The 143710-nt window shown below is 42.3% G+C and overlaps 4 protein-coding genes across 5 annotated transcripts; 1 reads left to right on the top strand and 3 right to left on the bottom strand.

Annotated features, from left to right (window-relative positions):
• Positions 1 to 1554: 1554 nt before the first annotated feature.
• prkg2 (protein kinase cGMP-dependent 2) lies at positions 1555 to 28059 on the top strand (the record flags this gene model as incomplete). 2 transcript variants are annotated; one of them, XM_079160767.1, is made up of 18 exons in its annotated part: positions 1555 to 2066; positions 7036 to 7202; positions 9840 to 9953; positions 12228 to 12333; positions 13229 to 13292; positions 18018 to 18095; positions 20612 to 20706; positions 21367 to 21435; positions 22644 to 22742; positions 22933 to 23083; positions 23766 to 23902; positions 24906 to 24995; positions 25313 to 25454; positions 26079 to 26242; positions 26439 to 26561; positions 26728 to 26790; positions 27236 to 27302; positions 27964 to 28059. In XM_079160767.1, 18 exons carry the CDS (start codon positions 1555 to 1557, stop codon positions 28057 to 28059), a joined length of 2337 nt encoding a protein of 778 aa, XP_079016893.1. The 2 variants fall into 2 exon arrangements, with proteins under 2 accessions (XP_079016893.1, XP_079016892.1); XM_079160766.1 differs by having other exon boundaries at positions 22644 to 22748.
• A 4560-nt stretch (positions 28060 to 32619) lies between these two features.
• bmp3 (bone morphogenetic protein 3) lies at positions 32620 to 40510 on the bottom strand (the record flags this gene model as incomplete). Its single annotated transcript, XM_079161620.1, has 3 exons — positions 32620 to 35317; positions 38049 to 38977; positions 40234 to 40510. 3 exons carry the CDS (start codon positions 40508 to 40510, stop codon positions 35126 to 35128), a joined length of 1398 nt encoding a protein of 465 aa, XP_079017746.1. The 3' UTR covers positions 32620 to 35125.
• A 6773-nt stretch (positions 40511 to 47283) lies between these two features.
• cfap299 (cilia and flagella associated protein 299) lies at positions 47284 to 120271 on the bottom strand (the record flags this gene model as incomplete). The annotated part of the gene is made up of 6 exons (XM_079160824.1): positions 47284 to 47376; positions 51006 to 51135; positions 62622 to 62764; positions 102456 to 102546; positions 117316 to 117458; positions 120164 to 120271. 6 exons carry the CDS (start codon positions 120269 to 120271, stop codon positions 47284 to 47286), a joined length of 708 nt encoding a protein of 235 aa, XP_079016950.1.
• Positions 120272 to 125909: 5638 nt separating this feature from the next.
• Positions 125910 to 137796, bottom strand: fgf5 (fibroblast growth factor 5; the record flags this gene model as incomplete). The annotated part of the gene is made up of 3 exons (XM_079161998.1): positions 125910 to 126278; positions 133683 to 133786; positions 137589 to 137796. 3 exons carry the CDS (start codon positions 137794 to 137796, stop codon positions 125910 to 125912), a joined length of 681 nt encoding a protein of 226 aa, XP_079018124.1.
• Positions 137797 to 143710: the final 5914 nt, after the last annotated feature.

Raw genomic sequence — 143710 nt, 5'->3', positions numbered from 1 at the left:
AGCAACACCTATCAACAGTTTAACGTTAGCTAACGTTAGCCACCATTAGCTAACATTAGCCACCATAAGCTATGTGTAAAGACGTAGCAGCAAAGCTATTGAGTGCATTGACTTGAGGACAAGCTTGTGTTTATTTGATTATGAATTTAATGTTTCATTTAAAAGAAATGTGGTTTCTTCTTTTTTTTTTAAAATCAGTCTCATGATTAGGCTACAATGAATACAACGTTGTCGAGTTACATAAATACATCATTCTTTAATGAAACGGGGGTCTACGTCGCTCACACCTGACCTGCCCAAACACCGCTTGGAGCGCGCACGCGAGAACGCGCACAGCCTACAGGAGGAAAGAGAGCGCGCGCGAGAGATAGAGAGAGGGAGGGAGATAGAGGGAGGAGGAGAGGATGCGACCAGTGTTCCAGTAGATGGACCGTCTCTCTGCTGATGCTCGGATGTGCGGACACATCGTTTCTTCCTTTGGCTCGTCGTCCTTTCCCGTTTGAAGCTGAAGACTAAGAGCAGGTGAGATCTCTGACCTGAACACGGACCCGCTTATCTGTGCGGGAGAGGGACGAGGCGGCGGAAGTTGCAGGTGCACGATTCCGTCAGCAGATGTTTTAATTCGTAAACTTAACCGAATTAGTTTTTAAATGACATGCGATGTACAATGCAAAAGGTTAGAATGACAGTAAATAGGATACTGGACATGTTGTTAACGTACCACAATGTACTTTAAAACAGAAAGGAACAGAGAATAAAACAAGGTGAATTTCAGAAGCATTTTTCTTTTCTAAACTGACGTCAGAATATTGTTTGAGAACATCTGAAATCCACTCAGTGTATGCAGCAGGAATGTCATGAATGAAGTGTACTGTATGTGTGTGAGTGGGCGGCAGTCACACAACAAAAACAGGATTGTTCTCGGACATTCACCCCCCCAGACACGCTCTTAATATGTGGACAGCAAAGCGCTCTAAAAATCCATTTAAATGCAATTAAACCGTTCAAATTGTTATCATTTAGATTCATTTTCATTTTAACAGCCTCTATTCGACTGCCGGTGTGTGAGCCGATAGGGAGTGACTGTTGATGTAATGCAATACTTCCTGCCTCCTGAATAATAAATGGGGAAGACACACTTATTGACCATTATATACGGATTTGCTCTTTTCTCCGGGTTTCTCTCCTCACAGCGTCAGCTCTTTTGTTTGAAACCTGCACTCCTCCTCAGACAGACCTTTCCACTAAATGTCACCGTTCACCTCTCTTTTATATGGAAGCACATTTCCTCCACTGTGGGGAAAAAATAAAGATCCTGTCAGTCATTATAATGACTCTATAACTTACTATCTCTTAATTATGACGTACTATTAAATAATTAAGAGATACTATCTCATAATTATGAGATGCTAAGTCATCTTGAGATCGTATCTCATGATGACTTACAGGATCTTTATTTTATTTCCTGACAGCGGCTTCCATGCTTTGATGCACTCTTCAATCATTTCAGCAACTATTGACTTTGAATCTCTTTTTTTCTCCTCAGGTGACAAGATGGGGAACGGTTCGATGAAATCAAAGCGTTACAAACACACGGACGGCTCCGCTGCCGCCTCCAACAGCCGAGCCCACAAAGATCCCGGGTTCAAAAACTTGTCCCTGGACTCCCTGAGGGCCCGGGTGGACGAGTTGGAGCGGGAGGGCAAGCGGAGGGACGAGGAGCTTAGTGCCAAAGAGCAGCAGATCAAAGGTCTCCAGGAGCAGCTGGCCAAACAGACGCGATCTCTGGTGGAGCTGAGCGAGGAGCTGCAGGACAAGTGCGTCCAGCTCAACAAGCTGCAGGACGTGATGAAGAGCCAGAGCGGGGCCTCGGCGTCCTCCAGGACCCCTTCCATCAAAGCCAGCAGCAAGAACAGCCCAAACCTGAGCGTTCGCATTAAGGGAAGCATCAATAGGAGGAAAGGGGCCAAATCCGGGGTGTCGGCCGAACCCACGTCCAGGACCTACGACTCCAGCGGCCTGCCGAAGTTCTCCTTCGAGAAGGCCCGGGTGTCCAAGGATGCGAGGTGAGATGTTTGAGTTCAGGAGGGTTCAACAAAAAAAAAAAAAACTGTAAAGAGGAGGATGATAACGAGGCCAGACAGACTGAGGTTGATGACACCCTCAGGTTCAGTCCAGCCTGGTGGAGGAGTGTTGGAAATGGAAGCAGCAGGAGTGGGTGGTAGACGGAAGGTGGGCAACAAGCAGAGATTTCAGTGCGATGACGAGGAAGAAACTTGTTGTAAAAACAACATTCAGTGTCTAGTCCAAGATTTCTCAGCTGCTTTTTTCTGCTGAAGAAAAAATAGAATATGATCAACTTTATGTCCAGAATGAATCCGTTTATGCGCGTAGTTTCAATTTGAATCATTTACTGGTTTAAAAGAAGAGTGGAGGTTACAGCGGCGTGGTAATGACCACAGTGTTGGAAGAAGATATTCAACAATCTCATAAAAAAGGTGAAATATTTTTATGAAACCATAAATTGTATATAAAAGGAGTCGACGTAGTCATCGTTACGCTCCCCGGTTTGTTTGTGGACTGAGATTTGGAAGCCTCGAGTTCGGCGATTTCGCAGTCGCCATGTTTTTTTTTGCAACCAATGAACGGAAGTTCCCATATTAGGACTGAGGAGAGACACTGAATACGTCTCTGGTAGAGACCTGTCAATCAGCGCGTAGCCCCGCCCTGAAGCATCCCCTGCTTTATGGTCTGTTTGACTCTAAATGGACCATCGTTTACTAAATGAACATCATGCTGTATTGAAGAAGACTTGAAACTAGAGATTGAGACCATAAACTCATGTTTACAATGTTTACTGAGGTAATAAATCAAGAGAGAAGTAGAGTCATTTTCTCATAGACTTCTATACAACCAGAGGAGTCGCCCCCTGGTGGTCATTAGAGAGAATGCAGCTTTAAGGCAGTTCAGCATCGGCTCCACTCTTCAGAACCGGAGGTTGCCGCCTGTATGAAACAAAAAGAAAAATCTTTAGTTTTGAAGAAACGTTATTAAACTTATTAAAGCTCTGTTTATAGTTCATTGCAAAAATGCACACACCGCTATTTATTCTCTCATTTATTACCTAAAACAGTATAAAGAGGCATAAATCAACATTCCTTTACAATAAAACAGGAGCTCCACCTGTCCAATTAAAAAAAGGACAATTACCTTTCTCCAAGCTGTTACTTCATTGATTTATACGCCTGTGTTACAGTATGTCCCACCCCGACAGGAAGTATATCAAATCATGGAAGTAAGTTGATCTCAAAATGCTGCCTTGTGGGGACGGAAAGGCTTCAAGCCTCAAAACGAGCACATTAAGGATGTTAACTGATCTTCTGCCTGTAATACTGTTCATCTACTGCAGTGGTCCCCAAACTACGGCCCGCGGGCCGGATGCGGCCCGCCTCCACATTTGGTCCGGCCCCCTGAACAATACCAGAGACGCATTATGATTTTTTTTCAGTCTGCACAATTAATCGAATTTTAATCAGCCAACCACCAGGGGGCGAACGAGATGAGAGCTGTCATGCGCGCACCCTGTAGAAGAGTAGAAGAAGTAGAAGAAGAGAGAGACGGGAGCTTGAAGGACGAGTACTTGTGCTTAATTTATTTACACGCCGGCATGTCATGTCTGTCACTACATGGTCGCGCGTTTTCAATTCCCCTGCTCTCTGTATCGCGCACGGCGGTGTTCCGCCCCGATCCGCGCGCACGATGCAACGGTCGCTCACCTGCGAGTAGCACCCCCCCCCCCCCCCCCCCCCATGATCGAACCCTAGGTCAAACGATATGTTCAGTGATGTGGCCCTCACAGGAAAAAGTTTGGGGACCCCTGATCTACTGCGTGTTGGATGCTCACACATCCAAGGTAAGGTTGTTTTGTATATTTACTATGTATGATATTTTTAGGTCAAATGACTAATTGATGTACTTAATACAAAGAAATCAGACAGAACTGCAGACGTGACTCTGATTGTGGTAAAACAGCCGGAAACATTTGGGGGATAAAATCATGGTACGCTGGAGAAGAGAAGAGTGACGAGAGCTGAAAGTCTCAAAGTTAGACTCCTCTCTAGAAACCTGACAAAACCGGTAAATTGGACAGTACATTTTGAGATACTCTGTACTTGATACTTCTCACATCCGTCTACTTATTGGCTCAGCAGTTGCCAGGCAACCAGTGGTGATTCCAAGGTTTTACTGGTCGAGGCCCAAAAAAAAAAAAAATCATAGAATCTGAATCACAACATGTTGTAAAAAACGGTTAAATGAAGCCTCGAGTTCGGAGATTTGGCCGTCGCCATCTTGGCTTTTTGCAACCAATGAACAGGAAGTGAACATATATGGACTGAGGAGGAGTGACGTAGAGACCTGTCAATCACTGTGTAGCACCGCCCCTAAAGCATACCCTGCTTTATGGTCTGTTTGACTCTAAATGGACCATCATTTACTAAATGAACATCACGCTGTATTGAAGAAGACTAGAAACTAGAGATTGAGACCATAAACTCATGTTTACAATGTTTACTGAGGTAATAAATCAAGAGAGAAGTAGAGTCATTTTCTCATAGACTTCTATACAACCAGAGGAGTCGCCCCCTGGTGGACACTAGAGAGAATGCAGGTTTAAGACACTTCCACATCGGCTTTAAAATGCTCTTTCTATTGCTCTTCGAAATCCCCAGTTCTCCTCCCCTGCTGAACACATTCACCTGTCCCTTTCAGTTTTACCAGAATTTCCTTGAGGCCAACTGAAAGTCCTTCTCCATCGTCTCCCCAAACTCCTCCCACACCTGGGTTTTTTGCTTTAGCAACCGCACACAAACACAAAAGGTTCTTTCATGAGAGCAGCAAGTCGTGTTAGATTGTCCAACATGAAATTCAAATTGCCTTTTGTCACAGCGTCCTTCATATCGAGCAACATGAATACGGCGCCCTGCAGTGAATAAACGAGAGCACACAGAGCCTCCCTGTCTCGACCTGATCCTCATGTTTAAAGCATGCGTCGCTAATAAGCCCAGCATGCATTATACAACCAAGACTAATGTAAATGAGGCAGTCTGGTACCCTCGTGCAAACTGGCCCTTTGGAAACAGAAAACCCGTCTTCTGTGAATGACAATGTAACACGCTGCAGAGTAATGACACAGCTAGGTGGGAGGAGAGGATGTGGGTTGAAAAATAAAAGGACTGGTTGTCATCTGCTCTGGCTTTATGGAGCCCAAAGTGATCATTTATTACACACGATAAGACGGATAAACAGACCACCCACCTCCTGCAACCGCTCACCTCTCTGAGCGGCGACCGGCTCTCATGATCTATAGTTTGCGTTCAACCGTGACTCTTAACCTTTTTACGGTTTACAACTCCCCCGAAGGAAGCGATGTCTTCTTCTCGCGGCCTCTCGCCGCAGCTGTTAAAATGCACAACGGTGAACTTTTGACAGCTCATGATGAGTTTATGTTTTCGCTGTTTTACTTGATTCATTGTCCGAAGGAGCCCAGAGGCGGCAAAATAGTCATCCTTTCACAGGAGACAAAATATTTATCACGCAGACTAAAAAAACGTGGTGAGTAATGTGGATGTGGGCGTCCTGGTGGCTCAGCGGGCTTCAGGAACGCACCGCATAGCGGTGGGTGAAGTACTCAAAAGTATCCTTCACTTAAGAGCAACACGTATTAAAACTACAGTGGAAACATAATGCATTACATGGCATGTGTTAACCTCCATAAACAAACAAGTACTGCAAGAAAAACAGACGAGTATCAGTCGTTGCTGTGTGAAAAAAACAACAGATTTGGGGAATGTTATGTGTTTAGATCAGTTAAAGAAGGACACAAAGGATAGAAAGATGGAAAAAAGAAAATGAAGACTGAAAGAATGCTCGAGGAAAGAAAATAAGCAAAGAGGGAAGGTCAGATGAAACGAGGAAGCAAAGGTGTCAAAAATAAAAAAGGAAGGAAAATGGAAAGAAAGACTGAAAAAAAAGACAGAAAAGAAACAACAGAATGGAAGAAGGAAGGAAGAAGTCAGAGCCAAAGAATAAAGAATGAAACCAGGCTTCACAATACACACAATACTGTTTATTATTAACACATACCATGTCAAATGCAGTGTGCTTAAAATACCAGCATGTGCGTCTCTGGCTCTTCTGACCCACAATCCTCCAAACAAACAGCAGATATATGAGCAAGAGTTCGTAGTACGTCCCCATCTAATGCATACAGGACGTACTTTGTAAGGGAAGCAGCAGTATGTACTAAAAGGAGAAACTGTGATTTGAACGCAGCTAAAGTGAAGGAGCAGCAGTCACAACATCACCGTGTGAGTCTGTGCGTCATCATGACAAAGTATGGTCCCAGAGACACTTCCACCACAGACAGTTTGGAGGACTTTACATTCTGTCCGTCTTAATCATGTAAGACGCAGTCATGAGACCTCACAGGTGTGTGGCTGAGATCAGAAGGAAAGTTGGAGGATGGGTGTCGGAAGCACGGGGACAGGAAGTGAGGAAGGGGCCGCTGGCTCCCTGTCCACGCTCGATGTGGTGTCATATTGTTTTCCTGATGAACTGATTGATCATTACGTACAAGTTGATGTGTCTGTATGCTTGTTGTGGTCGACCGGCGATCCAAAACCCAAAGATTCAATACTGGAATTCACTAGAACAGGACAAATATAAAAACAAATACCTTTTTGGCATTTTCACACTATTGTTAAGGAAAATTGTTGCGGATTCATTTTGTCATTTAACTAATCGATGAACTGCTTTGCCTCTAGAAGGAAGGAGGAAGTAAAGAAAGAGAGCATGTTGATTCTCTTATATTGAATGCAAAATCTAAATCTGCAAAACAAGTAACTTCATTTGAAATGAGCTCCAGTACGTCTAAACTGCACTTACATACAGCACTTCATTTATTTCTTCTGTCGCTCCTCACTGACTAAATCTCTGTCTAACTCTTCCTCCTGCTGCGGATTCGTCCCCTGACAGCGTGAAGAAGCTGCTGACGGACGCGCTGAACAAGAACCAGTACCTGAAGAGGCTGGAGCTGCAGCAGATCAAAGACATGGTGGAGTGCATGTACGAGCGCACCTACCAGCAGGGAGAGTACGTCATCAAGCAGGGAGAGCCTGGGAACCATCTGTTTGTGCTGGCAGGTACGTCCACTCCCTGTTTCATCTTCTTCTTCTTCTTCTTCTTCTTCTTCTTCCTCCTCTCTGGAAAATCCACTCATTCTGTCCACTGCAGCGGCCGAGACACACCTTCGGTTACAAACATCACATGACATATAGCGACCAATAAGAAGCAGCAGCAACAGTCTTCTCTTCCAAAGATACACATTTTACAGTTTTACATTTAGCTTTTAACGGCACACAGTTCTCTTTAACCTTTCACACAACAATCACACAGAAAAACCATCGTTTGGCAAACACACTTAACACCAGTGCAGCAGACGCTTGAGCGCCGATTATCCTCCTGAGAGCCGCCTCGCAAATCTTCTCAATCTTGTTTCCAAAGAAGAGAAACCTGTTTCTGTCGCGTTGGTTTCATTCACTGTGTGGAAAAAGCGGAGAGATACAAACACTTTTGCTTCCACAGTCAGTCTGTGAAGTGAAGAGAAACACTTAGTGTTGGTAACCTGACGTTTGCTAAACAAGGCAACGAGAGAAGGAAAAGAAGCCGTGATGTGTGTAAATGTGCTCACACAGTCCTCTGATCCAGACTAATGAGGGAGAACATGTCTGAGGGTCTGATGGATGAAACTCTGTCTCCTGATGTCCATTTAAAAAACGACATAACGGCTTAAATTACTTTGCTCATTTTGAATCCTGTCACTTCTAAATGATTGCAGGTGATGATTTGAAAAAGAAGTTTGTCCTTTCGCTGTGTTGAGTTTTTTTCTTGCAGCGTGTGTTTAGCTTTGGAGCCTAAATCTGAAGTTAACGTCACGTATTCTTTAAAAACAGGCATTTTTGTTCCAAACTATCCATCAAAGAAAAGAGAGAACATTCTGAATCAACCTGAGAATTTCATTTTCGTCTCTTTTTCCATGCGTACCCTTCCCAATCTGTGTATCATCTTACATTTGACTACATTTTAAGTGACCAATTATTGAGTAGAAATACTGCTGACTGCACAGTTAGAGGGTCTGAAATTAAATGAAAAAGAAATGTGAATCTGGCAGCGAAACACGAGTCACCTGCCACACCGGGCATGTGGCTTTCTCACGTGGATTCATGACTATTTTGGTCTTTGCATGTTCTCGAACCTTTGCCTTCACTGGCGACCGTACAGCCTCTCTGACCACGAGCCAATCAGACCAAAGCACAACAAGCGGCTCTACACCAGCCACGCTCTTTGATTGGTCTTCACTGCTCGACGCAGACTTATAGCACCTAAACTTTTGCACCAGATTAAAAAAATAGCCTAATGTTATTCTTTGAAAATTACACACTATAATTATTTGGGCCTGTGAATAGTATTCTTGGCAGATGTATGAACTCCTGTGGCTCATCAACTCTTCGCAGGAGAGCAAAAAAGTTCATTTTGGACACTAATGTATTCATTTAGGCACGCATGAAGTACATGTAACTGGTTTTTATATATTTACATGTTGTTTTTCACCTATTTATTAACCTCCTTATTCATTTACCTACTTGATTAAATACTTCAACACATGAATTGAATATTTGGTTGTGTTGTAGTTGACATGTACGGCTGACCTTTTCATCTGCACTGACTGGTACGTACCAAACGGGCAACTCTCTCAGCGTAGCTGCACGATGAAGTGTTCCAGACGACCACACGGCCTCTGAACAACGACTGGTCGTCTGCCAGTGTGGTTGGTGGTGAAATTAGCCATTCACAGACAAGATGTCCTCGTATTTGTTCTGCTGTCTGGTGTTAAAGAGATTTCTCACCCTGCACAGGAAGAAACGCAGCAGGTCGGTCGCTGCAGCAGACAGACGATCAGATTATGTTTGAACACGATCCGAACATATTCCTTAAAAAGTCATAAATCACATGTTGCCTGTTTTAAAATAACTGCAAAAGGAAGACTTTCCAAGACAAATAATAAAAGAGAATCTGAAACAATGCGACATCTTTCACCTCCAGAACCCAGCACGGCTTTTATGTTGGGAATAATTAATCAAGTATTAATAAGAGGAATAATGATTATTCACTAATGACGCTGTTGAAATAATAACACATACGTCAGGAGCCGGTGATTGTAATCTCATTAATGAGGTCTTTAATTTGAGTCATAATTCATGCAGCAAATGATTTCATTTCAGGGTCACTGACGGACCAACAGCCTAAAAATATCTAAATATCTGTTCTGTCTCATGTTGAGCTGACGGGAGGGATGGCAGGAAGCAGGGCGGGAGGAAGGGACAAGGGTGTATTTTGTTAACACATTTAGTGGATGTATTCATTCATTTATTTAAGCCAATGGCATGCATTTTGGGAAAGAAGGCCCCAAGAGGAATTATTATTATTATTATTATTATTATTTGTAATACATTCCAGAATAAATTTGAGAAAGAGTCGTAAAGTTGTAAAATCACATGAAATGAAGGAAAAATGCAGCCTGCAGGTCTGTATGTACAGTATACTGTATATACAGTATTAGTACAGGCTCTATTCACACACACCAGCTGGTAAAATGAAAGAAGAATTTTGAATTTAATGAAATGATAATGTCATCAGATTCTGCCCGTAGCGCGTGTCTGTCTATGTCCTAAATGTGGCTTTAAAATCACTATTGATTGTCCTTGTTTTCATATTTGCAGATGGGAAGCTGGACGTGTTTCAACAGAACAAGCTGCTGGCGTCGATAACCGTGTGGACCACGTTTGGAGAATTAGCCATCCTGTACAACTGCACGCGGACTGCGTCAGTGCGAGGTAAAGACTGTGACGCCACCTCAGGACTCCAGGTTACACTTCTGCATTTCATGCATCTACGCTGAAGCTGTTCTTCAGACGAGCGGTCAGTCAGTGTGTCCGTGACGGATGACGATGGGCAGACTGACTTTGTGACAGATGTGATCACAAAGTCACGTGTAACAAATGTTTGATTCCCGATTACTTCGTCTGCGGTTGGCCCCTCCCCCTCTCGGACGGTATGTTCACATGAAGCCGTAGATCTCCCTTTTAAAACCTTTGCTCCATGAAGTTGGGCCCTCGGTGAGAGCAACGTGGTGCACGGAGGCAAAGTGTAGTAAAGGACTTCTAGCAGGACAGCAGACGTGTGCACTCGAGAGTCACATGACTTGGACTCAAGTCACGAATTCGATGACTTTAGACTTGAGAAAATCAACTTTAACAGCAGTGACTTGTGACTTCACTTCGTCTTTTGGATTGAAAGTACTTGATACCTTCATTCAAGCCCAAAGATTACAAAAGTATTTAAAAAGTGTAACACGAATCAATTCACGTTCTTTCATTTCCTGGCTGAACTACAGCTAACGCTATTACACTGTTTTTCAATACGTTGGCTAAACTGGCATCTAGTGCGCAGGACTGAAGACTCAAAGTTTAGGATATGGGACTCGAGTATTTGCACATACTGGAGACTTACCAGTGATATATTGACATGGTCCCAAAGTGCTGGGAAAATATAAAATACTAAACAAAGATCTTCATCAATGATGTATTGTCATAAAAAAGAAGGCGCGGGAACGTATCCTCCTTCAGAGAAGAAGACTGCCAACAACCCCAACACGAGACAAAAACCAGGAGCAGTGACTTCCTGGACGGAATAATCATAACTACCTCTAAAAACTAATTGATTTTACATATCTGTGTGTAAATAAATATGATATGTGAATTGTTTTAACTCTGGACAAAAGCAGACTAGCTGCTTTCCCCTTGCTTTTCAATATTTATGCTAAGCTAGGCTAAACACTGTTGAACTATTATAACTTTAAGTTGTGGATAACTGTTAAAAAATGTTAGGGCTTCCCATAACAACTGAAAATAAAAGATGGACAACACAGTAGTTAATTATTAAACAGACTGACGTGAAAACAATCAGCTTTAATTGTCGGTGGGAAGCCAGTGAGGGTTCTCGTCACAGTCGCTGCACTAGTGGCTCCTTTTTGAGAGAAAACGGCGAGCAAAACATTGCTAAAGTAAATGAAAATATGTAATAAATATAATAACTTACTGACAAAATGGAAATGGGGTGGAACAAAATGCACATTTGTGGTTATGTAGATTATTTAGATTTCTCACATGAGGCTAAAGAACAATAGCATCCATGTGCGGAACTGTAACTGTGCTGAGGGTAAAAGTACCGTTTTTACGTTACCAGCCGCGGTGATCAATGAAAATGTAGTTTCCCATCCTGCCCAGCACCATTTAACATGATATTCTCTTATACGCCCCCCCCCCCCCCCCCCCCCCCCCACAATGCACTCCCGACTCCTGAATGCAATCTGACACTTCATCTGACCTTCATCCAAGGAATCACCTGATAGCGAGAGCCGGAGGATCAGATCGGTCACTACACCCAAATAAACAAGCTTTCGCGTTGGGTGTGTTGACAAAGGCTTTGCGTGATATCCACAGCTTTGCATTCTGATTGGTTTTCACCTCCTTGGCGTTTGGAAAGTGCATACCATGTAGTATGTGAGTGCTCTTTGTCCGGGTTTGTATATTTAACCGGGTAATTGACTGGTGGCCCTTTGGGAGGGAGGGACCACCGAGTTGACCTCGATATTCAGGGTGAACTGGAAAAAAAACGTGACAGTTTGACGAGTCTCTCTCAGTTTCTTTGCTACCAGTTCATGTCAAACGTTCACAGCTACTTCCTCCTTTGTACCAACACAAGCCTGTCTCAGAGTTCCTGTAGCTTTGACGTGACTCAACGCCGAGATCGAGGACAGTTTACAGTGTTTTTTATCGCCTCCTTTGTCCATCTGACAAAATAAAACAATACGTTATTTCTTCGTGGTGATAGAGGGCCTTAATTAAACTAATGGGACGAAAGAGAAGGGAGAGGAAAAGTTGTGAATCATCAGTCTACAAAGTTTACAAAGCACTGTGTTATTGAGAAGAGCTGCGGTTCATTTAGTATTTACTAATCAGGGGTCCCAGGTTAACCCGTTTTTCTTTGAGGGGTCAGAACCTGGACCACGTCCCCCTTTTCTGATGGACGTGATGTTGTTCTTCCAGCGGTGAACAAAGTGAGGACGTGGGCTTTGGACCGGGAGGTGTTTCAGAACATCATGAGGAGGACGGCCGAGACGCGACACGAACAGTACCGCAACTTCCTCCGAAGGTCAGTCCCGGCCTGTAGCCAATGAGATCAGTGTCGCCTGACTGTTGATGCTTCTTGTAAGTGATAACGTACAACAAGACCGAGGCGAAGACATGTCATGTATGATACATGATATCTAATATCTAGAAATCTAATATCTGTTTGAAGACATGAAGGAAATATGGTTTCTGACATCTAACATCAAACTACCTGATGGTAAGGGTACATAATGACCATCATCTAGTCACTTTGTCAGTTAATTTTTTTTTCAGTTGATTTTTGTAGAAATCCATCTGATAGAACTGATTGTTAAATAGTAAAAGTCAAATTCCTGATTCCTGACAAATTAGCCCCAAAACAAACAAAAACAAATACCTCAAGTAATCGGGTTCTGTGGCTGCTTTTTGGTCACAATAACAAAATGAAATAGTGTCTTTAAGTTTCTAGTTCATTTTGGACAAATATATATATATTTACATTTTTTTGTCCATCGATTCTCACCACAGCAAATAGATATACATTCAAAGCAGCGTGAAGCACTTTTAGACCACTAGGGGGCAGAAATATTCAAAAGAAATAAAATAAACTGCCGATCCTCGACACACCAATGCTTATCAAGTAGTTATGGTTAGTTTGTTAGCGATCAATTACATCTAGCAGAAACAGGGCAACATGGGATTGTAGTCTTGTCCAATATTTACTCTGCTGGTTTAGTCGGGTTTGGATGGTCTCCACCACCTCAGACCATCAAGTCTAGATCGTGTTATGTTATTGTCCAGATGCATCACTTGATTACCGTGACACATGAAGTATGGTTCTACTTTTCAGCTCCCTGGCATCACGTGTACAGCGATTTATATTATAACGTACACACAGAAATGAATGTTCATCGCCTGTGTTTTGTTTTTTCTGTCAGTGTTTCGCTCTTGGCTTATCTACCGGAGGACAAGCTAAGCAAAATAGTGGACTGCCTCGAGGTGGTAAGTTATTCTGTCAATCTATCTATAATTCTGCTTGTGGGGCCAATTTAACTTTTCATTGTGTTGCCTCAGTATTGCACAACCCCCCCCCCCCCCCCCCTCTGGCAGCTCATGGGACCCCCGGCGTTGCAGATAGCTGCTGTCAAAATATCATTACCATTTGGCCATATATCATTACTGCGTGTCAGCGTATTCCTTCTACCTCCAGTCGGCGAGACTTCACAAATTACCTTGTTGATGAACAGAGCCGATATTATTCCTGTCATCGCCGGGGCGGTGTATATTGTTACCATAATTATTTGACCAAGGCCCCAGAAAGTGTTTATTCAAAATGGGGGACGAGTGATTTCTTAAAGATGTGCGAGTGACAGGCTTTTGGTGTGAGAACATACAAAGTGTGGCAAAAGTGTGTGTGTGTGTGTGTGTGTGTGTGTGTGTGTGTGTGTGTGTGTGTGTGTGTGTGTGTGTGTGTGTGTGTGTGTGTGTGTGTGTGTGTTTGAAACACGTTCTCCTCCGTAAGCGTCGTATTTCAACGGTGGAAGAGAAAACGGAGCGGAGCTTGTCAGCATCGGGTCAATAACTGCCTCTCTCAGCATCTTTTTGCAACGAAAACTTCAAGGACGTTCCTTTGCAAATCGTTGGTCGTCTCACTACTTTCCACTATGAGAGAATTTCCTTATTCAGTCATTTCTGATGGAGCTGATTCTGTTGCCTTTTGGATGGGGGGGGGGGGGCTGCTGTAACCCAATAGTGGTGCAGATGTTCGTTGAGAATCCGCCAGATAATATTGAAGCTTCTTGTCAAACAGTGGGGGAATGGAATTTGGTGTGTTTTTATTGAAATGTCGTCGTGCAAAACCAACAACAGCCGAGCAACGGTGGTCTGAACGTGGAAGCTCAGCTAAGCTAATAAGCTAATTTAGGATGCTTTAAAAGCTTCTTTTTTTTTTTTTTTTTTTTCATGTGAAGCAATCTTAGCTTGCTCTTTAGTTCCCCCTTGGACATTTTGAAAAAAATGTGAAGCCTACACAAATGTACACAAATGCGAAACATGTTTTGACAATACATTGAGACAGAGCTACTGTAAAAAACTGGCCAATCAAGAGGCGAAAACACGCAGACAAGGGGTGAAAACCAAGGGGTGAAAAACGTCAGGATTAATTACAGCACCCAATGTCTACCAGGGGTGCATTTGATAACTGAAATTATGATGGATGATGATGAAGTTAGCTGTTAGCGAGCTGTGTTAGCTATGTGTTAGCATGCTACTCTAGTTAGCTAAGGCCCTTGCAAATATTTCCCTGCACTGATTTATCCACATTTCACTAACACAAGTTGGGCCATAAATGGAATAGAGGGGAAGTCTTGCCCCTTTCTGTTGACCGTCACGGGACCAGGCGGCAACCTCCGGTTCTGCTGAGTGAAGCCAATGCGGTAATTTCCTAAAAACTTGCATTCTCTCTACTGTCCACCAGGGGGCGACTCCTCTGGTTGTATAGAAGTCTATGAGAAAATGACTCTACTTCTCTCTTGATTTATTACCTCAGTAAACATTGTAAACATGAGTTTATGGTCTCAATCTCTAGTTTCAAGTCTTCTTCAATACAGCATGATGTTCATTTAGTAAATGATGGTCCATTTAGAGTCAAACAGACCATAAAGCAGGGTATACCTCTAGGGGCGGGGCTACTGTGATTGACAGGTCGCTGCCGCTACCAGATCCGTAGAGGGCATCTCGACGTCACTCCTCCGCATTACAAATATGGTAACTTCCGTTCATTGGTTGCAAAAAAACAACATGGCGTCGGTCACAATCCAAGTGAAAGAGGTCAAAAACGTCCAAAATCCAATGGGTGACGTCATGGTGGACTAAATAGAGCTGTGACTCTATAAAGAGGAGAAGTCTCGCTCCTTCCAGTGTTTTATATTTTAAGAGTTTGTGCAAAATGATCTATTAAATTGACAAACAGCATAAGTGTGATTCAAACTGGATCAAATAATCATTTGTCTCTCGTCATCGTCTATTACATGTTATGAATTAATGGCGGTCAACCAGAAGCCTCTCTATGGGCCATGAATGGAATATGGACCATGTGACCTATATGTTGTTCAAAAACTAGTACATTGTAACTTTAAAAACTAACTCTTTGTCCATACGTACATATCCCTTCTCTGTGAATTGGAGATGACAGAAAGCAACAACTGTCACCATTTTTTAAATCATTCATGTGTGCTCATGTCATGACTGATATTTTCAACAGCTCCTTGAAGGCAGCAAGATGCTTTTAAGGGGCGGCACAGGACAACCAGCCCACCTGGGGGGCTGCTGGAGACTGCGGTGGTCCTTAAAATAGGTCTAGTCCTTCCTCGGGTTTTGGTGTTTCCGTCCCCCGGGGAGCAGAGAGAGAGAGACGGTTGAATATGTGCTGCGACTGGTCGATTGACAGTCGCCAAAAATAGGACGACTGCAGCCAAAACCCAAAGCACACACAGCTGAGCATGAGTGTGTTTCTCCAACACTCACATGAGCAAACCAAGTCCAGAGCAAGTTGATGTGCGTGATTGTTTGGGGGGGGGGGGGGGGGGGGGTTCAGGGTACACACTTTTTAAGCTTTTTAGTGAAAATGTCCTCTTCCTTTCCCTGAAAAGGTAAATGTTTGGTTCAGGACTCAAGCTGGTTAAACAAACCCAGAGACACGATTCAAGCGGTGTCGCTCCCTCTGCAGAGTCTTATAAACAAAACCTTGGCATGTTGTCTCCGCTGTCACGGACGGGTGTTGAACCAGGCTCTCCTGAAGCGTAAAACGTGACGTAAACAAGCCGCTCAAGGAAAAATGACACTTGTGTCAAGAGTTTTGACAGTAAACACAGGGGGGGGTGTTAACACGCGGTTGCCCTGATTTGTTTGTTCACTTTTTTTTTCGCCAAAGTCCTCTGTAGTTAAATGGATTACAGCTGTGGACAGTTGTCTCAGCTGGCAGGGAATTTGGCGCCGGTCCCAGAGAACATTTCATCCTGGTCACCTTCATTCTTTGCGCTTTCCCCGTCTTCACCGAAAAAAAAAAAAAAACCTTTAAAATGGAAGGCGAATCCGGCAGCTCGCTGATTCAGCAGAATGGCTCCAGCGCTGTGGTTGGTGTGTCAGGTTTGGGTTTGACGGACAGCATGAAGTGGAGACAGAGAGAACACGCTGTACCCCAGGGGTTGATTCAAGAACATTTCAAAGTGTCACTCAGTTTCACGACGCTCGTGAGGCTGAAACATTGAAACGGACTTTGAGTGTTCGAGTGTGATCTGCACCAACTGGAGTGTTTCTGTAAATGAGTCTGTGAGCTTATAACAGGGACACAGGAGCTGCTTGTGATTGGCTGACAGATCAACCAAATATTTTTTAGGTGACCAAAATGTTACAATTAACCTTCATGAACTAAAAACACACTGCGAAAGGATTAAAGTTGTAAGACAAAAACACGGACAACACCGTGGTAGCAACCTGTCAATCACAGTAGCCCCGCCCTAAAGCATCCCCTGCTTTATGGTCTGTTTGACTCTAAATGGACCATCATTTACTAAATGAACATCATGCTGTATTGAAGAAGACTTGAAACTAGAGATTGAGACCATAAACTCATGTTTACAATGTTTACTGAGGTAATAAATCAAGAGAGAAGTAGAGTCATTTTCTCATAGACTTCTATACAACCAGAGGAGTCGCCCCCTGGTGGACACTAGAGAGAATGCAGGTATAAGGAACTTTAGCAACCGCCTGGTTGTGACACTATCTATCACTTGGTGATAAATCTGTCCACACACCTGATAAAACGCTCAAAACCTTCTCTGTGGTAGTTCCTGCTGCAGTAGGTGTTTAAAGACCACATTTTACCTCGACTCACACACACAGACTCACAAGGGGAAAATAATCCCGACCACGCGCCTGGTAAATGTCAAGTGCTGTTCTCTATTCTGGCGATTTGAGAGCAGATAACCAGTGACATTTCTTTTTACATGCACAAGGCAACCTGATATCAAAATGGTCTGAATTTTAAAACCCCTGTAATCTGAACCCTGAAGAAGAAGAAGACTACTGTACAGAAAGAATATGTCTGATAACAAAAACTGTGAGACTTTAAACCTGTTATTCTTATTAAAGTAAACAACTGACTGATATTTTAATTTTGTAATTTGCGTGTTGGCTTGTCCTTTGCCTCTTCTGTGCCGCTCCTCAGGTTTCTGTATTATAACTTATATTACTAGCACTCAATCAGTAACTCAAGTAGTTAAACGATGCTGAATACACAACGAAAAATGCATCACGTGATAAAGCAGGAAATAGTCTTGGCCAGGATTTAATGCATTCAATTTGATTAATTTAATACTACCATAGACCACAATGTCAAACACAACATCGTCCTTTAGCGATGATCATGAAAGGCCCTCATGACGGACATTAAAACCATCATAATCAACATATTGTATTGACCCGTGCTTCATGTTTCATTAATCCCATGAGCCTCCCAAAATCCTCTCCTGATCAGCAGGCTGAGAAGCTCCGAATGACGAAGCCTCATTGATGGCTGAACTCCGGCTCTCATCCCGCAGGGGACCGGCTACCAGGAATCAGACCAGCCGGTTCAATGGTAAAATCAATGTAATGCTTCAACTCTGACTGTTGTCCTCCCCTCCCCCTCCCCCCCTTTCCTCCTCACTCGTCTCTCTCTGCCATTAGGAATACTATGACAAGGGAGAGCACGTCATCCGGGAGGGAGAGGAGGGCAGCACCTTCTACATCATCGCACAGGGGAAGGTAACTCAGACACACACACACACACACACACACACAAGCACATCATGCAGCTTATCGTTTACGTCAGGACGCTCAAACTGCAACTCTTACTGTTGACTCATTTTAACTTTAATCCTAAACGCAAGGCTATAACAATGTCCTCGCTCTTAAGTGTGTAAACGTCATCTGTCTCTGAAAAATACACACACACACAAAATTACCAGGTTTGCACAAAGAGAAGATTTCATTTTGTTTGTTATCCCAGTGGCCACTCACGGTACTGTAGAGAAAAATCCCCATTGCAGCCCAGAACACATTTTCCCATAGACCCCAATTATAAAAGATGGGAAAAATGTTGACAGGACACGTTGAACTGCAAACAAGGTCAGCTGTGACTTCATATGAACTTTTGATCCATGGAGGTTTCATTTTTGTAAAACTTTCCTCGATCCGAAAAAAAGCAATTACGAAAACATGTGAAGTCTTCACAATGTAAAGTCGAGGTGGAACTCGTGAGGGAGGATCGCTGCTGGGAATATTCACTGAGTAAACCTGTACGTTTTTCTCAATGGACTGAGTGGGCGCCATCTTGGAATGGAATGGAAAAGAGGATTGTGTGTAAAAGTTAGAGTTTAACCAACAGCATTGCAGAAATGTAAGGGAAAATATATATATATATATATATATATACATATATATATTGGATATTAGAGAATGGAATGAGATAAATAAATACAAATAAAAAAGTTTCCATCATTAGGTCTTGTATCCAGTTCTTTAAATACATCCTTTGAGCTAAATGCTAACAGGCTGAGGTTGAGCAGACGGTTTCCATGTCACCATCTTTGTTTAACATGTTAGCATGCTAACATTAGCTTATAAGCACCAAACACAAAGCACAGCTGATGCGGATGGAAGTTTTAAATAATTTATCAGATATTTGGTTGCAAACCGAAATGTTTGAGAAGTTACATCTTTGACCTGATGGTGGCGCTAGAGGGAAAAGTTAAGGGATCATCGAAGTGATTATAATTTATCCTGAAGGGAATGTGAATGTTAATTTCATGCAAACATCCAATAGCTGTTGAGGTATTTCAGTCGGACCTACATTTCCATCCCGAGAGCTTTGCAGGAAGGAAGGAAACTCTACGACGTGGATCGTCAAAAACATAACATGCAAACCATCCAATACTTGTTTTTGCCGTTATTCCCACTGGTTATAATGTTACAGCCGGGCTGTGCTGCAGAGATTTCTGGGACGTTTTCAGACTCAACAATGAGACTCGTTAGGGCCGGAGACACAAGCCTTAATCCGGTCCTTAAAACAATAAAATAAATCCTGCAGTGTCTCGCTTAGACAATGCTGTATGACGTCTTTATTGCACTGATAAGGATGCAGCAGCAAAGGCTTTCTTCATCAGTCAGCATGAGTGTTGGACGGCTAAAGAATTGCCATTAGCCTCCAAACATCTTGCAGGACACTTAAGCCCTTTCTGCTCCTGCTGGCTTCCTCTGTCCTTTCACTTTGGTGTCAATAAGTGGAAACAAAACTGCATATGATAATGAATATAGCTGCAAACACAATCTGCAATTCACTGGTTTAAAATCCTGGTTGAATGACTCGAGTGCTTTGGATCATTTCAGAGGTTTTTTAAGAAGATGTGTGTCAGACTTTAATGGACATTGTTGTATAACTGACTCCATGTCCGAAATAAAGGCCAAAATAATAAATCTAGTGAACAAAACAATGTCTTGGTCAAAGTGGGTGTGAGTCAGGGGGTATGACTCACCCGCCCGCCCGTCTGTCTGATAAGTCGGCAACCTGACACCGGGGCAGCGAGGGGGAGATGGAGAGGGGCCAGAGACGTCCACAGGGGACTTTCAAAATGCCATTAGGAGCCGACGCGAGACAGCAGCTCCTCAGCGCTAAGCTAACCAAACCAGAGAGGAACACATGTTGTTTGGGAGAAAAGGGGGCTAATACAGGAAATGGCTTTAGTACCCCCCCCCTCCTCCTCCTCCTCCTTGTACCCCCTGACCAGGGAGGGAATAAACTCTGAGAGCGCCTGCCACCAGGAAAAACAGGGTCACTGAGGTCAAACGGGATACTTAGCTAAAACACATCCCGGCCGTTACGGCAGGATGGTGCCACGAGTGGGATGTTTGACCTCGACCGGGGTGGGCCACTGGTTTTTAAAGCCTCACAAATTAAGGAGAAGTTTTTTAACGTCCAGGTTTTGTTGAAAACCGCTGCAGAAAAAACACAGCAGAACAAACAGAAGGCAGCTGATTTAAAACCCCTCTTACAATAAATATAGTACATCAACGCCACTTTATCACTCACAGCCATCATGTTCCAATTACTATAATTGAATATGTCAATTATTCTAATTTCTTAGGATTTTATTTTACAATGCATGCAAAGATATTTGGAGAATAATTGAAAGCACCTGTAAAAGCTGCCGCGGTGAACCGGAGACGTCAGTGTGAAGCAGTGAAATGTGCTCTTTAAAGATCCAGCTGACTGTGTTGTGCAGGTGAAGGTGACCCAGACCACCGAGGGCCACAAGCTGCCGCAGACCATCAACACGCTGCAGAAGGGAGACTACTTTGGAGAGAAAGCCCTTATAAGGTAAAAACAGACACCACAGGTTGTCGTTTTAATCTGGTGGAAACACTGTTTTAATAGCCATGTTAAACCATGTTTATTTATACTGGACATACAAATAACAAATGTACAACCTGAAGAACTGAAGACACCTTCTATCCTTAGGCACTTTATTCAGATCCCCAATTATACCTGCTTTCCACATTGAACATCATGAAATGTAGAAGCGGGGCCTGTGGTGAATACGCAGCCTTTCAAAAATATGCAAAATAAGGCATTTGTGCTCCAACTGTATAAAAGGGGACATATCATAAAAAACCTCCCTTTTTCAGTGCTTGTGCTCAGACATTTGGGCAACCAACCAGGCAGCAACCTCCGATTATGAAAAGGAAAGCCGATGCGGAAGCGTCTTAAAACCTGCATTCTCTCTAATGGCCACCAGGGGGCGACTCCCCTGGTTACAAAAAGAAGTCTATGAGAAAATGACCCTAGTATAAACCCAAGAAAGTATGAACCTTATAAAGAGCATGGTATGTCCCCTTTAACATAATGTCATCTCATTATGGATCTTATTGAAAACAAAATGTTTCCAATATTCGCAGCTCAAAACGTTAAGAACGATGTGCTCTCTGGATCCTAACTTCCTCATCCAAACAGTGAGAAATGTCGGTGTGTCTCTTTCAGTGACGATGTCAGGTCAGCGAATATCTTGGCCGATGAGAACGGGGTGGAGTGCCTCGTCATCGACAGAGAGTGAGTATTCTGACATTTGAAGTGTAGTTTTCTGGACACGCACAACATATTGTCGCTTGGTATCAAAATGTTACGGAAGCCCTTCACAGGAAAGTTAAGAAATAACAACATTCTGGTGATTCATTTTCTAAATCTGATCTCATTTCTTTCTCTTCTGGGTCTATGACTGAAAAAGGTTTTGCTATGATAATCTTTCTAAATTCATTATTTGTTCCTTCATCTGTGAAACGGGTAAAAAAACATGATTCAAATTATTTTGCTACATTGTTCCATCTGTTGATCATCTGGGAAAACAGGTGATAAAAAAAGTTTTAGCAGATTACTTTATTTGTTTGGATCATTTTACATGTTACTGTTTGTTGTTGTAATACACATGTTGACCACAAGAGGCTAACGTGCACCACTACCCCGTGTTGTAAATAGGACCTAAAGCATGTACCTTGTGTTTAGAGTTCATGGAGAAACGAATAGATTACATGAATATGTTTATTTCTATTTAGAACATGGGATAGAGGTTCACTTCAGCCCCTGGTGGCAAACATGAGTATTACAACAACAAACACCTTTTTCCACGCATTCTCAAGTCACAAGAGAAAACTATTTAGATCAGATTTAGTAAATAATGGATCACCAGATGCTCGGGGAAAATGCTCGGGGAGTGTGATGAAACAAACACACGACTGTCAACCAGGAGACCCGTGTTCATGTCCCAAAGTGCTGTTGAGTTCTTCTGAAGTTGCATGTTTTCCGTACTTATGATTTGTTGTTTACTTAGTTTAAGTAGTCACCATGATGTTTTTCCTAAACCTAACTAAGTGTTTTTTGTTGCCTGAACCTAAACAAGTGTTTAGACTCTGAGGGCAACGTTATGTTGTGCATTTTTAAATTGTTTTAATCTTAAGGATTATCACAGAAAGTTTTGTTGCCTAAATGATCATTATGAAGCAAACGCTCAGTGAGCTTTCTTCCATAACCAGTTGGGACAAATGTGTGAATGCCATCTGAAAATGCCAGTTCTGATATGTTGTCCCATTAGCCTGCAGTCTAATGTGACAACATGATCACATCTCCCTTAGGGAATGGGGTGTTTTGGTATCTATCAGCTGCTGATTTCCTTTTCCATTCCTGTAAAATGTAGTTCTTTATCCCAGTGGGACCAACCGACATTCCAGCGGTTGCACTGTTGACGTGTGTCGTTGTTTTCTTAGGACATTTAATCAGACAGTGGGCACCTTCAATGAGCTGCAGAAGTACCTCCAAGGCTACGTGGCGACACTCGATCGTGACGACAAGAAGAGACACGCCAGGTGGGTGTGCGGCGCCATGTTGCTCAGGCCGGACTAGTGAATGAAAAGAAGTGTAAAAAAAACATGAAATGGTTCCCAACAAAATAAACTTTTAAATGAGAAAAATAAAACATACCCGGGTTCTCATCTTTGGAGATCCATACTTATATTTGGTTGGTTAAAAAGAGGTCCGTCCACTGTCTTCTTCCAGGAGGTCGGTGTCGCGTCACCAGAGCCAGCCGCTGTCGGCAGACGTCGTCCAGCTGAAGGACATGGTGTCGGCGTTTCCTCCGTCCACGCCCTTCGACCACCTGGAGGTCGTCGCTACTCTCGGGGTCGGCGGCTTCGGACGGGTAGAACTGGTGAGTCCTGAATTGTTATTGATAATTAATTTAATCTATGAATCAAATTTGAAAAACAAGGAATAAAAAAAATATCCTGGTAATCAATTAAAATAATGAAAAAAAAATAATGAAAAAATTGAAATACTTACTTACTTTTTGTTAATTTTGCTTTTACGATAACTTCTGTAAAAAAAAAAAAAAAAAATGGAAGAAATTTTGCAGTAAATAATATGAAAAGTGAAAGAACACAAAGATGGATGAATCATGTCACATCTTTAAAAATGTTGGACACAGCATCAATGAAACAAAAATAATGTGGCAAAATGTAGATTAGGTGGTTATTTTAAGCTGAACCATAATGTTTTACCTGAACCCAACTTAGTGGTTTCGTCGCTTAAACCGGAGCGTTTAGACAAAGTGTTTGAATTCACAACGTTAACCGCATGTTTACTGCGACCGTAGTGGAGCGTCTCCCTTACCTCTCTGGGCTTCTGGAGAACACATTAGATTCACAGTTGTTAGCACAACCAGAGCTCTTAGGTCCCTCTTTAGTTATTTTTCTATCTTCACCTTGCCTGCACACCTCATGTTGTAACTGAATAAAGTTAAGACAGCAATGTTATTAATTACAACTGTGAAAAGATAAAAAAAAGAAAGGTCTATCTTGTGACATCCCGCCCCCTGTTGTGTCCATCTGCAGGTGAAGGTGCAGGGCAAGGACGTCACCTTCGCTCTAAAGGTCATCAAGAAGAAGCACGTCGTGGACAACAGGCAGGAGGAGCACATCCACTCGGAGAGGAAGATCCTCGCCGAGGCTCGCTCGCCGTTCGTTGTCAAGTCAGTCCCTCCTGCTCGGCCTCCAAAAACCCCATTTCTAAAATTTTTTATCCTGCGTGATGAAGCTCTGCTCCATTAGTCTGGGGAAACAGTGCGCCGCTTATTAGTTTTTGATGAGATCACAGTTGAGCCCTCGAGCAAGATTTCATCTTCTCAAGGCAAGATGTATTAAGATGTCCGCTACGAAAATGTAGTTATTTGCTGTGAGGTATTGCAGCAGTAGCTTTTCTTTGCCCTTTGTGAGATCACGATGATCCGATCTCACCGTACACAGAGGAACAGACCCAGATATTAAAGCCATTCTTCACCTTCTGAAACGCTCCTCCTTTTGGGCCCATCTCTTCATTCACTCCACGTATTTATTCCACCTATTATCTCTTCATATTTCACATTATTGTTATGTGATGTAAGATTTAAGACTATGTAGGAAAACAACCCGCTCTGCTGATGTTGAATCTGCAGATGCTCCCGGGTTGCTATTGGCGCTTTTCTCTGAAAACATCCCCCCCGAGGGTCAATTAAAATCACGTTAGTACACAAATGAAGCAATAACTTGAGCAGTAATGTCTCTCAATGCATTGCAATAATGATCACTGGGGCTGTGTTGATTAATGTAAGCAACCTGCTTACTGTTTATGGTCTGTTTTGCATAATTAGTTATCCTCCTGCTGCTTTTTTATATGTAGTTATCAGTTTAATAGTAAGAAATCAAGCCAGAGTTATGCTTTTTAATTTTTTTTAACCAAATGAAAGCTTATTTGAACTATTTAGGCAAGTGATTATTTAATGTAAATGCTCTCCACTAATTAAATGAAAAAGAGATTAGAGAAAAATCCTGCACCCTAAATGTTTTACAACCAGCAAAACAGCATTATGTTGGACCAAACAGTATCAGTTATTACGATGATATTAACAGGACAAACAGAACAGCATGGCCATTGGTCTGTTTGCATGAAACCTTTACCTTTGAAGCTTAACTCTGTCTCTGCTTCTTTCACTCCAGACTGTATCGCACGTTCAAGGATAACAAGTATGTGTACATGCTGCTGGAGGCCTGTCTGGGTGGAGAGATCTGGAGTCTGCTCAGAGACAGGTAGGAGAGACCGACCGCTGACTTTTGCAAAAAAACCAACAAAACGTTGCCGTCTCTAAAGCGCCATCCTTTTTCCCACAGCATTGTCATTTTATTTCTGGCTCGCTGCGAGAAGTAATTGCATTACTGTTAGGTTACCATCTAATGAGAGACTTCTCCCGGCACCGCAGTCATAAATCACAGAGAAAGGGCGGCCTGTAACTGTGTTCAGGTGCATTTGTGTAATGAGAAACACTTCTCCTGGCTTCTCACCAGCGTAGGATCTGACCCCGTTTTGTCAGAACGTATAGTTTAAATTTGTCTTCCTCGTCTTTAAGGGGGAGTTTTGATGAGCCCACCGCCAAATTCTGCGTTGGTTGCGTCACAGAGGCTTTTGATTACCTCCATCGCAAAGGTGTCCTCTACAGAGACCTGAAGCCTGAGAACCTCATGCTGGATACTGAGGGATACATCAAACTGGTGAGCGACGGGACGTATTCTACCTTAAAAAGATGAAATAACTGTCACCACAGCAGGCAGGATGACTCCCCTGTGATGACTAGTGTGTTTCTGCGGCTTCGTTTTCATAAAGCTCAAAAGTTCTCTTTCTAGTTTTTATGCCTCCGCCCCGAGGACGGAAGTTTCTGGAGGCAATTATTTTTTGGGGGGCTTGTCCGTCCCATTCTTGTGAATGTAATATCTCAGGGAAATCTGGACACCGTGAACTCACGTCCATCCCATTCTTGTAATATCTCGGGAAGGCCTTGAGCAGATTTCTTTAAATTTGGCACAAACGTCAAATATGAAATGATTAGATTTTGGTGTTCAAAGATCAAGGTCACTGTGACCACACGTCCATCCCATTCTCATGATGTCTCAGGAACACAAATATGTATTTCACTGCCTGTCTTTGTAACTGTACTTATTGTACTAAAATGATGGAGCTAAAACAATGTACTCATCAGGGGGTTTTGTGAGATCTAAAGAAAGTCAATAAGAAAAAATACATGCCTCAAAAGTTCCTTTAAGTGTGTATTACGGTATTTTTCTGAACCTAAAAGTTCCCTTAAAAGTGGACTTAACTGATCAATCCCGCCTTCCCAGGTTGATTTTGGTTTTGCAAAGAAGATCCGATGCGGCCAAAAGACCTGGACCTTCTGTGGGACACCGGAGTACGTGGCCCCTGAGATCATCCTCAACAAAGGCCACAACTTCAGTGTGGACTTCTGGTCTCTGGGCATCCTGGTGTTTGAGCTCCTTACCGGCAGGTCAGTCATCTGTCGGAGTAATGCACCGCATGATCATCCTTCCTCTGATTATCGCTTCAATCTCCTTCCTGATTTGCAGTAATTGTTGTTTGTTGACTTGAACAGAGTGCAGCTGAAAAGCTTCCCTCCAACAGACCAACAGCTAAATCAAAAGAATTCAGTCTTTTTTTTTTTTTTTTTTTACTCCACTCCACAGTCCTCCGTTCTCAGGGAGTGACCAGATGATGACGTACACTTTCATCTTGAAAGGAATCGAGAAAATGGACTTTCCCAAGAAGGTCACCAAGAGACCCGAGGACCTCATACGCAAGCTGTGCAGGTACGAAATCACACACGCAGACCAGCGTTCAAAAATAAAGCTAGTAAATCCTACAATCCGATATAATTACCTGTTAAAGTAGTCAGCAACCTAATACAAGTATCACAATATTAAAGTATACGGTATTATTTTGGTCAAAACAGTAATTTCCCGTTCCACTTCACAGGCGAAATCCCGCAGAGCGACTTGGGAACCTCAAAAACGGAATAACTGATATCAAGAAGCACAGGTAAGAAGGGACAAGACTCATCCTGCTGCTGATGTCGGCGGGAAGATTAGCCGAGCTATTAGCACTGATTGAACATTATGAATGTGGGCCAGCGGTTTACGACCTCAGCAATTAGATAATCACTGAACACACTGTACAAGAGCAGTGGGATGCAAAACATATTCAAAAGGCTTATTACATTATTGGGCTTAATGCAGTCTTTCTTTACACCACTTGTTTTTTGAGAGAATATGAAGGCTGAGAATGAGATGTAGGAGGACGTACAGTAGGGGTCAGGTTCCAGACAAATGTTCATAAAGGTTCCTCAGTATCACTGTAACATCAGAGGGGCAAATTGATCAGGGAAAGTAGTTTGATTTCAAACATTTGTCTCTCAATTGATTTTGCTGGCAGACTCAGATTTATTTACGTAGATGTTTTTATTTGCTCCATAATGTGTCTGAAGGTGGTTTAACGGCTTCAACTGGGAGGGACTGAAGGCGATGACTTTACCATCTCCTCTGAAAAGAGAAGTAAGTATAGATGTTTATCCCTGCTACTTAAACTAGGAGTCTAATACAAAGCAAATATAATGACAGAAAAGCACAGATTGAGATGTAACTTTCATTATTAGCTATGATGTCAATGTGAATTTTAACCATTCAAATCTATAAAGTGCTACAGGGATGACACGTCTTTGTAGGCCAACCCTGAAGTTATCATCGCACTGGTTCTCTCAACAAAGAGCCAATGGGATTTTTCCATTGGACATTAGATTATTGCATAAAATAAGCTCTGTTGCAAACAAAAGTTAATGCTGCATACTGTTGATACTTGCATGTTTTGTTTGCACACTGTTTTTGAAGTTTGAATGCAATCGGCAGATGTAAACAGCTAACGTCAGGCTATAGAGGAACTACACCACGGTTACATGAGCGTGAGTTCACACAAGGCAGTAAAGGCGGACTAGTATTTGGCGTAATGTCGTTTAGTCGTCTCCTTTAGCCACTTGATAGCGACAAGCGAGAATGAGCAAGAATTGAGCTTAAAATTGAGCTTCAAAATTGACATCTTGAATATACAGTATGTTCTCCAACAATGGTCTTCCACTACTGTTGGATTCCATAACTGTTAATAATTCATCTTAAGAAATCAGTATCTCACCCGTTCCTCCTTTGTTGTCTTCTCTTCCAGCTTACAGGACCATCAGATCACAGCTATTTTGACAGCTACCCTCCAGATGAGGACAGTCCTCCCGATGAGCTGTCTGGTTGGGACATGGACTTCTGAGACCTTCCGCTCCATCTTTCCATTATTGTCCTTCTTTGGCACGCCCTAACAACCAAAACTCAATGGGCAAAATGGGTGTTCGGGGGACCTTGCATCGGGCAGCCATGGGGGAGGTCCTCAGGTTCTTGGAAACAGTAGCTGTAATTAGTGGGTTACTTTATGAGCTTATGATTGGCCTTCTCAACACAAATGAACAGATAAAGGAGAATTCGCCCTTTGACTGTCAAGTTGAACAACTTGTTACGTTACCGTTACTATTCTTTTGGCTAATATATCTGACAGGCACAGGTACAATGTAGTGCTAATAGTGGTACAGTAGTAGTAGCGTGTTAGCATTAAAGCTAGAATCCGTAATACTGAAACGCTGCGGAGGTTCTCCACAATCTGCTGCTGAGAAATGTTGCACCTGTGTGTCACAATCAGGCGGCAACCTCGGGTTCTGCCGAGTGAAGCCGACGCGGAAGTGTCTTAAAACTTGCATTCTCTCTAATGACCAGCAGGGGGCGACTCCTCCGGTTGTAAAAAGAAGTCGGATTGTATAAAAGTCTATGAGAAAATTACCCTTCTTCTCACTTGATTTATTACCTCAGTAAACATCGTAAACATGAGTTTATGGTCTCAATCTCTAGTTTCAAGTCTTCTTCAATACAGCATGATGTTCATTTAGTAAATGATGGTCCATTTAGAGTCAAACAGACCATAAAGCAGGGGATACTTTAGGGGCGGGGCTACTGTGATTGACAGGTCTCTATGAGCATCTCTACGTCACTCCTCCACATTCCAAATTTGGTAACTTACGTTCATTGGCTGCAACAAAAACAACATGGCGACGGCAAAATCGCCAAACAAACCAATGGGTGACGTCACGATGACTACGTCCGCTTCTTATAAACAGTCTATGATTTAGACACTGCGTGACAAATAAACAAACACGGAAATACTAAATACTTGACTTTGAATCGTATATGTCTCTGGCTTTTATTGCGAAAAGGTAAGAATGGAAGTCCTGGAGACGGACCTTCAGTAATTGGCTTTGTAGGAACCTCAGCACCGGGTCTCTGATCAGCAAACCTTCTGTTGCTGGATGCTTTAGTGCGGGACTACTGTGATTGACAGGTCGCTGCCGTATCCGGCGTCACTACGTCACTCCTTATTATTCCGAATATGTTAATTTCCGTCCAAATAAAACATCATGGCAACGGTCGTAATCCAAGATGGCGACGACAAAATCGCCGAACTCGAGGCATCAAAACGGCAGTCCACAAACCAGTGGGTGAGTTCACGATGACTATGTCCATTTCTTATATACAGTCTATGGTTGCAATGGATCAACACTCAAATGGAACACAGCTGGCAGTGTTTGGTTTGTGGGAAGCCAGTGAGGGATCAAGTCCTTGGATGGTTGGGGCACTTGTGCAAAGTAGTCCTGAATAAAAAACACATGTATGCGTTACCCTTCAGCATCTGAATGAGACGCTCCAGGATTTAAAACTAACACCAATGTCAACCCATGAGTGTCATTATTAGACGGAGATCTTATTTAAGAGCGAGAAGGCTCAGATTGGGTAGAACGAGTTGGTGGATGCGTCAAACAAACAGGACTTTTACTCAGAGGTCCGGCGTTTGTTTCTCGTGTGAAACCAAAAGTTGAGTGATAATTACTGACGACTTTATGTCATGTGACGTTATGTAACGTTAACCACACGCAAACCTTCAGCCTCAAGATACTACGTCTACATTATAGTGATGCTGGAGGCTTCTCCTCAAGCGGCAAAATATGACGAGTAGGGACGGGATCAAGTTGGGTAACAAGAATCAGCTCTGCAACGTAATTCCAAAGTTTTAACAACCTAGAACTTCTGCAATTCTGATTCCCTAAAGATCATTTTTAAATTGCAAACTTTTGACTTAATGTGCTTGAGTCTACAGTTCCAGTTATTTACGAGTTAAAGCTCTGTGTTTACAAAATGGCGGACTGGAGCTAGCGCTCAGAAGTGTTGCACAAAAGACAACAGTGAGAACAAGTCAAAAGGCCAATGTTGTCCTATTCAATCACGGATATCTTCACCACATACTGTGCCAATTACAAGAGGGAAGCGACTTAAAAAAACTCAGCATTTAAATGCTTTATCTTTGCTGTAGTTCCAAAGTTCGTAGAGTTATTGATTACAGCTTTAGCTTTGCTAAGCTAGCCTGCAGGCTTCATCTCATAACAGTTTGGAGGGAGTAAGTCTCGAAAACAGATCCGCGTTCTGTGTCACAGTATTATGTTTTCACATTCCTCAATCGATCTACGCCCTTTTAATAATCTTTTACAGATACTTCTAAAATATTATTTTCAGGGCCCTCATGATGGCTCCAGATGTGGTTGGTGGGGAAACTGGTGATGCAGCTGCAAAGTCTCTATTTTCTAACAGCCGAGGGAATTTGGGATTACATGTGCAGCATGTTTACGTCTGTTGAGGAATGGAGGTGTGTGTGTGTGTGTGTGTGTGTGTGTGTGTGTGTGTGTGTGTGTGTGTGTGTGTGTGTGTGTGTGTGTGTGTGTGTGGAGGAGATATGTGTGGGGAGATGACATTGCAAATAAGGAAAGCAACTTGAGAACAAACAGATTCCAGAGAGGAGATTCAACTTTCCCACACATGAAACATCTGAGCTGAGAAGCACCAAGAGCTCCTTTCGCCGACAGCGTTATCCTCACAGCACAAACTAGACACCCGAAAATAAACATGAACACCTTCCCCTCTTAGTGCAAGTTATAGATTGTGAGCATCCGGCGGCAGGGTGAAGAAATATTTACCTTTTTGGAAGCTGAGTCAATTATTATTCCCATGCTTCACAAGCAGAAGGGAAGCGATGTGAGGAGAAGCAGCGAAGAGGCCAAACTGAGCAGAAAGCCTTCAGGGTTTACCACGAGGGGAGCTTATATGTATTTTCCATTTTTAAACATTTGCGGTTCACAGTGAATTGACTGTGTCTATGTATATACTGTATACTGTAAAGCACAAGCATCAAAAATACACAATTTATACAAGCCAAGCTACTTGTTCCTTTATGTAAACCTTAAACACACTGAGTGGTGAATGTGTGTACAGTATAGTGCAGTGTGTGTGTGTGATAATGTCCGTGTGGAAGCACCTGGAATTCTTGGAGAAGCTGTGGCCTTAAGATAATGATTCAGGATACAGCTGTTTGTTCATATTTTCAGATGGAGTTTCTGCTTTTTTTTATTTTGTAATTGAATCAAATAGTTTTCTTGGATAGGTCTGTTTCATTTTTTTATTTTATGCGACAATAGATTATTATTATTTATTTTATTTTCTTACCAGTATTTGCAGATCTTTTCTCCTTGTGGACATGTTGACTCGGCAAACACAGTTATGTAATGTAATGACATTAAAATAGCTACAATTCAACTTGTTTCGTTTTTTCGTAACCAAACTGTAGCGAGTGATGCAACAGTTTTCACAAAAAGGTATAAAGAAATATGCCAATTAGACCTTAAGACATTGCTTAAAACAACCCGTATAGCTGCATCTTATTTATGCTTTACTTTGTTTGTGTTTCCATTTTTGCTGCCATTTTTTCATGAATGTAGCTAGCTAGCTTGCTAGCTTGCTCGACGTCATGAACATGTTTAACCTCGCCTACGAAGCTTTGATTGGCCGATTGTTTCAAACACCAGGGAAACAGCAGCCAATGAGCAAATGGTTACTTGAACTACTGAAGAAGTCAGAGATGTGGGCAGAACTTCTGAGGTCCACAGAGTCCCTGTTATAGAACACGCTGCTTTACAGGGCCCCTAAATAAAAACACCCATCATTAGTGTGATCTTCACTGCAATGACGAGTCAACGCTAAAAAATAGGCTGTTTACAAGTTTTCAAAAGAAAGAAAATCACTATAATTTTATGCACAAATGTACCACACACACTACAGTCATATCCACAACTAACTAGGTCACGTTCAATCCCACAAAACATATATTTGACCTTTATATAAAATGTAAATGTTGACAGTAAGTTTGCATTCTTCTTGCTCTTCCGGTTCCCTAGTCTCGAAATCATTATGTTTTTTGAATTTTCTTTTGGTTAGATGCCTGAAATGAGGTCTGCGGTAAACACAAACGTTTTGTTCTACGACATAAAATACATCAGTAAATACCCCCCCTCTGGAAGTTTGAAGCTTTTACGCGTCTTAGAAAAGGCGAGTTTCCTTTACAGCCAAATGTTTTCTGACCGGTTGCATTCACGCTTCAAATGTCAGAGATGTGTTAATTTGTGAAGGTTATCTTGCGGACCAAAAACTGTAAGTATCATAAATGTTTGTTTTCCACAAAGCTTATTTTCTGCAAGAATCCAAAATCCCAATTTTTTTTCTGTCCAGAGAACCAGCGCGATGCAAACTTACGTCATCCCTGCAGCACTATTTCATTTTATAGACGAGCGAGAGGGAGGGATGAGGGAAATCCAATTTGAGTAATTTTGCTTTGTTTGGGTGTTTTGTGCCAGTACCCTTCAAACCCCCCCCCAAAGAAAAACCTAGATAGATCTGAGTCTTGCATACTTTTATTCATTTCTTTGAATGCTTTGTAAGGATGGTCAGAGCACAGAGGAGGGAGGGACCTTTAAACTAAATGTCCATCACAGATATAAAGACCTTCCACATGTCAGAGCTCTGGTCCCCGTTTCCCCGACCACACCTGAACAAGATATGCAACATACAGAAAAATAAATAGATGCATGTTAAAGGGTCATTTCCATATACAAATATATTTTATGAAGCTTATTGTACAAGCATTTTCTGTTGTGTGTGTTTTTTTTAGCTACAGCCTAACATTTACAAGATAGGTTTGAACAGTGAAGTAGAGTAAACTGCTGGTATACTGTTCTGTGTATGAATGTCTCTGATCTCTCCCAAAGACACCGGTGAAGTTTGGAAACGGGTTTGAGTCTCAATCGCACCAAAAGAAGAAGAAAAGGCCACAAACGCGACATCGTCAGCCGTCGTCGTCGTCTGCACGACCGGAGGAAGCCGCTTCGTTCTACAGCGTGCGCTGATAAAATCTGTTATCGGCACAAGATGAGGAAGCACAAACTGGGAAAGAAAAGTGTCGGTACAAAATATATAAAGTTAAAAAAATCTGCCCTTCGCTATTGACACAAAATAAATGTCTCTGAGATATCAAAATACTTTGAGAGTAAATTCCACCGGCGATCATACGTATCAAAAGAACCTGCACTATGTTCTCTCGTTGTGGACTATTTTGTGCCACAAAGAACCTTTTTTCCCGGCTGCTTGCTTTGACTTCAACTTCATCGCAAACTGAGTTCAGTTCTCTGAACGGGCGAAGAATCAAATCAAACAGTTTGGAAAATCAGAAATCCAGCCATTCAAAAGGCACTTCCATCTCAAAGAGACATCACACCGTCATCAACATGTAGTGAGCTATGTACAAAAACAATATACAAGTCTATGGAAAAAACAGGGTTGCTGCTATATTTTCAGACTATTTGCTCTGAATAAATATTTGGTTTTTGAAAACTGACATTAACGCACAACTCAAGGCAACATTACGACATGTTAACTGCTCATCCTGGTTGTTCAATGTTGACCTGACGTGATCGAATAACCATCATGATTTATGTAAAAACAGATCAGCTCTCCCGGATCATTCATCATATTACATGTATTGCTCAACTTTTTTTTTTTATCGGATTCCGATGAGTGAAAACTGGGCGTTGAGGTCCCAGAGGCAATGTTCTTAATCATTTTGACGAACTCTGGCGCATAACGCACGGCTCGTTTTAGTTTTCTCTCCATTTTCATATTATAAGAAACACTTTGAGCCGACGAGGACAAAGTTTACTTTAAACTACAGATCACAGGTTTGTTTTCTTCGAGCTAACACTACATTAGCTTTTTTCAACCTATCTCAAGTTGACTTCTTGTTTAGTTATTTTAGTTGATGAAAACAGATTTCTAGAAGCATTTCTGGCAGTTTAAAAGTTTTTCTTCATAAAAGTCATTCTATGCTGTAAATACATACATTTAAACAGGATGTAATGGCAACAAAAACAAACAGGTTCAGCCTGATAGCATTAGTATTGATCCTTTATGCCCGCCAAGTCCCACCACTGATTTGATTTCTTTCTGAGCTCATCGGGATTTAAAAAAATATACACACGCATGAAATGAATTTTAGATCTCTGAGGTGTAACACAGTGACAGCCCTTGTTCAATGTCGTACTTTCTCCTCTTGATACGCCGTTATCCCTTTATCTTTCAAAATCACATCTGAAGTTTGCTTGTAAAACATTTTCTTGGCGGAAAAGAAATGGTATCATGGGTCCTCCTCCAAAAACTCTGCATATAATAAACTCTGACAATGTGGGTTCTGTACAACAACGGAGCAGTGATCTAAAACACAAATACGTACGGCTGTCTACTGTACCGTCACAATGTCTGGCTTTGGAATCTAATATATCTCTCTATAGCAGCCAAGCCAATAATTATACAATAACTTCTCATATAGTGAATAACACAGTGATAGTACAGACATAAATACATACAAATAGTAACAAAAAAAAACCATGCACGTGCGAGCATAGGTGACTTGGCGGCGACGACCAAAAGACAACTTCAAAGCTGTGAAGGAGAGAAAGACGAGGCGTTAGTTCAAACATTCCTTCAGTTCTTGTCTCTCTGACGACCTCGATCTGGTGTTTTGTATATCGTGATAGCGAGTTTATGATTCAGTCGCCCAAACGGATAACCGAGCGGCGGAGACGTGACGATAAAACCGCGGCGTCGTCGGTGAAATCGGAGCGTGGAGTGTTTTCCTCACGCGACTCCATTCCTTCCCACGAACAGACGAGCCTCCTCTTCACCTGGAGCAACAGGCGGCAACTCTCCTTGTGTCCAAACGGGTGTTTGTAAGTGAACGAGTGTCCGACTAAAAGGAACGTTTTGGGCTGCATGTGTCGATATATATATTTTTTTTCTTTTCTGTGAGTTTTATGTGAACAGGCATTGAATGACATAAAAAAATAAAAAAAATAACAAAACTATCTACAGGCGCATGAATCTACAGTCATGTTGGGGTAGACTTTCAGCACCACGTTCTTGTCCTCGTCGAAGAAGAGGATGCTGAGGGAGGACATCTTCTCCGGAACGCAGCACGGCTCGGGGATGCCGGGGACGACGCCCACCGCCCGCACGATGCTCTGGATGGTGGCGTGGTTAGAGGGCTTCAGAGCCTGGAGGGACAACAAGGGTTCAAAAGGATTTAATGCGTCCAGAATAGAGACAGACGTTTTGTATTGCAGAGGTCCAGAATCGAAACCGATCACTTTTACAAGCAAAAGTTTCATTTGATGCACTTTGATTCCTGATCGCGTCGCAGCAGAATGTGATTGTTTTGCACCTGGCGACGTAGTATTTCTAACAACTGGAGTCTTATAGCCCCTGTTTTGTTGCTTTTGCGAGTTAATTGCCAAGACCACAGAATGTGACGTCACTAAAAAGGAGTCTGACAGGGCGACAAACAGAGAGCAAGCAGACGTTCAGGTTTTTTTTAAACCGCATTTAACAAATTTGTTTTGAGGAGAAACAGGAAGTGAACGGTATAAATATCAGCCAAAATGTCCATTGTTAACATCTGGTACAGTTCACAGAGTGAGTTATGGACTACCGTGCTAACGGTAGTGGAATGAGGGAATATTACCAACATTCCGGGTTTGCTTACGTTCGGTTTCACTTCCAATTAAGGTGGCTTAGATCATCTCCATAGTTGATCATCTCGCTGCTCGTTTAGGGCCCCATCTGACTTTGCTGTAGTTATCTGAGCAACTGCTTTTATGAGCCAACAGTGTCAACTATCATCTATTCACCGGCATCATGAAACTGAACTGGGTTGAGTCTTAACTTTCCACGAGGAACTTGATTATTTTGTTCAATCCATCTAAAAAAAATGTATAAATTCAGCCTCATAACACTGGATCCCAGTCTGAAATTGGAGTTTCACGTTTTGGTGAAACAGAATAAAATCGAAGTAAAAGCTAAACTGACGTTTAATGAGAGATTTAATCTTTCTTCATTTGAAGCTATGTTTTAAAGTTTGGTGCAACATTATTTAAAGTTGAGCCGTGTCGTTCTTTGTCGGTTCTGTGTTTTACAGCATCTCTCCTCGAGATCACACTGCAGCCATCGTTCATAGCTATCAATTGCATTTTGACGAGGAACTTATTTTCTCCCCACTTCTGTTTGTTTTAGGAACCGTAGTCCGGGTCGGGGTGGATGTTTGGGTCAAACAAACACAGAACTTTCACCCAGGAGACCGCTGCGTGTGTCCCGTGTGAAACCAAAGCTCAAACTTATTTTAAACGGCGTAACGAAGAACTAGTTTAAGTCGAGCCGTGATGTTTTTAACTAAACATAACCAAGTAGTTTTGTTTTGTTTGTTTCACGTCACTCACATGTTTAAAACGGCGTAATCCGGGAGAAACATTTGTTTCTCTGAAAACATAATTGAGGATAAAATGTAGTTCTATGGGAAGAGACGGGTTTGATGTAACACACAATTAACAGAATATTGTTCAGCGCGTCCAACAAGCAGCTACAGCGAGATCAAAACCTGACTGCTGTCTCTGTCCCGAGCAGTTCACACACCTGATCAGCTGCTTCATGTCTTAGCAGTGACAGGGAACCTTTTAATAGCAGCTATTTAGCAGCTTCTAAAACTTTAGGCTGTCAGCGGAGTAACAACATCACAGGATCACAGGCAGAAAGCCTACAGCAGAGGGAGGGGGTCGCCTCAGGCCCCACTTCTGGGACTAATTACCGTCCGACTACAAAGGCCGGCGACTCCGAGGTAATGAATTAAGTGGATGGATCTCGTGCATTCCGGCCGTGTTTAAAATACCTGCGATGTTATCTTGTCACGGGTGGGCCGCAAGCTGCGAGGGGAGCTGATGTTTAACAGGTTTCTTTATTTCTCTCACTTCTTTGTAAGTTCTTTCAAATGTGTGAATGTTTCCTGAAGAGAAAACTTTAAGGAATGGACTAAAGCCGAGTTGCTTCCTTATTGAAGGTGCTTGTCCGTTTTCCACGAGCGCGGTTATAAAGTTGAATTGATTTTTAAACGTTCAGGTCGGCCACCTGCCCCTTCAGGGAGTTGTTCACCCGAGCCGGACTAATTTGTCACTTTTTGCTGTAGTTTGACCACTTTTACTGCATGTTTGGTAAAGTTAGACTTCACTTTGGACTAACCTATATCTTTGTGTTATATAAATTGAGTTCTGATGCGTATCTTTAACGATTTAATGACCGTAAGATAAACGGTAGAAGATAAAAGCATGAGCTACCATTCTATCCTGGAAGTTGAAGATAAAAGCAGATGGCTCACATTTATGTCGGTTTCTTTGTCATTATCATCTATAATAGAAGACAGAGCGGCTTCAGGGACTTCTGCTGTCCAAGAGAACCTGCTCTGTTTACGTAATGTGTACCATACTGGCTGAAAAGAAGCCCGGTCGTATGTACTGCATGTTGAGTTCTGGCGTCGTATCATGTGTGTTGTTAATATGTATCTGAACCAGAGCATCTAAAGCACACTTATATAAATATTCTTGTTGACGAAACAGATTAAGAAGCTGGCAAAAGAAGTTTTAAATCTGAGGTTCAAATTGAAAGAAAAACAAATGAATCTATTGGCAGAGAACAAACAAAACCCAGTCGAACAATAGTTCCAACCCTTTTGACTTGTGACCCCGAAAAAACCAAAGCAATGTCTCATTATAACCCATTGACACAAGTTGCATTTGTCTCTGGTTTTGAATCAATTCTAAAGGCCTTAAAACAGTCAAATAAACCTGTTATTCCCAAGAAAAACCCCAATTTTGGTGGAACATCTGGAGAACTTTGCCTGCTTTCCCCTTACTGACCCCTCAGGTTGGCATCCATTGCAGAAGTGCTTCACAAGAGTCTCACCTTTGGCATGGGGAACTGGCAGGACCCTGAGCAGTAGTAGGCATCGAACGACTTGGGTGATATAATCCATTCACTCCATCCGATGTCGGCGAAGTCCACTTTCAGGTATCTCCGAGCGCAGTTCCTGGGCTCGTTCCACTGCTTCTTTCGCGCCTTTTTAATCGTCTGCTCGTCGAACTGCAGCAGGGGCATCTTGTGCCGCTGATTCTTGCGCGTTTTTTTGCGCGGCCGACGGGCCTGCTTGTTTTCGAAAGGCTCGTACGGGCTCGCCTCGTCCCACCCGGGCGTCTCGTACGGATACTCGGGCCCGGGGAGCTCGTTGTTTTGCAGCGGGAGCAGGACGTTCACCGAGCGCTTGCCTCTGGGCGACGGCTGCTGCTCTTGTTCCGTGTCGTTTCGCTCACGCAGTCCCAGTTTTTGGAAGCCGTGCGAGACGGAGGCCTCCCCTCCCACCGGGTGGTGCCTCTGGAGGGTGGCCACCACGCTCTCCGGTTCTGAAATGGCCGAGTCGTTGGCGTAGACCAGGATGTAGGGTGAGCGGTCGGACAGGAGCTTCTTCCACGGCTGGGGCCCTTGCGAAGCCACGTCGATCCCAATGAGCAGCTCGCCGTGCTGTTTGGCCTGGTCGACCACGCGGGTTACGTCCTTCCACTGCCAAGATATGAAGTCCCTGTAGAGGGTGGACACGTTGATCCGAAAGTGTCCGAGAGTCCTTATCTTGTTATCCACAGAGGCGAAGCTCCAGATGACCATGTGGATGTGGTTGTGCCTCCGGGGGCCGTGGCGAGCACAGCTCTTGGACCGGGAGCAGCCAGTGGTGCTGTTGTGAAGGTCTCCGATGTAATAATGAAGAGTGGCGGACAGAACGTCCTCCGACTTGGTGAGGGAGGTGAGGTTGAAAATCTGCAGCTGCTTCTTGTTTATGGTACCTGTGTATATGATGAATAATTAATAATATAAGTTACACAGCTGTACAAGAGATAAAAAAATTCAGTATATATGGTTTTGCTTTTTCCTGATCCAACATTTTCACAGTCACACAGATATTGTTGGTTTTATTTGCCCAGGTTATGAAATATCCGTCTCCATCTCAACACTCTTTAAACACTACACTTTTAAAAGGCACCTTTTCTTATAAAGATAGTAGTTTCACTGAAAACCTTCCACAGTGACATCTGTGGACCATCCAGAGGAACCAGGACAGAGCCTCAGGAAAGATCTGTTTCTGTTTACTTGAAAGAAATATATAATATTTAAATTCTTTAAACTACACAAGTGAAATTCCACTCATCTCCATTGTTGTGGGATGGAAGCAGAAATCTCAAATATCTCAAAACGTTGGCCATTAAAAAACCAGAAGTGTCTGCGTGGCTAGATACCACTGAGGGTGAGAAAATGTGTTTGTGATCTGGGTGAACTGACCCTTTATGTGCTTATGACATACAGCCACCAGACGACAGGAGGCAGTATAATCTCACAAACTCTGACCCTATGTGGAAACCGGTCGTCTTTAATGCTGCACACGTCCAAGTGATAATAACTTAACTCTTATAAGCAATTTAGAGCTTATAAGAGTTAAGTTATTAGTAAAAGTTCCTGGTGGAATCACTAATAAAAGCATCTTAAATGCAGAAGCTCACTGCGGTGAAAGACTCTCCAGTTCTGCCGCAGTGTACGGGCAGGCTGGGCAGCTGCCAGATGTTGGCTCGGGGGGAAAAAGAAAAAGCGGGTCCAGATTATCTGACACTGAAATCTTAAGGTGAGAAAACAAAAATATGTCGGGTAAAAATGATTTTGCATGCCGAGATCTGATGCGGAATCTCTCTGCTACTGGCGCAGGGAGGGAACGGGTAACAGGTTGATCACACTCCCGTGACTGGATCAACAGGTGTATCTCGGTTTCAGCACGTGAATGTGAACGGCACCAGTTTTCAGGTTTAAAAAAAAATCGATTTTAAAACTAAAATCAGGATAATAAACATGTTTCTCCTTAAATGCTAAAAATCTTATTTTTTTATGTGCTTAAATTGCGCAGAGTTTATGTGGCCACGCAGCTGGGTGCACTTTTAAAGTGCGGATTATTTCACTTGAAGGCAGAAGACGTCAAATCCAGTTTACATAAACCAAAATGGTAAACTCTCTCCAACGCAGTGTTGTTGACATGGGTAAAACTTTGGACACCTACCCCAGTGCGCTTTGAAGCTGCGGACGGTGTTGCCATCCTTGAAGGGAAACCCAGCCCGGTTGTACTTCGCGTAAAGCATCTGCATGTGTTCCGTCATTGTATCCTGTAATAGCAGATCCCGGTCGTCTTTCGCGGCCTGCTTATCATCCTCCGAACGCGTAAAATCCACCTTCCGACTGACGGGGAAACTGTCCGTTTTCAGCATCGCGCAGTATCCAACGCACAGATAACTCCATCCGTACAGCAGCACGACCACAAACCGAGAGTGGAGAGCCATGCTCGAGCCAAAAGTGAAGGTAACAGCAGAAAAAAAGTCACAGTTGTAGGAAAAACTAGCACGTTTCCAAAAGTGGCATCTATCTCCAAAAAGACATATCATCACCTAAGGGGTCCCCTCTTAGAAAGTGATACATCACCTTTTGACACCAGCCACAGCAAGAGAGGAAGGTGGGCAAGAAAAAAATAACAGTTATCCAAGTTGTCTTTTTTTGTATTTTGGAAAGTTGCAGGTCTCAAGTTGTTACAGTCAGTAAATGATAAAAGTTCCGGCGCACAGCAGAAGGTGTAACGGAACAGATGCGGCAGAACTAAGCCGCTAAAACAGCGACGCTCTTGGTTTTGTGTCCGAGCTCTGAGTTGATTTCAGGACCAGCAGCCAACCGTCCCCCCCGTCTCAGCTTTCATTGAAGGTAAAGCATGTTGTGCTTGGTATTATAGGACTTGTGGGACCAGCTGGGTATTCCTCTCACACACACACACACACACACACACACACACACACACACGCGCGCGCACACACGCACAGAGAGAGAGAGAGAGAGAGAGAGAGAGAGAGAGAGAGAGAGAGAGAGAGAGAGAGAGAGAGAGAGAGAGAGAGAGAGAGAGAGTTTCCTGTTCAAGATACTTTTACGCACATTCAGCCTGGGGACAAATTATCGAATGTTATCTTGAGCTGAAGGAGTCTGTTTTGTCAGTTGATTCGAGACGGATCTTTAAAAAAAAAGTTTTATTGAAAGGACATTCCGCCGATTTATTGAAGTGATTATTTTTTTGTTGAATATCTAAACTGCTGCCACAGAGCAGCCCCTCCGTGCGTAATTTCTACTCCGCAGAGCTGTGCGTCTGGGCCGCGCTGCTGCTGAATGCAGCGGGCTTATTGTCGGCATTAAAGGCTCTCTCCCCTATTTAGTTTAGTTCAATGGAGTTAAGCACACACATCCTGTACCATCACGGTCCGATCCGGATGCTGTACTGTGCCCCCCCCCCCCCCCAAAACAGCCCATCCAGGCGGGGTCTAAACGCCCAGCCGCCCTCCAACCCTCCACCCCCACCCCGCCACTGGGCTTCTCTTTCAGGGGCACTCGGGAGGAAATGATTAGGGCATTTCCCCGCCCTTGGACATCTGATGGCAATAATATTAGCATGCCATGTCCCTCATAGCAGTCAACACACTGAGCGGGTTTAACCCCTTCAACTGGGAGGAGATGGGCAGCGGAGTGAAGTCTGGAGCTGGAGACAAGAACCTGACTGGAATAATCAATCAATGAATCAGAGCCCGTAGTGCATAGACATAAAGGAGATAACAAAGTTTGGAAGACACCAGCTTGGTTTGTCTAACTCGTGCAGACGCCTCGTATTAACTTCAAATCAACTTTATAATGAATTTATTTTACACAGAACAAGGACTGTGGATTTGGTGCCCCATCTCTTAAATAGGAATAATCAGAGCAAGAAAGAACTGTTCCAATGTACACATGTGCATCGGACTGTTGTTTTGTAGTCAACAGCTCTTCTCAAAGAGGGCCCTGAAGTTTTCTGATTGGAGCAAATCACAAAAAGACGTCGTAATTAGATCCTTTATTGAGTTTACTGTACTGTGTTAATGATATAGGTGAGTGTGAACATGACCATGCACAGTAGCATGATTCAAATTGGACTTTGTTGTTGTGTTACTGCCGTTTTCAGTAACTCTAATGAAAAAGGGAAGTTGTTTAAACAATCTGAATAAAGGTGAATTCATTTAGTTTAACATATTGATGAATGAAGTTGTACACGGCCACACGTTAACATTTGATTTAGAGTTCAGCGTTGCATTGTCTGAACATCACAACTGTTACCAGCCAGACACATGTATAGAATATGTGAATCCAAGTCATCCATCCTGAGTGCTTTGATCAACATTGGCATGTTTTAGGCATCTGAATGTCCACCGTGCCACAGCGTCATTATGTGCTTCAAATTTGAGTTGATGCAGAACTTTTCAAATGCTGCTGGTTATTAATGTCAAACAAGACGCTGTTAAAACAGAAGTCAAACTTCATGAAGTGACATGAAATAATATAAATACTTTAACCATAAAATAACCGTCTTAAGTTTAATAAGTCTTATTATAATTAAAAGAATACACAGTTCCTCCAAGGTGAATGGAGGACAAGAAAAAGGAGAAAAGTCTGGATGAATTGAAGTTAATGGACCCTAAGCCTTTTTTTAGGCCTTTTCTCGAAAATTGTAACCCATACAAAAGAGACTACAATTCTGTAACTACAAGGTCTATTTTAAAAATGTTGATGCTTGAATAACACTAGGGATTGTGAGATTTGATGAGATGAGTAAATATTGTGTATATGTTACTGGTTAATAGTAGCTGAACACAGCAAACACAGCAAACAGGGAAAATTCCCAAGTTCGTCTGAAGAAAAAGCACTGTAATTTATTAAATGAGGCCCTGGCTAGCCTAAAAACATTCCCATTTCATAGCACAAAGGGTGCAGGTACCTCACAAAAAGATTTGGTGTAAATAAAGTGAAGCAAACCCCAGTTATAGGTGTTTATCTAAAAAAAAACATGCCAAATTCTCATTTTCGAACCAGAATTTGTAGCTGTTCCATTTTACTTTTATATACTTTATAATTATATATTTCACTATATTTCACTTTATTTGTCACTCATATTGTACAATCTATCATAACAGAGCTGTTTGGCATCATTCTGACCCATTTTGACCTGTCATATCTCTCCTGGATGTCTCTGTCTGTTTGTCTGGAGCCCTTGCTCAGGCTCTGCTGGGCGGATCTTGTCATGTGACATCTCATTAGATCCAGGTGCTCAAAACGAACACACTCGTGTGTTTCATGAAGTGATTGACAGAATTTTGAGCCAATAAAACTCCAAAACCGTGCAGCGGTCAGCCCCCAAGCCCCAAGCCCCTGTATGATTCGCCGCCGGCATTCTGACCACCATTTTGGCTCAGATGAACGGAGAAACTCCATTTTAAGTTCCAGACGTACCTACAGAGCAGACGAACACATTACTAATAAGGAATAATTGCGGATTTCACCGTTTTGACCCTCAAAACCGTCTCAAGGTATGATACAGTTATAATATTTTCGCAGTGTGGGAGTTGTGCTTTCTGTGGCTTGTTGGCTGTAACTCCTGAACGCTTTGACGGAGAGTAATTTGGAAGCTACCGTTGAACTCTGTGTGGAATGCTAATGTTGTTAGCGGTGTGATTTGCCGGGTAAGATGCTATGCCCGAGATTCACGAAGCAATCTCTGAGTTGTTGTCTTGCCGGCTGTGGCGTAAAATGCATGGTATTGTGGCGAATCTTCTTAGTTACTTAGTAGAATAGTTTATAATGGTGTTTGCAGTGTGTAAAATGGTTAACGTGATTACATTAAGGAGACTTTTTTCGATAAAAAAAAAAAAAAAAAAAAATGTAATTTCTTTTTTTAATTTCTTTATGAACTTTAATTTCTACGACGCTCTCTTCGATTAAAAATCTCGTAAACCCCAAATGGGGTTCGCTCTTAACAGCAAAACTGTAATAACGCTCCGTTTACAAACTCTCACACAACTCCTGCTGTTTCATTCAAGTTTGTAAACGGATGTTTTTATATAGTTTTACTGTTAAACGCGAGAGAAAAACAAGGTGTTCTTGAAGAATTCAAGATAACACGTGGTGAGGAATCAATATACAAATTGTCATTTTGTGGGTGAAGTATTTCCTCTCAGCTGGTTTTATAGAGAAGACTAAATGGTGCCTTTAATATCTCGGTCACAGTTATCCACCTCTTTACCTCATGTTGTGTATATTAGGGGCAAGCCTGGCCTCAAACTAATAAACCACGCTTCAGTTAAAAAAAACGACTGCTTAAAAGCCCAATAAAAGAAATGAAGAGGGAAATAACCATTTAAATGAGACTTTATTGTGAAATCATTACTATTTACAGACACACGATCCGTCTGGGTGAGTTCCAGCAACGAGTTCTTTCTGTAGGTTTGGTCTTCCACAGAGCGAAGGCCCGTAAAAAAAGCAGCGTTTCATGAGCGACACTTGCTTGTTCGTCAGTCCATCTGCATTTTAAAAGCGCCTATTTTGTTCATGCGCACATCTGCTGTTTTGATTGGTAGGTGTTTCGGAGCGACTGATGCCACGTTCGGGGGGGAGGGGGAGAGAGAGAGCAGAGCGGGCCGTTTCATCACCGTCACCGGGCCACATGAATGAGCCTGTAAACCTTAAACAGCTGTAGATGACGGGGAAATGTTCATTTGCCACCCGGCCGGTTTGTAGTTCTGACTACCAGCACATGAAGAAACAAAGCGGGGCAGATAGAGAGACAGTCAGCCCTCGCCCCGAGGTTTAATCTGGCCTTCTGGAGGAAATGACATTCCCAACGCAATCATTCGGCCTGATTTGAATGTGCTTCTCATCCTTGTTGGTCCGGTTAGTTTTGTTGTGAGCACAGCAAAGACTAACCTGTTTTTAGTTTTACAGCCGTTTTGACATGAACAGCTCAAAATAGATGTAAAAAAATGTTCAAAGACACACAACAACAAAAACACACAGATGGAGAACATCAAATCAAACACCCAGTTAATCACCATGTTTCTTATAGCTCCTAAAGACTTTCACAAACTTTTATCTTCATCACCCCAAAACAGGCCCACAATTCACTTTAAAAAAAAAAACACCACTGACTAAGAAAACCCGAAACCAGGCCCCCATTCCCCAAACCCCAGCTTTTACAGAACCAGAACCCACATCCCCGTGTCACCGCACACATTGTTTCAATGAGGCTAACCGGGTCTGATTCAGTCACAACAGACAAACAGATGCAGGCTGCAGAAGGCTGCAGAAGGCTATTAGAGGTTTTGTGTTGGAATTAACAAATTTGTTTAAACCTCGTAACTTTCAGAGATGAATTGCAGCTGAATGGATGCGGGCGAATAAGTACGAGGCGCGTTCCACTTTGTCGATTTAAAGGAATAGTTCAACACGTTGGAGCATTTTGATTTATTGCAGAAGAGTTGGATGAAAAAAAACATTCTTCTGTCTTTGCATTTTTATTAAACTACAGTCAGGAGACAGTTATCTTGGCATGACGGGAAGACAGGAAGCAAGGGGGAAACAGCCTGGCTCTGTCCAAAAAAAAAAAAAAAAAATGATGTTATGTCTTGGCCGGGGGAGCAAGACCCCCCCCCCCCCCCCCCCCAGGAAGAGCGTTGGGCTTTGAAGCCAATTTGACATAGTGACCAAATAGTGGAATTACAGCTTTCAGGTCTGTTACATGATGCCATTGACTTGGACTTGCATTGGGAAAGAGACGTTTTTAAATCAGCGGATCATTGCTTTTGAGGTAAATCGTCTTCCCACGACGAACACATGAATAGTGCTTTTTTTAAATCATAAAGTCCTAAAAACTTGTAAAATGCACAATAGATGAATCCATAGTTATTTTCTTTCCTACGTTGATGTGAACGAGAACGAGGATGGACCGAGGGCTGAGGAGGCGGGGCTAAAGGAAGTGCTTTTTTTTTTTTGCTTCATGCACCACTGAGCAACTTTCATGGACTGAACGGGACCCCCCCCCCCCCCCCCCCCCCCCATGTGGAACCACAACTCTGGCTTTAGTACGGATTAAACAAACGAGATATAACATGCTAGTTATCGAGCTTGAGAGGTGCTGGTGGGCATTCCCCCCCTGTTTCAAGTCTTTATGCTAAGCTAAGCTAAGCAGCTTCATGGCTGTAGTTTCATATGTCCCACACAGACGTGAGAGAGGTCTCTTCTCCTCTAACTGTCAGAAAGAACACGTCAAACTGTTCTTTAAAAGACTATTGTTGTTGTTGTTCTTCATGCCATTGTTCGAATACATATACTTTACATTTTAATTCAGATCTTCATTCAACAGTGTTTGGGGAAGCAATTAAAAGAATGGGCAAAGTGCATTGCTGTATGCATAGAAATGGACCCTGTGCTCATTGGTTAGAACTGTACACAGACGCCCCTGTATTTGTTATCTCATAGACAAACAGAACATTACTTGAGGTGGGGCAGATTTTTACCATGAGCTTCAATAACAAAAAGAATGTAAATCCAGAAATTAAAAAGGGAGAAAAGTTGCTCAAAGTCTTCTGCACCTCCTAAATAACTCCTAAAGCAGGTTGTTTGCAGAGTTGTCTTCCATCAAAAGAAAATGCCATATAGTGAATGACTAATATGTAAATGACAGAGCACTTTGATGTCCCGTAAAGTGTGTCTTACATCTGGGAACATGCGGAATGCTTTAAGCCCATTACCCATTCTTCCAGTTGGAGCTACCGCAGCCTGGGGGAGGACATAAAAGCAACCCCCGTCATCTTTCAAAGCTCTTTCGCCTTTAATTTGTTTGGACAAACAGCCAGAAACAAGCCAGGCCAAACGATGGGACGACCCCCGAGCAGGTTACCGTTCCTTCAAGGGAACGCCAAAGAAACACAGCCGAACTGGGACTTCACTATACGGAACGTAGAAGAATTTAAGGCCCAAAAACAACTAGCATGAAAAAAAAAGGTTATTTGCAAAGTTGTCACACTAGTCCATCCGCTTGTTCCCTTGGAAACTCTCAGTTTAAATCCACTGCAGCACCTCCACCCAGATGGCACGCATGATATGAGGGCAACAGATTGCAAATGACGGTGCAACTACAGCAGCTCGGTCAAATTAGAGGGTTCCAGTGCTCTCCAATATGTGCCATATGTACGAATGTGTCGGCAGCAGCCTCTGAAGCTTAGACAGTCCTGACGTTGTGGTCGTAGATGACGGCATGGATGTAGAGGTCCGACCGTAGGAAGGTCCTCTTGGAGTCCTCACCCGGTCCAGACTGGAACCCAGCACAGAGAGTTCGATCGGTTAGAGAAGGGCTTGTTTGGACAGCCTTATCTACAGTCTATAAAGAGAATTTCCACCTTGTTTTATTCACATAAAGCAGTGATTTTGCGGTCTGTGTTTAGTGTGCCTGAATGTGTGTTTATGTGACAGTTTGGACTTGGACTGATCTCAAAATCTAACAACAAGTCAAGTCCTTTCTCTTACGATTCTTTAATGGAACATTTTTGCTCAAGCTAACATTTTTCAGCCTGTCGCAGCAATTCCCAGCACCTCTTGTGCCTTTCCATTGACTTTATATACATCTGTACCCTCTTCTAAAATTTGCTTCACTGTCAGTCTAAACACACAGTGACATGTGAGGTTTTTAAACCAGCATTGAGCTATTTTGGACTTCTTGGGGGCAGAGACTCTCCCGAATATACCGCTGGCTTTTCATCATGTGAGCAGATACTCTACTTAAAGCTGAAACATGCTTCTCTGGGCTGCACGGAGAGGAACGTCACCGAGGGTGGTCCGGAGACATTTAACATTTCCAATCAGCTCGCTTGAGGCAAAGGTCCGCACAATGTGTGGTTGAGATTTGGGAGTTGGGCACGTCGACTCCTCTGCAACCTACCGTTACCCATAACACCCTTCTCTACAATTGTTTTCAAATCTTCAGAAATGCATAATTTTAGTTGCTAGATATTCCACTTCTGAACAAGCTAGTTGCTAACTTTTTCTGTGTGCCATTTAGTGCCGAGCAGGTAGTCTGAATCTGAGCTCGTTTACTGAAAATAGCCACCTATGATTTTATATTAGGAGGTTAATGAGAGCCATGAGACTCAACCTGTTTGACCGGAGAGCCAAAACAAAGCTAAAATCTGCATACGGCTGCAGAGTTGATGTTCATTTTCAGTGACTTTAAAAACAACGCATGAGATTCAATGTTCAACATGATCTCATTCTCACACCTCGTAGTATCTTGATGCAGAATGTTCTCGTGTGGTTAACGCTGTAACGTTGTAACACGTGAAAAAAAACACTTGTTTAGGGTTAAAAAAAACATCATGATTTGGCGTTAATATAAGTGACTCAGTGATGTAGCGCCATGTGACATAACGCCGTCATATGTCGTCCTGTATTTGTTTGACTGATCCACCAATGGTCTCTCCTACTTTCTCGCTCTTATTACTATACGTCAGTTTCTTTGACAGTCTAAATAATGGCGCAGACGGGTTTACGTTGGAGTTGGTTGAAAGATTGGTGTGTCTCATACGAATAAAGGGTGCCTTGTGCGTCGGTATCACGACGCCAAGTGCCATTGCCAAGTGTTGGTTTGGCGCCCTGAGAGTGAGAACAAGCTGCAATTTTAATATAAAAAAACATCTCTTAATGGAGGTTTGAAATGTGAAAGCTGCCATAGATAAAGTCGTTAGTTATTCAACAAAACCTCAGATATCCAGAACACATCTCTTTAGAAATGTATTAAACGGGGAGGCCAAGTGCAACATTATTTGACAGTGACTGTAATTGTTCATTTTCCAAGATGTTTTGTGTTACTCGGGTTGTCAAATGTGACACGGCCCCACCACTAAGATGTGAAGCCACTACCAGCTGGGAACATTTATTCAAGGCTAAGTGTGTCAAAAGCTTCTAGTGGGAGTGGATCCATAGCCAACCATTACACTCAATTTACACTTTTACCTCAAACACACTTGTGGGTGTCCTAATAAGTGAGGCGGTCTTCCTTTGCGAGTTCAAAAGAGCATCAATAAAAAAATAGGCCAATAAAAAACAACTTCATAGACACATTAGGGGGGAAATGCTAGTTAAACTAAATGATAAGCAAACTATTTTTACAGAAACTAAAACGTGTCATTAACACTCTCGCCATCCAAGTGACTTAGAAACTAGATTGAATCAAGCCATAAGGTCATAACAGAAATATGACAACCCCTCCAACCCCCCAACCCACTCTCTGGCTGGGATAGAAGAAGCGGTCACGGTATGACAATGGCAGAAAAACAAACAAACCACCCAAAATGACTTGATGTGAGCCTTGATTTTGGAAGGTTCCGCTGCAGATCTGTGGCCACATGCGCAAGCTAGTGAGCTCATGGTGGGTTTAAAAGCCGGATGGTTCTGTGCCGCTCCATGCCGAGCCCAATCTGGGCTGATCTGAGCTGGGTTCTGGGCACACGGGTGGTTTGCTGTGTCTGGCTTCCTTTGCCTTCTCTTGTGTTTTTAATAGACAGCCTGGTCGGGGCGGTGCTCGACCGCAGCTAGAACACTGTGCTGCCATTTTGGCGCTTGGCCTCAAAAACGCAGTCCCCACAGCCCTGTCTGCAATTTCAAAATAGTTCAGCCCCACACCAACTACTTCCCTACCCCCCCCCCCCCCCCCCCCCCCCCCCCCCAGCAAAGAGGGGGACTGGAGTGAGAAAAAAAAAAAAAAACAGTCTGTCAGTCGTTATTCTTCCAGGGCTCCTGTCAGACTGCTGAGTGTGGAGGAAGCACCTGTCTCGACCCCTTGATCCTCCGTTCTTTGTGCAGGTGGAAAGCAAATATCTTTCCCTCCCACTGATTTCTTTCTTTCTCTCAGTTTCTCCGAATGGTTCTCTTACACACTATTAGAAATAAGGGTTCCAAACGGGTTCTTCCTGAAGGGCTGAAGTCCTACCCAGAACCTTTCTCTTCTGAAGAACTTTTTATTTAAACAAAGGGCTTTTCAAGGACTCTTTGTTTGACTAAAACAAAAATTTCTATCTAAAGAACCCTTTTTGGAAGACACAGTTCTCCAAGGATTGTTGTAAACATGGGTCTTAAAAGAGAACGCCCACCATCCAGCCAACGAAAACCCCACAACTTTGATTGTGAACCATGATTGTTGTGGGTTGGCCCTGTAGGGTCCGGGATGAAACTCTTGGAATTTAAAAGAGTTGTCGGTAGAAATCCCCCGGGTGGGTTCTAGATGAATGAACTCAATATATAAAATACTAAAGGGTTCTTGTTAGCACTCTTAGAAGGTATGAAGATCCTGGATATAACCACCATAGAAGGGTTCCCTGAAGAATCTCCTCGGGGGATCTGGGTGTAACCTTTCACATATGGTTCTAGGTTTAATTAATGTTGGGTTTTAAGTGGAACCCTCTGAAAGGGTTCCAGGTGGAAACTTTTCAAAAAGGTTACCAAAAAGGGTTCTCCTGTGACGACAAGCCAAATAACCCTATATGGTTCTAGTTAGCGCCTTTATTTCTCAGAGGTTTGGTTCCCTCGTCTGATATCTGAGGTTGATTAAGACTCGCTGAAGTTGTCAGGGAGGTGAAAAATAACTTTTTTTTGCATTTGATAGTTAAAACTGTAAACATTGTAAAAAAAAAAGTATGGACACTGAATGCAACAAAAGAAAAACAGGATGTTGTGGGTACATGGCAAGTCACCTGAACCATGACAACTAAATGAGTGTTTAAAGAAGTCCCTGGTGCCAGAAAAAAGGCTTTGAACAGAGTTTTAAGCCCCATAGCCTTGTTTCTGTCCTGGGACATTTTTACAGCCGTGGAACAGGTGAACTGATCTAATTAGCAATGCCATTTGTGTCCCTGGGGCTTAAAAACAAAGCAACAAGAAACAACAACCTACCAACGGGTCCACATTCAGGATCTTTTTGTCCCTCTTGTTCTTGAAGAGAAGGCCGTTAGGGTCGTCGTAAATCACCTCAAAGTTCGGGCTTGAGTTGGACGTGGACACCTGTGTCTTCCAGTTGTAGTAGCTGTGCAGAAAAGGTAACAGTAAATGTTAGATGACTGAGTTGAAGCCATTTTTTGATGCATAAATGTGGTTTCAAACAGTGAGGGGGGGTTGCTCAATGCATTGATTCAGTGGAAGCCATCTCTCTCTCTCTCACTTTTGGGAGCAAAGTTGTTTGCGAAGAGTTATTTAGAAAGATTACATTTGGCCGTTTTTAAAACTGCTGCAAGTATAGAAAGGTAACTACATGACACACAGTAGTTTTGTGGTTTGTTTTTGCTTTTGTGGGCCCACACAGGCATGTTGCTTAACAGAAACACATGTATTTCAATGAAAGAATGCCTGCCACCAATAGCATTCAGGCAGGGTGGTGACATGGTTATACTTTTTGTTGAAAAGTTTAAAAACAGGTCAACTTTGAACGAGACAACTGTGAACCAGGAACACAAATCTGTATCACCGCTTACTTTGCATTCTGTTTGTCCCCAGTAAGCTGCCAGGTTGTCATTGCCAATAATTCAGAGAAATTGACAGAAAAATTGACAAAAGCATCGAGAGCTTTCTTTTAGGTTGTTCTGTGATTGGCCTGTCCCGTCGCTGCAACATAACACAGAGTGAAACGATTCCAGTTTGTCGATGGTTGACGCTCGGTCTGCAAGGTTTCAGCTCAAAATGTTTTGAATGTGATCTCTCGTCTTCAGTTAAAAGAAGATTTTTAAACTTGGTAATAACGCATCTGTTTTGCATGAAGAAGAAAAGACAGATGCTCAGTGGTAGCGGCGCATGCTACCTGAACATTTGGCATTCTGCTTTCCCGTAACATTTTCCTTTATAGGCTCAGACAGCAGGAGGCTTTAAAACAACACACGAGCACCATACTGAGGTCACGACTTTGCATGTTTCACGGAAAGAAAGAAAACTTCACGGATTACAGAGCATTACACAGCCATTGTTATCATATCAATATTCAACAGCAGGTCATGAAAGATCTTTGCTTTGCGGAAAAGAAAGGAAAGCAACCAGTCGAGTCAAGTATCTTTTTGTGAGAGAGGCCGAAGGTAGAAGTCTGTTTCCAATTTGATTGTGAGAGCGCTGTGTTGGAAAAGACCGAGCCCGGCATTAAAGTAAAGCTGTGGCTAATAAGCAATTGAAACCAAAGAAAGGGTTGAATTCCAAAATAAATGACCGATTAATTTACAGCATCCGATTGGAGCACGCTCTGCTTTTAGGGTTTCTGTTATTTTTGATACAGCAGAGCAATCGTGTGACAGAGCAAAAAGGGACCAAAACTATTGGACCTTCAGGTTACATTAATACATTTCGCATGTGCATCAATTTGAGGATGTGATTCATTAACATGTGCTAGATTACTCAATTAGGGAGCACTTATCCCTGTCACGTCATTGAACAAGTGAAGCTTCTCCAGCGGTTTGGTGGAGGCAACATGTTTGTTGAAGAAAAGAAAAACATCCGTAGCAGCTTGATTTGTTTTTAGCCACTAAATTGGCAGATCTTCTCTCATTGTTGATGTGAACTAAGAGGATAGCTTGAAGTTGAAACACCTCATTTAGGTAGTGTTGTATATATAATACTATATTGCTCCCATGGTAAGTTTGGATTCAGCACAACCTTTCATCTGGGAGGAACCAGGCAAGGACACAAGTCTTTGGTTAAACTTTGTTAAAAAATGCAAAATCATTTTTAAACCATCTTGCGATCGGGTCAAATCAGCCGCACCACCAAATCAGGCTATAGACGTAAAGTCGGGTGGTCAATGGGTTCTTATGCTCTTCTTACGCCCTTGTTCAGACCACGAGCATATTGGAACTGGGCCTGCATTTTGATCTCAACAACACACCTGTAAAGTTTCGTGACTGCATTTCGTGACACTATCGCGGTGACAAAATCTGTCCCCAGACAAACAGAGAGAAATATAATTATAACCATCTGGCTAAGCACTCAAAACCGCCTCTGTGGTGGTTCCTGCTACAGTAAGTGTCTGCAGGACCACATTTTGCTACGATGACACACACACACCAAGACTCACAAGGTGAAAACAATAAGACGGTAATGGGCCAGATTGAGCTTTAGTGCCCCATCTGTTTTTAATTCATCAGATTCATTCTTTATGTGTCCAACCACTTTTTCTTTGTATTGTCCAAATTGTTATTGTTCTGCTATTGTTCTGGAATGTTATTTTTTTTTTGTGAAGCACTACGATAGTAGTAACACAACTCCACATGTCACGCACTCTGAGGTGCTGAAGGTTGCTCTAGCGGGCCTCGGCTGTTCCCCAGTAGCAGTTTGTGGTCCAAGAACAAAGTTGGACCTCAGGGAGGAAGCTCAGTGTAAATCTGGGAAGAGGAACGCTATGTCGGGGAGCTGAGAGGGCCGAAGCTGCAACAGCAAGTTGTAAATATGGGACCATAACATAATGGAGAGTTGCCAGCATGCTGCAGGTTATATTTCCCTTGCTGTGATGCTTTACTGGAGCCAATACATGATGCACAGCAGGTATAAAGTGTTAATGACCCACACTATGTAAAATACAACTCAAAATGTTTTCATTTACAATGAGAGACCTCTGCGATCTTTGAAATATTTTGGTTGTCTGGCCGGTGTCGAGATGTTTTCTGCAGGATCTGTTTCAGAGGTGATCTCTGGTGGCACATAAAATCCAGGTTTGCAAACATCTATTTGCATTTGAGCCATAAAAATATGTTCGGGCTGCAACATATTAAGCATGCTCGCTACAAATTATAAGCAAACATATAGTACGAGCAATATAAAACCTTACCCATGTGGCCTTCCCAAAACCCACAAACCCCCGATGCAATTTTGGGAAATGTAAATACATATATTTCAGCTTTTTTTGAATAGCTATGAATACGGCCAGCTGTTCCGGCCAATAGCAAGAGCGACTGACTTTACTGCTGGTATTGTAATATAGTTTTTCTGGATTGGTCACTTTTTATAATTCCCTAAGACAGTTATGTTATCTAAGGCAGGTTTGTCCTCGCCATCGCTATTGGTCACAAAGGTCTCGCCCCCTTCTTGCCACTTTTAGCTCCAGCTGGTTGACATAAAGCACATCACCTGACACAGTCACCGAAACTCTGGTATACTGCAAAATACAGAGCGTTTTCCCTGGCGGCGACAGGCTTAATCAGCATTGTGTGAGCTTGTTTGGAAAGAGCTTAAAATGTAACAGACGTTCATTTATATGCAAAAGTTAAGCACTCCAGCTTTAAGGCTCGACTCAGCCTCGACACCTTCTCCGAAAACACTTGAGAATTGACTTTAACTTGACACTAAATTAGGAATCGTCTTAAATGACTTGAGACTTGACTTGTGTCGACTGGCGTGACTGAAGACTTGGTTTGGTCTCGATGGACTTTAACGTAGGACTTGACTTGTACTTGGCTGACGTCACAATATCTAACGATAGCGCGGTAGAGACAAACATCGACTGTGTTAGTAGATCTTATCAATATCGTCCACTTCTAGTAGACTCTACTTTTACGCCCGATACCATCTGATGTCTCCGATGTCGACCGTCTCCTGCCAGCTTTGGAAGTTATCTTGCCCCTCCAGTAAAACACTGGAGCCCCTGAACTGTCCACACTGCGTGGGGAAATACACTGATGCATAAAATTATAAGGTATGATCGGACGAGAGGTCTGGCATTTGTTTTCAAGATGCCAACAAGAGCCGAGTAAAGCAGGTTCAGAATAGACTGCTGCAATGCCCCAATTATGAAATACAAATTGAGGTTTTTCCCTTAAAACTCGGAGGAAAATTATATTGTCTGAGACTTCCTTTCAGACACATGCAGACTTCTTCTCTTTGTAAATTAGACCCGACAGCGTTTCAGTGCCTATTTATACCGAGATGCCATACAACAATTAACATTTTTTTGGTCGACCACTTTTATTCCATGGTGAACCGCTAACTTTTGCAAGAGAAAATGGGACAGATGTGAGATATTTTAACACTGAACATGAAAAAGACGAAAGCGTAAGAAAAAAAAAAAAAAAAAAGTTTTGAAGCAATGCCGAGAATTTCGTTCATACGTTAACTTGGATGTGTTTATTGGACCCACCTCCCCTCGCCGTCCCATATGAACTGTCACCGGGGCAACTAACTGCACGGTCGTTGCACATTTGGTCACAAAGAGCGCTCCAGCAGCTGGATGGCACCACACCCAGACACATGGACCAGTAAAAAGTGTGAGAACCTGGATTTTGGTGGAAACAATGACGGTGCTCTCAGCACCGGTTCCTGGTTCCCTATATGCATTCACCACGGCTGTTTGACACGTGCGCCGTGTCCTTTCACTTTCCATAGTTACCGTGCTTAGCTCTATTGTTATCTCCAGGCGGTCATTTTCCAGGGTAATGTCAACAGTCTCATTATAGGGCTCAGAGGAGCTGGACTCTCTGCGCTGGATGATATATATCATAAAAAAAGAGCAAATACCTTGCATGTGTATTCGTTCAGCTGTTTTTTTTTCTATAGTTGCTGAAGAACACACGTCCAGTGACTGTTTCTGAAGTTAATGTTTCCAATGTAAATCACAAAAAAGGCCTCTACAGTGTTGAGAGGCCGGAGTTGAATTTACTGTTAAGCTTCAGAGTCATGGGTCTGATCCAACGACAAATCACGGACGGCCCTCGTCCAGTTGGCAACACCATTAACTAATTTATATCCAACCACCGACCAACACACACACCTTTGTTTTCTCATTATTTTTGGTTTCATGGTTTCTAGGAATTTGTTACATTTTATTTTAAACATTAAAATACAAGTGAAGAGCATCTGTCTGTATGGGTTATGAACATGGGGAGCTTTGGTGCTCATGAGCTCGTGTTCTTATGTTGTTGAAAAGATTAAAAGATTAGGGGAAGATTAGGGGACGTCAGATTCAGGTAGGAAACGATAGAAATGTTTGACTGAATGTCAAATATAAATGAATAAATAATGCAAAAATCAGACTGGAAAAATAACATTTGCAAACACTTGCATATTTACTTTTACTCACAATATTTTATAATCAATTAATCGTTTAACTGGTTTAATCACACGAAATACCAAACGGTCTGTGGTTCCAGTTTTTTAATGTGAGGATTTGCTGCTTCTTTGTACGTAAAATCATTGAAAACAGAAAACCTTCGGATTGTAGACTGTCGGTCACCTTGGCCTCCAGGAACTTGTTATCAACGTTCCTCACTATCGTTTAGATTTCTCATAGACTAATCGAGCAATCACAAGAATAACAAAAAGATTTTCCACATTATAAACTGTTCATTTTTGGGAGAGAAATTGGGTACAAACCAAAAATGCATCATAGACCTTCACCCTGTTACCACGCTGCATGTTGTGTATGATTATACATTCAGTCCAATGCAGGTTAGGGTTTTCATTTCTACGTTAACAATCCTAAAATATACACAAGCTGCTTATTTTGAGTGAAGTAGACGGTACGCTCATATCACACACACACACACGAGCCATTACATAATGCAGTGACACAACTGGCTGTTATAACCCCATATTCCATTTGCCTGGAGCTCAAGAGGCTAATAGGGAGGTTAGGGGTCAACCTAAAGTAAAATGGTCCAATACCTTCACTCATATTCACAGAATGCACACTAAACGTTAACACCTTAATAAAGATGTCTGGTCACTGATACAGAGTTTGTGTCATTTTACCGTTCTTCTTTAAACAGGTGACGTACAGACTTTATTTCACAAGACAAATAGATAAATTGCACAGCCAACATGGACGGAGAAGCCCGTCACACTTGGCAGGAGGTCTGTGATGATCAGATACTGCTGGTGGAACACCGAGTTAATCTATCAAAGCACAGTCCAAACAGCATCAGCACTGAGAACAAACAGCCTGACTGGATTTAACCCAGAGATTTCCAGCCAACCAAGTATGTGTGCGCCATGTGCGAAGATCAACGCACGCGACACGGAATGTTCCGGCTTAAACCAGCAAATATTTACCGAGCTGGCAAACTTCCGCCACGATGGAATATCACCATTAAAGCGGCGGACACAATGCCTGAGGCCCGAGCCGGCGAATCACCCTTTTTCGGAGCTGGAACAGCTTCTCTTTTGTATTAAAAGTTAATAAAATAGGACAGCAGTGCAAATATTTGCGCAGCGGAAAAAGAAGCCAGACACACACACAGGTGCATTGCAGAGGCTGAGCGTGGAGGCAATATGGTTTTGGCTTGAGAGGAGGCATGCGCTGTGTTTCAAAGCGAGCGGATCCTTCAAGTTCAAATCTTTCAGTCCGTCGCCAAATGCACGCAGGGCAGAGGGAGTGTGCAGGAAAGCTTTACACGATCCAGAGAGCTGTTTAAATTAGAACACTTTGAATAATAACGTTTTTGATTGCTCAGAGGACCGATGTACTTGTATGACGTAGTTAAGAGGATTCAGAAAACTCAATGGAGACTTGCAAAAACTAAACAATTTAAAGAGAAAAGAATCAATTAGGACTTCCATATATGTCAGATGTTGCCCAGCCTCTTAACAAAAAAAAAAAAGTCTACTAAACAGAGAGACTGCAGAGGGAGAGAGATAGAGAGAGGAAGGAGGGGAACAGAGTGCATAAACAGATGGTCACTTTGCTGGGGGAACATTAAATAGACATCAGAGATGCTGTAGGCACATCTGGAGTGGCAGGAAGCTGGTGAACGGAGCTGCAGATCTGTGGGATAATTAGATGAGGGTTAGGACTTTAGTGTGTGCATATGTATGTGTGAGTGTGAGTGTGTGTGTGAGTGTGTGTGTGTGTGTTGGAAGCTCAGTAAAAAGTAATGGAGACAAAAACGTAATAAAGATTTAACCTTTAAACACTCGATATGTTATAATTTAAGCAGTTTATTTACCCTAAATGTGATATTGGTTAAAGTTTAACGAAAGGCTTCACTCAGTTTGCCTTGAAGGTGAAGTTGCTAAATTCAATATTCATAACATTAACAAAGCAGCAAACAACTATTGTCTATGTCAGACGTGGTGGAGTATTTTGTACCTCGGCAGAGAATGAAGACACTCTACCTCTGTGTGTGTGTGTGTGTTGTAATCCGAGCTTCTTCTGTGCTTTGTTTACATAGCCGGGCCGCGCATGCACGTTAGTAGTGCATGTGAGTCGGCGTGCCCGCCTGGCTAGCTCACGGTCGCTGCTCAGCGCTGTTCTCATACGGCGGTTACGGCGGATGAAGGCGCCCCGATCTACAGCTTCGCTGCAGAAGTTTAGTAGCACCACCACCCTCTGGTTCCCCCCTAAGGTACACACTGCCTGCTCCGCCGTCGCAATGTGGAGAGCCGTGTGGGAGGACAACCTCTCAACCAAAGCTATGCTCTGAACATAGAATTCAGCACCTTTAGATATGGCTGGGTATCTGTACTCCTGTACGCCTATCATCAAAACCTCTCCAGTCAAACCAGCAGCAATCGACCCTTTTAGTGCCCAGATCTAGAAAAAAAGGTGACTATTTGTAATTGTACTATATTGGGATCAGTTTCACTAAGAGTAATGGTACTGGCACCACAGTTGTTTAAATGATACCCAACTCAAACTTTAAATGAACTTTAACAGACCAGATTCACATGTGTATCTGCAAGTTATTGTCTTTTAGAGGCAGTCACATAAAGTCTTATGAAGCTAGTCATTCATATCTTTAAAATATAAGTTTTACATCAATTGTCTCCACATATCAGTATTTACAACATATTGTCAAGAAAAGCTAAGTTCTCGTCCTATTAATACCAATTATTGCTTCTTTTGTGGTGTGGTTTTGTGTTGTTAGCGGCTTCTTCGATGTAAACTTTCTGCAGATGCAACGAGGGAAACGCTTCACTGAAACCAGGTTTCCCAGGAGGTCAGAGGCTTAAAACTTATGCTTTTACAAATGATGTTTATATGTCCCGCCCACCCGGTGGGCCTGCTAAAATAAATCAAGCGTTCTACTGATTTTTGCCCCTCGCTGCTGCTATAGAGTCAACGCAAAGATCCTGGAGGTGACTGAGAACGTGATGTAAAAACTGAAATATGTAAAAATCTAAATGTAGAAGTGAGCGCAACGGTCTCAGGCTCAAGCTGGTTAAACGACACAAACACAGACACAGAGGTCCGTTAACGACAAAAGTCTAAAGAAAGCTGTAGTTCCTATTTTAGCAACTGACGTAAAGTCGCAACAAACTGGATTTTGATTATGGTCAAAAAGTACAGATGTATTCTTACGTTGGAGTAAGATTAAGGTAGAAAATAATGGAGCGAAAAGTATGTGCATCTTCTGCACATGATCCTGTCCTGAACGTAAAAAGGGGATGAATTCAAACGTTGATCAGTCAAAGGAAAAAAGCTTGATGCGTTTATTCTTCAGCATCCAGTTTGTCAAGTCAATTACAGAAAGTTGGAAAGTAAAGATTGGTTTTCCTCAACATAACGCTGGAGCAGAGGCATGTTTTACATTTTACACCATCAATATTTCCCTCCGAACTAAAGTTCTACCTCTCGTCTTTTCGATCTACATAATTTGCTCCGGGGTGATACTTTGCTCTCCTGCTCTTTTTTTTTTTTTCCTACCCCCCCCCCTTGAGACATTGCAGACTGCGGACGTGAACCTATCCACCCTTCCTCGCTGGAGGTGGGAGGTGGAGGCCGGAGCTGGCGCTGGTGTCGCTGCTCTGTGTTCTTTGTGGCCGTGGAGGAGGAGGAGGGACAGGATTCAGAGTCCTGCGGTGGGAGGTTTAGTGCACTGAGTGGGCAGCAGCTCCAGCATCTGCTCCCTCTTAGCAGCAACCACACTGGGTGTTATTGTTCCCGACAGAGATGAAAAAAGAGAGAGAGAGGGTGGGGGTGGGGGTGGGGTTGAGAAGGGGAGAGGTAGCAAAGCATGGAAGGTTAGAAAAGTTGAAAATTAAGACAGAGAGATGCGCAAATCCCGGCGGAGTTTAGTGTGTGAATAAAGAGACAGAGAGAGGGAGTGTGAAGTCAGATGGAGGGAGACCCGTGTGGGGGGGGGGAGCCTCGTAAAAGCATCATTAAGGAGTCGGCTGTACCTCCAGGCATGCTCGCTCAATGACTCACACCTACAGCTTGTTAGGGCTTCCACTCGGCGGAGAGGAGGCCGGGTTCAAGGCCACGAGCGGGGGTTCGTGTGTCAGGACACATGGTTGAGAAATGGATAAATAACACAACAAAAGATTCGCATGTCTGACACTTTGGTTGCAAAGAAAGGGAAAACCACTTCCACAAATAAAACCTGCTGTCCTGCTAATGCTGAAGACAAGCTGGTCTCATCCAGCATTCGTAGCATAACATGCCGTGTGTTTTTTCTGTGAAAATGTATTTTGTAAAGACCGTATGCGTGCACGTAAAGAGCAGAAAAGGACACGTGTTTCTGTGTAACCTTTCATAGGATATCATACGAACTGTTGTATGAGGATACGTTGCAGTAGTTGCACTGCCAAGCAGTTTTACAATGCCACACAAAATAGTACTGGTCACTTCAGGTATTCTCTGTATAATTTATATTTCCAAATTCTTGGGTATTATGGTCTAGCTGGGGATTTGTGTACAACCTATTGTAACGTTTGCCCTAATGGCCTCTGTTGTAAAGACTCGACTCGGGATTTGGCCGTGATTTATGCTGGAGAGTAAAAGTCCTACCGAACAGGAATGGTGGTCGAGGAAAAGACAAAAGGCCTGATTTACTTGAGAAGAAGGACATTAGGGAGCATGTTCTGCCCAGTGTCAGTGAGGTTACACAGGGTGCATGTCATTTGGCTGAACCCTGAACACAACCATGTATTACTCACTCTCATTACTCCCCTCGTCTAGTCGCGTTGGTCTTCATGGGATTTTTCGCACGTATCTGAAATGTTGATAATATGTTACTATGCACGAGCATGTGGAATGTGGGAATGGTTTTGGCTCCGGTAATTTGCTGACAGCTCTCTATGTACAGGCGGAGCTCTCCTCACAGACAATGAATTATAAAGAGGGACTGGAGTTTTAGCTTACACCTGTAAGGTCAGCAGTTCACTTGTGGCTTGGCCCGGAGTTGTGCGACTGGCACCGATGCGTGTAGTTGTTCAACATACAGTACGGGATGTGTCTTGGCTGAATGTGCCCGGTTTAAAGCACCTGAAAACTTATTTTTTTTTTACTTAAAGCAGCCATGTGTAGATGTATTTATGGGATTATAGAATTTATTTTCATTTATTCCACTAGTATAAGTGTCTTTTTAGACGCTGCGACTTTCAAGAACATTCAAATTCGAGTGGCCTTCTACACCGAGTCCTAACAGCAAGTGAGTTTATACTTTTCAACAGAAAATACATTTGATATTTTGTGATATTTAGGCTACTGCGAGTAGGAAGCTTTCAGCTCGATGGCCATCTCCATCCAGTCAGCTGCCACCTTAATTAGGTTTCTCTAATATAACTCTTATATGTAACTTTAAGAATCAGCCATTTCCTGTCCACAGCGGTGCTTTCAAAGTGAGCGACAGGAAAAAGTAAAAATATGGCGTCTGACCAAAGTTCCCCTCAAATCGCGGCGCTGCTCAAAACAAGCAAACAAACGGATTTGGTCGCTGACGCTCACTTGTGTCGCATTCATTTGGGACATGTTTTAAACTGCTCCGATCAATATTTTTTAGAGTATCAGTGGATTTCACACTGGCGTCTTCTGGCAAACCAACTGTCGTTCTAACTCTGCATGGAAACATGGAAACACCCGTCAAGTGCTGCTAAAAATCATTTTCATTATCGATTAATCTTCCTCGATCGACCCTTTGGCCTGCAAAGCCTCAGAGAATAGTGGAACATTTCCCGGAGTCCCAGGTGACATTTTAAAACGTGCTCGTTATCGTTTGTCAAACAATCCAAAATCCCAAAGCTGTTAAATAAAAAAAAAATGATCTAAAACATTACACAGAGTCAGCGAGAAGACAGACAAAAACAAATCACACGTGTGACAGTGTGTTCGTAGAGGACCGCCTCATCACAAGTCAAATACGTATTAAGGGCCTCTAAAAATAAATCAGTCAATTATTTAATCTATTTATCCATCAACGTGTCTAATCCTCATGGCCATACGATACATTACATTTATCTGTGATGACGAATTTACTGCACATTGAAACGAGGACAATCTCGCGGTTGAAGCCCGCTTGGGTCCCGACTCTGATTCATGTCTATCTTGTCCAGACAGGTTCAGCACTTTGGCAGCTCTGCTCGGCTTTGCTTCAGACGTGTACATTTATTCCACATCTATGCTGAGGCCACGAAGGGCTGGTGCTGTACATTTAACTATACTGGCCCTATGCTCAGCTCCTTCCAAGCCTACATTGGTCCCTCACGTCAACCTGAGGCTTTAATCCTGCATAATAAGATTTCCTTACCCTTCAAATCTTGTCAAAACCCACTCAAGTCACGGCCTCCCCAATCGACGTGGACATGTTGCAATGGAAGGAGACTTACCATAAATCCGAGCGTCCTGGCACGAGCTTCTTCTTTCCGCTGAAATATGGTTCAAAATCTTGGGTCTTGAGTCTGTGGGCGTAGTCTATATAGCCAGATACTTCCTGTCCAACAGGATTATGATCCCTTATGAAAATGACCGACTGTAAAAGAAAAAAAAGAGAGAAAAAGAAGGAAACCCTCTGTGTAAATAATCATGGCCATCAAGCTCCTCCTGAGTAAAAGCCAGGAAGGCCAATGTCACTTGTTAAAAGTTGACAGATAGAGGGGATCTGTTACAAATCCTCCCACTTTGAAATACAAGAGCTCGTGTTATACGCTTCAAATCGGAAACGAATCCAACTAATGTCGTCCTGCGACGGGCCCGGTGCTCGCCGAGGTGGGCTGTCTACAGAGTATCCTGCTGCGATAAGTGCGTGGGACTCAATCCTCCGACTTACAGTAACCAGAGTCTCAGTTCCGTTCCAGCACACCTACAGTCCGGCCAAGAATGTAGCTCGGAATGACATGAAATGTGGAGTTAAAACATTATAAAGTTGTGTGAATAGTTAAAAAAAAAGAAAGGGGGGAAACTCAAGTAAAGGCAAAAAGAGGTCGTAAGTAAATAAAGTTAACTGGATTATTTAATTTTCAATTTGTCTTTGTTTAAAAAGTTTGATGTTTTTGGTTTATTTTAAAGAACACCATTCGCCACAATCCTGCTACCTATTTAATTATCACCAGTTTGATGGACCAACCAATCCCACTGGTTCAGTGGATGAGGTTTATATCTGACGAATCACAAACACATTTGATCAAAAGGAGGCCGGTGTTCGTGTCCCATGTAAAACTAAAAGTAACATACTTATTCTAATCCCAAACAGTAGTAGTTTTGATGCCTCGAGTTCAGCGATTTTGCCGTCGCCATCTTGGATTACGTCCGTCGCCATGTTGTTTTTTGCAACCAGTGAACAGGAAGTGACCATATTTGGACTGAGGAGGAGTGACGTAGAGACGCCGTATACGTCTCTGGTAGAGACCTGTCAATCACAGTAAGCCCCGCCCTAAAGCATCCCCTGCTTTATGGTCTGTTTGACTCTAAATGGACCATCATTTACTAAATGAACATCATGCTGTATTGAAGAAGACTTGAAACTAGAGATTGAGACCATAAACTCATGTTTACAATGTTTACTGAGGTAATAAATCAAGAGAGAAGTAGAGTCATTTTCTCATAGACTCTTCTGCATTGGCTTCACTCGGCAGAACCGGAGGTTGCCACCTGGTTGAATACCAAATAGTTTTTCAATTTTATCGACAAAAAGGCACCGAGTATGAACACAGCAGCCAAGGAAAAGAAACTTCTGGATGTTAGGGCGACAGGTTGGCTCTCTATAATCCAAACACTGATTTCTGATTAGAACTCTATGAGTAAGAAGAAAATAGTCCTTGAATACTCCAACCACATAAATCTGAAGACGTTTTCCCGTCTGCTCATCGGGTCTTTGAAGTGAGGCCAAACCAGACATAACTTGGGAAAAAAAACAAGAAGAAAAGGATGACAAATAGTTTTGTCACCGGATTCAGACAAAGCAAAAGAAAGGCAAATTGTCCAAATCCCCTCGGGTGACAGCAGAACATGAAATGATCTTTTCATGTTGATTCTGATGGTTCAGATAACGCGTGATGACAATGGATGGGAAGAACTCCCAAACAGAGGACACGCTCAGGTGTGAAGAGGTTGTTTTGTCTGCCTTCACAAAGATAAAAAAAGAAACCTTTCTGCCTCGCCTTGAGAAAAGCAGGACTCTTTTTGTCTCCGACTCGTCTTGTTTACTCTGAGCGTGAAGTCCCACTTGAGGGCCTACAGTAACACAGTAAAGAGGAGCCAAGAGGAATACCTCGGCTCGCGGTATCACATTTGTATAACTGTCAGGACGCGGGGCCATCTGTGGATCCCTTTACTAAAAAGGCGTGAGATAACTAGCGCTCCAGAGCTCAGAAGAAAAGAGGGCTCCTGTCTCTCCGTCTCTCAAACGTTTAAAACAGATGCTATCAGGTTCACAGCTGGCTGCAGGCCTGGGCCAGATACCCTATCTACTGGCTTCTGTCCTCCTGCAGCCAGCCTTGAAAAGACATCATCAGGTGGACCCGGCAGAGTTAAGGAGGCGAGTAACATTTGGGTAGTGGCAATAAAAAAATATCAGTTAAAATCATCCATGGAGGATATTTAAATCCTAAAGGTCTGTTTGCAAAATGAGCCAGTACAAACAGCAACATCTTACTTCAATACATTTCCAAATGTGGGCTAATTATATAAAGATTAAAGCTACTACGAGGAACTTTCATTTTGTGTTGATTCTGGCGGTCCATGTGGACTACAGCGGTAGTGTCTCTGAGCACCAGAGTTAGAAAACCTCTCATTGTACTGCAGCAGGGTCTGACAGTCTGCTCCTCTCAGTGCTGGTTCTGGTTCTCCCGTTGCCTCCCTTCCCTCCAGCGGGTCCAGCAATACGTCCTGGGTGTCCAGGAGGAGGAGGAGGAGCTGCTGCTGCTGCCGGGAGCTGAGCTCTCCTCCTCCCTCCGGAGCTCAGACTGTAGGTCCAAGGCTGCAGGTGAAGCCGGATCTGGGTCTGTCCACGGTGGACCGGTCCCTGCTGGAGGATCTGGGTCTGTTCGTGGTGGACTGGTCTCTGCTGGAGGATCTGGGTCTGTTCATGGTGGACTGGTCTCTGCTGGAGGATCTGGGTCTGTCCACGGTGGACCAGGTCTCTGCTGGAGTCTGAGCTGAAGGAGTTTCTGGTGAACCTGCATGATTTCATCTGATTTCACCAGAATCCGACCCGGTGGCTCCGATGACGAGCATTAAGAATAACTCTATAGAAACAGACCATCTTCTCTCTGATGGTCTTGTTTACTGAAAAAAATCTAATGTTTCCATAAATCAGTCTGAAATGATAACACAACCAAGGTGCCTTAAACTAAAGACGATGGGTGAACAATGCTGTTAACAATTGTTTGCGTCATTTTCTTTTCAGTCTCTGGAAGAATTTTCGGAGCCGTGTTAGCAAGGAAACAGACCTTAAACCTTAAAAATACAAGATCACGTTTTTGTTTCACTAAATGGCCTCTGACAGGTAAGCCAAAGTTCATTTCTCTCTCAGGGAACTGGAGGGAGGGGGGGGAGGGAGTCACACCCGTTAACAACCAGCATGACTTTCCAGCCTCCGTGTTGGATCGGGGGGGGGAAGTGGGGGGGACCTCCACCTTGCACCATGGAAAACAAGTGGAGGCCTTACGTCACCTGCCAGCAATTACCAAGAACAGGTGCTGTGACCTCACAGGGCAGCGAGCGAGGGGCCCCCCCGCTTTATGGCAAACATCAGTCTGCTCGGTTCCTGAGAAGCTGAGCGCTGCGCAGGTAGAGATTCTGGCTCTTTGTGATACTCAGTATTCACTTTGCTCCTCTTTGAAACTCTTGAAATTTCAGCAGGCTGGAAGGAAAAACACCGGTGACCTGAAGATGAAGGCCACATAAACCGGTTTAGAAGCAGGAGATAAATCCACCATCCGTCCAGTTAATAAACACAACAAAGCATCTCAAATCCCCGCAGGGGAAAAAACTATGAACATGTTTATGTGCTCAGAAAACAAACGGTGAAACTGGAACAGTGTTGACAATCGTAATTATTGTGGCCTGTGAAGACTGCGACGGTATCCTCTGCCTCTTGACAATAAGTAAAAGCCACACAGATGTGAATCACTCCACAAACCTTTGGCTAATCTTTCAAAGCCCCCACGGCTGAAAGAGAGGGATTTACAAATTCAAGTCAAACAGAAGCTGACAGCAGGCTGACACGTACTGTGCCCCTCCTTTGTGCTTTGACAATGTCCTACAGGTGGGGAAACAATGGCTGGACCACCTGACATCCTGTGGCATGAGGAGGGTATGTCTGAATACGTGTGTGTGTGTGCGTGTGTGTGTGTGTGTGTGACTGTAGGTGGTTATTTATGACACAGAAAGAGTGTGGAATGACTAAAGAGAGCTAACTGGAGCTAACTTCCAACAAGGGCTGAAGTGAAATGTCAAAGTTTTAAAAGCCAGCGATGGTCCAGCAAGTGAATTCAGTTCATACCGGAGCTTTTTTGGAGAGAAATTAAGTAATGGGCGAGACGAATACCACGTAAAAACTAAAAGCCGACGTCTCCTCATAAAATGGTTTAATATGATATTTTACAAAAAGTTATTTGTTATTTTTTCTTTAATCGAATAGTCCTTAACTCAAATGTTTGTATATTTTATATTCTATTGCAGCTGCTAGAGGTTAGAAAATGCTTAACATTTGAGAACTCTGGTGTCTTTTGTTTTAAACGAACTGTGTAGAACCCCCCTATATATACACACACACACACACACACACACACACACACACACACAGACACCACCAACCTGTCCGCCGGCCCCCATGTCCCCCCTCCTCCCTTCATCCTACAGCCCACCTCAACCCCCCCCCAGTCCCTGGGAACAATCCTGCAGTGTCAGGGAGCTGTGCAGGTGTCTTGCGGTGTCAGCTGCCATGCTGTTTATTATTGGTGGGCAGCGCTTTCGGAGGAATCCCGGGCCATCACTAACAACTGTGTAAATTTGTTGGGGTAAGGAAAACATGGCCCTGTACTACAGGAATGTTTTTAGGTGGGAGCCCTTCTTTTCTGGCAGTCCCCCTTTCTGGACATGGAGTGTGTCTGTTTGTTAGTTTACTCAGAGATCCATTAGCTACTGCAAAAACATCAGCGGCTACACTTCCTGGGATCCACATCATGTTTTTACAATACTCCGACCGGAAAAAAAACTATTTTATTGTTTTATTGAAGTCCCAGTGAAATGGGAGTTAGAGCGTCTTTAGCTTCCGTACTGTGACGTATTTCACAGTGAAACCACAGACTGTAGATAAGAAGTGGACGTGGTCATCTTGACGTCACCCGTTGGTTTGTGGACTGATGTTTTGAAGCCTCGAGTTCGGCGATTTCACCGTCGCCATCTTGGATTACGGCCTTCGCCATGTTAGCAACCAGTGAACAGAAAGTGACCATATTTGGAATGTGGAGAAGTGATGTAGAGACGCCGTATACGTCTCTGGTAGAGACCTGTCAATCACAGTAAGCCCCGCCCTAAAGCATCCCCTGCTTTATGGACTATTTGACTCTAAATGGACCATCATTTACTAAATGAACATCATGCTGTATTGAAGAAGACTTGAAACTAGAGATTGAGACCATAAACTCATGTTTACAATGTTTACTGAGGTAATAAATCAAGAGAGAAGTAGAGTCATTTTCTCATAGACTTCTATACAACCAGAGGAGTCGCCCCCTGCTGGTCAGTAGAGAGAATGCAGGTTTTAAGACACTTCCGCGTTGTCTTCACTCTTCTGAACCCATGAATGCCATCTGGTTTAGCCCGATACGAAGCTACAGAGGAATGTTGCCCAAAGTCTCATTTGATTGGATGAATTGTTGTAGTGCAGGATGAATCAAACATTTGAAACTGTTTTACAGGAAGAGAACAGAAACAAGATTCGAGGGGGATTTGGATGTAAAAATAGTTTGATACAGATTTGTTTTTGTTTTACAGATATTTGAAATAGAACAAGAGATAAATGAACAATTAACACAGGGCCATAGGATTAGAACTGGGAAAATGTCTTTTACTTTCTACACTTAAAACAAAATCCAGATAACAACTTCCATGTCCTCATGTCATGTCTATGACAGCTCAGCTCTTGTTCTTATCATCCTCAATTTCAAACGGTGTGTTCTGCATGTTTTTAAAGCATTGTGTGTGTGTGTGTGTGTGTGTGTGTGTGTGTGTGTGTGTGTGTGTGTGTGTGTGTGTGTGTGTGTGTGTGTGTGTGTGTATTTCAGAGCGTTTGGTGGTTCAGGAGTATTTGACTTGGAAGTGACTTCACACGGCCCGGCTTGTGTAATAGATGCAACGGTAGAACATGTGTTGATGGGCTTTGGGTCCGTGGGGGATCTTTGCGAATTACACATCCTGCAGGAAGTGTGAGCCAGAGCCAGAGCTTACTTACTGAAGAGTTTGTAGGCAACAGACCAGGTCATCACCGTCATAAAAAATGTTTGGGTTAAAATAACTACAGAAGTAACGTTACTTAATTCAGTGGCGGGCCGTCAGGGCCTGCAAAGCCTTCTCTGCTGGCCTAAACAGAATCACAAAGTTATAGCTATTTTATAATTTAATATTTTTTCTGAAATACATTTAATTTTTTCTTATATGTATTATAATTTATAAAAATATTTTTCCCATTATCTTATTTTCTCATTGCACAGCTACTGTGCTCCTCAGTTGCTCTGCTTCCAGTGCAGCTTGTTTTAAGTAGAGCTTTTATCCAATCAGATTTCACCTCTGTGTCTCTAGTAAGAAGAGAGGCCCCAGCCTGCAGACTCACCCAGTGCTGCCATGTGCAGTTTAAGTTGAATGGGGACGATATTGTTGATTCAACCAATCAGATCTTTAGTTTGGGATTCATGGCCCCATCAGAACAGTTTGCAGGCCTAGTTACGTCAGCTCAGAGTCCAGATGCGTCTCTGCCAGCAAGGTGTAGAGTGTGCTGTGATTGGTCAGTGGGCGGGCACGTGACTATGTGCCCGCGAAACATGATTGCTAGCAGAGCTTTGTAGCAGACAGAGTTCAAGTGGAAATATTTGAAAGACATTTTACCTAGCTTTGTTTTTTTAATATGAAATAGCGGAAGGAGGAGAAACGGATTTAGTGGCGGAGTTACTGGGAACGCTTTTCTCAAGAAGGACATTTCTGAACAAACTGGACAGTAAGAAATGACCCCACAGCTAGCAGCCCTGACCAGCCAGGAAAAGGATTTGTATGCAGCGTCAGAAGCGTTGCACATGTTATGGCTGGGAATGTGTTTCATGTTAACTGAGCGTCGGTACTTTTGGAGAGACTCGAGTGGATCTACAACTCACAACCGCGGCCCGCCCTTCGCCGGTCCACGGCCGAAGACGACCACCGAACGCGGTCGAAGGCGACCACCGAACTGCGGCGGAAAACGGACCACCGACCGGCCACGGGAGACGGACAAGCGACCGGCAGCGGAAGACAACCGACCGGCAGCGGAAGACAACCGAACGTCGGTCGAAGACGACGACCGAACAGCGGCGGACCACGGACAACCGACAGGCGGCGGATCCGGTTGGACTTCTTACTGGAACTGATGTACTGGGATTAAACTCTTTGTCAGCATAGACAGCATTTGGTAAGTGAACTTCGTTTGTTTACCTCTACTGTTCATTTGTCTATCGTGGCGTTTTTATGAATAGTATTTGAATGGCTCGTGCTCGTGTGGTGGAATGCGTGGATCCGCTGCAGGTCTGCTGGATTGATTTGTTGCTTTGTTGTCATATGAATATATGCGACTGCTCTTGTGAGTTTGGTATTGTGTTACATTGATTTGGACTATATTGTCCGTTAATGACGCAGCGTCCCGTCATGCTCGTATTCATGTATCTGCACATTTTATTTCATTTGTCAAATGTTGCAGTGTTATGTGAATATGCGGCTTTTACACGAAACAAATAATAACCCGTAGCTGTGACGTCATAATGAGGTTATTAGAAGTGGAGAACAGCACTGAAGGCCCAGGTATAAAATCCACGGCCCGCCACTGACTTAATTACAGAAGTTACCTGACGAATAAGTCAATGTTTGGATTAAAATAACTACAGAAGTGACTTTACTTAAGGACGTAAGTCAACATTGACGTCTGGTTTCACATAAGGCACGAACAGCGGTCTCCTGGGTGAAGGTTCCTCCACCTCCTCCCTATCCACACTTTGACACTCTTTATAATACGTCATCTGTCCTGGCAAACGATTGCGTGGATTACGTACAAATTGATTTTGTGGATTATATACAAATCATAGTGCATTACTTTTCATAGGTATACGAACAGCTGGCACAAACACACCTATGAATGCAATCACTCTCTGTAAGATGTGTTGGAGAGTGCCTTTTCAGATACAAGCGCAGGGCCGTGAGCTGTTTTGCACAGTGCTGTGAGTCACCATCATCTGTTAGAGAACCCTTTAATATACCCTCTCATCACAACCCTCCACATGGGCCGCTGATAGACTGCTGCCACCCTTCTCAGACCTCCCTACACTCTCTCTCTCCTGGCAAACGCTGCTGCTTTTCCATCCACTAAAAAGTCTAAATCCAAGTTGAGTTTTAAAACACGTCTATATCTATAAAAATAAATCAGAGACTAGGGCTCTGATTGTTTCCATCCTGGAAAGAGATGAACATCTTTCAGCTTTGCCCCACAGATTCAGTGGTCACTAGGACTTAAAGTATTTGGAGTGTTGACATTGCAAACTTTGTCATTTCTGTCACTGTCTCGGATCCCATCGTGTCAAAAAAAAGACAATGTCCAAAGCTTTTGGTTGTTACGTGCTGTAACAGGCCTTATTGTGTGTGCATGCAATAAGGATGGAAATAATCAAAAGACATTTCTTTTCCGTTCGTTTATAATTACAGGGTGTGTCACTAGACAGATGTCTTGGCACCGGGTACAAAAAATGCAGAAGTGAACTGTTCAAAAGGACTTCTGGCCCTACATGGTGGTTTAATGTTATATCTGTATTCTCTTAAAGCCCCGCACAAAGGCTGGCCAGGCCACACAAAACGGTGTAAAGAAACATTTGCTTATTCTACACAATATATTATTGCATTAGAGGACTTTCTCTTTTTGTTAAATGTTTCTTTTGTAGCTCACCTCTGATTGTTCCTTATTAAATATTTGACATTATTCTGTAATGATTCAGAATCATTCACTACAATAAATACGTTCAATAGCAAATGTCCAGCAGCTTTATGTTGTTTCTTTTCTTCCTTGAGAACTGGGTTGTAACTGTGTGTAGGACTGCGTGTGGTTTTGCACATATAAGTTGTGTCGCTTACTACGTCAGAGTTTTTTTTTTTAGCTCATTTGTTTGTCATTTTTATGTCCTTGAAGACCACAAGAATTTGTGAAATTCTGGGAAGTTTAACTATGCAAAGGACACGATGCCAGATTGTGCTCAGAGGACATGTGACTTAAATCCCGGATGAGCTAATAATGCAACATACAGTATACAGTGTGTTTGTCTAAATTGCTAAATTTGGGGTGATGCACGGCCAATACCGATGCTGGATGTTTGGTTGTTGTTTAGACGTCAGTTTAGGAAAAAGGCAGATTTGTGCATTTGTTTACCCCAAGTGCTCTCCATCTGCATCCATAAACAGACTGCATGGGTGTTTGTGCGATAGACGGAATATATAAATCCAGAAGCAGGTGTCCTCCCATTGGGCTTTCTAAACACCCAATGGTGGACAGCTACGCCCAGTGAGGTTAGAACCATGAGGGCAGAACAACTGTGGCCAGATACCAAAAGGGGAAGCAGCTCGGTCAATCCGTCAGGGAAAGCGAAGCGGCCTGCTCAACCCTTCGGCTGCGTTTGTCCTCTTGTCTTTTTTGGAGAACTCACCAGTAAAGCCGTCACCACAAAATAAGTGGCTTGAACCCACACACTTCAAATTACAGGGCAGGGGGAATCAGAAAATGCTATCCTGCTTCTCGCAATTGGTGTTTTAGGAATTCTATTAAAACCTCCTTTAGTTCGGCCCACGGTGCAGCTTCGTTGTTTTTCTCCCGACTGCGTCGGTTTCATATCGTGCCTTGCTTGGAGGATTCTCACCGTCCTTGCAGACGGTGCATCCGACACGGTTTTCATGCAGCCGTGTCGGGTAGACATGGCTGCATGAAAACCAATTGTAGTTTGACAGAAGAAAAAAAAAAAAGCAGCAGTGTGGTTTCTGATCTGGGCGTCATGGTTGTCTTTGGAAGACATGTTGGACGTGCCCATTAAACTCTAGAGCTCACTGGGAAAGAGTTACATATTCACACCATGCTCTTACTGTAGCGGTGCCAAAGCAACTTCCTGCTGCAGCATAAAGCAGTGATGGGAACATGAAAACATGACCTGGACCGGTTTCCTAAAATCAACACTTGGAGCAGCTGAACAGCAACTCAATCTTTGTACAATTTGAATGTTGATTTTTGTCACAAGGAGTCTGAACAAAAGTCAAACAGTCCTTCGTATAATTTTTACTTCTAGTAATACTTCAACAATGGTAAAGTATTACTCAGAATGCAAACCTAAAACACATAAAAGCAAAAGAGAGAGTCTGTGCAATAAATGCAGAGCTGTAACGACAGAGCCGGCACAGTGCTTTGAGACTTGCATCGGTGGACCATCTGCTGTGCAGTTTAACAACAACGCGAAGGAGTTCCTTTTTTTTTTTAAAGAGGCACTTTTTCTGGAGACACCTGCGACAACGAACTTAAATTACCCACATGTCACTGCTCAAAACTGGACAAAAACAAGACAAAGTGAACAGCAAACTAATGGGATCACTCTTAGTTAAAAGTTTGAAATCCTTGGCAGGTGGCAAACATTTCCCTGCTCCCTACGACTGCAGCTGATAAAGGCCTTTCCCCATATGGAGAATAAGCTGTCAGCCTGACAGGTGGCATCACTTACAGCACTTGGTTCAGAGCCCTGTAGCAGAAAAAGGGGTAAAGTTTCTGCTCCCTGGAAGAGAGAAAAAAATAAATCCTGCCCCTACAGTAAATTAGTCGCATGCCTGAATTCAAGGAGGAATTACGGGTTGAGAATAGCAGGCGGGTCTGGCACATGTGGTCAAAACACAAATCAGTCAAACGCCATCTCAGCTACGGATTTCAGACACCAAAGTGACCAAGCTTGGGATATCTTTTCCCTCCCCTTCACTCCTACAATCATTTTCCACATTCCACTGGCTTTTAAATTACCAGTGGAAAGAAGATTACAAGTATAGCCCAAAAATACATGTGAAAGCAGCGCAACGGAGTTGCTTGTCCGCTGGTGAGTTTGCAGAAGCTTGTCTACAAAAAAAAAAAAATGGGATTACGGTGTCATTAACTTTGTGGGCACTTTAATCCTTTCTGTTGCATTTCCTGTCCCGTTTATGGAGCGAGTCCTTCATTTGAACGTGCACGTCTGAGGGCTGGCACGTTGCAGCAGCTTCCCACATGTGGCACACCGGCTCTTTGGAAATATCACAAAAAAACAGCAAGATGAAGAAACTATTCCGAGGTTTCTTAGTTCCAAATAGCATCAGAGTCAGATAGATGTCCTGCATCTCAGTCACATTAGTGCATACGAGTTCTGCTTCCAAATATATTATAGTGCAGAATCTAACAGAACAACAACATATCTTTATCCAAACCAGCAGCTGACACTCCAGGGTAAAACCGGATGTCTGAATAGTGAGTAAAACCTCTGCTGACTTTGATATTGCTTCTAAATAATTACTGGGAATATGAGGAGTAGCTACTCAAGCTTAGAGACAAAGGACTACAATCTGCTTGATACATGATTCATTACACAAACTATTAATAGAAGGTGTAACTGTGCAGAACAAGGCACGTTTAACTTCATTATTAGAGGAGGAGCTTCCGAATTTTTTATGTAATTAACATAACAAATAAATGGAATCGTGTCCTTGCTGATATTTTATTTTTCTCCATTTCAGGTGAGTTCAGGCCTCGACTGTGACTCCACAGGTCCTTTAAATTAACAGACTTTTTGCAAACTGAGGTCTTTTCTGTACTCTGGCAAAACATTATTATTTTGAAACCCCGCCTCTTATGTGGAACAATCCAACACAAAAGACACCAAAGGGGGGGTCGCATCAATGCCTGGAGTCGTCTGTGGTCATTGTCGGAAAAAAAACTTCCAAGGGAAATGGAAACAACAATGGTGACAAAGTCTTCCAACCAACATGGATACCTCGCTCTCCTTCACTTTAACCACTGTTAGCAAATAGGTGAAGAGCCCAAAGAAACCAAGAAACCAATCTTAACAAAGACGAACATTCAAAATCGTTCAGCCTTATTTAGCACTAAAGCTAAATGTTGTGAAGCAGACTCTTAATCCACGACTTCCATCTTAAATCATTTATTTTAAATATCTTCTTCTCTTGAGTAGGATTGGACAAATGGAGCTGTGAATATATTTTCTTGTATCAAGTGAGCAGTGATCGTACCTCAAGGTACAAAAGATGAACACATGGCCAAACACTAAACTGCTTGCACACAGAAACCGGTAACGGTTTGTGTGATTTGTAAAGCAAGCCTTCATTAGGATCCGAGTCCCTGAGAATTTGTCCATGAATGCCTGACACAAAGGTCTTGAGGTTTTTCTCGTCTTTGTTTTTCAGTGGGGAGCTGGTCAGAATCTAAGCTACCGTGTTTTCTTGGGGGAACAAAGGCCAGACCTCGAGGTAATCGTAGCTGCGTTGAGGATTTTATTCCTCACGCATCTGTGTGAACAGGAGGGCATGCAAACAACGTTACCGTCCGTGGTGGACGGCACGTCATCAGTGACAACTGATTCAACACTGTGGAAGTTTGAACTGAAACTGATATGCTACAAAATCAACACTATGAAGTCAAGACTGTCAATCATCACTTTACTATGTTGTCAGGAAGAATTATTTCCAACACGGATCTACGTTTTGTTTTTATATCTAAATACAATATAGGAATATCCAAAGAGAAGTTAAAGGATTTCGAATTTAAACCATCTTGGTTTTTCGCGTTCAAACGTGACATGAGAGGGTGGAGCTAAGTACATCTGGGCGCCTGTCAATCACAAGGTTGCCCCGCCCTAAAGCATACCCTGCTTTATGGTCTGTTTGACTCTAAATGGACCATCATTCACTAAATGAACATCATGCTGTATTGAAGAAGACTTGAAACTAGAGATTGAGACCATAAACTCATGTTTACAATGTTTACTGAGGTAATAAATCAAGAGAGAAGTAGAGTCATTTTCTCATAGACTTCTATACAACCAGAGCAGTCGCCCCCTGGTGGACGTTAGAGAGAATGCACGTTTAAGACACTTCTGCATTTCCTTCACTTTTCAGAGGTTGCCGCCTGATTAGTAGCTTTAAACATTTTACTAAAACCAGGATCTTTGCATATATATATATATATATATAACAAACATAGCAATTTTTATTTTTCAATATTATTGTGTCACCATCGTCCAAAATGTATTTTAAATCTTTACAGCTGTCAACTTCCCACTGAGAGACAGTAATGTCATCAAGACTCAAGTGGATTACTTTTACTTAATTTAGACTTTTTTCGGTGTGTGGACAATACGGACTCAACATCACAGCTACAGTATGCATTTGTTATGGAGCTTCAGTGGCTGAATCTGTACAACTGATTTAACACAGAGATGCCACATCTGATGCTAAACTGCACGTTACAAAACATCCTGCGAGTCATTCGACTGGAAACAGAAATAAATTCATCTTGGTGGGTCCTGAATACTTGTTGTCACCTTGGAGACAAATCATTATGAAGTGGTTCAAATTATCGTACAGAGTTACCCCACAGCGCAGCTATGCAACAATTACACAGTACCCTTCAGACTAAAGTGGGCATGAACGAGGCTGCCACAAACAGCTTTATTTTGGAGTGCACTCCCTTCCTGTTATTTGAGGCAGATGTTTTAACAGATTTTTTCGAGCGGGGGCAAATACATTTCATTGGTCAGCTGCATCTGCAGCTTAACTGATACACAGCGGCGCTCCGGAGCTCACAAAGTCATGACTTTAAGGCGCAGATGTTGGCTGCAGTGACCACATGACGACGATCCGGCAGCAGTAAACACATACCGACGCTTCGCTCCGACACGGACCAGAACTTAAAAGAGTGGCCAGCACCTTCCATAGGGGTGGACTCTTCTCCTGTCATTGTGAAGGCTGCGTACAAGGTCCTGCTGTGTACTTCACCTTCTAAAAAACACAAATTCCTGCAATATGGAGAAGCAGCTGGGCATTTTGACTGTATTATACTTGTTAATATTACTAACCCTAGCAGGAAATACATACTTTTCTATTCCTTTAACTTTATCTGATGTAACAGCACCTACTCTTTTAGCTCTTTTAGCTTATATATAAATTATGTTATCTCTCTGTATGTATCATTTGGTTGCACATTTCTCAGCTCACCAGAATCTGTTTTATTGGCAAGTAAGTTACACATTCAATGAATTCGGCTTGATGATTAATGCAGAACAATAAACACTCCTCCCTTTCCCAAACCGTGGTAACGCCATCTTTACCGTAATAACACCACTTCAGGAGGATGGCTGGTGGCAACATGGTTTTGCACTCTGTTGCTCACGTTACCGCAGTTTCACAAGCGTGTCGGAGAACTACGGTGGTCTTCAGGTAAAGCAAAAAAAAAAACGTTAAAGGCTCTCTCTAGAGCCAGTGTTTGGCTGAATCACACTTTCAGAAAGATGTAAACTTTGAGAAGGTGGCTTACGTGACCTGCTCTGAGAACATTTGAGGAAGTGAGAACTCTATGAACCCTGTCGAGCAACACGTCACAACATGCAGTCCGCAATGAGTTAACGATTTAATTACGTTAGCGATCCGTTCACTGACACTTTCAAAGACACCCTAATAATATTACCAAGAAGTGTCCGGGTGTGAGACCTGTCCGACGTCCCTTTTCCTGGTCCTGAAACTCAAACCTGCTCGAGCGTCACAAATTAAAAGCGAAGTCCTCCCCAATACAAAACAAACACGCTTCTTTGATCTGTTGCACTGGAACCACACAGATGCCTCGACATGTTTGCCAGTTTCTCTGATCCTGTCAGTGCAGGAGCTAATGTCCACTTACGGTTTGTAACCTCTGACGTCCAAAGAAAAGCTGATGTACGAGAGATATTAAATAAATGTACTTAAGTAGGAAATCCAAGTGACCGTGATTGTGCTCAGTCTGAAGCAAACACAGGTGTAAACCTTCACTGCAGCTCAGGTGTGGAAATCAGAAGGTGGCGTGGAGAAGAAGAACAAAAAAGAACGCGGATGTTGAGAGGGAGTTGTCCTCTGAATTACCTCTGTGAAAACACACTCACCAGAAAGCCTCAGAGACATTCTTCTTCCTTCTTTGTCTTGGAAAACGTTTGGTTGAGTTTTTTTTTGTCAGCTGAAGTGAGACTAAGGGCTTTAGTGTCTTTATTTCCCACGTTTTTTACTGACTACATGTCTGCGTCGGGATCCAACTGTGGCATAGAGGTTCCTCTCTGCGGTGTAAGTACGGAGTAAAAGTACATGGGTTGGGTTTTAGAAGCAGCGATCTGGTTATTCTAATATCTTTAAACTATTTATCTACTAGGCGTTTCCTGATTCTGTTCAGTAGCTAAACGGAGAGAACAAAAACGTTTTTTGGGAAATAACCTGAGGAATAAACAACATCAGTTAAAGATAAAAAAGAAATACCAACGGATTGAAGTGTGTATTTTCTGCCAGACTTTGCGCTCTTCAGTCCGAATGTTGCTGATGCAGGATGTCGAAAAAGGCCGCAACCCTAACGTCCATGACCGACCACATGAAGCTGGTAAAAATGACTGAATCTCAAAGTCATTTCCTCAACATCTTGCATCCTCTGATACAGGAAGCCACACAGTAAACGCTTAGGAAGGACCGACGTGATTCTGTTTACCGCAATCCAAACACCACGCTGAAGATTCAGAATGAAGTGTGAGGCCGCGATTCTGTGAGAAAAAATCCAATATTTGAGGAAAAAGACACACGGATGACCCCGCTTTCTCCAGGTCGAGAGAGGGAGTCAACGGTAACGAGGAGGCTCCTCCCCCGATCTATTACTAAACCTAATCAAGTTGTTTTGATGCCGTAACTGAACCGCAACCCACAGATGGACTTACTTGGCCACAAAAGACACTTTGAAATCTGATTAGAGGGGTCAGGCAATCTGGACTGAGACACATCTGTAGAAATCCAGTTAGATATTCCATTTTAAAACCACCTCCGAATTTGCTTTGGATCCACATTTGCTTTTCTTGCTGTCAAGAGCTTCTAAGATCAATCTGGACACAATGTGGATATGCCAACCAACGGATTTGGACTGGCAGTCTGAATAATGTTCAATGAAAGCTGGAAGAAACTAAGTTTTCAAACTAAATAATGGCTCTCCGTAGAAATAGAGAAATTAGATTTAGATGTGTATTTGAGTTTGTGAATACAAATCTAATACACATGTTAAAAACTACACTCAATGCTTTATAAGCTATAGTACTTGTACAGTAATATGCCGAGACATAAAAATCATGCAAACTATGTGAGAATTGACCCGAGTCAAACTCTGTGGTCTAGTTTACACCCGGCATTAACAACATGGGTGATCCAATCACAAGAGGACAGTTCTACGTGTTCTAAGTGTGCACAAACAAACACGTATATCGTGTTAGTCTGACGGAAATTAAAAGCAGAAGAAGAAATCAAAACAATACAGACCCAGTCTACGTACTCATTATTTATCTCTTATGGGCTTTTTAGAAATGTTATGAACCAACTGGAAATCAGAAGACATAGGAGGAACAAAAGGGACGTATACACATGTTCCCTGTTGCATCCTTGCATTAGGACTCAAATGCGTCCCAGACCACCTCGGCAAGAGGTTCGAGTCAATGTGTCTTGGTGGTCCTTTGCACTTGTATTTAAGCGCTATCATCTTGTGATCCAATCGCCCAAGACGCTTTTAAAACAAGTGTAAACAGGGTATTAGATCAAAAAAATAACAAGCAATCAGTAGCAGTGTTTGTGCACCAACACCCATCTAACGATAGAATGACTATGAATCCACTTCAGACGTAGACGACTTTGCTCCAGCGCTCACATTCTCCCTCCATGAACTTACTCCTTGCTCCCACTTCTCATGTTTTAGCCTAAACTGTCAATCCTTTGACAAAAAACAGACTTCAAAGTCACTGGGTGGGGCACAGTTTCCTCCCCAAAATGTTTGGAGATTAGTCTGATCTTAGCAAATCTACCAAAACGTAATTTGCAGACATAATACAATTACCATCCTGTTCAAAGCAAGTATGCCATGCATTATTACAAAATCGTCTTCTGAGACATTTCAACATTTCTCGTCTCCAGGAACTCCATTTCGAGAATGTTAACATTTGGGCGGTGCACGCCTCTCTTTGGGGGGTTTGAAGTGAACAAGCACTTTTCTAATTGTCAGCTCCCACTAAACATTAATCTGGCCAACGCAGCCGGGGATTAGCTCCAAACAGAGGGGAAGTCCCTGCCCAGTTGATCTCACATGAACCACAAATACACACACAAGTGAATGTGCCTGTGCATGTAAACAAGAACGCATACAGTATATGTGAGTACAAACACACATACATATATACACACACACACACACACACACACACACACACACAATATTGATTCCAGTCCATGAGTTAATGAGAACCAGCCTTTCTAACCACTCGCTGCATGCGACATGATGGAGTTCCACTGTATTAAGTCTGTTAACATTTACGAATATAACTGAGTCAAGCCAGGAACCACCGGTGTGCTGAAGGCGGCCGGGTGGCCTCGTGGTTACAGCAACCACCTTGTAACTAAAAAGGTCACAGGCGTGATCCCTGCAATGGTCCACATGTCCATCAAATGAAATTGAAGCCAAACCCTTTCATTCGCAGCAACAGGCTCTAAATGTCAGCTGAACGCCAAATGTGCAAATGATACGCTTCGGGACTTGGCTACGGCTTTAGAATACATATAAAGCTTTAAAACTCAGCGATCAGCACTTCTGTTCTTCACTAAATTGCTCATGAAATTGATTGTGAGTGAAGCTGGCTTTATTTTACAACGTTTCCTTTCAGAAGTCTGCAACACAGCATTGCATGCCTTCTGCGTTGTCAGGTCGGGTTTTGGGCCTAAACTATAAATTTCACAACTTGACACTAAAGCTGCTATATTCAATATTTCTACATTTAGAGAGGCCGTTTTTCGTAGCAGAGGAACTTTTTCCACTTTGTGAGTGTACGGTGATTGGAAGAACAAATGAGCCAATCCAGCAACCCCCATTTTAAAAAAACGGGTAAACAACAGAGAACACAAAACAGAGACGGAGACATATTAACTCGTTTATGAGCGCACAACCACTGAGCCAGAGGACGATTGAGAGATGCTGAGCGAGCTTCCCTAGTAGCACTAAGGCTAACCCAATAGTACAAAAGCTAACCCAAAGGCTAACCCTATAGCACAATGGCTAACCAAGTAGCACAAAGGCTAACCTATAGCATAAAAGCTAACCCAGTAGCACAAAGGCTAACCCAATAGCACAAAGGCTAACCCTATAGCACAATGGCTAACCCAAAGGTTAACCAAGTAGCACAAAGGCTAACCTATAGCATAAAAGCTAACCCAGTAGCACAAAGGCTAACCCAATAGTACAAAGGCTAACCCTATAGCACAATGGCTAACCCAAAGGTTAACCAAGTAGCACAAAGGCTAACCTATAGCATAAAAGCTAACCCAGTAGCACAAAGGCTAACCCAATAGCATAAGGGCTAACTCATTCAACCTGAAAAAACATTCCTTGAAGGTATGTCTTGAGGGAGCTCCCCAGTTGGGCAGTTCCTCTCAGGGAGCCCCCATAACTGTTTGGTCCAAAACGCCTAACGTATTGCACAACTTCTTGTACGTGAACCCACAATGATTTATCACCTGAACCTGCAGTTTCCCTCTGCTCTATGGAACTTTATAGCGTCCATCTACTCATTGCTTTGGTATCCTGGCCCGCAACTTGACGGTTTGGTTTTCTTGAATCGATTTCATCAGCGTTGTTTTTCGGCAACAGCAGGTAGACATTTTCTGCGAGGCAACAGGCTGAATCTGTTGCATAAGTTAGTGGGAATAGGACTGCTGGAGCCCTGAGCTATGACTCGGCATGATTACACAGGTGTAATTTAACATAAAAATGCACCGAGGAAGGCTGATTAAGAACAAACTGTCTGAACTTTGCTCTCTGCCCCTCTTTATAAAAGATCACTATAATTTTGGTCTGTTTTGAAAGCTGTACGAATGCTTTTCACCACCATATACACTCATTATTATGAGAAACCTACCCAGTCCAACTTCAAATACAAACATAGCTTTTTTGAGCTTTTACAGCTGTATAAAGAGTTTTGTGCCTTTGAACTGAAACTAAGCGCTCTAATGGCCCTGCTCATGGCATAATGATGAGTTGTTCCGTGATTATTGTTTACCCTGCTTAAAATAACTTATTAAACAGGTGCAGCGTTATCAGAGCCTTATATTTGTGGCCGCATTCCCAGGCAGACAAAGCCACAGGTGTAAGGGCTTTGAAAGGGAAAGTGTACACAGCACAATCAGTTCTTAAGACGGACAAATGACTGCTGGGGCACGGGCTGGGCAGAGCTTAAGGGAACTGTTTGCACTAAATTCAATTACTTTTGTTCATGCAGTCGATATTGAAAGTGTTTGTTGAAGGCAGATTCCTGCGGAGCGTTATTAAGTTGACTATTAGAGCAATGCACATTCACTGAGTAGCAACACTTGAAGGTCTGGGTCATTTTTTTCCTATTCCGCATTTGCAAACTTCAAATGAGAAGATTTGCCGACATGCCTTGTAATTAAGTCTCATTTCTTTTTAGACTAACTATTTGAAGAAGCAAATGAGGTGACAGTATGACCAAACTTCCTAGATTTTTTATTTCTTTTTTTAAAATTTTATTATACTATATTTATCCCGGTAAGGGGGAATTATATCTGCATCCATGTTCCCTCTGAAAAATGTGGTAGGATTTTATTGGTGGCTAAATGCAGATAATAATTTAGATGGTCAAACACTAACAAATGAAAGACCTGCAGGAGATTGATTTCTACTTTGGTAATTAAAGGTTGAGCAGACAGAAATAAACACAGCAGAGGAAGGTTATGATTAGGTCTTTGAAGATGCAGATAGGCTTCAGGATAAAGAAAACTATGTTTGGAAAGCTGCATGTGGTAATAGAAGAGATATGCCTATAGAGAACTGAAATACTGCACATCAAAGTCCAGACCTCGGTACAATTTGAGTGACTGAGCTGCACACACAGTCCTCTCAAGTGCTGTAATCGTTTAAGGATGTGCAAGATGGCACGGCAGATGCACAGAGGATTCAAACGCAAAGACCAAATGTAGCCAAGAAGTCCTTCAAACTGTCCCACATTGGCCTTTTCTCGCCAAAACCATTGTAAATGGCCATTATAAAAATGAATTATGTGACCGTGTCCTGATCTGCCATCTTTATGGCGAGTGTATGGTCAGGGTAAGGTTATGGAAGGATCATAGTTTGGGTTACAAAAAAGTACTTGGTTGGTGGTTGGGGAGCAATCTGGAACGTCATTGATTTTGTCATGGTTAAAAGAAGACCGTCTTGGTTAAGGATAGGGAAAGAACACAAACAGCTCCTCCCCAGAGGGTTTTGTGGTTCTATAATGTCACGCTGCTCCCGCCACCAGAGGTCCTTGTCAGGTGAACGTAAATATATGTCTTTTTGGTCATTTGAACAACCCAATGCCAAAAAGACACACGCATTAAAAACACGCCGGTTCGTGGCATTTTTCGGCCACAAATGTTGGAGGAAATTTGGGGTGGATGGTTCGGAGTAGAAAGTGTGTGACTTCAGAGCACATTTTGTGTCGTCTCGTCTTTCATTTACCTAGAAGTTGCAGCCCACGTCCAAATGTCATTACTTCATAATGTTATCCTATTAGACATTTGTGTGAAATTGTCGTAGTTAGCGTGAGAATTCTTGAGTTATTAGTTAACCGCCACTGCTGTCGTCTAAAAGTGGGTTTAGTTGCCTAAAGTTATTCAAACTTCAACCATAAAAGGTGTTAGACCCATGAGTCTACTCATGAGTCATTTTTGGAAGGCACTGACAAAATAACTTTTTGTTGTTTAGGTGTGAGGACCTTTGAATCTTCACTTTCTAACCTTCTTTTGGGGAAAATGTTCTATAGCACTTCTCATTCTTCTTTACAGGAGGAACTTCCTCATTCTTTGTATTGCTATTTCCTTAAAGAATAAATCTAAATGATAATACAATCAAATTTCAGCATGTATAATAAAGCATTTAAAAACATGAGCTCATGCTTTTGAAATATCCCAAAGGCATTTCAGTGGCCTGTCCCTTTTAAACAAGCAATGTTAAGCCAGCGAGTAACACCACTAAGCTAACAAGGCAAACGTGTCCCAGTAGTGAAGCCACAATACCCCAAAGCCTCGGTTTCAGCTAATCTGAAAGTATGCTGAGTGTCCTTATGTGGGGAACAATGAGGGTGTGTGGTGGGAAGAGGAGGACATTTTACACATACCAAGCAGGCCGCGCAAAATTAACTGAAGTGTGTTTTTAAGAGTGGGAGGGACCTAAAGTAAATCTTGAAAGACCTGACTATCATGCTCCTTGTCTGACTCTTATCCAAGTTTAGCCACGCACACAACCGGAGGTTAATTCTTTTGACCTGAGACAAACTCTTTCCACGTTATTAGGCATTTCTGCCGTTGACAGAAGCTTTCAGAGCCTGTTCGTTACAGACCAAACATGTCGGAGAAAGTACCAAGAATGCCAACCCTCTCAATGAGGCAGCAGTCTCCGGTTTGGTGGTCGAGATGAGTGAGCTGTTCACAGGACTGTGAGTAACAATCGGAGGATATCGCTCGGTTTATTTGAACTTGTGCTGTATAGAGTTACAATTATCCAACCATACTGGTACAATTCCAATGCAAAACATAGAAAGTAAACATCAATATTTAGCAGAATGCATCAATATATTTTATTACTCTAGTTAACTCCTTGCTTCATGCTAGGGATTGGCAACAGTGAGGAGGAAGATACTTTTAATCAAAATTAAATAAACCATTGAGGCCATTATGGAGGTCAATTTCTAGTTGCGTAATTTCAAAAACCTTATTTTCAGTGTATGTATCTGAATTGAGCAAACCCGAATTTTAGCAATTTCAATACTTTCTTAAATATTGGGTAATTGAATGTTCTAGCTGAATCAGAACCTAGCTGAACCTACAAAGTATGTGTACTAGAAATAAAAAAAATGAATTGGTCAACTTGACTTCAGTATAAAACCTTCAAAGAGGAAAATTTAGATCACATAAATTCAGACAGAGGGTCAAGTAAACTATTACATTTTAACATGAAGTATTCATCCAGTAGTATTTCATATTCAGTTGCTAACAAGATTCACATATTGATGGCCATCATTTACTTCTAACACATAATGCAAGTTCTAACTTTAAAAGCGGTGACAAAATGTTGACAGTTGTCTCCTATGAAGAATTATCCTACAACTACGACAAAAACAAATTTATTATAGTTATAACGTATCAATAATTTGGGTCTGACTAGTGACACTTTTAGAAGATCTTTACATGCATGAAAATTGGACAATCTTTTTGAAAAACACTTTTTATGACAAAACTTCATCCAACATCCTGCAGATCGACTTCTTGTCCATTTACTTACATTCATTTTCTTTAACTCAAAGTCATCTGCTGCCACTGAAAGCCGCCCAGTGCAGACCAGTCTCCCACTGCTGGACACTGGGATCCACTGGAGCAGCTTGGTTAAGCACGTTGCTCAAGGGAACCTCGATGCTAATTAAAAAGGTGCCCTTGAGCATCGGCCATTCACTTCCCCACACAGATCTTTTCCAGGGTTTTAAAACCGTTGATCCCCTGGTCACAAGCGCTCAGCTAACCTTTAGGCTTATTATTCCTCAGCACCTTTTTATGCGAGGGGTCTGTGTTTATTCAGAGAAGCGGTTATTAGTCGTGTTTACTCCGGGCGAAGGTTAAAACGTTACACGCCTGGATGAACTCACTCTTAACACGGGCTTAAGTTCCAGCAGAAACATTTCCGCAACATTGTCAGGCCCTCAGAACCCAAACCAATCAGTGTTTAGAAATCCAGCTGACTTGTTTATCTCATGAACGGTAAACACGGAGGTGAAAGCTGTAAATCTAAACATTCAATGCACATGACACCCGACAGCTCAAGCTTAAAAAACAAGGGGCCACAAAATGTTCACAAATATGTTTCAATTTAAAAATAGAAGAAAATATGTCTTTGCTAGATGGAGAAAACTTCATATTTGAGTGACAAATTGCAACGAACAGCAGTCATAAATAAATACAGCGCAGTCGGGTGTGTTGAGCTGGCGCGGCTAACGTTCGGTGATAATGGGGTCAAGTGGCACAGAGCTCTTTAGCAAACAGCTCCCACCTGTGTTCCTTCAAAGATGGCCGACCACAACACTGTGACACAAAACAGAGCGCCTCCGCTCCACGTAATTTGAAAGTCATTTCACAAACCATTATCGTAAATTTCTCTTTGCGAGCTCCTTCTTTAGTATCAGTTTATGATCCGTCAGTTGGCCCTGAGGGGGTTAGGAAAAGAAGGAGGGGGGGTTCTGAACTTGGTCTATGTGGGAGCTAAGTGGCAGCTCAATGTGTCATGGGAAAGAAAACATGCCCCCCGTGGGCCGGCCTGTTTAAGGTATCCTTTCAAAAGGTTATCGTCTCTCTTTAATGCCAACATCACAGGCTGGCCCCGGGCCCCCGAGCTAGTCGCAAACAGGAAGTCTCTGCTAATCCTGGTCTTCCCTAATGACGCAGAGGAACTCTCAATATTCCCATTGTCTTCCTGGCTGCACTTCCTCCGAGTCTTCTGCTGCATTGTTTGGCTCGGATTCTTTTCAAGAGCGATGAGCTGGGACAGTTGGGATGTCTTGTGTAACGGGTGATGACTCTTCAATCCAATTTTGTCACTTTGCTCCACTAAAGGTGGTCGTTGCTGTGGCGTCCAGCTTGAAATCACCTTGCAGTGAAATCAAAATTGCAGTTTTGGCATTTGATTTTCCACAAATGAAGGGTATTTTTTCAGCTGTTCCAGCCACTGTGGCTTTATCTGCTGATGCCAAGTCGTCAGTTCTTCTGTTTATTCCAAACAAACCGCTTCTGCTGTCACTTTAACACGAGGACCACAAAGACGCTCTGACAGACCGTTTGGGTTTTTATAATACAAATAACTGTTTATATAAAAAACTACAAGCCTTTAAGCGCACGACTTTTACTAAATCTGTGTTTTTGATGATGTCCAAAGCCTAGAAGGTAATTCAATAAAACAGACCTCTGAGATTGGTGCTGCCGCTCAGTCAGAAGCACAGCCTCCGATTGGTCGACAAGTCACAAACAGAGCCTTTTGATTGGTTGACAGACTCAAACAAATGCATGAGGACTTCGTTGTGGATCAATTAAAACAGAACAATCAGTGTTGGATTTTCCCATTTTTTTGACAAACAGAGGTCTTTCAGCCAGAACGAGAAGTCAGCGTTGATGGTTTTGTCACATAACTTGTGTACTTCAGTAACGGCACATACGTAGTTATTTTAACCCAAATGATAATCTGTTCTCAAACCCAACGAGTTGGTTTTGTTACCCAAACCTAACTAAGTATTTCACCATCTTTTCCTATACCTAACTAAGCGGTTTTGTTGCCTAAACCTAACTGAGTTGTGTCCTGTGAAGACAGAAGTTTATTTTAAAGACTGTCTGCATGTAACTAGCGTAACACGTGTTACTGGCTTTCGTAGGAAAAAGCACGAAAAATGAAGAGTAACTTTTCGTAAGATATACAAAACCGTTGGGATTCGTTGGGCAGCTATATCAGGTGCTAGAATCCTGGAGGTCCTGGTGATAAGGATCACTTCCAGTACACGACACGATTATCATCTGACACTCAATGTTGGAGCAGCAACTGTAGACTTTCAGCCGGTAGGTATAGCTTGGATCAATCAGTCTGCTTATTGACGGTAATGCAACTGTGTGCAGAAGACGTGTTGTTTCGCTGCATGATGTGCTCTGAACGCTGATGCACAGATTAAAGCCGAGCCCGTCACGGGTACGGTCCGGTCCAGCTCCTATCAGCATTATTCCAAAGCACTCAGGCATGACATCTGCCAAGAGGCCTGCTGCAGGGGTTTGGCCTCATCACCAGGAACGCGTCCAAGTCAAATATTGTTGCCCTCGCACATTGTGGGGCAGCACCCTGTCACAGCTCCTCTTTAACCGGGGAGGTGATGTTTATGACAGCGCTCGGAAAATTAATGGCGCCGTTTCCATACAGGGCGAAGAGAAACAAAAAAAAAACGTGGGAGGTACAACATACCTCCCACGGGGGGGGCAGGGCTTTATTTTTCTCTTCTTCTTCTTCTTCTTCTTCTTCTTCTTCTTCTTCCTCTACATCACAACTTGACCGGTGTGTTATCGGCAGCAGAGATACGTCCGACACCGTGCTCCAGAAGAAGTGGGATCAAAAGTGGATGACATAAGCCAGCGCTGCCCTCAGAGGAATAAGATCAATGTACAGAGCGGAGTCTCTATCAAAGGCTCGCCTGTTTTAAGATCCTGATTAAAGCTCCCTGAGCTCCCCCCCCACCCCTCCCCTCCCCCCCTTTCCCAGTGGAAATAGGTGTTCAAACATGACTCTGTTTTAGTTGGCCTGCAGCTCTGCTGAGAAGCTCCCCCTTTGGGCTTGCCATGAGACTCCTGCAATCGGCCGGCTGTCACACTGCAGCACAAGGAATTCACAGTGTTTTTCAAAGCATGAAATGCACTTCAGTTCAGCCCTGCAAGAGCAAAAGAATAATAGAGACCGTGATTCTGTTTGATCTCTGCTTTCCGTGGATCTGAAATAGACCCCCCCCCCCCTTTTTTCAGTGTGGTTTAAGACAACACTAACATTGTCCAAAGCAATAAGAGCAACGCTACATGTCTGGTAGTGCAAACATGTTTATCTTTTTCACCCTTTTCCTGGTCTCTGCTGGCTGATATCAGACTTCTCTCTGCAAAGACAAGATGAGTAGATTTTGTTTTGTTTTTTTTGTCGTGGGGGGATAAGATAAACGAGGGGGGGGGGATGTCCATATTACAACCAGCCCACCACCGAGATATCAGCCGGGCCAGATGGTGGCTGGAAATACGTAGCTGATAAATAAAGTCAAGCTGGAAGTACTGTAAGGGCACAAAGAGAGCAGGATGGGAAGTGAAAACCAGCCCTCAGCTAAATACTGGGGACTTCTGGCTGTGGTTTGGAGGTTTTATCTACTGCAGCAGCCACTTCGGTAGGTAACTAAAGCAAATAGTTCAAGCGGCAGGTGAGTTCTGGCCAGCCACTGTGGTAGCTGTGGCCAAATGCTAGTTTGGATACGTGTGTGTGATTTGGAGTGCAGACAAAAAAATGTGCTGCAGTAAGCTCCGGTAATAAACATAAATCATTTAGCCATTTGTGAGACCAGTGGGTTCTGTGCTGGATTCAAGAGAGATTTGAAAATAAAAGTAGGGCAGTGGTGTGATGCATTCTTCCTTCTTTTTTTTTGTTCTACTTTTATTTATTTCAACCGAACCAACGTTCCTGCAGCAGGAAAACTTTGCATTTCCTGTTTGAGGATTCTCCCCAGGAATGAGTGTTTAGAACAACATGTAAACCAAATGTAAAAGCATCTGGCCACGTCTTATTGACACAGCTTACTAAATAGAATGGGAGTGAAAAGTGAAATCAGATAACAGTTTAGGAACTAGGCTGCGTTTCCTGAGTGAGACGCAGGCCACAGAGTTCTCCACAAGACCCGGAACCGGCCTGTACCCGCGTCTTTAAAGGTGCAATGCGTAAGATCTGGACAAAGTTTTCGTTCAGAATATTAAAGTGAATTATTTAATTAATACGTTAAAAGCAGGATGTGAAATTCTTTTAATTTGGTTTTTATAACTGAAGACTGTGAATTTAGATTGTATCGGCCAAGTTGAGGTGAAATGCTTCAACCTGTTTCTTTGGAGCAGGAGGCCAGATCTTACACAGTGCACCTTTAAGAAGGCTGAACACAGACCTGAGGCTTTATTCCTCCTTTATTTTATCCATTACTGACCATTAGCATACCGGCTAATGCATTGTATTGGAAACATGTCTCGATCCCTCTTCCTAGCACGGTCAGAGGGAGAAGTAGGAATTTCTTGATTAAATGCATTTGAAAATGACCAAACAGGTCGGGGCCATTCACGTAGCTTTAAACTGCTTTCAATAAAAGCTGAAATTAAAAGAAAATAATTTAATACTAAAAAAAGAACAAGAAACATAATGAACCAAATGACCAGGGTAACAGAACTCTGAATGAAAACATGTAGAACCTAAATAAATAAATACAATATTTGAACCTTTATGAACACCTCAGAAAATGCAACATACTGTCGGTCAAAACGGAAAATTCCTAAAATCTTACAACAATTTAACTGAGAACAACTGTGTTCTTGATGTACCTCAACATTGAGTCATAAACAACCGCCCTGAAGCATTCGATATACGTCGCAAACAAGTCTTCAGAGCTCGCTATCTGACAGAAGATAAATAGGTTACATATTGCTTTTCTGACAAATAATGGGCGTGCACATTTTCACTCTTGTTTGCCCTCCAACAAAGCTCATTAAAGCCAAATCCTCTATCAGTTTCAACACCTATAAGTGAAATATATCAGCCTCAAGTGTCAGATAAGTTCTCAGCATGATATATAGGTTTGGATTCATTTTCAATGAGCTGCACACATTTTATGTTTATTCTTTCTCATTTTACTACATCTTTGTGTAAAGCTCTGTGTAGATAATGTGTCTAACATTTAGGTTACTTCCTTCTTCCTAATTACATTAATAAAACAAGGCTGCAATATTTTATTATTTGTTTTTCTTTCTTTTTTATGAAACCATATTAATTATCTAGAGGTTTTAAGTGTCTAATAAAACCTGTTTTATAAAGGTTAAATGCTTAGATGACCCACATGAATAAGACAAAAGAGAATGGATATCCTTTGTTTAATAGCAGGTTATTCAAATGTAACCGATTCAAAATTTGTTAATAGACTCAACCCATCTGCAATTGTCTCTGGCAAGGACCTCATACACGTGTTAATAAGCATTACAATGACATGGAAATATGCAGAAAATGTGGCCTGTCTAGATTTTAGAAGCCTGAAAGTTAAACCATGAGCTCAAATCTTTGGCATTTTTTTAGTGGGACAGCGAGTAGGAAACTGGGGAGACACGCTGACACTGACCTGATGAGAAACTGTCCATCAATAGCAGCTGTTCTCTCAGGACATGAATCAAAAACACAAAAAGTCCAGGGCTCGCTCTCATGGCGGGGAGGTGACGGGACTGTTATTGGGCCAAAGAGAAGGAGAGAAGGTGCATGGGGCTAAAGGCCGGACGCCTCTGGAGGACATGTGCGCCGCCCTAAGCAGGAGAGATGCCGTCCAGTATTTACTCAGGTGGAATAATACACAGCCAAAGCAGTCCAGTGTGTAGTGATAAAACAAAAGGAGATTCTGAAGAATGTGCTCCATATGTTGTGGAGAGCGGATAAGCATTAGCTGAATTCCCAGATTGGGTATCAGTGTTTTGACCATAAATGGATTCCTTCACCGCTCACGAGGCTACACCTTGTTAGCCAAAATGATTAACCTTGGTTGCGCTTTAAGAATAAACCAAAGCTTCTGCATAAGTGGAAACACTGAATCTTTCATCCTTGGAGAAGAAAGGAAGCGAGCATTTCACAGGCTGATAACTTGGAGCTGCAGAGAAGATTAAAGCTCCACTTTAGGAGGACGGAGGGCCAGTTTGATGCGTTCCTAGGCTGGAAACTCCCATTCCTATGATCCACCTGATCAAAGTCAAGTCTTACAGGATGTGATCATATACAGTACATATACCGTACATAAGAAGTGGACGTGGTCACCGTGATGTCACCCATTGGGTTTTAAAGCCACGAGTTCAGCTTTTTGTCCGTCGCCATCTTGTTTGTTTGCAACCAGAAGAGACACAGGAGGGAGGAGCAAAGTGCAACCAAACGCTGAGTAAGGCATCTTTAGGTTACCAAAAAGAAACTGTTAAATGTAATTAAGTGAAAACACACTGAGAGAGAGTTACACTTCTAAGACAAACCGCTGACAGCACCCAAACCAGACAACGCCATGGTAACAACCTGTCAATCACCGTGTAGTCCCGCCCTAAAGCATCCCCTGCTTTATGGTCTGTTTGACTCTAAATGGACCATCATGTACTAAATGAACATCATGCTGTATTGAAGAAGACTTGAAACTAGAGATTGAGACCATAAACTCATGTTTACAATGTTTACTGAGGTAATAAATCAAGAGAGAAGTAGTCATTTTCTCATAGACTTCTATACAACCAGAGGAGTCGCCCCCTGGTGGTCAGCAGAGAGAATGCAGCTTTAAGGCAGTTCCACATTGGCTTCATTTTTTAGAATCAGAGGTTGCCGCCTGGATGTCGTTCCACAAATGAGTTGCCATGTCTTGAAATGATGCGAGGCAGCAGCTGGATCTAATCTTTGATGTAAAACACGTGAAAAGATGGATAGTCCAGATGGAGCTGCGAAGAGTGTTCTTTATGCGAACAACACAAAGTTCGGTTTGACTTCTCTTCCATTTCAAATAAATTACAACTTACTCCTATTTGCCAATACAAAACAGACCTTTCCCGCATTATTTAAAGAGATTAGATATAAATTGACCCAAATAGAGGATCTATATCAGTTGATGATTTGTGCTCTGTCCTCCTTTAGAATGGATATGGTAGTTACAAAGTGCTTAGAAGATAAATCTTCACTGCACCTGCAGCCTCACAGACCAGATCAGTCTCACAAGTTTGAGTTCAGACTGGGAGTAACCCTTTGGCTTTCCTCTCCGACAAGAAGATGGGTCCAGACACAAACTGGAATGATCTAATCACTGTTTTGGTGGGAAATCCAAAGGGATGATGTAAGAAGGATGGGAGGCTGAAGAATAAACAAAGGCTGCAATGAATGGTATGCATTGGGTGCATCAATACAACTTCACATATTGCCATTTGAGAATGTGAGGCTGTAAATGAATTTGAAGAATAAATGAAGGAGACTTATTTGAAGAAGTTTTTTATACACTGATTTCCATCCGTTCCCGTTGATTTAAAGATATTTAAATGACTATATTTCAGAGCGTAGCAGGTTTAATGCAGGACCTGCTACACAAAGTGTTTTGAGCCAAAGGAGTATGCAAAAAAAACACCGCCTGCACACGGCAGGTGCACATTCCTCCGGGGACAAGCCAGAATCCTTGAGGTAGTATTTAACACTGACGTTCTATCCTCCCTCACGAATGACAAGCACACTGTGTCTTCCTAATACATGGATGGGAGTTGGAGTGAAAAAGTCAATGAAAAGTCGAATGAAAGGAATGCAAAAGATAACATGGCCGTAAATAATGATTGATTACAGCAATGGATGATTTCAACCTCACAGTGCAACTCTTCTCTGACAGGGAGAAGCCTGTGACCTTCAAAACGTGTAAAAAAAAAAAGAAAAGCTGAAGACTACAGACCACAGGGTAAGAGATGAAGAGTAAGAGGATGAAATAAAGGAACGCTGATCCTTTAAAGCCGGGTCGGTCTTTAGTCACCGTTACAATCATTAAAAAGTAAAAAGCAGCAATTGTAACATTCAGTTACCTTCAGTAGCTAGCGTAGCATAGAAGTGCTAACGCTAGTTAATGATGTGCTAACTATCACAATTCAACGCATCCTTTTTTGTATGACATGTTGCGAAAAGTTATTCCTCATTTTTCGTGCGTTTTCCTACAAAAGTCAGCAACTCGTGTAAACTCGTGGTCGTTACGTGCATACGGTCCTCGAAAAATATGCTTCCATTTTCCCACAAAAACTACTTAGTTAGGTCCAGAAAAAGATCGTAGTTTGGGTTCAAATAAGCACGGTGTTCCGTTACTGAAGTCCGGAAGTTGAAGTGACAAAAACATCAACGTTGACTTCTCGTTTCACATGAAGAACTGGATGAAAGATGTGATTTGTTGGACCCGTCTTTGTGGAATATCCACGAATTTGGGTCCCTTATTTTCTGTAGCTTTTTCCACGAATGCTGAATGGGACCAGCCTGCACTTTTACACAACGCGTAACAATGACCAGCTCAAAATCCACTAAACCAGCCTGAAAAATGAAGAAAATCTGAAACGTTTTCATGAGAGTCTACGGAGCAGAGCCGATGCTTCGCTGTGATTGGTCAGTCTGCGTTTGAGGGTGGGTCTTAACGAAGGGTCAATTAAATCGTCGCATTACAACAAGGACGACGGTAACAACCATTTACCACTGCATCTCTATCAACCTGGATAACCGACTATTAATAAAAAGTTGTAGAATAATGGAGCACACCTGTTGGCACTTCTTACGTTGTTGTCTCGACCTAAAACCGTTTACTTCAATCGGCTACCAAACACCACAAACACATGACGTACAGCAGTCCTGATTTGCTTTTATAATGGTGTATACACAAAGGTTTTTAGAATAAATAGGAAAATCAAAGTTCTTTAAAAGCCCCAGGTTACAGGCTGTTAAAGTGTTGCAGTGCAAAAGGGCGACGAGGTTCCTGTATCGACGGTCTTTGTTGCCTGTGATGTAGCTTTAGATAGAGGAGGAGATAGGAGACTGGTTTAAATACCAAAAGAAAATAGAGTAATCCCTTCAATAAGCTGCTTCACAATAAATCTTCAGCTGTGTCAAAATTGAGAGCTCCTAAGGACGGGTAACAAAGACGATAGTTTATCCAGACTCCCAGATGGCCTCTACTTAATGCAAGACTTCCTCTGATACCAAGTTGACAGCTTTAATACCATTCCCCATCTTCACAGTGGCAAATCAAGCAGACGGATGTTTTGATGGTGATGTGTTATTTTGAAAAACTAAGGCGAGATTAGATTAAGTGTATCCGTTTTCATTCGCTCTGAAATTGGTTCAGGGGGCCACATTTTTGGGGCGACGTCTCTGGACAATAGCAGCTGTTTCACAGGAGGGAGGAGGTGCAAGCAGAAGAAATCATTACAGCGGAGCTCATCCAGGCTTTCAGTGGCAAAACGGTGAGTCGAGTAGTGCCGCTTGCATTCTGGGGATACGTGCTGTTTGATTTCGTGGATAAACAAAACCTTTCATCCGCCCTGTGACGGCATCCAAATGGCCCTCGGCGTGTTCTCACTGGATTTGGCTTTTGTGACTCAACCAACTAATTATGCTCTCAATCAAGAAAGTGTTGCACGTTGAAAAAAGCTCTAGCAGCTGCATCTCTCAGAGGAAACCCTGTCGAAATAATTCAAATACGCATGAATCAAATGAATCTATTATTATCTTTCAATTGGCATTAATCAAAAAAAAGCTCTAGAAGAGAATTGTATAACGTGCGGGCAGTTCAGTTTTCCTCATTCCTTTCCAAATCCCTCCGTGGCAGATTGGGCGCATTGAGAGACGGGTCACAGCTGCCATGTTGGCTGTGTGGACTAACATAACACATAATGCTTCGGCTATCCATTTGCTTTTTATAGACTAAGACACTGGCCCTGAAATCCACGTCTTGTTATCAGCCAAAAGTAATATTTCACAGTTAAATGTTAGACCTGCAACTGTGAGAAAGTGCAGCCAAAGTAAAAATGGTCACATGAATCAAGAGCCAATACAACGGCTAGAACAACAGGGTCGGTCATTTTAGGGTATATGCCGTGTAGGTTTTTCTGTATCAGGTGGAATCAAGTCTTAAGAAGAAAATAGATGCCAATCAGGTGATCTCAAATATCACAATGGTCGCTTCTCCAGACAAAAAAAAAGGCCTTTTTTTTTTTTTGTCCACTTGATAGATGGTTGCAAACTGTTGGGGCCTTATCCCCACCTCTCCACAACTCTGTGACACCATTCAAGTCAAGGTCATACGATAGCCCCGCAGGACTCTTTGCTTTCTAAAGGCCGTCCACCGTGCTGCTGCTGCTTTGAAATCAAACTTGCCATTGTTGTTTTTACTGCCCATGACAGGGACAAAAGGGACCGGGCAGCGGGGACACACACACGGGCCTGTAACGCAATAGGGCTGGGAATTCCTCTTTAATTTCAATGCTATACTTGATCTCTGGGCTGCATGACTGACCACCTTATTATCTATAGCGACAGGAGCTTATCAATACAGAACCCGCTGGGTCCACAGACCAAAGACAAACACTTCCTTTATGCAGGATGTCCCCTCTGGGCATGAGACACGCAGCGCAGGCCAACCAGCTAAATTCCACAACCCAAAGGGTGGGAGACTGAAAATCATTTCTAAACCGACAAAATTAGTTTTACAAAATAGCTTAAAAGGTGGAAAATATCTGGAGATGAATATCTTCATTTAAAAAAAAAAAAAAATCTGCATTCATACTGAATAAAATGACAGTAAGAGGAGTTAAATATTTGATCATGTAAAACCATTGTTGTCAGCTTTTCCAAAATAATATATATATATATATAATATACATACATTTAAGTTCTTAAATGTTCATTCTTGGCAAGTTAACTATTGGCTGTCAACAATCACAACAACTTATATCTTCTTTCCACTGGCCGTCACTGATGAACAATTAATCAGACATACTGCACCTCCATTTGCACTATTACCACCATTCTGCACGAATATCTCAAATCCATTGTTATTGTTGTCCTTTATGTTCATATATATACTTTTGGATATATATATCTATACTGTACATAGTTAAATGTTTAAGCTTACCTCTGTTCTACTTGTATTTTTCTTATTTATTTGTATATTCTATGTATGTACGTTGAGAGCAACGTGAAAACCGGAGTCAAATTCCTTGTATGCGTACACATACAAGGCCAATAAAGATGATTCTGATATCTCCACATATATATTTGTACTACGCACGTGTAACGCAACTAGGGATGTCACGAAAACAGAAACTTTAGCAGCCGGTGGACAGCACAGTCCTGTAGGCTGAATAATGGAACGGACAGCTAACGTACGGAGGTTGAAACAGAGAGACGTTATGCTGCTTTCAAGCTCTATTCAGTAAAAAATGAATATTGAGCAAAGGACAATTGTTACGTCATCATGATGTGTTCAAATACAATCTTCTAAAAGTGTGTTTTGGGCGAGAAACTTGAGGTGGATCATCAGGTATGGATAATACATTTGCAAAAAACTGTATGGAAACGGTACTAAAGGACTGTATTATGAAGTATTTGTTGTTTTGTTTTAGATTGTTATCGCGTTTGAGAATCATGGAATGTCACTGGTATTGGTATCAACGAGGCTCCATTTAGTAAACGAAACAAAAACTGCACAAAAAACTGAATTAGATGCTTTCAAGCGTGAGATATATTCAGGAGCTTTGGAAACTTGGAAGTCATTCATCAAGTGGAATAGGTTATAGATTTAACTTACAGTTTAGACGCTTTATTTTTGTTTTTTGTAGTTTGGCTGATTCCTAACATACATTTTCATGTTTTTCAATGTAGAAAGTTTCTCACGTTATGGATTTATGAGTTCTTCTGGAGAACGATCATGAACTGAGCACCATATCGTTCACGTGTTGAAATCGTTGGATTAATGCTTTGTTAACCAGGTTTTTTCCTTGTTCGAGACATTTGAGTTAGCTCTTTTTTCTGCTGACACAACAAACTGACTCCTGCGACGGTGCTGCTGTTCAGGAACGAGCCGAGAGCAAACAGTCCCTCTTCATTGTTTCATCGACGTTCCCTCTTGTTACCGAATGAGTGATCGGCTTCACCGATACAATAAGAAACATATTTAATATATATTTAAGGGGAGTGAATATTTACTTTAAGGGTACATTGTGTTCTTCGGTCAACAACATTTGATGAAGGTGAAACGCATCATCATCATCATCAGTCATCATGTCCGTCGTGTCATTTCTTTGTAATGCACCATGGGTAACCACATGTTATTCACGGTTAATTAAACGAGACCATCTCATACTATTAGTCTGGTATAAGTAATGAATGTGATTTGGTTGACGTGGTACTTTTTTAAATAGTTTAAGGGTATCTTTCTCCCTTCTGTCATATTCTGGTAGTTTTGGTCATCATGCAGAACTACATTTTCCTTTAAATAGGATCTCACAGAAGCAGCACGTGTGTCATACTGGACAGATTCATCAGTAATGTTTATTTTAATAGCAAAGCATTCTGATATCACTGATTATTAGCACCACCACTAGGTTTATGCTTTATATCCCATTACTGTAGCTAACTAACGACTGTTTGTTAGTTAGCTCAAAACAGGCTCACACATTTAAATTAAATCCGGTGGAAGGTTAGACTACAAGTAACACGTTTTTGGTGCAGATTTGGCAGCAAGCTATTTCTAACATGATACCTTAACATTGCAAGACGGGGCATTTCTGAACATGTCTGCTGCTTTCCTTATGAACTACTGCACTCACCAGAGTTTGGCAGATGGCTGTCATTCATCTCGTTTATTTCAATCCTTTTTTATAGTCGTTGGCAAAATCTCAGTGTTTCAGTTTTGGCTGAAGAACCCTATAAATGTCTGTACATTGGTGCTTCATGCATAGCTGCTGCATAACTGTGCACGTTCATTAGTTTTAACATTAATTTGATGTGTTGCAATTTCCACACGCTGATACCATCAGAGCCTCTCAACAAACTGAGAACAAACAGGGAGCAGAGTGGGTGGAGGCAGCACACCTTTCAGTTTCACATGTGAACCTTCCAACAATGGACACCCCTCAGGCGTCCTGCGCAGGTGTGACCTGGATTTGATAAAAAAAAACGTAACTTCTTACCCAGTGCAAATAGAGCCAAAGCTGCCCAGGTGCAGCTTTTGTTTGTGTGTGACTTTTGGCAGCGGGGCAGCTTTACGCAACAGGGCCGGGGAAGTGGAAGCACAATGAAGGCAAAGCTTTAAGAGTTCAGCTGATCAGAAAGATAGCGGAGGGCTCCTTCTACAGACCAATAACTAGAGAGGAAAACATGTATTAAAGTCGGTACTTTCAATGCAGAATAGGATTCTAGTCCTAGTATTCTTTTGCCTTAAACACAACAGGGGAAGAGGAGCTCTGTTCGTCAAGAGTCACGTCTGCTATCAATCTTTTGTGAGGCCGTTTGGGCCGGGACAGAAGAGACGGATGAACCTGACGAGTGTATTAAGTGACAGGTGTAATTTCAACCTGACTTGAAAGGCTGAGCAGGACATGAAAGGAGAAGACAGAGGAGCTCTGATAAATGAGACGGAAGACGACAATGAATGTGTCATCCATTTAAATGGGAGCCAATAACTCAGCTTTAAGTATTTCTCTTTTTCCTCGTCCATTCTGCGCCCAAAAAGTGGATGATTCTCTGAGTCTGAACAGTCCTTTCCTCCACAATGATGAAACCCTTTTATGATAAATGAAGTGGGTGATACTGGAGACACTGGGTGAGCTGACGACAGAGACGGTAAAAGTTTAAAGGCAAATAAAACAAATTGGGCAATTTGTGTTTGATTTGGATTTTAAAAGCATTCGAAAGAAAATGTTGAATTCAACTGGAAGGAAGACAGGATTATTCTTTTAAAACATGCACGATAGAGTGACTTAAATGCTTCTTAAAGGGAGACACCAGAGGCAAAAACATTTTGAAATACATTTTTCATTCACTGGTCAATTTTGACATTTTGGCCATTATGCCCTCAAAAGATACGTTAGTCACTATCTATCGCTGAAAGGAGGCAACACAATGGTGATTGAGCCGATGACTCACTGATGAAAGTAATATATTTGCAGTATTACAAACTGCTCATCTGTGGACGTCTGCGGTGGCGTTCCACGGATAAAGTGCTGCGTTACAGTTTATCTACATTGTGTACGCGCACAAAGTGGAACTATGCGCACAAAAATGAACGTGTTAGTTTGAAATGTCCTAACATACGTTCATCTATATTTCTAAGGTTTTTACATATCATTCATAGCCTGATTAATACAACATTTTAATTCTAAAAACATGTAGTTATTTATGGCTGATGTGATGTGATAAAAAGAGATAATCAAAATTCCCTTTGTAAAAACCTTTGATACTAATATGTCAACATAATGAAACAAGAAACCGGTCTTTCTCAAATGAAGCCATCCATCAGATATATATCTGCACTGGATGCAAATTAACACACATTTAATAAGATAATGCCAAGAACATACACTTTAAGAAATAAATATAATAATACATATTTTGATGTATTAGTTATTATTTACCCCAGTCCCCTGGAACACACGCGTATGACCGGGACTGCTTTGCATTAAAGACGAGTGGATACGAAGACCTGGAACGCGTTAGCGGGACTGATCCTCGGGTTTGAGGAACTGGAGTCGTGCGTTTCAAAAAGGCCCTCAGAAAGCTCACGTGAACGGCGTGAAAGATACCTCACGACGCCGGGTGGTCTTATTATTGAACGCTATCGAAGATTAACGTGGGTAACTTGACACTTTTTATAAAGGAGGATCGTAGGTGCAACGGAGAGCAGAGGGAAGAAATCCAAACCGGGTCCAAGTTCTTCATTCCGCATAATTGTTTGCAAATTTTGGCCGACGTTGATATGCAAACGCAGCATTCGTAACATATGTGTAAATACCAGCAAAGTACATACATACAGTAGAATATGAATGTAAAGTACATGAAAAAAGGCAAGGACACATGTTGTGGATGTCTGGAATACATCTGTGTAATGTAAATACACCGCCGAGGTCAAGCCTCGTCAAACTGCATCAGGATTACCTGTTAAACAGTTTCAAAGAGCGGCGGCATTAAGCGCACAAATGTGGGTTCAATTTTAAACAGAGTGGGGCTCTCAAAAGGAAAATAAACATCTTCCTGATCCAATTCTTTCGGCAAAGGAAGCTCTTAAGAGACGAAAAGAATAAAGGAGAGGTGGGAAAAAATATCACGTCAGCAAAGCGGTGTTGGTGAGACACAACATGATGGTCTGTCTCTCTTCTCTGAATGCAGGAGGAGATGTATCTCTCAAATGGTTTAAGTTATGAAGGGCTGAAAGAAAAAGAGGGGGGGGGGTTTGTACTGGTTCTGTTTACACAGTGAAACATCCAGCGGGAAAACTTCTGGTGTTACTGCCTCTACTCCCCTCCGTGCGCTCCATGTGATCTCATAATTGCAAAGCCCACAGGGGCAGGTAAGTGGAGGTCAAACAAAACTGCTTTTTTTTTTTTTGTACTCCAGCATCTTGGAAGTGAATCATTTTTGGAGTCTATCAACACTTATAATCCCTGCAGAACAAAGCTGAATGCACATTCATCATGTACTGTTAGTAGAGACAGATAATTGTGTTAAAAATAATATTTGGAGTAAAAACTATCTCGCCCTGGTGCATCTAAGTTTAATTAAGTCAGGCCAACACGATGCCGCACCAACACGCTTTCTCGATCTTACCGTCACTCTTATAAACGAGACCTAAAGAGAAGTGCGCTCCTTCTTTTATTGGGGCAGCAACTCACTCCCGACCCAGAGGAGGCATTCTCAGTACCTCACACTCGGCGCTGTGGACTTTCGTTTCCGGCCGCTTCACACCCTGTTGCAAGCTGCCCCCAGAGTGTGCTGGAGGTCACGGCCCGGTGGAGCCAGCCACACACGGTCGCCACTCATCGGCTGCACCTGGAGATTCCGTCCGTGGAAATCACAGACAGAAATTTTCGGAGACGAGGCCCTTGAGGAGCTCGACTGCAACTGCAGATAAACAAGGACGGGACAGCTATCGCCTTAATGGACCCAGCACCCTATTTTCCCACTGAAACACCCGGCCACCTTACTCTGTAAAGCTTTTAGACGACCACGTGATCTCTGCCGGAGAGACTCGTCAAATATAAAGACACGGTCAGCCACCTTACACTTCAAACTGTGACGTCTCTAGGTTTCCCTTCTCTAGTTACGCGCATAGTGGCTTTTCAAAATAAACTCCCGTCTTCACAGGAGGTCAAGTCCAGGCAACAAAACGACTTAGTTAGGGGAAGGAAAAGATCGTAGTTGACGTTAACTTGATTAGCGAGTGCCTGACGAGTCATGTGACTAGTGACTCATGTTACTAACGATACTAACGACTCTGTGACTAGCCAGTGCCTAACGACACACGTGAGCGACTCACAAAACTTAACAATACTCACAAATCTTGTGATTATCGAGCGCCAAACGACTAGCGTGACTAGTGACTCACGAATCACGTTTTTTAAGCAAATGCCTAACGAGTCATACGACTGCTTAACTACTCCCGTGACTAGCGGCACATGGAACCGACGACTCTTGTGCTAAGGAGCGTCTCACGACTCACGTGACTAGCAACTCATATTCATGTGACAAAGTAAAGTCTGACTTTTTGTTTCACGCGGGACATGAACTCTCGGACGCTTCACTGCAACCCACAGCAACTAAATGCTTGAGATGGGTTAAATGCAGAGGTCAAATTGTATGTATGCAACGATTGAAGTAAAATGTTAGTGTTTGTTTGTGTTGTTCAAAGAATAAAAAGCACTAACACTTACATTTGTAAGGCTGATATTGATACCAATACTAATCATACAGCTAATGTTGCTGTGGAATACTGAGTCATAACTTCTCTTAGGTTTGGTAATACCCCTTCGGGCTTCTCCTCAGGTGAGGCCCCTTTTAGAAATGATCCCGGTGATTCAATCTAACAGGCACACCTCGGACAAGGTGGAGAGTTTGGTAAATGGGGTTTTATGGATGGGAGAGGGGCGGGCAGCTGGCTCTCGTGGTATTTGGGGAGGGACGGGGGGGGGGCAGTTCCACTCAACTTGACACAGTATGGATTCTGTTCCCATCCTAATGGAATTGCAGAAATATTTGAGGGGAATCCCATTACGTAGCAATTGGAGTGGTGTAATAATGTACTCACAGTCATTTTCCCACTGCGGTTGGCCTCCTCTCGCTCTGCCAGGGCTTTCAGGAAGTTATCTTTGAGCTCTTTTCCTGCACTTGCCAGTGTCCTGGAAAAGACAACATTTAAACGGTTTGAAATGTTTCTCTTTAACCGGAAAAAAAAAGAAGAAGTCACATGAAGCCTCAAAAGGATCTTTATGGAAGCTTTCCACCCTTTAACACTTCGCAGTGGCCTATCTCTGCAAAACTAAACACCTCGTTGAAATGGAAAAAAAGAGTAAAAACTTGGTCGAAGAGATATTTCCTTTCCATGTATTCATGACTTACAACACATGCAAGAACTTAACATGTATGATTAATGACATTTAAATAGGTTTAAGCTATGAATTACTATGCGAGATGCAACAGAAAGCGAGCATGACATGAGATAGACTCAAGCTGCAGTCTGGTGAAAACTGCCAAGCTCCCAAATGCTCAAAACACCGTTTTTGAACAGATATGATCATAAATATTGTTGATAAGTGAATGTTTTACAAAGAGGAATGTCACAATGCTGCCTTTCTTGATTTCAGCGTGAGGAGCAGTATTATATCAGAGTTTAATGACTCCATATGATACTGTGGCAGCTTTTTTTTTTACACTTTGGGCTGGCCACGGTTTCCATGGAAACGTGTTTTTTTTTTTTTTTTTTTTTTGGCGGCTACACTAAATGTATCCACACCTGAAAAAACACTGGCACTAATATTTGAACAGTTAAAACACTGCAGTACGAGCAACAGAAGTCTGGCTCGCGTCCAGGATTTGACTGTGCAAAAAACATTGACGGGATCCACGGCGAGTTTAACGCGCCGGAGGCAGTAAACAGGTCGTTGGGAGCCGCTCAGTTGTGGTTCAGAGTGCAGAAGAAGAAGGACAGGAGGGGCCCGCTCATTAAATCAAAGTTACAGCACAGTGGGGAAAAAACACAGAACGCCATTATTTCTATTGGTGATCTAAACCGATAAGCTGCATTGGATATTTTTGATTACATATTGATGTTTTCCATGTGTGTGAATTTGTGTGTATTTTAACCAAGAATCAGAGCTGGACAATGTGAACAATGACTTCATTTTCACCTCATTTAAATCACCAAGAATCTAATTTATAGTCACTTAGCTTCATCCATTTTTTTAATCTGATGAAATCTTATTTTACACTACAAGTGCATTGTGGGGAAATTCTGACCTACTTGATTGGATTTACCCAGACCTGGTAGTGTCTAAATGCACTGACTTTAACCCGAGGAAGGAGGCCCGTAAGCGGATACAATACCTCCGTAACGGCCCGCCCCTTCTCCCGGGCATTGATGAGATTTACGTGCCTTGCTCAAGAATACTTCCAACTAACAAAACACCGGGGTAGTGCAGGGTATCGCGTGCAATTCTTCGATAACATACCTGAGTTTCAGTACCAATAACAAAGCATTACTTCTTTGGATGAGCTTACTTTCAGAAATATGAAACAAATTAAACCCTTTCTTTATTTACCAAAAGAAGCCAAAATGTACAAGAACGCTGCACAGCTGCAAAATAACTCTGAAATGAGCAAAATTATGATTTGAATCAGGACATTAAACAAACATTAAAAAAAAGAAAAATGTCAGCTTTGGGTACTTGTTGCTACGGACACAGAAATAGTGCAGAGGTTCAATACTGAAGCAATAATCCCAAAGTTGTCTGACAAACACCTGTTAGTTTGAACCTGCAACCCCCCCCCCCCCCGTCATAAATCTGTTTCTTTCGTGCTGAATATTCAAAACTGCTGAATCCAGTTGGGTCTGCTTCACCATCCAAAGAAAGTTTGCTTATATTCTACATTAACGGCTCTTCAAATCCACTTTCCATACCCAAAGCACTTTTAAAAAAAAGCCTCAACAGCCACAACAAGAAGGAACAAACGCCAAAGCCAACGTCTGCTATTAGCTTAGCTTAACATTACAGTAAAAGAGAACAGGATCCGAATGTTTAAATTGACTAGAATTTGGGAAAGGATTGTAATTTATACTACTCGTTTGGCCCGTGCCCCCATAATGGAAGTCTTAGAGGAATCACACAGTGGTAAAAGTGCACGGACGGCACATATTTGGAGGCTGGAACCTCACTCCATCTTCTGAGTGAGTGAAGGATTGCTGCTGGGTCATGGGGGCCGAAGGCCCCAAAGTAAACACAGGTGTTGAGGAGGCAAGTGACTGGGGTTACCCCATCCAGTAGCTAAAGCAACACACACAGTCACGGAGAGTGAATAATACTTCAGCAAAACACATGGACCGCTGCAAGTTTGAGTTTCCCGTCAATTAACGAATTTCTTATCAAGCCTCATTTAGGAGGGATAACAAGAATTCCGCTATTAAATGATGGTTATTAGTGGCTAATGACGAGGTATTAAGCTAACTGGGATCTAGCCGTGTGTTTTAAGTGTCTTGGTTTTGGATTGTGTTCAAGGCAGGTGGGCTCTAGCATTAGTAGAAGAGAAGCCAGGAAGGGATGCGAACGGTCGACATCTGGCTTGTTGAATTAAAAAAAAAGTACATCTATCGAAGAGCATCTGTCCTACAGATATGAAATTACTTTTACAAAGTGTTTGTGTTGTGTCAGTTTAAAATAGGAAACACCACAGAAGTCATATATCTGAATGTAGAAGCTCTGTGAGTGTCAGTGTCAAAGCTTCTTGGATATTTAAAGGGGCAGTGTGTAGGATTTGGTGGCATCTAGTGGTGTGGTTGTAAATTGCAACCAACTGAATACGCCTCCGCTCACCCTTCCCTTTCAAAGACTGCGTTAACGTGAAAGATATGATCACTTTCAAAATGTTACTCCTCCTTTTTCGTGCGTTTTGCTGCGAAAGCCAGAGAAACGTGTCAATTTCCACTCGTTACATGCATACGGTCTTTTACTAAATAAACTAGCGTCTTAACACGAAACTCAGTCAGGTTTAGGCAACAAAACTACTTCGTTGGGTTTAGGAAACAAAACTACGTAGGTTCAGGAAAAGTTCGTGAAATACTTAGTTAGGTTTAGGAAAAGATGGTGAAATATTTAGTTAGGTACTGTGAGGGATTTTCGGTGCTGGAAACACGTTAATCTTTGTTTTGACGTTGATTAGTTTGGTAAGGGGGGCTTACTGCTAAATTACCGCAACGTAGGCATCATCGGAGATTTGAGATGGAACATGGAAACGTTCCCAAAGTGTTAGAATAGCAACCATAAAGCACAAAGTTAAAGTATTAACATGTATCCTTAAATGAATGTTAGCACCTGGCCGTGGAGAAAGATGCTCCGTCGATACCTTGTTACACTTGCAACTAATAGTAAAGAAATGAACCCTCCATGTGTTGCACTGCAGTCAGTCCAGGTGAGTAAGAGATGTGACAACACCTGCCATCAACATAGTGGTGTTTCCAGTCCGAATATCACAAATGATATAACGATGGCATGAAAATGTCACACATCCAGTAACTGAATTAAAAATCCATCAATGTGCTTCTTGGTTGTCAGGAACCTGTTCAGTGTGTTATAATCAGGAGTTTATATAACGCTTTGTCCAGCTCTGTTGGGGGTGAACAGCTGTTACTGCACAGCAACAATCCTCCCAAGTGTGTTTACACACGTATTTAAACAGATCTACAGTGAAATGTGCTCCGCCATTCCCACACCCAGGGGCCCTCTTCCCGGATCTCGAGCCTCCTAAACGGACGTTTTAAACTATTTATTCTCAGTACAACACTATCCAACATGTTACGGATTTCGTGTTTTTGTATTTCTTATATCTTTTAGCTTTGATGATTCTATTGTGCAGATGTATACATTTATTAAAAACAATCCTTGAGTTACTGCTTCACTTGAAATCGTAAAACATGGACCTCACAGAATAATGACCTGTCATTTCAACAAGCCACCTGCTCTTTTTTTATTTTCTCTCTCCTTCATTTGGACATTTTGTATATAGACTATGGTAAATGATGGAGGTTAGAGGTTACGCAATGTGCCGCGTTAGTCAGTCAACAGAATCTTGATTTGTTATGATTTGCATCTCAGTCTGTTGCAACTTTGCTGAAAAACTGCATTGCGAGGTACAATCTCTGTTGTTTTATTTTGTCAAAAAACTGTTTTAACATTTCAAAATTGCAAGTAACCAGGTAAAATATTGTGTTGTTTCAAGCATTGCCATTTCCTGTACTGATGAGCATACCGGAAATGCAATTTCTCGATAATGACTGATTTATTTATTTAAAATGTTTTAAATCGTTTTTTGATACCTAATCCAACTATTTGATTTGTAGAAGTGGTATTTGTTGCTGTACTCCCTTTTAATTTTGTGGTGAAGGAATGTAATATTTACATACCATCGTTATGTAAGTAATCTTGTAAAAAAAAGGTTTACAAAGTCCACACGACTGTGTAAAACTTGATCTGTGTTCCCTCTTGCTTGCACTTTGATACTTTTATAAGTGCTTGTTGTACATGTGTTTCCTGCTGCATGTGTTCACATCTGTCACCTTTGAATTTTGTGTTAACCTAGGTGTCATTGACCTACAACCATGAGCCATCTCTTTGCTGGACTCAAAGACTAATCCATTATCTGTTTGCACAGCTGAAAGGAGGAGCTGAGAGGAGGAACTATACTTATTACAGGGAATAAGAAATTCAATATACTGTAGCACGTTGCCCCCGAGCCCCAACTTCTGTGCAATTTCATCAGCCTTGCCAAACAAACTTGATCTGTATCGGGTTGTGTCCTCTTTCACACGTGCAAAAATTTGTTACAGCAAGTAAATCCCAGCATAATTAATGAAGTTCTTTGAGGTAACAGGGGGGCTAGCATTCCTTCGTAATTCGTAGCCTTCGTTTTGCAAATAAATATTCAGCAAACGGACAAATTGTGTTTTCCGAGAGAGATTTTCATTTCATGACGCGTAACAGATGTCGCGCTTTGTAATCATTGCTTCTTTTATTCTCGAGAGCGATTGAAGCTTTCATTAGCCTGCAGCTTTCGACAGCATGGCAGATGGGAACTTTCAATAATACAATGATTTCTTGAGGAACAACACATACTGCACCAGAATATTTTTCCTCAGAGTGCTTGGGAAAAAGAATCTTATGGAAAATATTATTTTGGGCTGGTGGACGCCGAGGGAAATTCCACACAGCATGACAATTTACTTTATTTTGGGCTTTTTCTAAAATCCTCTGTCACCTCTGATTACAATGAGCTGAATGTATCAGTTACACATGTGCTACGCATGATATTCTACCTGAAGCTTTCTTTGTGTATTGTGGCCACCTTGGCTTTTGGGGGCTGGGGGAGGTCGCACATTTGCACTTTGCCTGCCTGCACTTCGCTCGTGTGTTTGAAGGGGGATCAAAGGAATCACTGTCATCTTTTTCATACCGAGCTCTTATTGAAGCTAAATTAGATGTATTACATTTTGGGGAACATGCAGCGATGGATATGACGGTCCAAACATGGGGGAGTCAGAAGTGAAATCTGATGCGCAGATTTGGACAGAGCTAGAGGAAAGTTAAAACATTTGGAAAAGAATATCCACTGCGATGAGAGTCCTAAAATGAAAGAACAAGCTCACGTCCCTGTCTGTCTTGCACATGTTGAAAGTGTGGTTTCTTCCTCATCAGTTTATTAGCTTACAATGTGATGCAAAGCAACACATATGAAACCATTTAAAAGTTCTTTTCAACTCATTTCAGCTGCTGATTAGCGAAGAATTTCCTTAGCAATTAAATTGTGACAGATCTATTTCTTATTTCTGCTCACAAGCGGCTGGTACGCAATTTTCTCGTCCAAAACTACGGAGTCATGCTTACACTCAAAAATCTAAAAACATGGTGATGAAAAACCTTGAAACTACATATCAGCAGGGCTTGACCAATTAAGGGTTGCCAGGTTGCTAATGGCAGCCATTTTAAGAAATTGGCAACCAATTATTGTCCTTTGGTTGCCATTAGTGGCAACCACTTTTAATCATAGAAACAGCAAACAGCAAAACGTGCACCCAAAAGTGAATTGGTAAAATTAAAAATGTAAATGTTGCTGTTGAAGTCATAACTAAATCCAAACAACGCTGCACATCTTTGGTGCTTTTACTCGCGTACACACAGGCATGTGTTTAGAGACAATGGCGAAGCAAATTAAGTTCTTTGACGGTGAGGTTTTGTTGACTAAAAACGGCAAACATATTTTCAGTTTTGGCAACTACAAACGGATGCCTGGTTGCCAACCTGGCAACCACTTTAAAAGGTTAGTGTTGAGCCCTCTATTAGAGACCCTGTCCTCCAGACTTTGCCTTATGGGGGAGCCTAACAGACCGCGTGATCCATCATACACATCCTCAATCTAAAAGTACAAAGGAAAAGATGACAGTTTGGCCTTTAGCCTGATTATAAGAGCTCTATGATGTGGAAGCCACGTCCTCCCCTTCATCAGGGGCACTAAGCTGTAGTGCTCTAGGTTTAGGTCAGAGCAAGGCGGTTTCTATCAAATATGATCAAACATCAGGGACCGCCTGAGTGTGAGGGTGCAGGATGTGAGAAGCAAATGACCAAAAAATATTGAGTATGTCAAAAGAGCCGTTTGAAGTTGTTAAACACATTTTTCAATAACCAAATGCCACTCAAATCAATATGTCCCCAGGATCCGCTCGGGTCGCCCGGTTAGTGGTGTCATATTTGATTAAACGCCAGCGGGGGGGCCGTCTAAGAAGAGTCATTGTTTTGCATCACTTAGTAAGCATCAGTCGTATACCATTAGTATCTGCTGCAAGTTTGATCCACTGAGCTAGCTGGCGTTCGCCTGCTTTAGTAATTTCTAGCACGCTAGGTTGCTAGCTTTTGTCTGTAGTATACGTGCTAGCTAGCTTGCTAGGTAGCTAGTGAGCGTGTTTGCTGAACATCCAGTCAAACAGGAGAGACCCTGACTAACTGCTGAACCCAGACGCTTTTGTTATGTTCTTTTTTTGTAAATACATGCTACTGGTTTGGGAAATTAGATTTTTCCTTGAATATATCAGTAACAAAGGGTTTGTCTGGGTTAGTAGATAAAAAAAAGTTTGACTTAGATCACATTTAAAACTGGTATTACCGTGCAATCTGTACTGTATGTAGATAACGTTTATTTTGGCATCTTGCATCGAGCCAGTGAGTGAGTGAAGAAGTTTCATTAATCAAGTCATTAATATTACATATGGAATGACCTCTAAAATGTGGACAAACATCCAAGTCGAACGACAGCTTGTTATTTATTAGCCGCTGCACCAGCTGGTCCTAAACTGGAGTACGTGTTGATCTATGTGCTGCGTGGTGGGATGTGGTGGCGAGCTTAAGCCTGACAGGAAGTGTGTCTCTGGACAGAGTTTGCAGGGGAGAGAGCTCCAAAGTTACACACCCCAGTCCCAAAATCACAAAGAGCAAGGGAGGCAATTGGCTTGACAGCACATGTAATAGAGACTGCGAAACCTCGTCGCCCGAGGGCCCTCGGCCAGCGCTGCAGTCGTGGAGAGTGGCGGGGGTTTGGCTTGCTAAAAAAAAATGAGCCCGGGATCGGCTTTGTGAGGCTTCTCGTGTCAGTCACATCCACAATCGTATTTTTCACTAAGCATCTGGAGGTTGGATCCGCGGTGAAATCTATTCACTGTGCGTGTTCGTGGCACTGGTTTTACTTGGCACAGCGAGTAGATAGCTCGCTTTTAATATAGAGTAGAGAGAGCGGAGAATTCTTGAGGTGGACTGTATAAAAAAACGCAGCAGCACAATGGACAATGAGCGTGGCTGTGGTTTGGACTGTGGGGAGATCGCGGGGAGCCTGATGGAAACCTCGCAGGGCTGCCGTGAGCACGCGAGGTCAGGACATATGCTGACATGGACTTCTGGGCCCGAGCCAAAGCCGGAGCAGAGAGGAAACGGAGGCCTCACGTCTGCTCAGCAGTGCTCCTCTTGTTTGTCTCCGACTTTAGATCAAATGTTATTCTTGCATGAGATTAAAACACAATGCTATCAGGACGTCTAATATGGATGTCTTTTGTTGAGATATGTGGTTTGGAATATATGCATGTTCTGCTAACAACAAAGTCCAGATGTCCTGAATTTCTCTCACTTCTGGAACACAAGAATAAACACAAAAGCTTTTTGTTTTTGTGCAAGGTTTGTGTTTGATGACATTTGATCAAATCTGAATCCAGTAGTCAGATGCAAATCAGTTCAGGCCCTTAACAGATCAATAAAGGTCCAGCTTTTAACAATTGTATATTAAGGTCCTTGTATTAAGAGTTAATTAATAGGTAATAAGGCCCTCATAAGGCCTTATTATATGCATATTAACATAAGTATATGTTAGGACTATACAAGTGTTGAAATAGCATTATAAGCATGTTTATTGTAGGTTATTTGACATAAATGCTTAACAAACATTAATATACCCTAATGAGTTTATAATTGAATTGTTTATAATAGCTTTACAAACACATTTATTAGTTTAACTTACTTACCTATTATATCATTGTTAAACCTTTACTAACCAGTTTTGCTACTTTATAAAGATTGACAAATACTTTATTATTCATTTATCAGCAGTAAACTATGAACGCATTAAAAGTTAGCAATGCTTCTTGCAAGTGTTGGTGGATCTAAAGCGAGAATAATAATTTCAATAGATGTGTTTGTAATGCTATTATAAACAATTATAAGTAACAAGTGCTTATGTCTTATAAACTAACAATAATGATCTGTATAATTCTATTATTAACACTTATATTATCTTATTAACACATATCAATGTTTATAAGCATCTTATAAGGGCCTTAATGCTTATTACAAGGACTTAAAGGAGCGTTACCAATCATTCAAATTGTGATAGTTAAACATCCATGATTGGTATTCAAAGAATTGAAACTTGAGTTTTGCCAGAGAAACGACACATCTGCTCGTTACATGACAACATCACTTTTTGCCAAAAACAGAGAAGATAAATGATCGGACTCTTAACAAATCCAGGTATTTTACCAAAATTGAAGGCTCCCATCACAACCCAACCCTGTTCTACTCCTATTTGTTGATCCTGACGACCCGTTCAGCTTCCCCCTAACCAAACAACCGCACAACTGACTAAGCATCCCATTCATTCAAGTATTGTATTTCACTTATGTCTGATGAGAGCACCAGGTCTTTTGTTTGGTCTTTTTTGTGATGTGCTAGCAAAGCACCCCCCACCCCTCCACCCCTTTACCCTCTTTCACAGCCAAGCTGTCAGGAGGAGCGTGTTGTCCTTAAGAATGAGACAGGGCAACAACAGGGCAACATCTGATTAGCATTCACGGCACTATCTCCACTCCCTTGGTATTTTATTACCACAGGTGCAGGGGCATTCATTGATCAGATGCACGCTACAGGCGAGGTTAGCCCTTAATTGAAAACAGCTCTATTTATACACCTGCAGGCACTAAAGGTCTCCAAGAGAGCACAGGGAGGTTTAAAAGAAGAGAAAGGAAGGGGGGTGGGGGGGGGGGAGAAACACAGAGCAGTGACAGAGCGGTGAAAAAAGACATGCCTTTGGGAGACATAGGTTAAGGCCTACAGGGAGGGCAGAATGCCTTCCCAAAGCAGCGTGGCTACCCAGTGCCATGAGAGGATAAGTATGCAGGTGCAAAGGTCTTAAATCAATGCAAATCCAAGTGCATGACTTTATTTTTATCTTTGCTAACCGAAACAACAACTACATTGAGGTTTGTTTACCGCACAGCTGCCAGTTTCTGTGGCCACACTAGTTTTTCCAGAACACTGTACCGATTGTGCTCGACCACTTTGCAGGTGGTACGTTGCATCCTGGGACTCGTGTTTTTCACAATGTGACCATAGCAGGAGGTCAGGGGGTCACGTTGTGTGGAAGTCCAATCAAAAAAACAAATCCACAGAGGAAATAGCAATCTGCATTTAGACAGAGGGGGAGGAGGGGGACACAGTTTAAACTTGCCACTTTTGATGGAAAAGGTCTGCAAATGCTGTATTTGTCCCTGTCTTGTCAAAGTCTTTTGACAGGATGTCATATTTCAAAGTGTGGGAAAGCTGTTAATTAAATGGTTACTTTAGTTCCCTACAGTGGGCTGGCCATAGAAGTAAATTGGATATTGAAATGTCTTCTGTGGTCATTTGACTATTACAAAAGAAAATGGCGATTGTTGTTAGTTGCTAAGGTCACAACGCACGCCAGTGGGACTTTAGCTAGCCGGGATGAGATCAGACGCAGCTCCAGAGACGGATGCCTGGCTGGTTAGCTAGTTACCTAGGTAGCTTGTCCTTCTCCATAGCGGCGGGGAAAGCTAGACTTAACGTTGCCGCTGGCCACGTTGGTGGAATTAGCACGCAAGCTAGCTAGCTAGCTAACTATAGCTGAAAGCTAGTTAGTTAGCCATACTAATGGTGCACTTGTTACAGAAACAGATCCGAACAAAGAACAACCAACAGTTCCAACCACTGGTTGTTTCCTCATGTGAAACAAGAAGTCAACGTTGATTTATTTTTCACGTAACTTGCGTGCTACAGTAACAGCATTTCCACGGTTATTTTAACCCAAACAACAACAACCGTTTCCTAAACCTGACTAACTAGTTTTGTTGCCTAAACCTAACTGAGTTGTTTCCTGTGAAGAAGTTGTCTTTTTTTAAAAAGACCGAATGCATGTTACGAGTGGAAATTGACTCGTGTTGCTAGCTTTTGTAGGAAAACGCAAGAAAAATGAGAAATAACTTTTCATAAGATAAAAACGTATGAGGATAAATTGTGTTTTGCAACGTTAATAACGCACTCCCCTGCTTGTTTTATTTGTGACTGCAGAACATCACCTCAGTCCGTGACTTGCCACAAGTCGGTTTAGTTTATATGGTAGTTAGCCAACTACAACAGTCTCAATGGCGGTACACGTAAAAATGGCCGCCGCTCTAGCCATCCTGCCACGTCATCTTGAATGTGAACGTCCATTCTACTCCTATTTTATTTCTATGTTGTTAGCATTGAAGCAATAAATCAAACAGCGGGAGAAATTTACTTCTTTACCCACACTTCCCACTGACAAAAGTGTGAGAAAACCTCAAAGACAGCAGAAGAATCTGATTATTATTCAAGGGATGAATTTAATATAGAAAAATGACATTTGTTATAAGCTATATTTTACCCAGTACAGGATCACATTTACACATAATATAAACGCTGCTGGTTAATATCTTTGGAGATGATTCAAAAACCACGTGCTGCTGTCCGGCCAGCTCAGAACAACAGACTGTAGAACTGTTATGAGTGATGTCTTTTACAGCAATGGCCGATTATTAACGGAGCATTTTCATCCGTCTGCTGAATAACAAGCTACTCTATAACTGATAAATGGCAAAGGTCCCATACAAGTGAGCCAGGAGGGGCTATTTTGAGACTATTTCACAGTTGAATCAAATATTTCCATATGATTAACAATGACCTGGGCAGATGGGACATGTTTTAAACCTGGCACAAAACTTCTACTCTCATTGTTTCATGGAAATGTCTTTTGATACATGGTTTCTATCAAATTTGATACAAGAAGGCCAAATGGAAACGACTTGTGGTGTTGACTCTAATTAAACAACGTGTGTCTGGGTAAGACGACGTTACATTGGTTTTGCATTTGCAGTCTAAATGCTTTGTAATGGTTGGGTTACAATTTTAACAGGAACATTCCAGTAACATTTGTACCTTTTAAGTATCAAATATTCATCTGTATGCCTAAAAGATGGTTCTGAGATTAGAGCTGAAACTGATTAATCGCATATTGTAATAATAATAATTATAATCCCTTAATGCATTCAAATCCTGTACGCAGTATAATCATATAACACATTAAAAGTATGTTTATAATGAATTGTAGATATGGGCTTGCAAAAATACTGATACTGATGATACTTGACCTTTTAATAAAAAGCTTTTGTAAAGTATGATGGTTATAAAACATTATGAATATTTTTGAGTGGTTATTACTATGATTTGGTAGTTCTTTACGCAGATTCTAAAGCATTATAAGTACGTTTATAATGCATTATAGACAGATGCACGGCACAAATACAACACTTATTTTGGCACCACAATTAGAGAAATAAGAACATGTTCTATTGTAAAGCATGTTGTTGTTTTTCCTTTTAACAACAGGAGCCAAAGTGATCTTTTGTCAAATGTTGTCAAAGCAGTAATACAAGACAAATACAGTAATTTAAAGGTGTAAGATCCAAGACTGGGAGCATTTTGATTTGCCTCTCAACGGTTCGACAACGAGCCGAACGGCTCAGAGCTAATGATGCTAACAGAGCTAACAGTGTTTACTTGAGGGGGAACCGGTAGGTTGGCGCTACGCTTCCACAAAATCACACCGGCGGCCGTGAGGCTAACCAGTGGGGCATGCCCACGTGCACTAACATGCACTAAAATCACGCATGGCCGGCGCGGCTATGTCAACAAAGCAAGGAGAAGCTCTGATAACAACACAGAGAGGGCGAGCGACTTCATTCCTCGCTCAGCTAGACATTACTCCACTATATCTTTACAGAGATAATATGCGTTTGCTGCAATATTAATGTCCAGAATGTTAAATACAGCTCCTTTAAAATGTTTTAGATGCTTTAAATTGATGGCGACTCTGGTAACTGTAACTGTTTGTGAATCCAAAATGACAGTAAGCATTTCATACTGAATAGATACGATTATTCCTTTAAAATCAATCTGACTGGATGTTGTCAACATGGAGTCTCTGATCCTGTATGTCAGACACAGTTGGGACCTTTACAAACAGCCTTGGAAAAAGTCCCTCCATGGATGTAGGTGTCTGGAGACGGAACAGACTACTGTGTATATAAAACATCCCGGTGTTCCCGTACAACATTTCCCTGGATCCTGTTGGTACAAGATGAAAGGCTTTGTGGCCCTAATATCACTGTAACTGCAGGTGTGGAGGCTCCCATTTCACCAGTGTCACTGATGTTCACAGACGTTTGGACGAGGGAGGACGGGGGGGGGGGGGCGAGACATCTGCTTAAGTTTGGATAAGCATCTGAGGGTTCAATCAGATTCAACACCTAGCAGGTAAATGTTTGGATACCTCCGTGTGTGTGTGTGTGTGTGTGTGTGTGTGTGTTGAATGGTCTTATTTGGAGTCTGTTCTGGCTTGTCATCAAAGGGGGAAAACCACAACCACATGGCTTTATCAAGAATGAGAACAATATCTGTGATCATTCTTCCCTCAGGAGGGGCAGTTTACACAGGACTCCAGTTTGTACTTTTGTCATTCAGCTTGTTTATGTGAAGCATTTTGATTTGAATTCAGACAGACGGGGGGGGGGGGGGTTAGGCCTCGTTCAAAGAAAAAAGCCCTTGTTTTCGTGTAGGACATGGACTTTGATGAATTACCTCCCATTTATTCTGTCTTTCGTAAAAACGCAATCATAAAAGGATTATACAAGCTGCTCAGACCGCTACCGCACCGGATGCAGCTATAAAAGATTCAGACTTTATGATCTGTCATGCCTTGATTAGCAGAGCAGAGCTTCAGCCGAAAAAAAAGTGTTTTACATGTTTCTGTGTGTGCTGCCGCTCGCTGCAGGGAGACAGAGATCCTGTCTCAGAAAAACACAGAAGAAGATGTTGTGAACCTTAAACATCTAGCGACACTCAAAGCAAAACTGTGGTTATCTAACAATTAGTCAATTAACCACTGAGGTAATCTTCTCATATGTGAGGAGGTTCTGTTTTCTTCGTCATACGTAATAGTCGTCAGTCTTTGGTCTGTTGGTCGGACAAAAAAACGAGCAAATTGAAGGCGTCACAGTTGGCTTTAGGAGATTGTGAATGGCATTTTATCCCAATTGTTTAGCATTTAATGGACTAAACAACTCCATTAATCGGGAAATTAATCTGGAGATTGATCGATAAGGAGAATAATCTTAACTCGCAGCGCTAAACTCTACATTTGCTGTGGTTGAGCTAAGCTAACCAGAAACTCCATTCCTGTCTAGGAGTGCCACGGATCCCAAAACTCACGGTCCGGGGTCGCATCAGGGTTTTGAGTCGGGGATCGGATCGCCAGAAAAAAAAAAAAAGGGAGCAAATCTAACTTTAGGAGATGCCCTGATCGGGTCTTTAGCCCGCTGTTATAGCAGCTGGTCCACAAGGCTACAAGGAACCACATACTTCTACTGTTTGACCAACAATCGTCAGACTAGGTTAATATTATAGTTCTTGAAACCAGCACCAGAAACAACACGGCCACACCCACTCACACGCTTTTCAGTCCGAACATAGGCAGCGTTACTTCCTGTACATAGTTCTGCTCAACAAAATCCACCAGAAGAAGAGCGGCGTTTCCTCATTATTATGCAACTCTGCATATTTTTGACATCTTGCAAATTTGAAATCTCACAAAACACCTTCGACAGTAGAGGAAAAATATTAATCCTATAATAAGTTAAATAAAGAAAGAGGGTAATTTATGTCAAGGCCAGGTTTTTCTGTCACGTCGTTTTACAAAATAAACCCGACATGAGATGAAAGATCTGGTCTGGGACTGATGGCAGCTTCCACCACAACACACTAATTCAAGCGAGAAGACAGAAGATCTCAAATATTATTCTTTCACATGGCATGAGAAGTCAATACAAACGAACCACAGAAACACTAACAAGGCGAGGCAGAGAGACCAGGAGAGTAACCTTTTTTCTTCTCCCGGCCACAGCGACCGACCACATTCAGACTTAAGAGTGTAACAGAGTCTCCTGAGTCGGTGTGAACGTGTCCACCGGAGGGTCGGGTGAGGACTGAACTCACGTCGGCCGGCTCCTGCCGTAGAGAGCGTCGCTCTTCGCGGCCTCGGCAGCCTGTTCGGCTGCTTTCGTCTCCTCAAATTCCTCCCTGCTCAGGACGGTGCCGTTGTGGCCGAACTCCACCAGCCTACGGGCCAACTCCCGGCTCTGTGGGAGAGAAGAGGAGTCAGTTGAGGATAAGGGTGGTGGGGGGGGGATACGGCCTGCAGTCAGGGCTGGAGACTGTTGGATCTTTTAAAAATGTTGGCACGGGAGCGCTATTTTATTTTATTACTATTAAATGTCAGAAAGTAGTCAAAAGTGTCTATAACAATTTCCGTGAGCTCAAAGTGACGTCCGTTCTGTCTGCCAAACAGCCCGAAAACCTTACAGATATTAAATGTACAGTGAGTTAAAACAGAGCTGCAGCGTTTCCACACCTTTCAGAACTCCGGGCCCGGAGAACGTTTGGCACAAGTTTGCTCGACAGTTGATTAAAACAATTTGTTTTTTCTGTTGATCCACTCACTGATGAATCACTGGCTGTTATAAATGAAGCTTTCATTTAGAAAGAACCTGGATCAACCCTGTGTCCTACAAAACTACGTTTCCATACAACTTAACTACACTCAATTACATTTCTAGGGAAACGTGGTTTTTCACGGATTCCGGTCGTAGTTTTTAACAACGTGAAACATGTTTAACGCTGTGAATTGAAACAAAACAACAAAAAAGGCTTAAAAACTGGTTCGGCTGAACATCACTACACTAAAAACACAACAAAACTACTTTGTTGGGTTTTGACAACCAAAGCACTTAGTTCGACGGGACATGACCAGCGGTCTTCTGGGTGAAAGCGCTGAGTTTTTTTTACTTCCAAGCGCTCATTTGAAATATTCCTTACGTCAAAAGCAAACTTTATCCACGACAAAATACGTTTCCCTCGAAAAGTAATTCGGAATGCAGTTTTGTTGTACGGGAACGTGACGGCCCGCCTCAGATGACAAATTGTTGTCAGCCGGTTAGATTTAGGATCTCCTCACCATTCTGGCCTTTAGTTTAAAGTTGTTATTTCACTTCCCTTCCCCAAAATATGGAAGTGATATAGTTTAGTTTTATGGGTTTAGTGTGATTTCATGCCCACGCACAGGTCCATTTCTCTTCTAAGCGTGCGTGTGTGTGTGTGTGTGTGTGTGTGTGTGCGCGAGCGTCCATGTGTCAGTGCTTCTGCAGGGACTGCGAGCTACATTATATTCCAATCACCGTTCACAGACCCGCCGTCATTAAAGCCAAGCCATAAAGTCATCATCTAAAAACCAAATCTTGCTGTCAAAATCCTGCGGCTTGTCAGATCAAAGCTTCGGCCACATGTCCTCCTACCCAAAATCCCCAGCGGCCGGGGCCTGCGTCCGCACCCGAGAGGAAAAGTTATATTTTCCTTCAACTTTGATGTGGCTCACCAGAAATGAGTCTCAGACATTTGCCGGCCCCTAAAATTGGCCTGAAAAAGAATTGTCTTCGTTTTCAGGGCTCATTGAATAAGTCTGTTTGAATGAGTCGCTTCTTGAAGTCGACACACCAGAACCTGGACTTAACACTCACAAAACATCGTAGTAAAAACCTCTTTAAAAAGCCGTCCTGAGTTCATTATCACAGTGCGACAAGTCCTGAATAACAGCAAACTCACGTTTATAATTAGTTAATTTATCAGAACACGGGCCTTTATCAGCATGAGATGACCTGGGCTGAATGTGGAGTGTCACAGCACGGGGGTGATTCAGTTTGATAGTGATTGACTGCAGCTGATTATCAGCTCAGATATGAGTTGCTCCCCTTCTCTTGTGTGGACACAGGTGTTCAAACAAAGTGGCCCACTGCAGCAGCCGGCCATGTCGTCAGCAAAGCGGGCCATCTGCTGGACAAAAGCAGGATTGCCCAATATTCAAATTCAAAGCCTCTTCTAGAACTATCTGTGTACCTGTTGGAAGCTGTTTTAGAACAAAAACCAGAAGAGAGCAACATCAGAGAATATAGATGTGATTCAAAGCTCCTCTTTTTAGTAAAAAACATTATTTCCATTTCATAGATTCATTACTCTCAGGCTTTTGCCAATAACCTCTTCACCAAAGACAAAACATCACATCTAACAACATTTGTGTTGTTTCTACTGCTTTGAAATTTGATTGAAGGAAATTGTAAATAAGATTTGGTGGTAAGCTTATTAGTTTAAAGCCCAAATACCAAACCTGTGTGTGACTGCCACCTAGCGTGCGACCACGTGCACTACACCAACACAACCTTTCTCCATGGCAAAGCCTGCATTTATTTAGCCACAGCTCAAATGTGCTAACAACAACTGCCAAACAAATAAATGAACAACATAGATTTTTAAAAACGCCTACTTTAACTGCATTTACGTGTTGGTGAAGTTGCCACTAAATGCGTCATCTTGAGTATAGAGAGGAACCATACTCCAGATTCCATTACATTTTTAGCAAAGTGCAGGAGAATGACGCCTCCAAACACGTCCATTAAATCAATTTAACAACCTTAAAGATACAATATTCAATGCAGATGTTTAGTTTAGTTAAAAGCAAATAAATGTCAAATCGTGTTTCTTGCTCCATAATCAACAGTTAGTGCAGCTTCTGCTGCGTTCAGCAATGTTGTATTTTTTTAACAGGTTGGGGGATTTGCTAGATGCCGAATTAAAGAAGGAGACTAGGTGATTTTAAAAAGTTGAAAGTTGTGTTTTTTTTTTACTTCTACTGTTGCATAATCACAAAGATTACCTTAAACTGACGGTTTAGTGAATGCAGTTCTGACGTGGTGCAGAAAGCTAAAGTCAATAGTTTATTAACAGAGTGACTCACTTTCAAGTAAAATAAATCCACTGGCGTGACTTTGGAGTCGAGATAATCCTCGTAGACCTTAAACTGTGTCACAGCACTGTGGACACGTGCGGCTGAGCTGTACTCCATCTTCAGGCTCTCTCTGTGTTGTCAAAGGCTGCCATAGCAACCACATGACAGTTTGAGACGGGTCTTATTTCTGAGGGCAGCGGCGAACATGATTGGTTGACGTGGGGCAGGAACTCCCACCACTGACTCTTTTTTTTACTTTTTTTCTCCGAGAAACTTTATTGTCCTGTTAATGCCAATCAAATCAGTGGCTATGAATTCGGGTGAGTGGCCATTTTTGTACCCCACAAGCCAATCAAAGAAGAGGGCTAGGGCTGCTATCAGACTCATACTGGGTCAGTTTGGCGAACTTTACACGGCAGCTGGATTCTCAAGAGATCATACGAGAATTGTGTGATCACGTATCACACGAAAATCCATCTTTAAAGACTGCTGACAGCTACGGCCGTGGCCTGTGTGTTCGAGACCTCAGAGAGGCAACTGTTCGTTCTAAACAACAATGGCCTCTCCTAAAGAGGTTAGCTTAGCATCAATTATATCAGAACTGGAGAATAGGCTTTTCTCGATGGAAAATTTATTTTCATCTGACTAGCTTGTGTGTAGTATAACTTTATATATATTTTTTAAGTGACTGACGATTTCCAAACAGTTTCCAATGACTGCTTCTCAGATGGTTTTGTGTAACAAACAATCTGGCGGGTCAGGTTACAGTTTGGCAGCACACCAGAGGAAGCGAGTCAACACACTCATGGGTCACGACCCTCCAATGCAACAATAATACACATCCACTACATTCACATGGAAAGAACAAATATATCAACCATTGCATTCGAAACGTCACTAAGATGGTAATTGTTAATTAAAAGACACAAATAGATTCATAAATAATTCATACAGACGTTTTTTGTTTTTTACTTACCTATGAAGGTGAAATTAAAGAAAACTGCAGTTTGGTATGGCAGTTAAAATCCTGGCGCCAAAGTGTCATTTTACAGTAAGAATATAGCTTAAAAATACATTCATACATACCTAAGAACATAACGGTCATTGGTGGTGCGTTAAGCCGTTGCTATTGTCACTGTGCCCTCTCTGCTTGGTTCTGTTTGGGTCCACAGACTTTTGAGTCTATTTCAGACTGATTGTAACTGTCCTTAGATATTTCCTTCAACATATTTATGCATCTCTTGTTTGAAGAAGAGGTTCTCTTTGGACCTGTGAAGACTTCTGCTTTGGGCCCATGAACAAAGAGGGGCCAAACGTCCTGAGGTAAAGCCTTCACATTCTATTCTATAAATCATTGAATTCAACTCATTTAAGTTCAAAGTAACACATCCACCTATCTACCTACCGTCTCTCTACTGTCTGTCTCTATCTATGATCACTGAACTCAAGAGACGCTTTGTATTGAGCCCAAACCTGGAATAATGCACAAAATGACAAAGTTATCCTGTCCCATAATGTCAATCCCTAAATCCTGGAAAATCGAGACTATATCTGGCACCTTTACTGACTGTAAAATACAGAATAAAAATGTTCAGTGGGAACGTTCTCGGCTCCATTTACAGAAACACTGTGACTCTTGGCTGTCATTATCATCTTTTATTGTAATTTTGTTTAATTTTCTCACTCAGCGTGACTTTTAATGGCTCTGCAATGACGTCAGCGGAAAGTGAGGGAATGATTTAGAAATGTCTTTGTTACGAGCGTACTTTCACGAAACGTCCGTGTAATTTACGGCCAATATGAGCGGAAGTGGAGGCAGATGGCAAGGAAGGGTAGCGAGGGAACCTGCTCCTTCAAGATCAACTCGAAACAAAGACTGTCACGCAAGCTTCACGGCATCTCTGAGGTCACACAGTGTTTTCTTACCTAGAAATAAAGACCCACTTCATTATTTAACACCAGTATGAATAATAAACGTAAAACTTCTGTTGTTCTTATTCTATGTTGAACTCTTCCCTCTTTTCCTCTTCTGAGTTCATGTCCAATTAACATTCATCAAAGAATTCTGATCACGTTCATGGTTTTGTTTTTACTGTACTTCTGCTTATTCACATTTACTGTTTTTTGTCTCAATCCTAGAAAGAATGACAAATAAGTAGCCCACAATGAGAGCAGAAAACAAAAAGAATGCATACTTGATTGGTTTTTGTTCATTATCTACTTAATACCAGCTTCAAAATGTGTAAATGATAAATTGTCCATTAAAGGGTAACTTCACTATTCTTTCAACCTGGACCCTATTTTTCCATGTTGTCCAACTGACTAATAAGAACAACAATTTCTGAAGCTAATCCAGCTGCGAGACAGCAGCCGTTAAACAGGCTGGATCAGCCTCACATCAGTGATCAGGTTCAGTGTCTCACACAGAATGTAAAGATACAGTTTTTGGTCATTTTAGAAGATTTAGACTATTGACAAAAGCACAGGTTCCCCAGTGGAGGAGAGGTCGTGTGTAGTTCTAAGACGTTGAACCTTTCAGGAAGTGATTACTCCTCTCTGGCCTCTTGCTGATTGGACTTCCCCTTTAACCAATCCATAATTCTTCTTGGGGTTAGTTACTCTTGACATTTGAAAAATTAACTACAGACATCCAACTTTCTTTTATCGCCTTTGTGTTCTTGAACCAGTAAATGACACCACATCAGTGGTAGGAGGAGGAATCCCACACGCTCATCCTATCTAGAAGAAGATGGAGAATGTTGGTCAGTAATCAGCCCTCAGGCCTGTTTTATACTAAAGTTAAAACTGTCATGACCTCAGAGGACATCAGCCAACAGTCGTCAGCACACACACACACACACACACACACACACCTGTCTTTCATTAGTCGGCCACTGTGATCCTGGATTCTTCTTCTGTTCTTTGAGACGTCAGTGACGAATAAAATACTCGCTGCAGAAATGTCAAAACCTATAACCTGCAATGACATCAATTAAAAGAGAGTCAAAAGAGTCACATCCTCCCATATACAGCATGACACTTGTGAATATCCACTGATATATTTCAATTTTAATAGTCATATTACATAAAACTCTGCTTCATACATATGTTTTTATATATAAAAAAAAATCTGGTAGAAAAAATATTTCTTTGTGATGTTTATGAGGACAAGACAACTTGATGACATCACATAAGATCATTAGAAACCAAACCGTTTGCAAGAGCCCCAGAGCATGTATATATATATATATGTACATATATATATATATATATGTACATATACTTTTAATCCATATATTACCTGTCTTAACCTTATAATAGAAGAATTTGACCCCTTAAGGTATTTCATTGTAATCTTCACTCACAAGTTTTTGTTTTTCATCTTTCAAATCATTTCTAGTCTGATGAGGTGGATAGGTTTTTTCCCATCGTTTCTTAATAACTGGTATAAATGTGTCACATGATTGTCTGTCTTTTTGCATATTATCTGGCATATGTGGTCCAAGAAGCGGATGAGCAACATTTTCTGGCAATGCGGCGCGTTGGACACACAGCGGGCGGGCGTTGCATATCTACTTGCAACACACGGCACACGTGGGAGCAGAGTATTAGCAGAGTCCGTTTGCTCAAATTTGAACCCGATATGTAAATCACTTTGGGTTACACTGTCGAATACAAAGGTTTGAATTTTAAAATGCACCGTAATGAGTGAAGACATGAGAAAATGCACCAAATTCATAATCCTAAACAAGCCTCTCTGTGCTCACAGTTCTTGTGATTGCAGTGTAAATACAAAGTGTATATAAACATGAACTCTATATAGTTGTACTCTTTGTTGGACAGGCTTATTAGAAATGATGCAGATATGTGAGATTGTATCTCAGTTGTCAAAACATAACGTGACATACGTTGTGAGATCGCATCTTGGAACATTTTCCCACAGCTTAACACACAGCTTCTGACAGTGGAACACGGTCAAAGTGATTTAAATTTCTTTAAATACCCCGAGCACGAGTTAATTAAACAAAGCAATTAAATAAAAGAGAGCGTTTCATTTATACGTCAGGCCCTTGAGGAGGCCAAACTTTTCCTCCCCAGAGATGTCTGCGTGTACGTGGCCTTATTCCACGGCTGTTTGCCATCTGATACACACCTTCTGCTTCTGAACCTTTCCCCAAAACAAGCGGCCGCTCCTTCTCGGCGTCTTTGCCGTGAGGTCATGACTCTGGATTTCTCCGGGAGGAACAGCCGGTTCCTAAAATGATAGTTTTGATGGTTCTCCTTGATCCCTCACAGTTGTCCAGGAGGAGGGGAGGGGGGGGGGGGGGGGGGGGGGGGGGGGGGGGGGGGGGGGGGGGGGGGTCTCCCAAGAACCGGTCCTTGTTTTCATGTCGATTATCACAAATCTGGTGTTAGCAGAGGGACAGTTGGTCGGTGTGTGTGTTCAGGCAGGAGACATGTTTGAAGCACTTTCCAAGCCAGGTGTGAGAGCTTTTCACGTCTGAATTTAATTATTTTTCAGTGTTTAAGGCTGAAATCCATAACCTATTTTTTGTTTAACTAATCATATTTTTGCCATCTTCTTAGTGGATTGTTGTCAGATGTGAAGAGATTGTTGGACTCAGTGTCGACAGAATGTGCTGCCATCGCTTTGAAATGCGACTTGTTACCTTTCTGGATGACAATACCAATGAAGTTCTGCAAATTAACAATTCTTTTTTGGAGTTCCCTCCTCATTTTAGATGTATTTAAACATGTCAGCTGTTATTTAAATTGTCTCATTTTAATTTAACAGACTGAGCTACTTTTCTTGTGCCATATAAAATAAAGTGAATTAATAAATCCGTTCAAACCAGAGCTGATGCACACAACATAAATCCGGGTCATCCCATTCTACATGTGGAGCATCATTTCAACCTTTTAGGCGCTGTGCAATTTTTGTTTTACTCTCTGAAAATGGGAACGCAACTCCAGCAATATCAATATCTTCTGTTCGTCCCCTGAGGTAGCAAGTAAAGTTGTGTCTGTGTGAGCTACTGGTTGATTATACGGAGGAAGATACATCCCTGATGCAAAGACGTGATTGTTGTCTTCTGCTTATTGCAAAAAAAACACATTTATTATGATTATTGTTTTGATATTTAAGAAATAAATATATATCAGAAAATAATTGAATTAAAGTATAAATCTGGGGTGAAAAAAAAGACCCTTTCCATTCATCCCATAAAATTCAGTTTATACGCTTTTGGCGAAAAGAAAAAACGACACAACCCCCCCTTCTCTAGTCCGCATTCACCTCAGAACAATGTGTGTACGGTCCCGAACCAATGGAGGACGGTACAAAGTCAGTTGAGGACATTTTCAGTAGAAAACAAGACAGTAAAACAACGTGGACGACTGTTCCCTCTTTGATGTATAATTCAGAAAGTATTTCAAGAATTTCTCACCTAAAATAGGTAAAAAAACGTTATGGATTTCAGCTTTAGCTGATTTTAAAGAAAATGTTCATGTGCACAAAAAGATGCCGTAAAACAGGACAGAGCATCCGCAACTCAAAGTGGAAACTCCCAACTACGATCACAGCTCCAGCAGAGAGAAGCTCAGTCGTTGAACCTGGCAGCCCTTTGAGGTTTTTCACACATAGATACCCGGAATGCTTTGAATGTCATACGCCAACATTGTCAAGTTTTTTGGGGCACGTCCATCACTTGTATGTCCAGCGTCTATGAACTTTGTACCCCCATCCTTTTGACATCTATCCGAACCGGTACTTGGGCCAGTACTTGACCTGCCTTCGTCTCGGCCCTGTTTGAACGGCCTTTGCCAGAGGAGGATTGGCCGGCAGCGGCGGCGGCGGCGGGGCTTTCCTCCTTTCATTGCTCCGGTCTGTGATGGTGAAGCCTCGCTCGCTCCTGTCGTGCAGGCTGACTCTGGGCAAGAAGTGGGTGGAGACGTGCTGGGGTTTGACCCGCGGGCTGGAGCCCATTTTGGCCTTCCCTCGCTTGTTGAGGGCCACGAACCAGTCGCGACCGGTCCGGTGGTTCCTGTGGATCACCGAGGCGTACGTGTTGTAGCTGTTCTCCTGGAAACGTTCCCTGAACTTACAGTCGTCTGTGAACCATTCCTGCAAAAGAAAGGAAATATAAAGGTGTTACCACTGGACCTTAATCTAATAAGATAAAATATAACTTTATTAATGCCAAAGTAAATTCTTGTGCCAGCGTTTCATTAAAGATTACGACAGAAGAATAACAAAAAACAATAGAATACAAATATAAACATGAACAATAGAAAAACAATTGTTAAATGTAAAAGAAATAATACTGACACCATTGCAAAATAGAGCACAATAGCAAGAAGAGTAAGGTAAATAAATAAAGTGAAGAAAATCAACTGAAATAGAAAAAGTTAATTACGACAACAAAGTAAAAATATAAAGTGAACAAGAAGTGATGCTAACCTTATGAAAACTAAAATATAAAAGTAATATTGAGCATGATATTGAGAGAGATATTGATATTGAAGAAGTAGTAGAAAGAATGGATCTCAGGCGGAAAACTGTCATTCATTGGTTTTGATTGATTTGATTTTTTATTCATATTTGATTAACAAACCTTAAAACCTGCTAAAGTTGTAAATTGTTCCACATGTTCCACTTCTGAGAACACGATACTGGATCTGCATGTAGAACATGTGGGGACTCTGGTCGCATGCTACCATGAAACCTAAGCCTGTGTCTCCTGTTAGCTGCTGCTAACATAATTGTCTCTAAATTGGGGGAAAGAAAAAGTAACGGCTCCGTATGTCTTTAGAAGGCTCGCACCATCAAGCTTTGCCAAATTCTCCCCACTGATTACATTTCATTGAGGGAACGCACATACTGTGAGAAACAGACTGTCCTGAAGATGCGTTTCCTTCCTCTGAGAAAAGGAGAACACGTTGTCAGTAAAGTCAGTATGTCATGTGTTTCTCTTCACAATTACAATTAATACAGGTGAAAGAAAATTATGCAGAACAGCCAAATAATGTGTTCTAATGTAAAGAACCGGTTGGTGCATGTAATGACCAAAAATAAAGGGAAAAACCTAAAAGTTCTTGAATTTGTAATCACACAGAGTTGGGTCATCTTTGTAAGACGATACATCAGAACTCAGAGAGGGGAAACGTCAAACTCTCTATCATCTCAACCTGTAATTGCTCATCGCTCTTCAACATAACGCCGTCTGATTGTGATCTGATCGTTAGCGGCTGTAAAACTGACACCGCTCGAATAACACAGGAGATTTGTCTTTTAAGTGCAGAGGGGGACTTTCCTTATCTCAGAGATGCTTTGACTGACAGCAGCAGAGCTTCCTTTGTGCTGCTCTAAGAACTCATCATGGTCGGTGGACCAGCTTCATCCAAGAAGAACTTCTAAGTGAAGACACACTGATCCCGTTGTTTGCTACAAAAGCAACGGACAAAACTGAATTTTGTCAATTAAGTAAATAAATATGTTGTTTTTATTTACTAGTCGAAATAAATGTTTAGAAACATAAAATATGTCAAACAGGCTGATATGGGAGGCTCTTTCCAGCCCAGTTGACAGGAAAAAACAATGTTGGCATTTCTGCAAACCAGGTGCACGTTGAATGTCAAAGTTTTAGCATTTGTCTCGACAAGTGACGTATCGTATAAAGCGACAGTTGTTGAAAGCTATGTGGTAGCGAGAAAGTCCATTATGGGCAGGTTGGTTTAGAGATGGAGGTCAATGGGTCAAACAAACACAGGACTTTAACCCAGGAGGCCGCTGTTCATGTCCCGCGTGAAGCCGATAGTTAAAGTTGACTTTGCGCTTGTTACGTAACGTTACTTAACCTTTTGTACACGAACGTACAAAAGTTTTTTTTCTAACCTTAACCAAGTAGTTGTGTTGCTAAACCTATCCAATCGTTTCTCGACAGGACTTTCACCCGGGAGACAGAAACGTTGGCTTTAAGCTAGTTCCGTAATGTTACGTAAGAAAGTCTGCTGAGGGCGGTTTGTTATTTTAGTAACTGTTGTTACGATAGCATTTCAACACAAACCACAATCTTTTTTCTAACCAAGTAGCTTTGTTGTTTAAACCTAAACAAACATTTTACAAAGTTAACGCGTTACGTGTTTCTGCGAGCGTGATACGAGGCCGGTATGAAAAGTATTTATGAAATATATTTTGGGTTCAGAAACGTCGTTGCAAAAATGTGCAATGCCAACATTTATTTTTATGGCTACCGAGTTGCTATTTCAGTGATTGGCTTCTCATTAGCGTGGGGAGTACCGACGGTGCTAGCTATATTTTAGCGATACAGGCTGGTCTACAGAAGTGGATGATTAAAACGCTGCTTGTACATTAATGCATCAGAGATAATAATAATAATAATCTTCAGGATCCAGATACTACCCACATCAACTCTGGTGTTCTAAACTGTAATCAGACTGAAATGATTTGAGTCACAGGTTGAACAAAACCCACCAAACTGAAATAAGTTGTACACCAAACCAAACTGTGTCCTACTATAACATGCTTAGTAAAAATGTAAAGACTTCACTCTGCTGCACCACATTTTATTCACAGATATTCATTGAATGTTCCCGTTTTGAGCCTATAAATATCTCAGGGTGGGAAACTCTTGACATGTACCCAGGGATGCCTGCTTTTCTCGCCGCAGTACGACTCCCTTGCATAACCTCCCGCCATTCTGAAATAAAACAAACTGTTCTGCTTTGCTGAAGAGTGCAGCATAGCAGAAAATGATGCCATTACAGCATTTGGTAAACATGCCAGTCACAAGAGAGCGCGGCGGAATAGCACAAAGCTTTAAGTTATTCAAAGTGACCGACTGTTCCTCTTGGCTTTTTTTTTTTTTTTTAAAGATGATTAGAAAGTTGAACAGAACTCCCGAGTCACTGCTATGGGTGGATTGCAGTGATTTAACAGAACGCTGCATTTGAGCAACATACCAGCTCTGGTACCAGTCAGGGAACCACACATCTGGAAACAAATCCACTGGAGCATGAATGAATGTACTCTCACACACAAACACACACATACCAGGAAAAAGCGTCGGCTCCTGCTGTGTTTCATAGGATTTAATGGCTGCGGCCAGATTCCAGAGATCTTATTGTTAAAATCATAATGCTTGGACAGCTGTTTAACCTGGCTCTTGCCCTGCTGGATTGGTCACACTCTTTTAAAGGGACCTTTCCCATGATCCTCGGCTAAGCTGTGCTTAGGGCAGAGGTGGAAAGTTACAGATTTCCTCAACCTAAATAATATAACTTCACAAATGTGTCCTTTTTATTCTTACTACTGCAGACAGATGGATAGGGTTCTTTATTATTCACAGTTTAACTTTACTCTGATATGCACACACTTTAGAGACTGGGTTTGAAATTAAATTCTTGAAAAAACGGTCAAAGATAAAACAGATTTAACATAATTATGAAAAAAAACAAAACAATGAATGTTTCTCTTTTCTTACGTGGCTGTCTTAGAGCAACTGTATGTACAAATATAATAATGACATTTGCTGATATTTGGTCAGACACCAAAATATTGGACAAATTAAATGTTGGCTGATGGTGGTGCTCTGCCGGGTGATCATAGTTAATTTCATGAATGTCTGAACCAACTTTTGATGCAATCCATACATTAGTTGTGGAGACATTTCACCTGCTGGTGACACTCGAGGAAAAGTCAGCGGATGATTAAATTGTCATTAAGATGCAACATCTGGGAACCATGAATGTCTGCGCCACATCGTGTGGCAACGCATCGAGTAGAATTTGAGATTAGTGGCAATTTAGACCCGCTGGTGGCACCAGAGTCAGTAGGATTCATCCTCTGGAGACCATGAATGTCCGCTTTAATGGCAATCCATCAAATGTTTGTTGAAATATGCCACTCAAAAACCCAAAAATGCTAACGGTAAACAGATTAACACTAAAGTCTGGTCGGGCCTTTATACTGGAAACACTTTTTAAAAAGTGGGTTAAAAATACATCACAGGTGCAAAAGAAACTGTAGCTGAGACATTATCTAAAAATAAATAAATAAATCCAAAAGTTCAATCAAGTGGTCGCATTTCTGTCTTTCGCTCTTTGTTTGTTCAACAAATGCAGGTGACCCTCTCCCCTTTCTAAAGATTATGTTTGCGATGGCCCGCTGAGCAGGTCATATGCGGAGCAATGTGCATCTGTCTCCTCGCCCGTTACTCAGCCAATAAATTGCCACTGTGAAAACATCTGAATATTAGATATGACAGACGACGCAACAAGATAAGGGTCAGGGTGTCACCCGACACCCCAGACGTGAGGCCCAGAGCCCGACCGTGGCCCCCCCCCCCCCCGAGGTCTACATCCACCCCGAATCATCACGGCGGTTAAATAGCACAGTGCAGCTGTAGACACAGATTGGAGTTTTAGTTATACAAATATTTCCCCGAGGCAGAGCTGCTCCGGAGGCAGAAAAATAAGCTCCGACTGCGACGGTTGGAGCCAGAGAGCCAGTCTCTCAGAGCGCGAGGTTTCTACAGTAAGTATCAAAGCTGCAAAGAAGAAGAGCCCTGATTAAAACATCAAACTTTAATTTACTGCACATAAACCATTTTATATAATAGTTTTAAAATGTCTAAAAGTCTGCTATCAGCTTTTAGAGTTTGTGTTAAATGGAACAATCAACATCCATTAAAAAGAAATGTACGCGCAAACTTAACGCCGAGCGTTAAACCAGTGATCCTCAGCAAACAGGGTTTTAGTTCTCACGGAGAAAAACTCCTTCGACAAAGAAAGATCTAGTCATCAACAATCACAGACCAGAGACAACTCAACACAGAGACTCTACCCATCCGTGCTGACATGCCCTTGAGCAAGGCAGCTCCACCAGTGCTGATCTTGTTTATTGCTCATGAGGATAAATAATGAGTCCAGCAGAACCAAAACAATGATCAGGTTTCAGTTTGAGGCGATCGCCCCCTTCAGTCGGCCCGGTTTCGGTTCATATTTAGATCTTTGTTTGGGATGTGCTCTGACCCCGAGAAAGTTTGTAATGTCCTCCTTCATATAAGCCGGAGTGACAACTGAATCTGCTGCTGGACGACTCACAGTCGCATTAGCGCGGTTCTAGGAAGCTGTGGCTGAGAACACACTCTTGAGGAGCGAGACGCCATATCGCTCCCCGCTGACGGGGTTTCATGAAACAACACCGGGGGAGCTGAGGGGGGGGGGGGGGGGGGCGCAATAATATCCCCGTTGCTGAGCGTGCAGCAGCAGCTCACAGACTCTCCGGCTCTGCCGCTCGCCCGGGCTGATTGTTTACTCAACATATTGATCTTCACTTTGTGGCTCACTACTCTGTATATTATCAGCCGTCCCAGACAGGACTTAATCTGCTCTTCCCATTAACACATGCTAATGGAGAGCCGCTTCTATCTATTCGCCTGCCAAGGCTCCCACAGACGACTCGTCGGAGCGGCCGGCTGCCGGCTGGCTGGCCCCCGGCCCGCCTGCTCACGGGCGGGGCGAGGCCAAGCTGCTGTGGGCAGATTTGGGCTTACTGTGTGTTTGGGGGGATTTGAAAGTCTTCGAAAAACTGTGGCTAAAGATTACAGCAGTATGCCCGCGACATGCTGATGTCAGATTTTTGTTACGCAGCACAGATGCAAAGCTGCACAAGCTAATAAATAAGACAAATTTAGCTGCAACGTTTTGATGGAGAAATACAGCCGCATATTTATGAGTCCAAAAGAAGTTGGGCTGCAGCAGAGAAGAGCATCATATCATCTGCATATGAGATGCAGATTCAGGTGTGGACTCTGGCAGCAGGTCTGCTTAGACACAAGGACAGCAAGGAAATCCATTCTTGATCTTTGAGAGCAGCATGTACAACAAAAAATAATCTGACCACGAGATGCAGCTGGAAGCTCAGAAAAGCCAAGAAAGTCGGCAGTAGGCTTCAAACTAAGTTGTGCATGTCGTACGCGTCCAATGGTTTTCCAAAACTGACACATGATTGGAGCTTCTCTCTCAAGCTTCTCTTATTCGTCACTTTTCATACGAGTGAAACAACATGAATGACTTCCTGTGATGGAGAGACTGAACAAGAGAGTCTGCCGTTATCGACATGTGTACTTTCATTTGTAAAAGATAATTCAGAGAGATGAGAGCACTCTAATAATCAATATCGATTTTTATATTGACAATGAACATCACTACACTAAGCAGCTCTATGGAGCGCTTTAGCCTCTTTTAGCTAATTGTTTTGGTTTTGCAGCAGAGGCAGCTGGGAGGTCAAGTAAAGTAAAACTACAAAAGTATTAGCGTCAATACACAGGTTAGTACCAAAAGTAAAAGTATGTAGATGTCGTTATGTAGAATAATGTATATTATATTATTTTTAATGCATTAATCTGTTTGTCACTTTAATGTTGTTGCTGGTAAAGGTTGAAATAATTTTATCTATAAAATTAATTTGTAGATAAAATTTTATATGAACAATCTGAATCCGCAAAGTAAAATTTTAGACATGTGTAGTGAAGTAAAAAAGTACAATATTTGCCTCAGAAATGTAGCAGAGTTGAAGGAGAATATGGAAAGATGCAAATGAAATTACAAGCCTCCAAATTGTATTTAAAGTTACGACAAGGAACTTTCATTTTGTGTTGATTTTGTCGTCTCTGTGGACTAAAGCGGTAGCGTTTCTGAGCACCAGACTCTTTAGAAAAACTCTCATTTTATACATTCTGGTTCTCCCGTTGCCTCCCTTCTCTCCAGCGGGTCCAGCAATACATCCTGGGTCTCCAGCAACGTGGTGTCGGTGTTGGCTCCCAGAGAGGAGAAGCTCTGCTCCTGGAGGAGGAGGAGGAGGAGGAGACGCTGCTGCTACTGCCGGGAGCTGAGCTCTCCTCCTCCCTCCGGAGCTCCAACTGCAGGTCCAAGGCTGTGGGTGAAGCCGGATCTGGGTCTGTCCACGGTGGACTGGTCTCTGCTGGAGTCTGAGCTGAAGGAGTTTCTGGTGAACCTGCATGAGTTCATCTGATTTCACCAGAATCCGACCCGGTGGCTCCGATGACAAGCTTTAAGAATAACTCTATAGAAACAGACCATCATCTCTCTGATGGTCTCGTTTACTGATGGAGGTCTGATAGAGGATCAGGACTAGACTGAGACTGGTTCACAACCAGTTAATTGTTCCTTGTAGTAACTTTACGTACGGTACTTAAGCAAATATACTTAGTTAGTTGGAGCTATATTTTGATCTAGGAGGTAAGAGGTCAGGATGAGTCTGATAGAGGTCTGGACAAACTACCAAACAGTGCATCTTTAAACCCATTATTTAACAATTGAAGGTCTATTTCTTCTATATGATTGGACAACAACATTTGCAATCAACACTTGTTAAGTGCAAATAAGTGTCCCTTCAAAATGGCATGTAGCAGACCTGCAGAGTCAGCAGTATGAATGTGCTGAGGGTGAGTTTAGGAGTTCGGGAGGCGTGCGGGATACTCACGGTGGCGTAGAGCCGTCCTCTTTTATTCATGGCCAGGAATCTTTTACTGTAGACCCCTTTGATGCCGATGACCCCCTGAGAAATGGCGAAGAGCTCCAGGACACCTGGGAGGACAAACAACACGCTCTGATGATTGATGGACGACAGGGTGAATTTATACTCCTCTGGTGGTTTTGCTACATCTCGTCGCTCTTCAATGAGGAATGTTCTGTCAAACTTCTCTAGCAGCCAGAGGGGATTTTGATTTTGATTGAATCAGTCAAATACAAACCAAAGTCTTGTAAGTGCATTAGAGCACTGCAGGTGGAATGAAAGTCGAGGAACAAGTCAGCTTTTCTAAAAAACCAACATGGCTCTGTACAAAATGTTGTTTTGTATCTGTTGTCTTGTAGACGATCCTACAGTCTACAGATCCTACAAAGAAGTTTACGTACACGCATTTTATTCTGTTAATGTCGTCTGACGGCTCAAACACGTATCAGCTTGCGGGACGAACAGAGGCGGTCTAGAGTTCAGAGAGGTGGTCTAGAGTTCACAGAGGCGGTCTAGAGTTCACAGAGTTGGTCTAGAGTTCACAGAGGCGGTCTAGAGTTCACAGAGGCGGTCTAGAGTTCAGAGAGGCGGTCTAGAGTTCACAGAGGCGGTCTAGAGTTCACAGAGGCGGTCTAGAGTTCACAGAGGCGGTCTAGAGTTCAGAGAGGTGGTCTAGAGTTCACAGAGGTGGTCTAGAGTTCACAGAGGCGGTCTAGAGTTCACAGAGGCGGTCTAGAGTTCAGAGAGGTGGTCTAGAGTTCAGAGAGGTGGTCTAGAGTTCACAGAGGTGGTCTAGAGTTCAGAGAGGCGGTCTAGAGTTCAGAGAGGCGGTCTAGAGTTCAGAGAGGCGGTCTAGAGTTCAGAGAGGTGGGATCACCACAGCCTGGTCTCCTAATGATGTTCCCATACAATGAATCTGCATTGTGAATCACGCTTCGGGGTAAATGCATTTTTGTTGTGGCCAACATTTACTTCTGACATTTGACAAATTCCTGTTAAAACAGCCGGCGTTCACTCAGGGGAACGCTGGTCACGTCCCGGGTGAAGTGAAGGACTTCTGCGTTTTTGTTTCGTTTCAATTCTGTGTTGATTTTAAGCCAAACCGTGATTTTATTCTTTTACTAAACCTAACCAAGTAGTTTTGTGTTTTTATCACGTGTCCAGTATAAACATTTTGTCTTTCGTAATAATAGAAATATAATCTGGGCATCAGTACTTTTTCTCTTTTCTTTTTACTTTTTCTATCCACATCATTCTTGAAACTGTAACAGTCGGTTCTTTTTCCAACATTTGGGCCTTTGTGTAAACCTGTCCACTTAAACCAGACTATTGACGAGTGTATCTGTTGTTGTTGTTGTTGTTGTTGTTGTTGTTTTGCATGATATCAATGCACTGGTTCAAAGGAACGACCACAACACAGACTGGATTATTGACACGATATTGTCAAACCGATAAATCCGTCTGCCTGCTGTGCAGCTCCAGGGTCAGTTAAGAATCCCAGTCAAAGCAAAAGGAAACTCAAGTGTTTCCCCAGATGAATAATGTCTCAGCAGTAAAAGTATTAACTGTCCGAGGTATTCCGCGATATGAAATGTAATGCAGCGTGATGGTTAAACAGATCTTCATGTTACAGATCTAAGACGCCCTGCCGTCTCCTGCTCGTCTCCAGCGCTGTCAAAGCCACATGGCTGTCGTGTTGAAATCCATGTAACCTGACAAGTCTTCTAAAGCGGACCATGAAATGGAGGCACAAGTGCACTTTCACGGGGAGCTTTCGGCTGTTTCGTCGGCGGAGGAGGAGCGACGAGGGATCCGATGGTGCAGAAAGAAAACGGGAGAATCTGATTCATGACTTCTGGCCTAAAGGAGACGGGACTCACACGCGGGACGGTCGAAGCTTTGGGATTTAAAACATGCTGGATTTAACGTGAATATATAATCATAATATGACTCATGGATGCAGCCCAAAGGGAGTGTTTGCTGAATAATATTAACTTCTGAGTTTGTGGAAAAGTTTTGAGTGTTCGTCTTATTTTCTGTTTGAGTTCAGAGATAATGTTTTCAAATGGAGAGAAACTGTTTTCTCTTGTGAAATCTTCTCTTATTTATCACTCGTTGTAAGAAAATATCAAAACTGATTCATTGGTATTTGATACAAGAGGAAATGATCTCGCCACACTCACAGTTCTCTGTTTTCTCTTTCGTATTCACAGGTTATATTTCAATTTTCCTCACTTTTTACTCGAGGTGTTGGTAATATAATAATATATATATATATATATATATATATATATATATATATATATATATACATATATATATATATATATATTGGCAGATATTGCTTTTGTTTGTTTATCTACAAACATTATTATCATATGTGGATTTTTTAAACTTTTGATCATGAATACCGCTGTCAGACTAAAGCTGGTTGATAAAACATCTTTTCATGATAACGTCTTTAACGGTGATGAATTCAGGAAATTTATTTTTGATAAAGTTATTTTTGAATCTGTTTTTCTCTACAAGCCTCTGCGACAGATTGATGTAACGCTACTCTGCAGATAAAACGGTGGATATATTGTTCTGAGTCCCACGAAATGACTCGTTCCTCAATCAGAATTTGATCAATCCGGTTCTGATAACACAGTAAACTCTAGAAGAGCCAAACAACTGATGTATCGTGATTCAAGTTAGCATTTAGGGCTAACCGGAAGTGGAGCAACTTTGCTGCCAGTAGTCTCTGTTGCGCATGCTCCAAAGTAGACGGCCAACAAAAAATGTCGTATTTATGTGACTGACCCTCAAAATATATAATTGTATATAATAAAGCATGATTACATTTCGAGTGTATTCGGGGTTCTGTCTTGAGGAGAAAACTCTTAAAACTGTAAACAACACCATTTGTTTTTGTGTTTCATGTGACTGTGTGAATGTAAATGTTCATTTATAATACATATGTGATAACCTCAGTGAATAGATGTAGATGTGTTATGTCAACGCAATATTTCAAACCTCTGCAATGAACGCAAAAGAGGGAAAAAGCTAAACCAATAAAGAGTTGGTCACGAAAAACACCAGTAAATTCAACATTATTATTATAATTATTAAATATATATCGTGACAATCATCCACATAGAATAATATATAACAAAACATATGATAAAATTATGTCTATATAGTGCAGTTACAGCCTAAAAAATCCCAAAACCTTAAATGAATGGACCTGGAGAAACACATTGAATCACTATATAATACAGCCTATCAGCCTTCTGCACTGCAAAGTAAATCAATGTATTTCTCTTATATTAGCTGAAAAGATATGCACACAGAGCACAATATTGTACTTATATAACAACTTATTATTGCCCTTTATTTGTGACTTTTTTCCATATACAAAAAAGGTAAAATCATTGAATTTGCATGAAAAACAAACTATATGTTTTACTAGTTCTGAAGGTGTCAAAAGATTAAATAATAGACAATAATAGATAATAGTTTGGTTTGTAAGGTGGCTAATCTTTGCAGCGCTGTGATGACAGTGGTGCTGATTGTGAACACATCCTGTCTCACTGCTGCACCTGTCACTTCCACAAATAGTCTACCTGCCGACACAAACAAGGCCCGTGGACCAGATACCTCACCGGGGTCAGGCGGACTAAGTTTAGGCACGCGGTCCTCAACGCTCCTCCTGTGTAAATCAGTACAGTTAAAACATCTAAAAAGCTGCAACTGCTAAACACAGAGAGGATCAATTAAGAGCGAACGCAGCTCAAAGTGCGCGTTCTCGGCGAGACGCGCCGGATTCATCTGCGCGTCAGAGTACGTGTATAATTTAGGAGTTCTGCTGCTATGATACGAGGTGAGACTTACTCAGCTGGTTGGGCTCATGGCTGCCGTTGACTCTGCCGTCGGGATGAATCTGGAGATGGAAGCCGATGCCAACCCTGCAGTAGAGCCTGCACGTCCTGCGTCCCGAACGGATCCCCTCCTCCAGAAGTTGGCGCTCCAGAGAGACGCGCTCTGCTCCGGCGGCGCAAATCAAGTGAGCGACGGTCAGAAGGTAAAGAGGAACATTCATTCTTCCAAAGAGGAGACACTCGCTAGGCCACTTCTAGCATTTTTCTTTGGTCCGGGGCACCACAAAACCGTGTGCACGCACACACACACGCGTGCAGCGCTCCTGGGCATTACCCCGGCTGCAGGAGCTGGAGCTGTTCTGCTGGCACGGGGATATTTATAACGCCAATGATCTCACTGCTCGATGCATGCCTAAGCTCTAAAGGACGCTCTTTCGTCCGGATTTTGTCGCCGAGATGCCACTCCTGCTCAGCACCGACCCGCAGCAGCGGGGCGTGAAGGAAACGCGACTGACACCGCACATTTTCCAAGGAGTCGTCCGCGCCAGGACGCACTGAGCGCGGCATTTTACGCACAGGGAGACATCGGTTTTTTCTCTTTTTTCTTTAATAGATCGAGGACGTGATAAACTCACACATAAAAAGAAAACCCACGCTTCTGACGACGGTTGTTTCCATAAGAAGAGTTGAACCGAAATAATGAACCGTTAAACAGGAGAGCAGGACGGAGGGGTTCGGACAGCATGCAGAGATCATCAGGTGGAGTTCAAACACTGGCTCACCGAGAGACTCAGGCAGCCGTATTTATAGGCTTTAGTCCACCTTATCATCTGATACGTCCACATGCTGTTGTGTGCACGCTGGATGTATTCTGAGCAGCGTGCAGTGGCAGAGGAGGCATTGTGATGATCAGATTGTGAATCGTTGGAAGAAATAAGGTGGAAATAATGCACTTTTTTAAACATACAATTCTTCACATTTTCTTTGTCACTTTTTTTTTCTTTCTCCCAAAAGATGCGCCTTCTGCTATTTCTCAAAATCGTCTGAATAACTATTTTGGACTTCACTTTCTGCAGTCGGTGTCCCATCGACAGTCATGTGACCTGTAAAAGTGTCCTCCAGTAAAACACTGAAAGAGTTTCCCCGAACTCAACAATGTGATTTAAACTGATTTCTCCACTGGTTCATGTCATTCCACATTATCGTTGTTATAAGAAGTATCATCTCTGACTTGGTTACGATGCCTAACGAACACACAAATCACACACATATGTATATAGAAATGCCTAACAAATAAAAAACGGGTTTTTTTCTAGGTTGTTGTCATATAAACATATTCTTCACTCATTTACAGACATTATATTCAAATAAAACACATCTTTACTATAATAGGTGACTTTTCTGGTTCAGAGTAAAGGTAAAAAGAATCATTTGTGGAGATTCTTTCATCACAGCAGCAAGACGATGGAGGGTCACAGGTTCGAGTCTTTACTGTGTCCCATTGAGCAAAGTGATCATTTATGGCCTGTTGGGCAAAAACATGAATCGTCAGCGTTGTTTTGATAGTTAACAACCAAAACCTGCAGAGAAACAATGGAGCTCTGAGAGTTAGAGACGCTTTCGATCCCCTAAAGTTCAGCATCTTATCTGAAACTAAATACATTTGGAAGGAGAAGTACTGGTGTAAATACGTTCAGTTTGCATTAATTACAGTTTCAGGGGCCTGATGTTATTCATGTCAGCTCACTGTCGCACCCTCAAGGCTCACCGGGACACAGTACAGTCGCACTAGAAGGGATCTCATCGTGGCCATTTTTTGCCAATCTAGTCGCCAGAAAAAAAAGAAAAATTGGCATCGTATGTTTCTGCAAACAACAGGATATTGAAATGTATTTATTTGTATGGTCCAGAATCCCAAAATTGACCTCAGAGGACTTTACAATCTGTACAGTATACAACATCTTCTGTTCTTTGGACCCTCGCATCGGAACAGAAAAAACTCCCCAAAAAAGCTCTTAAAGGAAGAGAGAAAAAGGAAGACACCTCAGGGAGAGCAACATAGGAGCGATCCCTCACCCACGATGGACAGAAGTGCGATAGATGTCATGTGATGCTTGTTATTCTCGTTGTTTAACCACGTAACTTTCAATAACAGTCGATATTCTGCACTTGCTTCGACCAAATGCAAAAACGTCGACATTCAACGTCTCCGGGGTTTGTAGAAACACACAAAGTCCAACATTTATTATTGTTACAAGAAAGTCCTGGAAAAACACGAACTTGTCCTTTATATACATTTTGGATACTTTTCTGTAAGACGAAGTACAATCTTTCATTCCTCAGATTGATAAAAGCTTTCCCTTTTTGTTCTACTGTGAGCTGACGTTTGCCTCGTGAAACACAACACAGGTGCTAAATTAGAGTGATTAAGATTCTAAAAATAGAATTACACAAAATAAACATACAACATGCCTGCATACTTGTTTCAATACTTACTTATACTTCTTGACAGAAAGGCTAAAATACAGCCCGTTTTAAAAGTAAACATGGATCTGATGCTGTGTACTTTGAGTCTTGGTCACTGTAACACATGCTCAGTGTTAAGCTTTATTCATTTTCTATCACCACATGCATTCGCTGTAATCCCGTGCCTCATTGTTTTCGGGGCCCAGCTATGTTTGAATTTGATTACCGTCGCGCCCGGCGGTGGATTACGGTCTGCATCGGGGGCCTAATTGTCTCTGGCACACAGAGCCGGGGCCGGGCCCCGCGTTACCTTTTATGTAAACAGCAGGCCAGTGTTTAGTCCCACTGTTCTAATGGCCAGTCATTCCTGTGAGGCCACTCCAGTAACAGTGAGGTAATCCTCCTGAGTCGTGTAAACACGGATGATCCTGATTGATTCCCCCGCCCCATTGATCCCAGCTTTTAGCAGCTTTTTAGTCTAAGCAAACGGCAGACAGCAGGTTCTGCTGCGGCTCTGAACCGTCTGAGCCCGGAGACGGTGATCAATCTGAGGGTCGAGGGCGCCGTGTGGGAACACGTGACCGGCCAAGGTCTCTATCGTCAACATAATGACGATACTCCTCTGATGTCCTGTGGTGCTTAAATAGTCTGCAGAGTCACCGTTGTAGAATAAAGTCCTTTGGGCTGTATGTTTAATACCAGTATACGTCTCAATTCAGCTTAATATACTCTGGTACCCTGATCTCACAGAAATATGTGAAATGACCACGACAGCGAATTACCATGGCAGCGCCACGGAAACAGTCCCAATGAAAAGTCAAACAGATCATAAAGCAGGGTTAATGCTTTAAGGCGGGGCGACCAGACATCACTACCTCACTCCTCCAAATTCCAAATATGGTCACTAGGTTTATCGGCAGCAAAAAAAAAGCAACAGAGCCAAAGCCGCAATCCAGGATGGTGATGGCGAAATCGCCAAACTGGAGGCTTCAAAACATCAGTCCACAAACCAATGAGTGACGTCATGATGACTACGTCCACTTCTTATCTAAAGTCTCTTGCTGAGATCCTCAGATACTTGTAGGGTTGTAAACGGCAGAAACAAAGCTCCTCTTTGACAGTGAGCAGGTTTTCATACTTGCACTGATGTGGACAAATTATTTAGTTTCAGCGTTTGCTTGTCCTGCATGTATGGGGTCAGAACTAATGAGCTGTGCCTCAGATCGTTGTATATTATTTTGCTCTCTGAGCCCTTTTGTGGGAGTCGAATGTCTCGAGCACGCTTAGTTTGTGTGTACATTTTCTTTGGCCACCCAATTTTTTAAGATTGTCAGGCTTTTCTGCTGCGCCTTCTCCTGCGGCTACAGAGGTCAGCCAAGTTCCCTTCATAGTCATCAGCCCTGTTCGAATATGATTTACAGTGTTTATTGTACAAGTGGAGACATGCCCTGCAGTGTGAAGAGGCCATTTTCATCCATGCAAACAAATTACTGCCAGCTGATTGACAAAAAAAATGTCACTGAATCCACAAACATACGTTCCCTTCAGCGCTTCCCACCATCAGCAAAGTACCTTTTTTTAAGTTACAACCATACCCTGTATATAAGAAGTGGACGTAGTCATCGTGATGTCACCCATTGGTTTGTGGACTGCCATTGTGAAGCCTTGAGTCCGCCAATTTCGCCATCACCATCTTGGATTACGGTCGTCGCCATGTTGTTGAAGTTACAATATTTGGAATACGGAGGAGTGACGTAGAGACGCTGTAAACGTCTCTGGTAGAGACCTGTCAATCACTGCGTAGCCCCGCCCTAAAGCATCCCCTGCTTTATGGTCTGTTTGACTCTAAATGGACCATCATTTACTAAATGAACATCATGCTGTATTGAAGAAGACTTGAAACTAGAGATTGAGACCATAAACTCATGTTTACAATGTTTACTGAGGTAATAAATCAAGAGAGAAGTAGAGTCATTTTCTCATAGACTTCTATACAACCAGAGGAGTCGCCCCCTGGTGGACATTAGAGAGAATGCAAGTTTAAAGACACTTCTGCATTGGCTTCGCTCTGCAGAACCGGAGGTTGCTGCCTGATTACAACAGATTCCTGTTCCCCCAAAGCGTCCTTCTTTCAAAGTTGAAGTCCGGCTCTGAAAGGCAGCTCCGAAGAAAGCAAAGTTTGGGAGGAGGTAAAGTCGCATGTGGGGAAATGAAAAATCCATTTGAAGTCTTTTAACTAAACTTCAGACTGAAGGGATCAACGTGGCGCTCTCTCAAAAATGAGCAGGACAAGGATGTTTTTTTAGCTCGCTGTCTTTTGGCAGAGAAACACCACCTGTCAGCATGGAGAGGAAGGTAGAGGGTTGATCCACAGCTAACAAACATTGATGTGTGTGTGTGTGGAAGACGCTGACAAAATGTTTCTCCACGTCTGCAACCGTGAGTTCATTTGGAGAGGACACATGGCTTTACTGAGAATAAAGAGATCACGAAAAGATGGAAAGTAAAACATTTAACAACTGAAAATACTGCAAACAAAACATGCAAAGAGACTGTGTGAGTCTGTGTGCATCAAGAAGCAATTAGTCCTGCTGACATTGAGTCAAGAATTGCTGCTATTAGAAGAAAATCCTCCAAATGTTCAGAATTCAGAAAAACAAGACTTATTTTGAGTTTCATGATGGTTTATTTTCGTGAGGTACAGTATCGGTGAATTTTCAGACCTTTAATAAAGAATGAAATCCTTGAAATTAATTCTTTGAAAACAGGAAAACAATGTAAAACCTCATTGTTTCCACTGAGAGACAGCTCCATGATTTCACTAAGATATGTGAGAGCGGTTAGCAGAGTTAGAGAGATATTAAGGCATCTGTTCGTACAAAGCATTGTTTAAACTACATGCAACAGTGTTTACGGATAAAGGATTTAGACACAATAAACATAGCCAAATTAATTTATCCAGAGCTAATGCGTCTTGTGTAACTAGCTTTTTGCAACACAGACATCTTATCTGAAGTCTATGGAATACTTTTGTTGAGTTATTTTGCACATGTTTACTCTTTTTCTGCTTATTTCAGTTACTAACATCTCCTGTTATGTTTAGATATAGATCATTTTCATCATAGTAAACACAGGTGTAATTACTGTTTTCGTAACATAACGTTAAAAGCTAAAGTTAGGTTAAGGCAACAAAACCACTTAGTGAGATCAAGGAAAACCATCATGGTTAACTACGTACCGTTAGGTTTATGTTTAGGCAACAAAACCATGTAAAGTTAGGTTAAGGCAACACCAACTGTTAGGTTCAGACAACAAACCCACGACCATAAAACCACAACGCTGGTCTTCTGGTTTAGAGTCCTGTTTGTTGGACTCGTCCACCTCCCTTCCTCACCACCAAAAGTCGTCTTTTTGGATATTATAAAGTACGTCACTTGCTCTGATTGTTGCTTAGTGACTTGGATGTGTTAATTTGCGTGTCCGCCATGAATCAGACTCCTAATTGACATTCCATTGGCATTATTTTTGTCACAAAAAAAAAAAAAAGACAACTCGTGTCCCTGTACACACAAAACCAGTAGAATGCGTTCCTCAACTAATTCACTAACTGCTGTGACACTGGGCTGAATCCACCTGCCGCTCCTGCCCTGCTGTAGTTGCCCAATCCCA

This window comes from Pholis gunnellus (assembly GCF_910591455.1).
Source record: "Pholis gunnellus genome assembly, chromosome: 6".
In the NCBI taxonomy this organism is placed as follows: Eukaryota; Metazoa; Chordata; class Actinopteri; order Perciformes; family Pholidae; genus Pholis; species Pholis gunnellus.
This window is presented reverse-complemented; position numbering and strand designations above follow the sequence as displayed.